The sequence below is a fragment of the Lithobates pipiens genome, unplaced genomic scaffold (genome assembly GCF_037356315.1).
Source record: "Lithobates pipiens isolate NorthernLeopardFrog02 unplaced genomic scaffold, aLitPip1_a1.2 Scaffold_17, whole genome shotgun sequence".
Classification (NCBI taxonomy): Eukaryota; Metazoa; Chordata; class Amphibia; order Anura; family Ranidae; genus Lithobates; species Lithobates pipiens.
In genome coordinates, this window is record NW_027507755.1 from 8,372,020 (window position 1) to 8,516,198 (window position 144,179).

The 144,179-nt window shown below is 43.8% G+C and overlaps 1 protein-coding gene and 1 pseudogene across 3 annotated transcripts; both read right to left on the reverse strand.

Annotated features, from left to right (window-relative positions):
• Positions 1–23,143: 23,143 nt before the first annotated feature.
• On the reverse strand, positions 23,144–83,119 carry LOC143986574 (high affinity choline transporter 1-like). Of its 3 annotated transcripts, none has more exons than XM_077484974.1 (8): positions 82,362–83,119; positions 66,810–66,923; positions 51,614–51,769; positions 50,443–50,591; positions 44,336–44,479; positions 34,625–34,778; positions 31,472–31,689; positions 23,144–23,936 (listed from the first exon to the last, which is right to left on the reverse strand). In XM_077484974.1, the coding sequence occupies exons 1-8, from the start codon at positions 82,537–82,539 to the stop codon at positions 23,436–23,438; spliced, it is 1,614 nt and encodes a 537-aa protein (XP_077341100.1). In that variant the 5' UTR covers positions 82,540–83,119; the 3' UTR covers positions 23,144–23,435. The 3 variants fall into 3 exon arrangements, with proteins under 3 accessions (XP_077341100.1, XP_077341102.1, XP_077341103.1); XM_077484976.1 differs by having other exon boundaries at positions 66,800–66,923; positions 82,362–82,501; XM_077484977.1 differs by lacking the exon at positions 82,362–83,119 and adding an exon at positions 78,845–79,001 and having other exon boundaries at positions 66,800–66,923.
• On the reverse strand, positions 28,073–28,193 carry LOC143986628 (5S ribosomal RNA; annotated as a pseudogene).
• Positions 83,120–144,179: the final 61,060 nt, after the last annotated feature.

Genomic DNA, 144,179 nt, shown 5'->3' on the forward strand with positions numbered 1-144,179 from the left:
TCAGCACACTGGATTAACAAGAGAAAACTGTCTATGGTCAGCTTAACAAAGTCCTGCACTGTATATACATTATATTGTACACTACACATTCCTCACAAAAGTGTTCCTTGTCTTAGGGCCGATTCACACAGCGATGCGCGGCGAGGCGTCTCCGACTTGCCTCACCGTGACCTGCACGGACCTCAGCGGCGACTTGCAGAGGACTTCTGTATAGAAGTCAATGCAAGTCGCCCCCGAAGTCGCCCCAAAGTAGTACAGGAACCTTTTTTCTGAGTCGGAGCGACTCGAGTCGCTCCTCTCAGAACGGTTCCATTGTACAGAATGGGGGCGACTTGCGGGAGCGAGGCGAGGCGAGCCGTGTCGCCTCGCCTCGCGTCGCAGTGTGAACCGGCCCTTAGGGTCCGTTCACACAGGGGCAACACGAATTTGAGCGAGACTTTGGGAGGCAACTTGGACACGACTTGAGTATGAATCACAGCACGACTTGAGGCAACTTACAAGGCAACTTGAAGTTGCTTCCAGGAGAGGAGACTTTACCAGTGGCCAATCACATAATAATCAGCTCTGTGGGAGGGAGGGGTTTGCCTATAAAACTATTTTTACTTCCTGGAAAGTTGCTTCAGTTAAGACAGGGGATCAGACTTGGAGGCAACTTCCATTGAAATCAATGGGTGCAAGTTGCCTAGAAGTCGGATTGAAGTAGTACAGGAACCTTTTCTGAAGTCGGAGCGACTTCAGTAGTGTACATTAAGGGCCGGTTCACACTGCAGGCGAGGCGAGGCGAGGCGACTCCGACTTGCCTCGCCGCGACCTGCCGCGACCTCAGCGGCAACTTGCAGATGACTTCTGTATAGAAGTCAATGCAAGTCGCCCCGAGGTCGCCCAAAAGTAGTACAGATACCTTTTTTCTGAGTCGGAGCGACTCGAGTCGCTCCTCTCAGAACGGTTCCATTGTACAGAACGGGGGCGACTTGCGAGAGCGAGGCGAGTCGTGTCGCCTCGCATCGCCCACTGTGTGAACCGGCTCTAAGATGGCTCTCATTCACTTACATTGATTTTATCATGTTGCGCGACTTGAGGCAACTTGGAACGACTTCAAGTCGGATCCAAAGTTGCTCCTGTGTGAATGGACTCTTAGCAGTTGCTGGTTACTAATCCGTCCATGACTATTCTAGTGAAGGTATTCTTGGCTAGGGTACCCCAGATATATAACCATCCCCATACCAGTCCTAAACATTCCCAAACCTTGTATATATAAATGATACCTGACACTGAACTGGAGAAAAGTGGCTGTTTTGCCATTTTATTAACAAATAAATATTAAAATCTTTTTAACCTCAATAATCAAAAAACAGTAACTGTAATGTATCAATAGAACTAGGTTGCAGGTCTTAGCCCTTGTACACACGGTCGGACATTCCGATGGAAAATGTCCGATCAGACCATGTTGTCGGATAATCCGACCACGTGTGGGCTCCATCGGACAAAGTTTTAGAGCTGGGCTATAAAACTTTCCGACACCATGATCCGATCGGACTTTGTCCGATTGTGTGTAGAGAATTCCGATCGGACAAAATGGCACGCATGCTCAGATCAAATTCCTAGACCAAAGCTATTGGCTACTAGCCTGAACGTAGTCCCGTCCTAACGAAATAACGTCATCATGTTACGTACGATCGGATTTTCCGACAACTTTGTCTGACCGTGTGTATGCAACACAAATTTTGGACAAAATCCGCAGGACGAAATCCGACGGATTTTGTTGTAGGAATGTCGGACCGTGTGTACAAGCGCTTAAGGGGCATCCTATAACCCCATTCAGCTTGGGTACACTGTTATACCTAATTATCCCCAGCTGCGCAACACCGGCTCGAAGACAAACCCATTTCACTTCACTATCCCCAGCCGTGCAAAACCGGCTCAGGGAAAAACATTACCACTCCAAATTGTTAATGCCTCCACAGACCCCAACCGTAACACGTATAGGCTAATAAAATGAAAACAATCCACAATTGAAGGGTGGGAGGGCCAGGACTTCCTTCTTCTTCTGATCCACCACTAGTCTGGTGTTGTGTGCCAAGCCCCCCACCTTCCTGAAAAACAACCAGCCCATTCTGATAACCTTCCCCTCCGCACGCCCTGTAATTAACCCTTTCTTGTCACTTTTCACTGTCTTCCATATCATGAAGCCCTTTGCCTATTTTTATTTTTTTTGCTACGGGCTTGTCTTTAAGGTCAGATCAGACAAAGTGTTAGCTCTCAGTGTACACAAAATCATATGTAATGGAAGAGGTTTTTTTTTTTTTAATTATTGTGCTTGTGCTATGCGTGCCACATTACTACTCTCCACAAAGCACCCAAAGCTGTCCTAGGTCTTTTACAATCCTATAGTGGATATTATAAAAAAAAGTGTACCATGCACTGCTAAAGTGTTTGGGTTTGGCTTGCAGAAAAAAGTGGCGACCGTAGCTTTAAACTTTTCCACAACTTTATCCCTGACCTGAAAAATTATGAGAACTGTGCTAACCCGTGATATTAGTATAAGTAATATTAGGTTGAGGAATAACCTCACTAATTGGGGCCACACTCCCCCCCACCAACTATACTTGCTTTGAACAAACTACAGTGGTAATTAATGAAAAGCATTAATATCCTAAAGTGAAAAATAAACACTTATCAAATATCTCAAAAATATAAGATGAATTCGTGACCAAAACTATAGTGCAAGAAATGATAATATATGTGTATAAATTCCTCCGAACCTGCACATAAAAAACATGACTAGCAACACATACTAAAGTCCTCTAAAATGAGAGTCCAACAAAAGATATGTGCACCACTTGTGACCATAAGTGTGACAAATTCAAATAAATAAAAGAATAAACGTCCATCCACAAAAATATGCTAATGTTGTGAGCCATGTAGAATCCACCACCACCTATGTGAGAATTGGCTTCTTACCGGAACATTCAGACCCCAAAGGGTCAGAATTGGCTTATGAAAGTTATGGCAGCTTCTCCAACCATCACCATCTCCAACCATCTCCATCGTTATAAATGGTCTCCAATGTATACATCAACTGTAACTGGCTTCCAAATGGCTCTCCCATTAACAGTGACTCATAGGTGGGCATCCATGCATAAAAAACAGAATGGCTCCAAATAGTGTAAAATCCCAATTTATTATGATGAAAAAAGTAAAAATTTGCACTTACAAACTTGAAGAAAACAGCAGGCCTTAAGTGGGTTGCGCCAGCCGGAACACACACCATCACAAACCCGTCCTCCCCAGATCGTAAACACAAACCATGAGGTGACATCATCGTGTCGCTCCGATCCCTGACCTGCCTGGTGTGTTCCTTGGCCTTCATGATTCTGTTTCTTCACTAAGGTTCTCTAACAAACCTCAGAGGGCTTCACAGAACAGCTGCATTTATACTGAGATTAAATCACACACAGGTGGACACTTTTTACTAATTAGGTGACTTGTGAAGGCAATTGGTTCCAGTAGATTTTAGTTAGAGGTATCAGAGTAAAAGGGGGGCTGAATACAAATGCACGCCACACTTTTCAGATATTTAAAAAAAAAATGAAAAACATTTATAATTTTCCTTCCACTTCACAAATAAGTACCACTTTGTTTTGGTCTATCATATAAAATCCCAATAAAATACATTTACGTTTTTGGTTGTAACATGACAAAATGTGGAAATGAATACTTTTTCAAGGCAAATTAGAGATTGACATGATGCTTAAGGCAACATTCAATTGTCTGGTAATCCCAATAAACACAATTATTAGTCTGAAAAATTCATTTTGTTTTCCAGATTTTAACCACTTCCCACCCGGCCAATGCATATATACGGCCGGGTGGGAGCCGTCTACTCCTGATAGGACGATCAGGAACGTCCTTCAGGAGTAGCGGGATCGCGCGTGCGCGCGCCCGCGCAGCGGCGCGATCCCGATGTGCTCGTGTCACCCGGACACGGCACATCTCAGATCGGCAGGAGGGCTCTGTGATTGGCCCTCCTGATCACATGACGGCCGTGTCCAATCACGGCCGTCATGTGATGTAAACAAACAGCCGGTTGCTAGGCAATCGGCTCTCCTCTCCTCACACGGAAGTCACCGCTGAGGAGAGGAGAGCAGAACGCTGCAGCCGGCTGATGATCAGTGAGTATGGGCTGCTTTTTACAGCTTTTTACTCACTGATCATCAGTGTAGTGTAAACACACAACACACCACACAGTACAAACACAGTCCCCACATATGTCCCCAAAACACACATGTCCCCAAAACATACATGTCCCCAAATAATAAAAACACATGTCCCTAATAATAAAAACATGTCCCCCACATATGTCCCACTAAAATCACATGTCCCAATGATTATCTGCACACATATGTACGTGATCACCTGCACACATATGTACATGATCATTTGCGTACATATGTCCGTGATCACACAAACCAATTATTATACACTTAACGGAATTTTTTTTACCAAAAACATGTAGCAGAATACACTTTGGCTTAAATTTATGACAAAATTTGATTTTATTGGATTTCTTTTCAAATAGAAAAAAGAAAATATTGTTTTTTTCCCAAATTTCCGCTTTTTTTGCGCTTATATCGCAAAAAAAAAAAACGGAGTCGTGAATAAATAACACCAAAATAAAGCTCTATTTGTGCGAACAAAATGATAACAATTTCATTTGGGTACAGTGTAGCATGACCGCGCAATTGTCACTGAAAGCGCTAGAGCGCTGAAAGCTGAAAATTGGGCTGGGAAGGAAGGGGGTGAAAGTGCCCTGTATTGTAGTGGTTAAAACATTTTCTCGAAGACAATTACCATTGTGGAAAGAGCAAGTTGTATGAGTGTCTTTGAGCCATCATTGACTAAACACTGCCATCTATTGAAACAAATGAAGAATAGTTTGAAATTAGGATGCAGCAGATTGTCATAAAATGATAGCAATGGATGTATTACATGTTTTAATCCATTGGAATTTATAGTCCACCTCAATCCAAAACAGTCATAGTGACCCCTGACTCCCTCTTATTCCACCATTCTGGTATTCCGGGGATAGAAAGGCAGAGGACATTTCACCACTGGTGTCCAAGACAGCCAGAAAAGAAGCAAGAGTGCTTTTAAAGGATAAGTTCAGCTTCAAGGACATGTTACATGTTCCACCGGTTGTTAGTGTAAAACGTGTAACATGTTTCTGCTCCCGTTCCTGCTCGCCAATCCCCGTACCAGCTGTCACTTTTTGAGAAGGGCTCCGCCCCCTCCCAGCCACGCCTTTCATTTACAGAGTTATGTGAATGAATAGACTACATTACATCCTTTGCGGCTGTCGGCTTGTAGTTCTCAATTGTAGTTCATTGATTCTTCCTGTCAGTGTCAAATCGCCTGCATGTATGATGTACAATGTATGATGTACAATGTATGATGTATGATGTACAATGTATGAAGTACAATGTATGATGTACGATGTATGATGTACAATGTATGATGTACAATGTATGAAGTACAATGTATGATGTACAATGTATGATGTACAATGTATGAAGTACAATGTATGATGTACAATGTATGATGTACAATGTATGAAGTACGATGTATGATGTACGATGTATGATGTACAATGTATGATGTACAATGTATGAAGTACAATGTATGATGTACAATGTATGATGTACAATGTATGAAGTACGATGTATGATGTACGATGTATGATGTACAATGTATGATGTATGATGTATGATGTACAATGTATGAAGTACAATGTATGAAGTACAATGTATGATGTACAATGTATGATGTACAATGTATGATGTACAATGTATGAAGTACAATGTATGATGTACAATGTATGATGTACAATGTATGAAGTACGATGTATGATGTACGATGTATGATGTACAATGTATGATGTATGATGTATGATGTACAATGTATGAAGTACAATGTATGAAGTACAATGTATGATGTACAATGTATGATGTACAATGTATGAAGTACAATGTATGATGTACAATGTATGATGTACAATGTATGATGTACAATGTATGAAGTACAATGTATGATGTACAATGTATGAAGTACAATGTATGATGTACGATGTATGATGTACAATGTATGATGTACAATGTATGATGTACAATGTATGATGTACAATGTATGAAGTACAATGTATGATGTACGATGTATGATGTACAATGTATGATGTATGATGTACGATGTATGAAGTACAATGTATGATGTACAATGTATGATGTACAATGTATGATGTACGATGTATGAAGTACAATGTATGATGTACAATGTATGATGTACAATGTATGATGTACAATGTATGATGTACAATGTATGATGTACAATGTATGAAGTACAATGTATGATGTACGATGTATGATGTACGATGTATGATGTACAATGTATGAAGTACAATGTATGATGTACAATGTATGATGTACAATGTATGATGTACAATGTATGAAGTACAATGTATGATGTACGATGTATGATGTACAATGTATGATGTACAATGTATGATGTACAATGTATGATGTACAATGTATGATGTACAATGTATGATGTACAATGTATGAAGTACAATGTATGATGTACAATGTATGAAGTACAATGTATGATGTACAATGTATGAAGTACAATGTATGATGTACAATGTATGATGTACAATGTATGATGTACAATGTATGAAGTACAATGTATGATGTACGATGTATGATGTACAATGTATGATGTACAATGTATGATGTACGATGTATGAAGTACAATGTATGATGTACAATGTATGATGTACAATGTATGATGTACAATGTATGATGTACAATGTATGATGTACAATGTATGAAGTACAATGTATGATGTACGATGTATGATGTACGATGTATGATGTACAATGTATGAAGTACAATGTATGATGTACAATGTATGATGTACAATGTATGATGTACAATGTATGATGTACAATGTATGATGTACAATGTATGAAGTACGATGTATGATGTACGATGTATGATGTACAATGTATGATGTACAATGTATGATGTACAATGTATGATGTACAATGTATGATGTACAATGTATGATGTACAATGTATGAAGTACAATGTATGATGTACAATGTATGAAGTACAATGTATGATGTACAATGTATGAAGTACAATGTATGATGTACAATGTATGATGTACAATGTATGATGTACAATGTATGAAGTACAATGTATGATGTACGATGTATGATGTACAATGTATGATGTACAATGTATGATGTACAATGTATGAAGTACAATGTATGATGTACAATGTATGATGTACAATGTATGAAGTACAATGTATGATGTACGATGTATGATGTACAATGTATGATGTATGATGTACAATGTACAATGTATGAAGAACAATGTATGAAGTACAATGTATGATGTACGATGTATGATGTACAATGTACGATGTATGATGTACAATGTATGATGTACAATGTATGAAGTATGATGTACGATGTACAATGTATGATGTACAATGTATGATGTACGATTTATGATGTACAATTTACAATGTATGATGTACAAAGTATGATGTACAATGTATGATGTACAATTTACAATGTATGATGTACAATGTATGATGTGCAATGTATGATGTACAATGTATGATGTACGATGTACAATGTATGATGTACAATGTATGATGTACAATTTACAATGTATGATGTACGATGTACAATGTATGATGTACAATGTATGATGTACGATGTACAATGTATGATGTACGATGTATGATGTACAATTTACAATGTATGATGTACAATGTATGATGTACGATGTACAATGTATGATGTACGATGTACAATGTATGATGTACAATGTATGAAGTACAATGTATGATGTACAATGTATGAAGTACAATGTATGATGTGCAATGTATGATGTACGATGTACAATGTATGATGTACAATGTATGATGTACGATGTATGATGTACGATGTACAATGTATGATGTACAATGTATGATGTACAATGTATGATGTACGATGTACAATGTATGATGTACGATGTATGATGTACAATTTACAATGTATGATGTACAATGTATGATGTACGAAGTACGATGTACAATGTATGATGTACAATGTATGATGTACGATGTACAATGTATGATGTACGATGCACAATATATGATGTACAATGTATGAAGTACAATGTATGATGTACAATGTATGATGTACAATGTATGATGTACAATGTACAATGTATGAAGTACAATGTATGATGTGCAATGTATGATGTACGATGTACAATGTATGATGTACGATGTATGATGTACAATTTACAATGTATGATGTACAATGTATGATGTACGAAGTACAATGTATGATGTACGATGTACAATGTATGATGTACGATGTATGATGTACAATTTACAATGTATGATGTACAATGTATGATGTACGATGTACAATGTATGATGTACAACGTACATCATACATTGTACATCATACTTTGTACATCCTACATCATACATTGTACATCGTACATCATACATTGTACATCATACATTGTACATTATACATCGTACATCATACAATGTATGATGTACGATGTACATTGTACAATGTATGATGCGTGATGTACAATGTATGATGCATGATGTATGATGTACAATGTATGATCATACATTGTACATCATACATCATCCATCGTACATCATACATTCAGAGGCGGCTCTAGGCTTTGTGAGGCCTTAGGCAAAACTTAGACATGAGGCCCCACTCACGACCATAATGGAAAAAATAATTCAATCGATAAAAAATAAAGGTGTGCCCCCACTTCCCTCCTCTGCTCTCCAGCTGACTGCTGTGGGGGGATCTTCAGGATAGAGGCCAGGAAAAGGGGGCTGGTAAACCTACCTTTTCTAAAAGAACACAGTGAGTGATTGGAACTGATCACTCACTGTGTTCATTCATAGCATACTATGCTTTAGTTTATGAATTAAAGCGGGAGTCCACCGGGACTCCGCGTTTTTTTTTTTTTTTTTAAAAAGCCAGCAGCTACAAATACTGCAGCTGCTGACTTTTAAAATAGTGACACTTACCTGTCCAGCGCGCCCGCGATGTCGGCACCCGAAGCCGATCTCTAGGTCGTCTGTCGGGTCCTGCCGCCGCCATCTTGGGTATGGGAATCAGGAAATGGAGCCTTTCGGCTTAGTTTCCCGGTTCCCTACTGCGCATGCGCGAATCGCGCTGCGCAATAAGGACGCTCCCCGCTGCCTCTGGGATCTGTGCGTTTCCCCAGCAGGCAGCGGGGCACTTGCGGAAAGGGGCGTAAGTTACGCCCCTTTCCGCAGAGAGCTATCCCGGAAGTGGGTGCAGTTACCTGGATTATCCAGGTAACTGCACCCCCCTCCCCCCTGAAAGGTGCCGATTATGGCACCGGAGGGGGGAGGGTTCCGATGAGCGGAAGGTCCACTTTAGGGTGGACCTCCGCTTTAACAGGAGCCTCTGTCTCCTGTTCATTCATCTGCAGTGCAGCTGACGCTATAGAGAAAGGAACTGGGGAACGTGTTTCCTCATTTCCTTTCTCTGTCTCAAAAGTGAGACTTCAGGGTTCTGTTTAGACCCCTGATATCTCACCAAAGAAACCAAAAACTTTCACCAAAAGACGCAAAAAAATAAATAAAAAGATTGTATAAAAAATAAAACTGTAAAGAATATAAAAAAAAAAAAAAAAACTAAAATTTCTAATCAAACTAAAAAGCCATGCCCAATAGGTAGCATCATTTATCCACACTCACTGTTTTTTCTGTATGCCACGGGTCACCATCTCCCTAGTAGGGGCCCCTACTGTACAGTGGCGGTAAATTTGAGTAGGAGAGGAAAGTGGAGGGTATGACGGTGGGTAATATGTACATGAGAGGGGTGCGGAGTCTATGGAGGCAAGTAGTATGTAGAGGAGAGGAATGTGGAGTGTATGGTGGGTAGTATGTAGAGGAGAGGAATGTGGAGTGTATGGTGGGTAGTATGTACATGAGAAGGGTGCGGAGTGTATGGGGGTGGGTAGTATGTACATGAGAGGGGTGCGGAGTGTATGGTGGGTAGTATGTATATAAGAGGGGTGCGGAGTATGTACATGAGAGGGGTGCGGAGTGCATGGTGGGTAGTATGTAGAGGAGAAGGGTGCGGAGTGTATGGGGGTGGGTAGTATGTACATGAGAGGGGTGCGGAGTGTATGGGGGTGGGTAGTATGTACATGAGAGGGGTGCGGAGTGTATGGTGGGTAGTATGTACATGAGAGGGGTGCGGAGTGTATGGTGGGTAGTATGTACATGAGAGGGGTGCGGAGTGTATGGTGGGTAGTATGTACATGAGAGGGGTGCGGAGTGTATGGTGGGTAGTATGTACATGAGAGGGGTGCGGAGTGTATGGTGGGTGGTATGTACATGAGGGGGGTGCGGAGTGTATGGTGGGTAGTATTTACATGAGAGGAATGTGGAGTGCATGGTGGGGGGTAGTATGTAGATGAGAAAGGTGCGGAGTGTATGGTGGGTAGTATGTAGATGAGAGGGGTGCGAAGTGTATGGTTGGTAGTATGTACATGAGAGGGGTGCGGAGTGTATGGTGGGGGTAGTATGTAGATGAGAGGGGTGCGGAGTGTATGGTGGAGGTAGTATGTACATGAGAGGGGTGCAGAGTGTACGGTGGAGGTAGTATGTACATGAGAGGGGTGCAGAGTGTACGGTGGAGGTAGTATGTACATGAGAGGGGTGCAGAGTGTACGGTGGGGGTAGTATGTAGATGAGAGGGGTGCGGAGTGTACGGTGGGGGTAGTATGTAGATGAGAGGGGTGCGGAGTGTATGGTGGGGGTAGTATGTAGATGAGAGGGGTGCGGAGTGTATGGTGGGGGTAGTATGTAGATGAGAGGGGTGCGGAGTGTATGGTGGGGGTAGTATGTACATGAGAGGGGTGCGGAGTGTATGGTGGGGGTAGTATGTAGATGAGAGGGGTGCGGAGTGTATGGTGGGGGTAGTATGTACATGAGAGGGGTGCGGAGTGTATGGTGGGGGTAGTATGTAGATGAGAAGGGTGCGGAGTGTATGGTGGGGGTAGTATGTAGATGAGAAGGGTGCGGAGTGTATGGTGGGGGTAGTATGTAGATGAGAGGGGTGCGGAGTGTATGGTGGGGGTATTATGTAGATGAGAGGGGTGCGGAGTGTATGGTGGGGGTATTATGTAGATGAGAGGGGTACGGAGTGTATGGTGGGGGTATTATGTAGATGAGAGGGGTGCGGAGTGTATGGTGGGGGTATTATGTAGATGAGAGGGGTGCGGAGTGTATGGTGGGGGGTAGTATCAAATACACCAATGATGCATTAGTGACCAGTGGAAGTTAATTAACCCCTTTGCACTGCATTAGTGGCAACAGTATCAGTGTTTATGAACCCTTTCATGCTGCACCATATAGGGGTTAATTAACACTGATACTGTTGCCACTAATGCAGCACAAAGGGGTTAATTAAATTTGAGTAGGAGAGGAAAGTGGAGGGTATGACGGTGGGTAATATGTACATGAGAGGGGTGCGGAGTCTATGGAGGCAAGTAGTATGTAGAGGAGAGGAATGTGGAGTGTATGGTGGGTAGTATGTAGAGGAGAGGAATGTGGAGTGTATGGTGGGTAGTATGTACATGAGAAGGGTGCGGAGTGTATGGGGGTGGGTAGTATGTACATGAGAGGGGTGCGGAGTGTATGGTGGGTAGTATGTATATAAGAGGGGTGCGGAGTATGTACATGAGAGGGGTGCGGAGTGCATGGTGGGTAGTATGTAGAGGAGAAGGGTGCAGAGTGTATGGGGGTGGGTAGTATGTACATGAGAGGGGTGCGGAGTGTATGGGGGTGGGTAGTATGTACATGAGAGGGGTGCGGAGTGTATGGTGGGTAGTATGTACATGAGAGGGGTGCGGAGTGTATGGTGGGTAGTATGTACATGAGAGGGGTGCGGAGTGTATGGTGGGTAGTATGTACATGAGAGGGGTGCGGAGTGTATGGTGGGTAGTATGTACATGAGAGGGGTGCGGAGTGTATGGTGGGTGGTATGTACATGAGGGGGGTGCGGAGTGTATGGTGGGTAGTATTTACATGAGAGGAATGTGGAGTGCATGGTGGGGGGTAGTATGTAGATGAGAAAGGTGCGGAGTGTATGGTGGGTAGTATGTAGATGAGAGGGGTGCGAAGTGTATGGTTGGTAGTATGTACATGAGAGGGGTGCGGAGTGTATGGTGGGGGTAGTATGTAGATGAGAGGGGTGCGGAGTGTATGGTGGAGGTAGTATGTACATGAGAGGGGTGCAGAGTGTACGGTGGAGGTAGTATGTACATGAGAGGGGTGCAGAGTGTACGGTGGAGGTAGTATGTACATGAGAGGGGTGCAGAGTGTACGGTGGAGGTAGTATGTACATGAGAGGGGTGCAGAGTGTACGGTGGAGGTAGTATGTACATGAGAGGGGTGCAGAGTGTACGGTGGGGGTAGTATGTAGATGAGAGGGGTGCGGAGTGTACGGTGGGGGTAGTATGTAGATAAGAGGGGTGCGGAGTGTATGGTGGGGGTAGTATGTAGATGAGAGGGGTGCGGAGTGTATGGTGGGGGTAGTATGTGGATGAGAGGGGTGCGGAGTGTATGGTGGGGGTAGTATGTACATGAGAGGGGTGCGGAGTGTATGGTGGGGGTAGTATGTAGATGAGAAGGGTGCGGAGTGTATGGTGGGGGTAGTATGTAGATGAGAAGGGTGCGGAGTGTATGGTGGGGGTAGTATGTAGATGAGAGGGGTGCGGAGTGTATGGTGGGGGTATTATGTAGATGAGAGGGGTGCGGAGTGTATGGTGGGGGTATTATGTAGATGAGAGGGGTACGGAGTGTATGGTGGGGGTATTATGTAGATGAGAGGGGTGCGGAGTGTATGGTGGGGGTATTATGTAGATGAGAGGGGTGCGGAGTGTATGGTGGGGGGTAGTATCAAATACACCAATGATGCATTAGTGACCAGTGGAAGTTAATTAACCCCTTTGCACTGCATTAGTGGCAACAGTATCAGTGTTTATGAACCCTTTCATGCTGCACCATATAGGGGTTAATTAATACTGATACTGTTGCCACTAATGCAGCACAAAGGGGTTAATTAACTAACACTGGTCGTTAATGTATAGTAATGCATTAACCCCCTCCATGCTGCATATTAGAAATACCATCTGCAAACTTACTTTCACTCTTGCATGGGGCTTTACTGGCTCCTCGCAGGTTTGTGCAGCCACAATCTCCTCTGCCTGTTCATCCCGCCTCCCAGCCTGTGAATGAAGGACATTACACCGGGCGGGACTAGGAAGCTCCTGTTGGGCGGAGATCACTCCGCCTGACAGAGCAGTAAATGCATCGGATGGACGGACCCATAGAATACTCGCACCGCTCTGCTGCAGAGTTAACACAGTGCAGCGGTGGCCGGCGGGTGTCATGGTCGTCTGCAGGCAGCGGTGCAGAGCAAGCACCATTGTTACGAGCCCCCCCCCGGCCCAGTCCGCCCCTACCTCCTGACGGTTTCAGCAGTGGCCGGCAGCTCCGCCTCCTCTACAATTCCTCTGCACTCTGCAGCAGCGCTGTATACTAAAGACGGTGAGGCTTTACCATACCGTCCCGCTCACCCTTCCGGCTTGGAGACACTGGCCGGGTCGCGGGGCCCCCGGGAGCGCGGGGCCTTAGGCAACCGCCTCTTTTGCCTAATTAGAGAGCCGCCTCTGCATACATTGTACATCATACATCATCCATTGATGTAAAATGGATGATGTACGATGTGTGATGGATGATGTACAATAGATGATGTACGATGTACAGGCAGACAGCTTACGAGACCTGCATGGCACCAGCGATCTGCTGATCATTGGTACCATGCTTTCCAGGTTCCTATAAAATAAACAGTAAATACACCATTTTTAACCTGCAAAGAAAAAATGTGCATTTCTTTATTTTTTTAAATGGTGAACTTATCCTTTAACCACTTCGGCCCTTGAAGATTTTACCCCCTTCCTGACCAGAGCACTTTTTACAATTTCGCACTGTGTCGTTTTAACTGACAATTGCATGGGCATGCCAAGCTGTACCCAAACTAAATTTGCGTCCTTTTTTTCACACAAATAGAGCTTTCTTTTGGTGGTATTTGATCACCACTGCAGTTTTTATTTTTTGTACTATAAATAAAAAAAGAGCGTCAATTTTGAAAAAAAAAAACAATATTTTTTACGTTTGATATAATAAATATCCACCCAAATTTCTTCATCAGTTTAGGCCGATATATGTATTCTTCTACATATTTTTGGTAAAAAAATCGCAATAAGCATATATTGATTGGTTTTCGCAAAAGTTATAGTGTCTACAAATAGGGGATAGATTTATAGCATTTTTATTATTATTATTTTTTTTACTAGTAATGACGGTGATCTGTGATTTTTTATCGGTACTGCGACATTGTGACAGACAGATCGGACACTTTTGACACATTTTTGGGACCATTGACTATAAATAGGCACTGATTACTGTATAAATTTCACTGGCAGGGAAGGGGTTAACACTAGGTTAAGTGTTTCCTAGGTGAGTTCTAACTGATTGGGCATAGGACTGACTAGGGGAGGAGACATATCGTTGTTCCTAATTAGTAGGAACAAACAACATGTCTCTTCTACCCCGACAGAACACACACAAATCCTTGTGCTGGCTCTCATGCACACAATTGCGTGTGTCCGGCGGTGATGGTGACCGGGTCCCCTGCCGTGCAGCACACGCATGCTTCCAGCTGTGGCACGCGTCCTTTGGTGGCTCTTGAAGGGAACCCTGTAGCCATACGGGGTTTTGTACAGCAGTGCCATTGTGCCACAGTATATGTGCGTGAGCCAGTCGGGAACCAGTTAACCTTTCCTCTCTATATGGAATAATGAAAAAAAGTTCAGAATTTGATCGAAGTAGACATATATTATGGTTTGTTCCTCGCTATTGTCTTCTGAATGTCATGGTGTGTTAAGACTAATAGGCAAAAAATATTATTTACATAAGGGTGTCCCAGATTATGGGGTCATAAAGGAATTCAGGTGACCCGCAATTTTTTTTTTTTAACACCTGCAAAGCAAAAGGCATAATGAGCTAGTATGCACCGCATACTAGCTCATTATAAAATACTTACCTTAGAACGAGGCCCCGACATCTGGCCCGATCCCGGCCGAGGGAGCTGACATGCTCCCTCGGCGTTTCTTCCGCTGTGAGTGGCCGGAGCCGCGATATCGTCACTCCCGCGCATGCGCAGGAGATTTCATTCCGGCCGGCTGGCCACTGCCGGATTTTCAGGCCGAGAATCCCCTTGTGCGCATGCGCCGCTGCAGTCAGCGGCGCATACCGAGGGGAATATCTCCTAAACCGTACAGGTTTAGGAGATATTTTTTTTACCTACAGGTAAGCCTTATTATAGGCTTTCCTGTAGGTAAAAGTTAAAAAATTGAGTATACAACCACTTTAAGTAACCAACACCTTTGTGTGTAGATTGTTTTGATAGCTACAGTTTTAGTCTTCTTTATAGATCAGTCTTTCTCAACCTTTTTTTACTGCAGAGGAACCCCTAAATACATTTCAGGTCTCGGGAAACCCTTGCTAAAACCAGTTCATCAGGGTCCTGTAGGAAAAAAATTCCCCTACATTGTGGTCAGTAGAAATAATGCAACCCTAAGCCCTTGTACACACGGTGGGAGATTCCGACAACCAAATCCGTCGGATTTTGTCCATCGGATTTTGTCCGACGGATCTTGTCCGAAACTGTTGCATACACACGGTCGGACAAAGTTGTCAGAAAATCCGATCTTTCAGAACGTGATGACGTAATTTCATTACGATGGGACTACGTTCAGGCTAGTAGCCAATAGCTTTGATGTAGGAATTTGATCTGAGCATGCGTGACACTTTGTCCGATTGGAATTCTGAAGTTTGTCGGAAAATATTTCCAGCAAGTTGGAAAATTTGGTCCGACGGAAACAGTCCGATGCATACCACACACAATCGGAATATCCGACAAACCGCTCCGATTAGACACATTCCGACGGAATCTCCGACCGTGTGTACAAGGGCTTACAGACATCTTAAAAGGTTATTGGTGTCATGCTGCTGGCTTGCAACAACGTCTGGCATCTAATCCTCAAAGCAGTCCTCAGTGTAACAAAGAAAGCCGCTCCAAGTGAGTGAGCCTCCAGGTTATCCGCACACACACTAGTCAGGTGCTATCCCAGCTCGCATGCTGTGTATCAGGAAAGATTCTGGATGGCTGCACTTCCAAAAATCCTCTAAACCACCTGTCACATGAAGCTTCAATAAAGAGGATTTTTGATTTATGATAACCCTCAAAGCACTTGCACACCTACAGCTATAGGTGTAGGTCCTACTCACAATATCCAGAGGCTAATCCCAACCAGTTCCCCTGCAACACTTTCAGTTAAAGGTTTCCACAGGTAGAGTCCCCCAGCCAGTTTCTTTAAAGCAGAGCTCCACCCAAAAGGGAAAGTTCCACTTTAAGGCGTCCTCCCCCGCTCCTGGTAAAGAAATAGTACTTTTGGGGAGCGGGTGCCTGCTCCCACTTCTGCTCCGATCACTGAAGCAAAAGTTCTCCTCCCTCCCTGCAGTCTTCTGGGACACATGACAGCTCCCAGAAGACTATTGGACCATTCACAATGTGCAGTGCAGCTCGCGCATGTGCAGTGGGCATCCGGCTGTGAAGCTGCAAGTTGTCACAGTCAGGTGCCCACTGTTAACATGGCAGCGCCGGGACAGACAACAGGAGATTAAACCGGCTAGGGTGAGCACACCGCTGGATCGTGGGACAGGTAAGTGGATGTTTATTAAAGGTCAGCAGCTACAGTTTTTGCAGCTGCTTACTTTTTAATTTTTACTCAGGAGACTGGAGCTCCTCTTTAAGTTCAGGTCCTCGGCCCTAGTGCATACTGAGGTCTAGCAGCAGTACCTTTTTATATTTCATACATATGCCCCCTTCTGTGGGGTGGGGGTGGGGGGGAGATGAGACCCCAGGGGAAGAAAGAGAATGATCAGACTCTCCCAAACATTTATCTTCTCCCCAGCCACACATTCTTGGCCAGCCTCACCAGGGATTGGCCGAGGTTAAATAAATATTCATAATCCAGTGACTGACCCTCCTACACTATTTCTGAAACATTCTTCCAGAGGCAGACAAAAGCAATCAGCCAGCAGGTTTAGGGATGAACCTGATCAGACCTAAGAAATACATTGCAGCTCAGTAGGCTAGGGAGGGGCTACTTTAGCATAGATTGACTTTTATTCCCACCTGGTGTTTTTAGCAGAATAACTTGTGAATATAAATGATGAGAAATCATTAGTTTCTTTGTCTCTCTGTTTTAGAATAATTGGCAGTGTCTGCATTGGGCACAGGAGGTGTGCAAACGCCATTATATCATGAGAAGACCATCTGTGCTACCATAAGTGTAAAGTTTTGCTCTTTTTTTAAACCAGATCTCTAATGTTCATTTATAATGGTAAGCAGTTATCACTATCTGCCCTGCACGGCACTATATAATGCAATCCACTCACCATGTTTTACAGCTCAGTCATAAAAGGCAGGCCATGATATGGAGCCCAGGGTGTGCCACAGAGCTCTCTCTGCTCAAAGCAGAAATTTGTGATTGGAGGAAAATCAGGTCACATTACTTTCCAGGGTCACTTTACAGGGCCCACCTAATGCTTTCTTTATCTATTGTGCTTTTGGTCATAAGAATAGCACTTCTGGCTTCGTTGTCCGCAGAGTCAGCAGAGGGCCAAGCACATTTGTATAGCATATTGCTGTGCTTTATAAATGTTCATTTTTGTTTAAATTAGTGATATGATCATGCTGCTGCTTCATAAATGTCCCTCTATGAGTGTATATGGAGTGTATTTATTAGTATATCATGTGTCTGATCATATCTGTGCTTATATTTTTAATTTAATGGTACCCTGGGGTGTGTTTTCATAATTGGTGGCCCCATTTATTTCACCAACATCTGTTGGTTTGAAAAATGCCTATAAGATAAATGTTTCTGATGTCCGGTAAATGAAATAAAACTGTGAATATAAGTCTTGGTGGTGTTGGAAGTTTCTTTTCTATGCTTGGGTGGCTGATCATGGGCCTCTGTTCCTCTGCTCACGTATGTGACTGAGTTAAAGAAAACCTTCCATAACAGAAATATGGTGGTTGCCATTGCTGATTTTTATATGAAATTAGATTGCTTGGCTTGCTATTTTACTGATCGTCCGCTTATAATGGTTTCCGAGTCAGCCACCCAGAACAGGATTGTACAGTAGGTCAGAAGTACTGATTTCTATACTGCATGGTCCTTATAGGCCTGTATAGTGGAGCCTAAAGCTGACCATAGATGGATATAATTTGAATATACTGCATGAAAAGTCCTTACGAAAAGTCTTAGGCCGGTCATACACAGTGCAAATTTCTTTCCTGCAACTACGGGCGGGAGAATCCGTCCTCACTGGGAGAAGACAGTGATTATTGCTTGCGGCTATAGCAGCCCCTAGCGATAATCTTAGGAGAAGGCTGGTTGTACCCAAGTTGATTGATCGATGAACTTGGTACATTCAGCCTGCCCATTAACAGTTCAAATCTTGGCCAGTTGCTGCTGAACTAGGCTAGACTCGAACAGTGTATGGCCAGCGTTAGGAAAATTTGTCTGAAAGATCTCAGAACATTAATTTGTCGTTCAAAAGATTTTGTTGGCTTTTACATTTGATATTGGAATGAATAGGGTTTACTGAATGAATACCATATACGCTGTTAGATATTTGTTTGTTTGATAACATTTTTCCATCATGCTCCTTCAAATTTTCACGTCACTGTGGTTAAGGCTCCATTCACACTTGTGCGACTTGTCAACTCTGGAGATCAAAGTCCCCATGTCTTCCAATGATAAACATTCATATATGCACGACTTAAAGTTGCAGCAACTTCAAAGTAGTTCATGTATTAATTTGGTCCAACTTTCATGCAATTTGAGGGCCATAGGCTTCAATGTTATAACCCTCAGAAGTTGCATGAAAGTCGTGTCTGAATGTTATACTATGCAACTGCAAAAGTTACCCATTATCACGAGTCAAAGCCAAAGTCGTATTCAAGTTGCACCCATCCAAAGTTGCGTCAAAGTTGCACTCCAAAATCGGCACAAATTTGGAGTCATACAAGTGTGAATGGAGGCTAGAACGAGGATCAATTTTAACCCACTAATGATTACAACTTTAGTAGTGCCTTCTTTTTCCTAAGAATTTTGGTTTGCAATTTTACCCATCTATGGCCAGCTTGAGACAGCCAGACAAACAACATTTTTAGAAGGAGATCAGCAATAGACATTTTTTTTATTTTTCTAATGACAAGTGTCCTTAACTTCTGACCTTGGGTTTAAGCTTCCCTTATTGTTGTTTCACAATCCATTCAGTAAAAGATAAGAAATCATCGTATTATCTTAGACCAGATTCTGTACAGCCAACAGTCTGACTACCTTTTGCCTATTCCGGAGACAGTCTGGTGTCAAAGACTCTTCAAAGTTCACTGCTGGACCTACTTAAGCTGCACTTTTCCATTCCATTATTCCATTAGGTAGCTCCATTGTTAAATTTACATAACTCTGCAATGGGACACAGATGGCGAAAAAGAAAAACTGACAGGGGTTATAACCAGTGGTGACCGCTCATTAGGGGAGCATGGGCACCGCCCCCCCCAAACCCCCCCCCATGCCATGCGTCCGGCCCCTAATCTGCATGTAGCACTGGACGCATGGATTTCAATGGATTTTATTTTCTTATTTTTTTACAAGCATATGATTAGCGCCTGAGGCTCTAATTGGCTTCATAAATGGTGGGCTCAGGGCGCAGTGAGCTCATTCTGTTGTGTAACATTAGCGAGTTATTATTCACTAATGTCTTCCTGTTTCTCCTCCCAGCCAATCAAAAAGCGGGTCCTGAGACCCCATTGGCCTGGGAGTCCTAAGACCCCTTTGGCCAGGAGTCCAAAAACCCGATTGGCAGGGAGAAGAAGCGACGGCTGGGACACAGAGGGGGGAAGCCACCACTGCAACCATGACTGGTATGGGGTAAGTGCACAGTTAAAGGGGGGCCTGGCAGGAGCCAGAGGGCGAGCGAGCCAGAGATGGAGGGTGGGGGGTTGTGGGTATGGTGTGCGGTGGTGGATACGAGCCCCGGGGGGAGGAGTGTTAGTGTGGGGTGGTGTGCTGGAGCGACGGTGGAGATGTCTGTGGTCAGGTCTGTCACCAGCCATCACTGGTTATAACCCTCCCTTGTTCTATCCAAAATGGAAAAAAAAAGTTTTGCCTATAGTACTACTTTAAGAAGCAGAACCTTCAACAGAGAAGCAGTTGTTTGTGCTATTTCAAAACAGCTTTCACATCTTCTCCCCTACTTGAACAATTAACATAAAATCCAGGCAAACACAAATACAATACAATGAAATAAATATAGTATATTAAAGCTGCTTACCTGGCAGAGGATTTGTGTTTCTCTCCATACACTCCTAATATTTACACAGCTCTGCTACACAGCACAGCCCTGCCTGGCATGGCATGGACTCCACTAGACCTCTGAAGAAACGCTGTGATACTTGGCACCAAGCCGTCAGTAGCAAATCACTGCCTTCACTGGCTTGCCTTCTTTCCATAGTACATCCTGGTGCCATCCCTTGCCCAGGTAAGCAACGCACACATACCCCGCCATCCATATGATGTAAAAAAAATGTGATTCATCAGACTGGGCATCCTTATTCCATTGCTCCGTGGTCCTGTTCTTATGTCTCACATGCCCATTGTAAGCTGTGGATACGGGATAGCATGGGTACCCCGACCGGTTTGCGGCTATGCGCAACCTTATACACAACAAACTGTGATGCACTGTGTGTTCTGACAACTGAAGTGATTTGTATGGCATTTATGTGTGTACTGCTAGGCTCTGAGGAGGAAGGACAAACCTTTGAAACGCGTCAGCCAGCAGGGGCCCCTATGTGGTCCTTCTAAAGGTCTGGAGACTGTATATTCCAGGACTTAGAAGCCACGGAAGATTGTCTGTTTCTAGCATATTTACATCTCATGTTTGTGAGTAGTTTTACATATATATTTTTTATCTACAATAAATTTACATGGGATTATGCACTAGGCTGGTACGCCCTTTTTCCTTACCATTTTTTAGCTCTTCCATTGGATCGGACTACACAGGCCAGCCATCGCCGCCCTTGTGCATCAGTGAGTCTTGGCCACCTATGACCCTGTTGCAGGGTTGCCAACTGTGATTTTTTTTTTACAACTGCCAGTAAATATCAGGGTTGATAATTTCATGCTGTGTTGACTTTTTATGTATAAATCAAGAAAATTATTTTGTTATAGGTATTGTCAGTGTTTCCATATTATGTTTATACTGTTCAAATATTCACTATGTTCGTTTTCAATAGGAGTTCTGTAATTTCTCAGGTTGTCAGTAAAAAATGCTTTGGGAGGTTGGCAGTTTTCCTTCCTTAGACCACTTTTGGTAGGTCCTGACTACTGCAGACCTGGAACATCCCACAAGAGCTGCAGATTTGGAGTTGTTCTGACCCAGTCATCATTACAATTTGGTCCTTATGCTTGTCCATTTTTTCTGCTTTCAACAAATCAACTTCAGGGACAACATGTTCACTTGCTTCCTAATATATTCCACCCACTTTCAAGAGCCATTATCACAAAATAGTTAATGCTATTCACTTTTGACAGTGGTCATGAAATTTATGGCTGATCAGTGTATGTGCTTATGTACATTTGGTTCTTATGTACATTTGATCTAGGATGCGTTACCCTGGATATTAACCACTTGCCGACCAGTGCACGACAATATATGTCAGCACAATGGTACGGCAGCGCAAATGGACGTTCCTGTACGTCCCCTTTAAGATTGTGGGCGCGCGCATGCTCCGCGTACTCCGTGCCCATGGGACACGATGTCCGCCGTTGCCCCGCGATCATGCCACGGAGCGGAAGAATGCGGAGATGCCTTTGCAAACAAGACATTTCCCTGTTCTGCCTAGTGGCATGACAGGGATCTACTGCTCAGTGGTAGCCCACCCCCCCAACAGTTAGAATAACTCCCTAGGACACACTTAACCCCTTCATCACCCCCTAGTGTTTAACCCCCTTCCCTGCCAGTGTAATTTATACAGTAATCAGTGCATTTTTATAGCACTAATCGTTACATGAATGACAATGGTCCTAAAATAGTGTCAAAAGTGTCCAATGTGTCCTCCATAATGTCGCAGTCACGATAAAAATTGCAGATCGCTGCCATTACTAATATCAAAACAATTAATAATAAAAATGCCATAAAACTATCCCCTATTTTGTAGACACTATAACTTTTGCGCAAACCAATCAATATAGGCTTATTGCAATTTTTTTTCAACCAAAAATATGTAGAAGAATACATATTGGCCTAAACTGAGAAATACATTTGTTATTTTATATATTTTTTGGGGATATTTATTATAGCAAAAAGTGAAAAATATTGCTTTTTTTTTTCAAAATTTACGGCTTTTTTTGTTTATAGCGCAAAAAATAAAAACTGCAGAGGTGATCAAATACCACCAAAAGAAAGCTCTATTTGTGGGAAAAAAAGCACATCAATTTTGTTTGGGTGCAACGTCGCACGACCGCGCAATTGTCAGTTAAAACGATGCAGTGCTGTATCGCAAAAAGTGCTCTGGTCGGGGGTAAATTCTTCCAAGGCTGAAGTCGTTAAAGTATCTATAATTCTATATAGAGAGCACAGCATGCTTATATAAGTAATAATAAAAATAGAAAATACAGCGCTAAGTAGCAAAAGGAAAAAAAAGGAAAAAATAGAGCAGCTGCTGAAAACGTGAGATACACATATGTACAAGTATAAAGTTCAATAAAGCAGCGCTGCTTTATTGAACTTTATGCTTATATAAGGAACAGTTAGAGAGACATAAGGTATAAAACTATTGTTTTCCATTTATGTAATACAAATAAAATAACATTATTATTTTAATGAATTAATACATTTTCTTAAAAAAAAAAACTGATATCCCTTTACATTTAGTGAACTGTAACCAGACATTGTGACAAGACATGATACATATACAGTAACTAAAACATCTTATTACATTGCAAATGACAACTGTAAATGTTTAAGGCATAGTATTGCTTAATAGAGTCAATTATCACTTTGAATGTATTTACATAGCAGTAATATTATTGCATAAAGTATTTTTTTTGGGAAAAAAAAAGACGGTAAAAGTCATTGAAAGCTTTTTGGCCCTGGCCTCAGGTGTTATGGAGAGTCTCTCGCTCTTCCAGTTCATGTGGAGATGCATGAGACAGCTTTTTGTGAAACACGTTGCATACGTCCCATCGAATTGTAAGTATTTTCTTCATAAACAAATACTGGGCCAGATAAGACGTGACGATTATGGTGATCAGGCTGACCAGCATGGTAAACGTCTTAAAGGGAAACAACTGCACGTAGACACCATCTACAAAGATGCATCCTGGGTAATTGAGCAATGGGGGAATTTTAAGGGAGTTTTCTCCTCCCAGGAGTCGGAGAACAAATCCCAAGATGAATCCAGCCGCAGACCCATACGTGTTAGTGCTGGGGAGGAAAAGGGCACAGCAAAGCTGAGGGAACAAAAGGGCGTACACCAGCTCTCCACTCAGGAACCAAAGGTCATACACGGAATTTGAGAGGAACGCCAAGGCTGTACCTGCTGAGCCCAGCAGGATCATGGAAAGACGCATGACGCACAGAACTTCTCGATCAGAGGCCTAGGAGAGTAGAGCAAAGAAAATGAGGGACATGTTCATAAATCAGTTTTTGTCCATCAAGATTCATGTTCATCCGTTAGGGTCTATTAGTGTATGTCAATCAACGTCTATCAGTCTGGGCTTGCAATCCCATTACATATTCATTAGTATCTATTTGTGGGTACTGCTTACTGCATCATATGGATAACTTGGAACAGTAGATTTGGCACTGGTATCTTCAGAAGGCTGATGATCTCAGAATAAGGGAGGTGAGTATGGAAACAAGGGGATGCTGGGGATGCTTACTATGAGGGATGGGGTTATGCCCTGTACACACGGTCGGACTTTCTGACGAAAAATGTGCAGTCAGATCGTGTTGTTGGAAAATCCGATCGTGTGTTGGCTCCATCTGACTTTTTCCGTCTGAATTTTTGATACACAAAGTTTGAGAGCTGGATCTAAAATTGTCCGACAACAAAATCCGATTGTTTAAATTCCGATCGTGTGTAGACAATTCCGACGGACAAAGTGCCACGCATGTTCAGAATAAATTATGAGACAAAAGCTATTGGCTACTGGCCCGTTTATAGTCCTGTTGTACATGTTCTACGTCACCGCGTTCAGAACGATCGGATTTGCCGACAACTTGTGCAACTGTGTGTATGCTAGACAAGTTTGGGCCAAAATCCGTTGGAAAAAATTTGACGGATTTTGTCGTTGGAAAGTCCGACCGTGTGTACAGGGCATTACAGTGTTAGTGTGGGGTTTAGAGTTCGGGTCACAGTGAGGGTTATGGTAAAGTTTGGTGTTAGAGTTGCAGTCATACTGTTTGTGTTAGATTTAAAGGAAAGATTGGTGTGAGGGTTAGGGGCACATTTGAATACAAAAAAAGAGTTATAAAAATGTATAAAAAGGACAGAAATGTGCTTTACAAATGTACACTGCACTTCACTGGCTTTGGAAATTTGAAGGTGGCACAGCCGAATAAAAATTTATAGAATGGGGTTGTATAGAAAAAAAAAAAAATCGGGAGGAAAGACCAATCATGCAATGTCACATGACTGACTCTCCTCCAATAATAGTATTTTTATAACAGCTTACCTATAAAATCATTTTCTTTGAAGTACATCATGGGACACAGAGCCATAGTAGTTACTATGTGGGTTATAGGCCACCTTCAGGTGATGGACACTGGCACTCCCTAAATTAAAAAGTGCACTCCCTATATAACCCCTCCCACTGGTGGGAGTACCTCAGTTTTGTAGCAAAGCAATACACATGTATGCCAAGAAGGGAGGGACCCCTGTGTCCCGTGATGTACTTCAAAGAAAAGGATTTTACAGGTAAGCTGTTATAAAAATCCTCATACATCACGGGACACCGAGCCATAGTAGTTGGGCTGTCCCATAGCAATGCCAACTGAAGGGAAGGAGACACAACAAAGTAAGGCACCAAGAGACTAGAGGGATAATATATCAACCTGCAGTATACTGCACCCAAAGGCGATGTCCTCATGCCTTTTACATCTACTTGATAGAATCTGGTAAATGTATGGAATGAAGACCATGCCTCCATGCAGATTTAGGCCATTAGTAGATTTCGATGCTGCCTGTCCTCTTTTAGGACCATCTGGCAACACAAACAAAAACCTTTGTTTTACGAATCTAAGCGGTCACTTTCAATAGACCCTGACCGCTCTCACCACATCAAGAAAATTTAGTGACCCTTCTTCCACAGAAACTAAGTTCTGGAAAAAAAAATGAAGGCAGAACAATATCCTGGTTTAAATGAAAACCCGATACTATCTTCGGTAAGAATTCAGGATGACGCCGCAATACAGCCTCATCCTTATGAACAACCAATACGGCTCTTTACAAGAAAGAGTTGGAGGCTGGCTTCCTTGCATTTACCAAAGTAGAACTATTGAGGCTAACCGCCCACGATCTTTCAGTATGTGGGTCTCAATAGCCAAACCGCTAAATTTAGCATTTGTAAGGTAGGATGTCAAGACCTCGCAAGAGAAGGTCTGGCCATAGTGGTAGGGTCCAAGGGTTCCCCACCGCCATGTTTACGATCTCAGCAAACCAAGATCTCTTGGGGCACACTGGGGCCACAAGAATCAGCTCCTTCCCTTCTTGCTTGATCCTGCGAAGAAAGCGCAGAAGCAGCAGAACAGGAAGGAACACATAGATCAGTAAAAAACTGATCCCACGGAAAAAATCAAGGCATCTGTTTCGTATGCCATTGGATCCCTTGTCTTTGACACAAAGATCCACATCCGGAACTCCCCATCTTCTGGTCTATCAACAGGAACATGTCAGGGTGAAAGGACCATTCTCCCAGGAACAATTGTTGGCGACTCAAGTAGTCCGCCTGTCAATTCCTATTCCTGGAATGAAAATTGTTAATAGGCAAGGAATGCTGTTTTCTGCCAAGATAGAATATGATTCACCTCTTCCTGGGCTGCACGACTTTTCCTGCCCCCTTGGTGAATGATAAAAGCCACAGCTGTGGCACTGTCGGACTGGATCCTGATAGGACAATTCTGTAGTTTGAGTGTCCAGGCCTCGAGGACCAGGCGTACTGCCCGAATCTCTAGAATATTGATGGACAAGGTCATCACTGATTTGGACCATTTCCTTAGGACAGATGCTTCTTCCAGGACTGCTCCTCAGCCCAGAAGGTGGGCGTCTGTTGTTACCACCTTCCAGGTAACTGGTAGAAAGGATTCCTCTTTTTGGAGATTCTTGGATATCAACTACCAATTGGGGCTCTGACACACATTGGGGGATAAACGCATTAGGAAGCCCAGAGCTTGAGCCTTCTTGTTCCCAGTTGACAGGATACTGTTTTGCAGCAGTCTTAAATGAAACCGCGCATAAGGAACGTTCCCAACAAATTTGTGCAAAGCCGAATAGAAGGATTCTTCTTTGACTTGAGTAACTTAATCAGTTCCCTTATGGAACTGACCCTTCCCTGGGGAAAAAAACATCCTCTTCTGAGCTGTATCAATGATCAGTCCCAAGTACTGCAATCTCCTTGATGGATTTAAGGAGGATTTCTCTAGTCTGAAAGTCCAACCTAGGTATTCAAGGTAGCTAACTGCAGTGACCAGAGTTTGGATTAAGTGGGCTACCAAATTGATTTATGAAGAGAAGATCTAAATAAGCTAGTATTGTTATACCTTGAGCCATTACCCTGGCTAAAAGGAGGAGCCAGTACCTTTGTAAACACTCAAGGTGGAGTAGCTAGACCAAAAGGCAGAGCTACAAACTGAAAATGAAGATTTTCTACCTTGAAGCGTAAATTTCCAGTGAGTGGGGAAAAAAATGGCACATGGAAAAAAGCATCCGATTGACACCAGAAGTTCTCCCCCTTGTAGGATGAAGACTACTGATCTTTAAGATCCAAAATGGGTCTGACATCCCCTTACGGTTTTGGAACCGTAAAAACCCTAATCCTTGCTCTACCAAGGGGACCACCGATATCACTCTAAGAGACGAGAGATGATCCAAAGCTAGAAAGAGAGACTTCTTTTCACTGGATCTCTGGGAACGCTTTGATCTGAGAAAACGAGGAGACGGAAACTCTGACATTGTTCCTGCTAGACCCATGAAAGCTGTAGAAGCCCCCCCCCCCCCCCCCCCACTCGAGCAAGCGCGGGCGCCCTTTCATAAGGCTTTAGTATTTTGTTTTGTGGGTTACCTCCACCACCTCCTCTTTTGACCCTGGAACTGACCCTGAGGTTTACCTCTTCAATCCTGACGGTGGAGACTGTTGTGGCTGCCTGGAGGCAGATGGCCCTAGCACTGGAGAAGAAGCACATTTAAAAGAAAAATACTTAAACTTCTTAACCGGAAAAAAGGGAACTTTTCCCATTAGAAGTTCTTTGGATATACTTATCCAGATTGACTCCAAATCACCGTTGACCATAAAAAGAGAAACTGGCCAAGAACTTTTTGTATGGTGCTTCGGGTGACCATCTTTCAACCATAGGATTCTATGCACATGTACCAGCCCTAGCATTAGCCGCGAGGCCTGGAGAATAGAATCTTTCATAGCGTCAACTGTAAAACAGAACACTTCTGATATGCCGGCCAAACCCTTGGCCCAAGGATCAGGAATAACTTTGAGTACCTCTATAAATTGGTCCTAGAAGCCTACGGCACATGGAATTCCCAGGCGGTCTCCCATGCAGGTACTAACCAGGCCTGATCCTTTCATTAGCCTCCAAGATCAGATGAGATTGGGCACTTTCAGGGTGATGTGGCCATAGGCTTCTGAACGCCAGCGTAGGTTTGAATGACTGAACCTAAGAGCAAAATATATATATATATTTTTTTAAAGAAACACCAACTTCTCTGTTGGCCCCTTTAGCAAATGAGCATTGTCTACTGGACAAGTCAGGCTTTTGTTTACAGAGGATATAGTGTTAATTGTTGGAACTCCCCATAGAACCTGTCCTCCATAGAATAAAGTATTGAGAACTTTTTCAGAGGAAAAAAACTGTTTATCTGGGAGCTCTCAATCAGAATACATAAGCTTTATTAGCCAAAGAAAGCTTTTTCCCCACGTGTGCGGTAGACTACAGGTCCTCTGGGACCTACAGGAAGAAGCAGCATGGCACGGGGCGTGCTGATCGCGCCAGTTCTCTCTTTTTTTTTTCTTCTTTTTCAAAGAAAACTTAGAGCGCTTCTTCCCCCATGAAGAGGGGGAGACTGTCATGACCACATTTTACTGATCTTAAAGGAGACATTCATAAGAAAATTCAAAAAAATTCTTAGAAAACTCCACTTACCTTTCCTGCCGCAGGGTTTTCTGTGGTAAACCAACAGACCCAATCTTCACCCTTCACAGTGGGTTCCGTTAAACCTTCAGGAGCTAGGGATCCATGAGGAAACCCACAATCCTGGACCTGCAATAGCACACCGGCAGTAAACTTTATGGCCTTAATACCAAAAAGTACTGGATTCCGGGGTCCAGCTCTTAAAAGAGAAGCATTCACAGGCAAAAACCTTGTTTCTTCAGACATTAGACCCGGGTACCATTCAGTTCGGCCAGAAAGACACCTTGAATGGATCCGTCTGCATAGCTAGCCCCAGCAAGGATTGCTCCAGAGGAGCTCAGTTCAGCACATCTTTACTCCGTGACCAACACCTAGACATTGGCGGAAAAAAACTGAGGTACTCCCACCAGTGGGAGGGGTTATATAGGGAGCGCACTGCAGGAAGAGTGGTTCTAGCAAATGCTCCCCTTCCATCTGCTGTTCTCCCCCCCCCCGTGTGTCCCTTATCACTGCAGTGCTTCCGGCTTCCCTCCTCTCCCATCGGCAGCTGCTCTGGGGACACAGGGGAATGTTTCAGGATGGAATGCAGAGGAAGGGGCAGATGAATATGTAATTTACTGGCCCCTTCCTTTTCTGAATAAACACAGTGAGCGATCGGCACCAATAACTCCTGTGTCCATTCATCACTGAAGAATATTAAACTGTGTTTACTATGTTCCAGTTTGTCACTAAGCAGGAAGTCTCAGAGTGCTTTCTATTCATTCATCTGGGGTTGCAGGTTGCAGAGAAAGTGACTGAGAAATCTATGTCCTCAGCCACTTTTGGGCAATGGGGGGGGTTTGGGGGTGGGCCCTGTCAGGTAAGCTGTATGGGGCCCGTCATTTATAACAGCAGCCCTGTACACACTACCACGATGTCTAACAGAGAGCACGTAGCAATATCCACCCCATTATAAATTATCCTCTCAGTCATGATACAAATTGCAGACCGTCGCCATTACTAGTAAAAAAAAAATTATAATAAAAATGCCATATAAATATCCCCTATTTTGTAGACGCTATAACTTTTGCGCAAACCAATCAATATACGCTTATAGTGATTTTTTTTACCAAAAATATGTAGAATACATATTGGTCTAAACTGAGGGAAAAAAAAAATTATATATATTTTTGGGGTATATTTATTGTAGCAAAAAGTAAAAAATATAATTTTTTTCAAAATTGCCGCTCTTTTTTTGTTTATAGCGCAAAAAATAAAGACCGCAGAGGTGATCAAATACCACCAAAAGAAAGCTGTCTTTGTGGGGAAAAAAGGACGTAAATTCTTTGGGTGCAGTGTTGCATAACCGCGCAATTGTCAGTTAAATCAACGCAGTCAGGAAGGGGGTAAAATCTTCCGGAGCTGAAGCGGTTAATGTTACAGAAGGCTCAGTGTGAGGGTTAGTGTTAAGATAAAGGATAGTGCAAAGGATAGTTAGGATTAATGGGAGCCTTAGGGTTGATTTACTAAAGGCAAATAGACTGTGCACTTTGCAACGTGCAGTTGCATTCTGAAAGTGCAGTTGCTCCAGAGCGTAGTAAATGAGCTAAAGCGTCACTTTGCAAAGACTACCCAATCACGTGCAAGGAAAAACAGCATTTTTGCTCGCACATGATTGGATGATGGAAGTCAGCAGAACTTCTGCTCATTTACTAAGATCTGGAGCAACTGAACTTGCAGAGGGCAACTACACTTTGCAAAGTGCACAGTCTATTAGTCTTTAGTAAATCAACCCCTAAGTGTTAGGGTTGCAGGGAGGGTTGGTTTATAGGTTGATTTGAGGGACAGTTAGTGTTAGTGTTACGGGGGTTAGTGTTGGGGTAGTTTGCAGGAGAGTTATTGTTAGGGGTTAATATGAGGAAAGGTTACTTTTAGGGTTACAGGGAGGGTTGATGTTAGGGTTAGTTTCAGCAAGCATTTTTTGTTAAGGTTATTTTGAGCAATGGTTAGGGTTAGCATAAGGAATGGTTACTATTGGGCCCCTTTCACACGACAAACCCACTCGGATCCGCCTGTCCGTTTTTTATGAATGTCTAGGCAAATGTACAAGAGACAGGCGGTGGGGGCATAGATAATGTGTGGCAGCATATGTTTAGTGAGGGTATGCCCCCTGCAATAAGGGTTCGAGCATACGAGAGTTCACTTCTGAGTAAAGTGACTTTCACACTTTGACTAGATGTGCAGTCTTCTGTATTTATATGATCATTAAACTCTTAAAGCATCAATGAGTGAGCTAAGCCTTTTCTTTTTAACCTAACTGTCCATCCAGGATTGTTGCCAGATTCAGACCAATATTGTAGAGCCATTTATTTCATAAATGCATACAGGTGTTTCAGGCTTGTTGGCCATCATCAACAGTGCATGGAAACAGTGCCTTCTATGGTGCAGGATTGGTGACAAAAGAGATAAGCATGAAAAGTAATGATTTGCATGGCTCCAACCATTGTCCTAAAAGGAGGAATAATCTTCTTGCTTTTTGGATATGTGATGGAATGAGATGAAAATACCATCTACGTACTGGTTCAGTTGAGAGCTTTTTGGCTCCTTTGGTCCCTCTTCACCATAACCTTCTGAGTTATACTTTCTTAGCAGGGAATATATAAAACCCATATACCATTTTCTATGTAAAACATAATTTCTACTGGGTCTCTTAATGTGTTCCACATTTGTAAGGCGATTGTGTTGCTAAAGAATTAAGTCATTTTTTTTAGAAACGTAGTTTTCAGCTCACCGTTTTCCTTAGCATCTTCTTGTAGATGTTGTAGGCAAACATGGAGCTGGCAGACAGGAGAGAAGAGTCTGCAGAGGACATCACAGCTGCTGCAATGGCTCCCAACCCTGCCACTGACACATACGCTGGGCAAAGGTACTGCAATACCAAAGGAAGAATCATGTTCGACTCATTCCTCTTATAGGGTGAGGGTAAGCCATAGCTAGTCTGGTTCCAGTCTAGAAAAAAAAAGTCAACCAGCGGTTAGCAAAACGTGTTATACTATTGGGGAACTGACAAATAAAGTTAGACAAATATTCACTGACATAACTCTTTTGGGCTGTCGAAAATTGAATCATAGTGAAACTACACATTTACTCAGAAAAAAATATATCCTCTCCAGGTTAACTATATATTTTAGCAGTTTTGTTCAGTCAGTTGTATGTCAATCCCTGAACTATTTTTGTGAAATATAAATTGTTGACAATATAACATGGACCACCTTTCTAAATAGATTCTATTAAAGAGTAACTGAACTCTGGGAGCTCTGCTCAATAAGTTAGGCAGAAGGCAAAGGACCAGTGGTCTCCTTGCAACTGTTTTTTGCCCATTAATGACTTATTATGACTTGTTCTGCATTGTATAGGCAGGGCTTTCCTTCCTCATGTCACAACCTCCAGCAAGGAGAGCAGTGACTTCAAATCTCTCTCCAAATCTTCTGAGACTAGCACTGCATATATAATGTATACTATATACAGTATAGCTATGAAGCTGTAGGCACAGGAGTGCCTGGGTACATTCACATGCCAGGGAATGCAATGCTATTTCTCTGGAGGAATTCAGGTCAAAGGGTATGCTTTTTAAAGTCAAAGGAGTGGAAACTGCATTTATTTTTTGACATATTCCTCTGCTACATTTATACATGTATCCCAGTGCCCAACTGGCAGTTTGTTTACATTGGTATCATGTGATCACTATGACCAAGTATAGCGATCACATGATACCCGGTATCATGATGTCTTTCTTATGACAAAATGTAAAGGTACTGCAGGCAGTCCAGAAGTGGTTAAAATTTAAGTTTATTTTATTTATCTATTTATTTCAGGTACTTATATAGCTGTCAATTTACATAGCTCTTTACATATATATTGTACATTCACATCAGTCCTTGCCCTCAAGGAGCTTACAGTCCAAGGTCCCTAGCTAACATTCATACATACACATACTAGGGCCAATTTAGACAGGAGACATTTAACCACTTGCTTACTGGGCACTTTACCCCTCTACTGCCCAGGCCAATTTTCAGCTTTCAGCACTGTCACTCTTTGAATGACAATCGTGCGGTCATGCAACACTTTACCCAAATTACATTTTTATATTTTTTTCACACAGAGATTTCTTTTGCTGGTATTTAATCACTGCTGTTTTTTTTTTATTTTTTGCTAAAAAAAAAAAACAAATTTTCATAGTTTGTTATAAAGTTTTGCAAACAGATGATTTTTCTCCTTCACTGATGTGTGCTGATGAGGCTGCACTGATGGGCACTGATAGGCTGCAGTGATAGGCACCAATAGGCTGCACTGATGGGCACTGATAGGTGGCACTGATGGGCAGTGATAGGTGGCACTGATAAGCAGCACTGATTGGCAGTACTGATAGGTGACACTGCTGGGCACTGATAGGCAGAACTTATATGCACTGGTAGGTGGCACTGGTGGGCGCTGGCAGGTGGCACTGGTGGGCACTGCTTAGCAGCAGTGGGTGTCCATGTGTGGGACCGATTTCCCTCTGAGAGAAGCTGGTAATCTGCCTTTTCTTTTCTCCTCGCGCTATCAACGCGAGGGGAGAAGAAAGCCGATTACGATCTTCTGTTTACATCACGTGATCAGCTGTCATTGGCTGACAGTTGATCACGTGGTAAGGGGACAGGATTGACCCCTTATTCCAATCTGTGATCAGCAAAGTCTTATTGGCTCGCTGATCGCAAAGCGTGCCGTGCACACCCCGCAGGGGGGGGGCAAAGCGGCACATTCTCGGGAGGACGTTCATGGACAATTTGGCAATTTAGGCCCACGCTGTAGCTGTCTTTCGGCTATATCATGGACGTGAGGAGCTTAACCTACCAGCATGTCTTCGAAGTGTGGAGGGAAACTGGAGTACCTGGAAAAAAAACACACAGGCACTGGGAGAACATGCAAACTCAATGCAGGTAGTGCCGTGGTTAAGTCCGCCTTCAGATTTTCCTAAAAAAAAAATACCCCCTATGCAATTCCATATCCGGTGAATAGTACATACCAGTGATCCTCCTGTTCTAAATGGTGCACATCCTTCTATTACAGATGCAGCTTAGGGGCCTCTCTCAAAAAAACGACTGGCACCTCATTCCCCTCTGTCCTGCGGCTTCCATAAGGCCCCTTTCACACATGCTGACATTATGTCCATATTTCATCCATCCGTTTGCGGATGAAATACGGACATACATGCATTCCTATGGGATAGTGGGTGTCTGCGGACACCCGATATCGTCCGCCTCCGCAATTGTCCGATTCTGCAGACGGATGAAAATCTTATTTTTCTATCCATCTGCAGAGCGATTCGTGTGAACATGGACAGACGGTCCGTGCTCATCCGATCCCCATAGAGGAGAGCAGAGAGCTGACAGGACTGTCCCTGCACAGTGTGCAGGGACAGCCCTTTTATCCGCCGGCTCAGCGGGGACAACGGAGCGATCCCCGCTGAGCAAGCGGATCATCACAGGGCGGATCATTACTGATCCGTCCCATGTGAAAGGGGCCTTAGTGGAATTTTGGAAAATCTTGCTGAAGGTGAACTAAGCTAAATTAAATACCAAGCTCCCTCAAGTGGTTAATGTTCAAATCTCTATGCTACTTACAATAACTAAACCGTTAACTACAAAATATTACGTTTAAACACACTGCAATATAATCACTAAATATGTGTTCACTAAAAATACACCAGTCTTTAACTTTAGACTCTTGTCTCTGAGGCATATTTGTGACCTGACGCAAAGTCTAATAGTAAAAAAGAGGTTTTGAACATGAATCTAAACAGTTATCAGCAAGGGAATGAATGAAATCTGTGCTGGAGCTGGAGATCATTCCATGATGTATTTCATTTTATGACATTATCATGGTTTGTTCTACTGGCTATTACCTGTAGAGGCTGCGACTGCACCAATGAGAATAGAAGGGACCCCTAGGACTGCAGACAGAACCCCCGATAGGTAAGACACTACCACTGCTTGCTTAGAAGACGAGGCAGCAAGAACTCTCTGAAAATAGATTTGCCATGCAATGCCACCCAGACTCTGAAATGACAAAATGTGAGGGTGAAATATCTGTTATTTCATTTTTATAGATAGTAATGTAAGATGTTTGAATGAAAGGCTAAGTGCTTCCTTTTTTATAAAAAATAACAGTATATCATTTTTTTAAATAAAATTAAAAACATTTTTTTTTTTATTTGAAGCCCACTTGTACAATCCCTTGTCCAAACCAGTGGGTTTGCAATGAGTATATACCACACCACACCACACACAAGCAACAGATCCATATGATGGATGTGTCAGTACTTACTGCCAATTCTCTCTATTCCTAAACCATCTTAGTACATGCATTGTCAGTAAATGTAATTGCTCTCACTTGGGCCCCCCCAAAGAAAAAAAAACAGGGAGCTCAATTAAAAACTAAACATTTGGAAGGATTTGGCTGGTGGGTGCCTGTATTCAGTAATGGCTTATCGGGTCAATTTATAAAAAATGAAACATGCGTATGCCTGAAAGTAAAGCCATCAAGAATAATCACCATACTCTGTCTAAAACATTTTATTACCTTTAATCGTCAGCTCCATCTTGTGGCCCAATGTGTTATTTTACTGAAATACCTCCATCTGGAAAATAATGTACCATGTCCACTAGATGGAGCTAATGATCATGTGATGGGGAATGGTTCGGGCCAAGCATCGGTTCGGCCCCTAACAGCACCCGTTCGGGTGTTCGCTGAATACCTGAATTTAGGGGACGCTCGGCGGGATGTTCTAAGCCCCAACTGGCTGAAGCAATGCAAGGCTTTGCCCAATCAGGGCACAGTGAATAGCTGGTTGTTAAGGAGCGGGCCGGAAAGCCGGCCACGGTTTCCTTAACAACGGATGAGTTATCAGCTGTCATCAAGCTTACCCGCTGACAGTTGAGTGAAAAAAAAAACCCATTGCCGACAATACAAAAATGTGAAAATAAAACAGCATGGGGTCCCACCCAAATCCATACCAGACCCTTATCTGAGCATGCAGCCTGGCAGGCCTGGAAAGTCTCCTGGACCATACCAGGCCACATGCCCTCAACATGGGGGAATGCTTTGGGGCGGTGCAGCAGACATTGTGATTGATATGATGGATCTACATCGGGGGATATTGTTTTTTTACTTTTATAAAGGAATTGTCAAAAAACTGTTTTTCTTTTTCTTTGACACTGTACCCCATACTCATTCACATAGAATGGGGGCTGGGAAATGGGGGCCCCCTTGTTAAAGGGAGTTTCCAGATTTTAATAAGCCCCCTACCAGCAGACCCCCACAACCACGGCCCATGGTTGTGGGGAAGAGGCCCTTGTCCCCTATAAACATGGGACAAGGTGCTTTGGGGTGGGAGGGGGGTTTTCCTTCGCCCGCAAAACACCCCACCATGTTGAGGGCATGTGGCATGGTATGGTTCAGGAAGGGGAGCACTCGCTCGTCCCCCCCTTTCCTGGCCTGCCAGGCTGCATGCTCAGATAAGGGTCTGCTATGGATTTTGGCTTGGGGGTTACCTTTAAAATCCATAGCAGACCAAAGAGACTAAAGGTTTTACATTTTTGTATTGCTGGAATTTTTTTTATTTTTTCAAGAAAGCTTGCAGCTGGAAAAATCTATTTAAATATCTTAGGAAGGAAGGAAGGAAGAAGAAGAAAGCGACGACAGTGACGAACAAGAAGACTGGGCCAACGCTAGTAAAAGAGCTGGAAGAAGATAGCGGAGGAGCCAGCAGAAAAACCAAAGAGCGGGAGAAGTCGGAAGAAGACCCCCGAAGTCGGAAGAAGACCCCTGGACGGCGGCGACAAAGGAGAAAGCCGGGCTCCTCCGCTAGTAAAAGAGTGGTAAAAGAGCAGAAGATAGCGGAGGAGCGTGGCGAGAAGACCCCCGAAGTCGGAAGAAGACCCCCGGAGCTGTCTAATCAATTACTTTAAAAACCGTGTTGTGTTGTTTTTTTATTGACACTTTTTCCCCCAGGTGAATGGGTAGGGGTACAATGTACACCATATTCATTCACATAGGGTGGGGGGGCCGGGATCTGGGGGCCCCCTTATTAAAGGGGGCTCCCGGATTCCGATAAGCGGCCAGGGCAGGGTTGTTGGGAAGAGACCCTTGTCCTCATCAACATGGGGACAAGGTGCTCTGGGGTGGGGGGCCCTTCCCCAAAGCCCCCACCCCCCATGTTGAGGGCACACGGCCTGGTACGGCTTGGGGGGGGGGCGCTTGCTCGTCCCCACCCCTTTTCCTGACCGGCCGGGCTGCGTGCTCTGATAAGGGTCTGGTATGGACTTTGGGGGGACCCCGTGACTTTTTTAAATCCATACCAGGCGATGGGGCTAGCAAGGTGTCAATCTCGACGATAGAGGCGGCGACATTGACTTTCTTCGCTAGTCCCATCTACCTGGAGTCACGTTCAAAATGAACGGATTTTACTCCATGTGTGGGCAAGTCCGTTCATTTGAAAAGTCCAGCGGACTAGCACACAGACGGGCGGATTGTCCAGCGGACAGCCAAGTCCGGCAGACTTAGAAAGAAGTCTTGACTCAAAATTGTCTGCTGGACTTGGCTGTCCGCCAGACAATCCGGCCGTCTGTGTTCTAGTCCACTGGACTTTTAAAATGAACGAACTTGCCCACACACGGAGTAAAGTCCGTTCATTTTGAACGTGACTCCAGGTAGAGGGGACTAGCGAAGAAAGTCAATGTCGCCACCTCCATTGGCGAGATTGACACCTTGCTAGCCCCATCGCCTGATATGGATTTAAAGGGGAAAAATGGCGTGGGGGTCCCCCCCAAAGTCCATACCAGACCCTTATCCGAGCACGCAGCCCAGCCGGTCAGGAAAGGGGGTGGGGACGAGCGAGCGCCCCCCTCCTGAGCCGTACCAGGCCGCGTGCCCTCAACTTGGGGGGTGGGTGCTTTGGGGAAGGGGGCCCCCCACCCCAAAGCACCTTGTCCCCATGTTGATGAGGACAAGGGTCTCTTCCCGACAACCCTTGCCACTTGTTGTCGGGGTCTGCGGGTGGGGGCTTATCGGAATCCGGGAGCCCCCTTTAATAAGGGGGCCCCCAGATCCCGGCCCCCCACCCTATGTGAATGAGTATGGGGTACATCATACTTTTGGGAAGAAAAAGTCCGCCGGAGCCCACACACAGTCGAATTGTCCACCGGACTCTGGTCCGCCGGATAGTCCGATCGTGTGTACGTGGCATAAGGGGACCCCCCCCCCCCCCCCCCCAAGGCACAATATTTAAAAGACTTTTAAATTTTTATTGTTTCAATTTAAGCATCATTAAAATTGCATTGATACATGTCCCCCAGGGAAATACCTGGGCCCCATACCCTTTTTATAGCCAATAACTTGAAAATATAAGCCTTCAAAATGGGGACTTTTGATTTTCCAAGTTCGGGTCCCATAGACTTTAATAGGGTTCACGTACAAACTTTTTCCATATTCAGGAATTCTGGTTCGAACCAAACGTGGGAGTGTTTGACCCATCACTAGTGAAATATACATATTAGACAGGTTACAGGAATGATTTGTGATGGCTGTTTGAATGTGCGTGCCATTTGCACAGCCAGCTTGCTATAAACAGATATAAGAGTCAACTCTGAATCCCAACTTCTGTTAGGGCGGCTGTAAAGGAGGACCTAAACTGTGCCACAAAAAGGCAAGCAGAGGGCAACAGACTAATCACCAGTATTACCTGTGTTTTCCTTGCAGCTGACCTTTTCAACAATTACTGACTTACCATGCCTTGTTCTGCACCATGTCTCTGTGTGGAAGAGGCCATCTTGAGTGAGGGTTATGTTTCCCCATGTCAGGGCTGCCCTCTGGATGACAGAGTATACACCCAAATGTCCTGTATCCTGGCAGAATCCTGACATATCATGGGTCTAGGCCATGTCCTGGAGCCAAATGATGGAAATTTTGTTTCAGCACCCAGATGCAGGTCTATGCACTCACCGTCTGGCGGAATGTTCTCCTGCCAACAGTAGATGTATAGTTTCTGCACAGAGGAAGTAGCATGGGACATAACATCAGAGTTTCCCTTGAGAATCATCCCCCAACACTGGTCGCTAATGATTAAATCCTCTATCTCATTGATACCATCACCTTTTCTTTTCACCCTTTCCCACTGTCCCCAATATTTTTTTCTTCATCCACCAAGGTTCCCCCCAACCTATTAACACCAATGCTCATTGGAAAGGCAAGGTCACAAACCTAACCATGCTGTCTGGCAGGGTTACCTGGATTAAAGGGGCGAATAAAGAGAATTTTGGCAAATAAAACAGTTCCAATGCATGTATTTCCAAACCATAGCCGTTAGCTTAACTGTGAATTCAGCTTTCAAACTGCTTCATAGCAATACTCTTTGCTGCTGATAATCTGCCAGATCAACAAACTTTACTAGCAGCGGTAGTTTCTATCTAATTTGATATACAGTATCTTATAAAAGTGAGTACACTCCTCACATTTTTATAAATATTTAATTATATTTTTTCATGTGACAACACTGAAGAAATGACACTTTGCTACAATGTAAAGTAGTGAGTGTACAGCTTTTGTGAAAATGCCCAAATTGGGCCCAAATGTCAATATTTTGTGTGGCCACCATTATTTTCCAGCACTGCCTTAAACCTCTTGGGCATGGATTTCACCAGAGCTTCACAGGTTGCCACTGGAGTCCTCTTCCACTCCTCCATGATGACATCACAGAGCTGGTGGATGTTAGAGACCTTGTGCTCCTCCACCTTCCATTTGAGGATGCCCCACAGATGCTCAATAGGGTTTAGGTCTGGAGACATGCTTGGCCAGTTCATCACCTTTACCCTCAGCTTCTTTAGCAAGGCAGTGGTCATCTTGGAGGTGTGTTTGGGGTCATTATCATGTTGGAATACTTCCCTGCGGCCCAGTCTCTGAAGGTAAAGGGTCATGCTCTGCTTCAGTATGTAACAGTACATGTTGGGATTCATGGTTTCCTCAATGAACTGTAGCTCCCCAGTGTCGGCAGCACTCATACAGCCCCAGATCATGACACTCCCACCACCATGCTTGACTGTAGGCAAGACACATTTGTCTTTGTACTCCTCACCTGGTTGCCGCCACACATGCTTGACACCATCTGAACCAAATAAGTTTATCTTGGTCTCACTAGACAGCAGGATATGATTCCAGTAATCAATATCCTTAGTCTGCTTGTCTTCAGCAAACTGTTTGCTTTCTTGTACATCATCTTTAGAAGAGGCTTCCTTCTGGGCCAACAGCAATGCAGACCAATTTGATGCAGTGTGTGGCTTATAGTCTGAACACTAACAGGCTGACCCCCCACCCTTCGACCTCTGCAGCAAAGACAATCTCTGGGTATGACGCTGAGCATGTGCACTCAACTTCTTTGGTTGACCATGGCGAGGAATGTTCTGAGTGGAACCTGCCCTGTCAAACCGTGTATGGCACCGTGCTGCAGCTCAGTTTCAGGGTCTTGGCAATTTTCTTATAGCCTAGGCCATCTTTATGTAGAGCAACATTTATTTTTCTCAGATCCTCAGAGAGTTCGTTGCCATGAGGTGCCATGTTGAACTTCCAGTGACCAGTATGAGAGAGTGAGAGTGATAACACCAAATTTAATACACCTGCTCCCCTTTCACACCTGAGACCTTGTAACACTAGCAAATCACATGACACCGGTGAGGGAAAATGGCTAATTGGGCCCAATTTGGATATTTTCACTTAGGGGTGTACTCACTTTTGTTGCCAGTGGTTTAGACATTAATGGCTGTGTGTTGAGTTATTTGGAGGGGACAGACATTTTACACTGTTATACAAGCTGTACACTCACTACTTTACATTGTAGCAGTATCAATTCTTCAGTGTTGTCCCATGAAAAGATATAATAAAATATTTACCAAAATATGAGGGGTGTATGAATATATTTTTGTGTAGTATTGCTTTATTTATGTTCATTCTGGAATATATAGAATATTTCATGTGAATAATTAGTGTTTGGCTAGTAAGCAAAACTATTTTCACATGATTACCTATCTATTCTGTTCTGTTTCTAAAAAAAAAAAACTTGTTGTTTACAGAGTTCAATAAATCAAACTACAATTTTAGAGTGACTCTTAAGCCCCATACAGACTATCAGATTATCTGCTGAGTTTTTCCTTCAGATTTACCAAAACCATGTAGTAGAAGGGCCTGCCTGATTGCATACACATTGAAACTCCTAAGGTTTGTCCTCATATTATATGGTTTTGGTAAATCTGAAGGAAAAACTCAGCAGATAATCTGATAGTGTGTATGGGGCTTAAGTAGTTTCTGGCAAATAAATATCATAGAAGTAATAGTTGATAACACATATTAGTGGTGTCTACTCTGAGGTATGACTTAAATTGGATGATGTTTAGTTTGGTAAAAGCACTGTATATACCCTGTTTCCCCGAAATAAGATCTACCCTGAAAATAAGACCTACAAGGACTTTAACTAGGGCTTATTTTGGGGGTAGGGCTTATATTGCAGCCATCATTGACAATCACACTAGGTCTTATTTTCGGGGGAAACAGGGTAATAAACAACAGCCTTTATACTGTTTTATCATTTGTTGCATCTTAGTGATGTTGATCTCCTGCAGCCAATTTATGTATACTTCCACTCCAGTACAGTTATTGTACAAGAACAGATTGTTGTCATCTGGTAGCCTTATAAAGTCCAGGCAATGTCCCACCCAGCTGCAGGTCTATGCACTCATTGTCTGGTAGAGTGATCTCCTTTACTGACAACAGTAGATACATAGTCCATCATTAGACCTCCAGGTGAGAATCATCAGGTGTTATTTTAATTAAAGCTGCAGATTTAAAAAGATTAAAAAAACTTTTGGAAGTGCATTCGATTGGAACTTCACCCAATAGTTTAAGTTACGCTCTTCCCCCCTCCCTCCTCTTTCACATTTGGCACATATTTTTTATGGGAGGGGAGCGGGTACCTGGTTTTGACAGGTGCTTGCTCTCCTACTTTTGGTCAGATTGCCATGGTGATCTGAGCAGAAGTTCGCCCCCCCCTACTTCCCACATATCTTTTTGGGACATATCACAGGTCCCAGAAAGCTGCAGGACCAATCAAATGGCATGGCTCACGCATACACAGTGAGCAGCTGGCTGTAAAAGCTGCGGGCAGTCAGAGCCGACTGCCCACACTTATGCCGCGCACACACTATCAAACAATCGGGTGGAAAAGTCCGGCAAACTCAAGTCCGCCGGACAATCCCCCCGTATGTAGCCTCCGGGGTACTTTTTTGACCCAAAAGTACGGCGGACTTAGAAAGTAGTTTTGCACTCCAATCTTCCCGCCGGACTTGCATTTCGGCGGACAATCCGGCCGTGCGTATGCCAGTCCGCCGTACTTTTGAAATGAGCGGACTTTTCCCGCCCGGAGAAAAGTCCGCTCATTTCGAGCAGGTCTTCAGGTAGGCGGGGCCCGCGAAGGAGACGTTGCTGGCCCCGCCACCTGGTATGGACTTAAAGGGGAACCCCAACGCCGAAAAAAATCAGCGTGGGGATTCCCCCAAGTCCACATCAGACCCTTGTTCGAGCGTGCTACCTGGCCGGGCAGGAAAGGGGGGGGCGAGCGAGCGCCCCCCCTCCTGAGCCGTACCAGGCCGCTTGCCCTCAACATGGGGGGTGCCTTTGGATTAGGGGGGCCCCCCCACCCCAAAGCACCTTGTCCCCATGTTGATGAGGACAAGGGCCTCTTCCCGACAACCCTGGCCATTGGTTGTTGGGGTCTGCGGGCGGGGGGCTTATCGGAATCCGGGAGCCCCCTTTAAGTCCATACCAGGTGGCGGGGCCAGCGACGTCTCCTTCGCGGGCCCCGCCTACCTGGAGATGCGCTCGAAATGAGCGGACTTTCCTCCGCGTGTGTGGGCGAGTCCGGTGAAGACACCGCTGGATCCTGGGACAGGTTAGTGTCTCTTTATTAAATGTCAGCAGCTACATTCTTTGTAGCTGCTGACTTTAAATTTTTCAAAATATGATTGAAGCACCTCTTTAAAAAGTTACACTTTTCAGATTTTTGTGACTGGTATTGAGAGGACCTTATTGACTATATTATACTGTATATAACTATCTTTAATGCCAGTTCACACATTCACATGAGCTGGTGTGGATTCACCCCCCAGTGTCTCGCACCCTACTCCATCCCCTGCCCTTCATTCCCAGTGACCCAGACTACTTGTACTATATTCCCCTCTTCTCTATCTCCTTTCCTATACCCTCTGCTAGGTTACATCTCCTTAGGTGCTGCCCACAGGTTTTTGGACCTCTCCCCTCCAGATCAACTCAAAGACCTATGATTAAGCACGCCAAAAATATAAGTAACTAACCCGCACTATGCCGTAGCGAACCCCCACTTTCTTATAGCCCACTATCTTGGCTCCAAAAAAAGAGCTACTGAAATCTACAGCAAGCATGGCCAGGCCCAAGGTATATGGACAGGGGCACATAGCTCCTATTACCTATCATCTAATGTGCTTTGGACTAATGGGAGAGCCCAGGGCCTGGTGTTCCAGTATCTTGGAGATACCACTCATCACCTTCACCCATGCACGTGTCCAGGACCTCTTCACAGCCTCCTCCATCCTCTGGAACTCATTACCACTCCTAGTCTGTCCACCTTTAGGTGACCCCTGAAAACTCATCCCTTTAGAAAGGCCTATCGCACCTCATTGCTACATAGTTACTACCGTGTGTATCACTTGTCCTTCCCTTCTAGGAATTCTAAGTTCTTATGAGCACAGCCCTTCTAAAACGTTCTCATTGCCCCTGATTGCAGTGGTGACTGACGCTCAATTTTCTTGGGGGGGCGCAGCCTCCCAGCCAGCCATCCCCCCATCCCTCGATCGATAGCCCGTCGCCTGCCAGGCCCCTGCATTTTTCTCATCCAAATGGTGGCTTCCCCCCCTGTGTCTCCTCCCGAGTACCGGCAGTCGCTTCTCCTCTCGGCCAATCAGGGATTAGGACTCACAGCCAATCTGGTATTAGGACTCCTGGCCAATCAAGACTCAGGAGAAGCTTCCTGATTGGCTGGGAGGAAAAACAGAAAGACATTAGCGAATATTAATTCGTTAATGTCAAACAACTGGATGGACCCCACCCTTTTTGAAGAAAATTAGAGCTTCTGGCTCTAATCATGTCCTTCTGAAAAAAAAAAAAAACCCCCATTGGAATCCATGCGTCCGGCGCCCTGCATGTAGATCAGGGGCCGGACACATGGATTAGGGGGCGGCTCCACTGTGCCCCTAATGGATGGGCCCCCAATGCTTGATTGTGTGTTTTTTGAACTTACAGTATGTAACTGGAGTTTGTTAGTACAATTCTGTAACTTTCAAAAATAAAAAATCACTGACATGGAGATTTTAGTGATTGGATTTACATATACTTTAACCAATCAAAATTTACTTTATTCACACGCGTGAAAGCTACATTCTGATTGGCTGCTATGGCCTACCGCCTTATACACATGACTATATATATGTTAATGACATGCTTTGCGCTACAAGAACAGACATAGAAGACATGAACTCACCAGGTAAGCCAAATCATCCAGCCATCTTGCAATGTACTGTGGCTGTATATTACCAATCCACGGTTCTTGGTACACTTTATTCACTGCTGTGTAAGCAATGTTTTCAGATGCAGAATTTAGAAGAGCAAATGGTACACAAATCCACTACGTTTAAAATAAGAATAAGATTAGTATACATTTAATATTTAATGAGCGTTACAAACATTAAGGAGATTAGCTTCTTCTGTCATTTCAATATCAGGTAATTCAGCCTCAGTGCAGATCTGTGCTCATACACACTGCTGATTAAAGCAGATATCCCTTCCGGCATACCAGGACACTGAAATCTAATGTTGGCTAGGTATTCTCCATTGTCAGATCACAGCGACAGAGCATAGACAGGTCTCAGGCACATGTATTTGCAATGGGTCATTTTTTTTTTTTTATTCTTTTTTCTGCAGGCATTTGGAGAAAATACATGCGGTTTGGTTGCTAGGTTAGTGATATTCCTTGGAATTTCTACAGGTGGGGCACTGCTAATATAGGCGCGCCATGCCAAATTAAGGGCAGAGCAAAAATGTTAGCTTTTTTTAGAGGCATAGTTTGCTAATAACAGGATGGGAGAGGGTTAAATTATAGTAATAGGTTCCCCAAACAAACAATGTAGTCCCACACTCGCACACACACATCACCATAGCGTAAAACTGTGGTAATATGAGAGTGAATATGGCAATGCACATCATCGTGGTAATTGTGACAATGTTAGGGTAACATACTGGCAACTGTGACAATACACGGGGAACAAATGTGGGAAACACACTGGTGATCATACATGGATTACAAAGGTGCAATTTTTACACTACATGGGCAACAAATGGGCATATAGTACATGAGCAACAAAAAGACAATGATGGAAGCACATGGACAACAAAAGGACAATGATAGAATTAGATGGACAACAAAACGGCAATGGTGGAAGTATATGGACTGGCTAAGGGCAATGGTAGAATTACATGGGCAACAAAAGTGCAATTGTAGCAGTACATGGACAACAAAAGGGCAATGGTAGAATTACATGAGCAACATAAGGGTAATGGTAGAATTACATGGACAACAAAAGGGCAATGGCAGAATTACATGGACAACAAAAGGGCAATGGCAGAATTACATGGACAACAAAAGGGCAATGGCAGAATTACATGGACAACAAAAGGGAAATGGTAGAATTACATGAGCAACCAAAGGGCATTGGTAGAACTATATGGGCAACAAAAGGGCAAAGGTGGCAATACATGGGTAATAAATGGGTTGTGGAAGCAATATGTGGGCAAAAAAAAGGCAATTGTGACACTACGTGGACAAAAAATGGACAGTCGTGACAATATATGAGCAACAAACAGGTAGTCATAACAAATATGTGAGTTGCAAACAGGCAGCAAAGCATGGGGAAAATGCAGAGTTATTAACAACCAATTTCCCTACCTCCTACTTACCTGCACCCCTGGCATTCCAGCTTCAGGCTCTAACTCCCCTAGCCACAAACATATTTTGAACCTGCAGGATATCTTCTTCAAGTTTTAAGGAAGTGTGTCACCGGTGAAAAAGATTTTTTTTTATATATAATACGTCACCGTATATTTAAATATCAGATCTGCTGCAGTTATAAGTCCCCCACCAATGCTGCCAGGTAGGTAGTGATGTGTAACTGCGCTGATCCTAAAAAGTGATATATACCTTACCACATGAACAATTTTATCTGTGATTCATGAAAAAAAATGCTAATAAATCCATTCATCAAAACTAAAAAAAAAAAAAAAAGAACAATTAAAATAAAAAATCATGTGTTAACAATAGTCCCAATAGTCCTCTTCACAAAATGCTTATCCGAATCCCATGTGCACAAATTCACATCCGTGACTTGAAAAACTTTTCACCAATTCGTGAAGCACCACCACCTTCCAAAATGGACACTCACCAGAACCAAGGAAAAATTGCGCCTTTGGTTTATACTGGGTTAACCACTCCACTATAATTCTCAGTATCTCATAAAAAGCAGACATTCATCATTGCGCAACATACCGTATTTAAAAAATGTATTAAATCAATAGAGTAAAAATATAGTATATACACTCACAAATCGAGTCTTTCCAGCAGTGTGTTTTTTTTTTACACCTAGATATTTTTATTCTATTGATTTAATACATTTTTAAAAAATGTTGCACAATGATGGATGTCTGCTTTTTATGAGACACTGAGACTAATGTGGAGGAGTAAAGAGTAACCAGTGGCAACCAATTTGGGGGAATCTCAGATATACCTATTAGCCCTTGTACACACGGTCGGACATTCCGACAGAAAATGTCCGATCGGACCATGTTGTCGGATAATCCGACCGTGTGTGGGCTCCATCTGACTTTTTCCGTCGGAATGTCCGACCAACAAAGTTTGAGAGCTGGATATAACATTTTCCGACAACATGATCCAATCGGACTTTGTCCGATCGTTTGTAGAGAATTCCAAATCGGACAAAGTGCCACGCATGCTCAGATCAAATTACAAGACCAAAGCTATTGGTTACTAGCCGTCACGTAGTCCCGTCGCAACGAACGAACGTCATCACATTCCAAATGATCGGATTTTACGACAACTTTGTCTGACCGTGTGTATGCAACATCAGTTTCGGACAAAATCCATCTGAAAAAATCAGATGGATTTTGTGGTCGGAATGTCCGACCGTGTGTACAAGGGCTTAGAGTGGAGTGGTTAACCCAGTATAAACCAAATGCGCAATTTTTCCTTGGCTCTGGTGAGTGTCCAATTTGGAAGGTGGTGGTGCTTCACAAATTGGTGAAAAGTTTTTCAAGTCCCGGATGTGAATTTGTGGACATGGGATTCGGATAAGCATTTTGTGAAGAGGACTATTGGGACTATTGTTAATACATGATTTTTAATCTTTAAAGTTGTTTTTTAATTTTTCATTATTTTGAGTTTTCATGAATGAATTTATTAGCAATTTTTTTCATGAATCACAGATAAAATTGTTCACGTGATAAGGTATATATCACTTTTTAGGGTCAGCGCAGTTACACTCATCACAATATCTTCTTCAAGCACTGTAATATTGAATTGCAAGGGCTTGACTCTGTGTCTGTCTGCAGTTTGTATGTTCTCCTAATGCGGCAACTCAACATATTGGATGGTCACTAGGACAGACAGAGAGGGTGAATCTCCCTAAGTGGGACAAATATGCTAATAAAAAAAAAAAACCATAACAGGTATTCCAACCCTCAAGCGTGTAAGGCATATGGGTGATTTGCCTATTTTTTCTTATAACTGTTCAGCAAGCCAAGAACCTCCTGTAATAAAGACCAGCCACTTCTGCTCTCTCTCCTTGGGCAGGGCGACTGGTCTTGTCTCCGCCCCCTCCTTTAGTTTTCTGCAGGCAGTCTGTTGTGGGTCAGGTCTGCTGCATCCCTCCCACAGCTCTGCTCTCTGCACAGGCTATGTACAATACAATGATGATGTCACTGATAGTTTTAAAGGGTACAAAACTGAGTTTGAAAAGGCTTTTGGTGCACACAAAGTACATTTACAGTGGCAAAAATAATTATTTGATCCCCTGTAAATTTTGTAAGCTTGTCCACTTACAAAAAACTGCATGGTCTATAAGGGATATTGTTATCATAGTATCTTATATTTTAAATGATAGAGACAGAATATCAACCAAAAATCCAGAAAAAACACACGATACATATGTTATAAATTGGGTTGCAGTTCAGTGAGTAAAATAAGTATTTGATCCCCTACCATCCAACCAACAACAGTTCTGGCTCCCACAGAATGGCTACAGTATGTGCTCATGTGGTACAGAGATTCGTTTTGGGGCTGTTTCTCTGCTAAAGGTACAGGCCGACTTTGACGCATTGAGGGGCCAATGGACAGGGCCATGTATTGTAAAATCTTGGATGAGAATCTTCTTCCATCAGCCAGAACACTGAAGATGGGTCATGGATGGCAACAAAGGAGTAGCTCAAGAAGAAGAACATTAAGGTCATGGAGTGGCCTAACCAGCCTCCAGACCTTAATCCTATAGAAAATGTACGGAGGGAGCTGAAACTTCGAGTTGTTAAGTGACAGCCAAGAAACCTTAAGGATTTAGAGGAGGTCTGTAAAGAAGAGTGGACCAAAATCCCTCCTGAGATGTGTGCAAACCTGGTCACCAATTACAAGAAACGTCTTACCTCTGTGCTTGCCAACAAGGTTTCTTCACCAAGTACTAAGTCATGTTTTTCTTGGGGATCAAATACTTATTTTACTCGCTGAACTGCAACTCAATTTATAACATTTGTATTATGTGTTTTTTCTGGATTTTTGGCTGATATTTTGTCTCTATCATTTAAAAAACACTTATGATAAAAATGATAGACCCTTAATTTCTTTGTTATTGGGCAAACTTACAAAATCTGCAGGGGATTAAATAGTTATTTTCACCACTGTATATACTTTGTAGCTATTGAGGAATATACTTAAAATTATTGTAAAGTTATTTTTCTTAAATAACAAACTTGTTATACTTACCTGCTCTGTGTAATAGTTTTGCACAGAGCAGCCCGGACCCTCCTATTCTCAGGTCCCCCCGTTACCGCTCCTGGCTCCTCCTCTTCTCTGTGTCACCATAGGAAGCTGCCTCCTATAGTGGTAAATGTGTGGGCTCGATCCTGAGCTGTGCTCTGTATGTCTATAGCAGGGATCTTCAAACAACAGCCCTCCAGCTGTTGCCAAACTACAAGTCCCATGAGGCATTGGAAAATTCTGACATTCACAGACATGACTATGCATGATGGGAATTGTAGTTCCTGAACAACTGGAGGGCCATAGTTTGAGGACCCCTGGTCTATAGACACACACACACACACAGTGCCGTCCAGCCCCACCCCCTGCTTCCACATCACTGGCTTTAATTCACAGCAACAGGAGCCAATGGCTTCAGCTGCTCTTCCTGAGTCCAGTGAGGAGGGAGAGAGCGAGAGAGAGGCACATCGCTGGAGTGAGATTGACTCGGGGGGGGGGGGGGAGCTGACAATAGAAGGCTTTTTGCCTTAATGCAAAGAATGCATTAAGTAAAAAAAAACCTTCAGCCTCTACAGCCACGTTAAATGAAAACTTTTGTTCCTAAAGTTCACCTTTAATTCCACCCACCTTACTTCACCTACTGATCCAGGAAATGTTAGTTTTTAAGTCACATGTTCTATTTTCTAGCTTCTCCTGGAAGATCTTTGTAGTGCATTTTCAGGTGTCTTAAAGGCATTGGGCTTTATGGGGCAATGGTCTATGAGTATACCACACACCAATTAATAGTGTCCCCACTGACCCATTTATATGTCAAACTGTAGGATACTATAGTGACTCCAGTAGACAATGCATTTCCGACCAAGAATTTTTAAGCTGTGAGATGACAATGAATTCATATGATAAGAGAATGAATCTGTATAATATATAGCCACACTGCCACATTACCTTTGACAGAACAGCTCCAGGAAAATACATTCCATTTGGTTCATCTACTCATTCATAAGTCACATCATTAGTCTTAAAGTGGAAGTAAACCCTCCTATTGTTTTCAGCCAAGGAAGCTGCCATCTTGGCCTCCCTTTAATCTTTAACTGCCATGAAGCTGCACATGTGATCATTTATGACACCAGCCATTGGATGGTTTGACACTTTGGTTGAGAGCACAACCAATGTGACAGTTAACATTTCCGGCATGCTGGGAATGTAACTGTTTTTTCAAACTGTTAGATCGATGGGTTTACTTCCACTTTAATAGTATGTAGCCACACATCAGCAGTTTAAAATCAGACTTGTTAAGGGAGTGCCTACTTTCTTGGGAGGAGGAAGTACCAAGATGGGCATAATAAAAGAAGAGAGAGTTGATGATGGGTGACACCAGTATGATGATGCTCAGTAGTCGTCCACATTGTAGGTCTCGGGGTGCAATGGCAAGCAATCTGCAGGCAACTTTTATATAATGTGTGTTTCAGTTTTAAGAGTTTAGCTGTAGCTGTCCTTGAGGCCATTTGCACACTGGACCCTATTGTAAACATTGTGGGAATTAGGACTTTACTCACCAGACTGACCATCATGAAGAGAAGCTGAATGACATCAGTATAGGCCACAGAATAGAGTCCACCAAGTAACGTGTACAAAATGACTGTACAGGCAGAGATAATGATGGATATGTAGCCGCTCACATCCAGAATGACTCTGACAGTGGCTCCTACAAAGACACATCAGAGGTCAGTCCAGCAAATGTTTCTGAGTTACGATCATTGTAAATCGAATCAGCAAGCAACAAACGTTTAGCATGTTTTCCAGTTTTTATGCATCAATTTCAGTTGTATTGGAAATGTTCCATTATTTAATGCATCTGCTACATGTGTAGATGTGATCGATGCATGACGTAATCCAGCCAATGTCAAGTCTTGTGCAAGTGCGTTAAAAGCTCCCCTAAATCCTAACAATCAACTTCTATTTGCTGCCCTTCATCTGTTCATTTACCATCAAAAACATTTTGTTATATCAGTTCAATGAGTGCAAAAAATACTCTAGTCTGAATTTAGCCCACATAGTTTGTATCTTATGGCCACAGATCAATTACCTCTGAATTTAAATAAGTCTGAATAATTTAGCAAAAGGCAGCTGAGAGGGCTGACAACACTCAGTCTACAAAAATGCTACGTGTTGTCAGCCCACAATAGAAAACTAATGCCGCGTACACACGACCGGACTTTTCGAGGGACTAGGTCCAACGGACTTTCGGCGGAGTTCTGACAGACTTTCCGAATGAACGGACTTGGCCACACACAATAACACCAAAGTCCGATGGATTCGAATGTGATGACGTACGACCGGACTAGAATAAGGAAGTTCATAGCCAGTAGCCAATAGCTGTCCTCGCGTCGGTTTTTGTCCGTCGGACTAGCATACACACGAGCGGATTTCTCGGTAGGAACTGGGTCTGGCGGAGTTCCGGCTGAAAAATTTGAAACATGTTCCATTTCTAAAGTCTGATGGATTTTTGCAAATTAAAAGTTCGCTGCAGCCCACACACGATCGAATGGTCTGCCAGAATCGTTCTGTCGGACCTTTGATGTCGAAAAGTCTGGTCGTGTGTACGCGGCTTAAGAGCTGTGTGCAATTCTTGCAGAGCAAGAGGGACTTTAATACCCACAGGGTCTTTAAAGGGATAGAAATGTGCATCTAATTTAAAACATTGCTTATGGTACAAAAAATACCTACCTAGAGAGGCCAGGATAGAAGCAAACCAGAAAATGTCGCCAAGCAATGATGGGATAAACAGGATACTCCCCATTGTGTCCCCAAATGATTCTTGGAGAGGGTCCATCATTGTCACGTAGTTTTTAGATCTCATAGGCTTTACAAAGAAGAGAGCACCTGGAAGGTAGAAACTCATTTATTATGTTAATAACTAAGTGTAACACTACTAGTATATAAATAATATATATAATAAATATATAAAGTGTGAATATGCTACGCAATACATTACAATCTACTCCAACAATCGTACATGATAAAGCTTATCAAAATGTGCAAAATTAATGTCCATTCACACAATTTACAGTCCTTCAAGAATATTTCATTTAGTGTTGCAAAGTTAGTAACCATCTGTGATTATTGTGGCCCACTCCACTGTGAATAAAATAATAATGGCCATGTGTAGGACACCATGTGTTCCCTCCAGGCTCCCAGAACTCCTCCACTCTGGAAGAATGAAGCATGTGTAACACCCTGGGGTTTGGTCAGGGAGCTCCTCACAAATTTGCTTGCCAGGAGTAGTTATCTGGGTCAATTGATAGAGATCTATTGATTTCTCCCTAAGTTTGGCCTTGTTGCACTTTTCTCTTCTACCACTAGGTGGCCGGGTACTTGGTGGTACCAGATACGAGAAGGGCAACCCAAGGTCAGGTTATGGGTATATGGGGTATCTCAGCATATGGGCAGGGGTTTTCTTGAATCCCTTGGCCTGCTGGGAGAACCTATATATTCGGGTGAGGTCAGGTGATCTCTGTTCTGTGCCACCTGGACGGCTGTCTGGGTGGACATGTGTTGTACACCCCGGTCTGCTAGGCCGGAGATTGGGCCTATCCCTGGGGCATCTGGCTGCTAGGCTGTGTGAGGGCCTATCCTGAAGTAAAAGAGAGCAGCGCAGGGTTGGGATTGCAGTTTGCAGTCCAACCAGAAGTTCTGCTGGCCAGAGAACCTGTCAGTGGTCGGAGGTAGAAGGGAAGCTGTCGCCACGAAGGGATGAACCACCTTTACCAGGGAGCACAGCGAGTAACTGAAGCAAGTACTGGAACCACATTCTCACTGAAAGGGCACGGTGGAGAATCGGGAAACTTCAGGCGGTGATCAAGTCAGGGGCCCAACCCGCATAGGAGACACTTGCAGAGCAGCCTTTTGAGTCAAGTCAGGTACCTCACCGGTTAACAAGGGTGAGAAGCATCTGGAGTGCCATGCTAGGGACCCGGCAGGGAAGCGTGGGTGGCGCTTAAGGGGATACCACTGCAAAATCTCGGAGGAGCTCAAAGAAATCAGAGTCAGTGAATCAGCAGGCCTAGTGAGAGACCGGGAGCTCAGTGTTGAAGAACTACAAGAGGCAGTTGTAGTGAAGCTGAAAGGATTGTTACGTTTTAGTTAGGAACTGTTAAAGACTGTTACCATAGGAGACAGCATTCCTGCAAGTGCAGATATGGCTTCTTGCTGGGGCCTTTCCCTGCATGACTGTTCTATTATTGAAGTCTCTGAGTCTGTCAATTGAATTTGCAACTATCTAAAGCTGTCAAGGCCCTAACCCTCTTTCCCACAAAAATACAAAAAGGACTATTAAAAGAAATAAAACTTTTTTTTTAAATCCAAGAAGTGTCTGGAGCCCAATAACTTTGTCCAACGTGCACCCACTATGCCTCACAACCCACCACATACAGAAGGATGTCAGCTATCTTCGGTTTGGAAAGTTCTGATTAGACTGCACAAGGCCAGAGACCTTGCTACACATGTATTAATCACAACCACACTCCCAGTTTATAGAACCAGAATCACTTCCACCTCCATCCACAGGGGTCTCTCTTAGATCAATGCTTCCAGGGGTTAAGGGGTGTGGTTCCTTTAAGAATTAATGCGGCCATAGTGCATAGCTCTCAATAAAGTGAACATAACGAGAGGGCTCCCATAGTATAGTAGTAATAACAAACCGCTAATTTAAAGAAACACACTCACATAATAAAAGCATTTACAACGCCATGTACAAAAACAGAATACGGTAGTCATGATCAAGGCCTGATGGCCGTAACGCATTGGATTTTTTTGATGTTGTTCACATGCAATAATTAAACAATGTTTTAGCGTACTTCCATGGCACCAGCCTTTCTCCCCTTTTTTGCATGGATTACATGGAGGTTTGCAGAGACTTCCCAGGCTGAGTGCTGTGTTCTTGAGGCTCATCAGGCATTACACAGGAGGTAGTAACTCAGATGCACATGCTCCAGAAAGCCAGACTTCCTACGTCACTTCCGGTCTGCACTGTCTCCTTTCATGCCCTACACGTTACACCACAGTCACGTGACTTCATCAGCAACCCAAGGATGGTTACTAGCATTGCAACACTGAATTAAGTATTCTTGAAGGATTGTGAATCGTGTGATGGTGATGGACATTCATGTTGCATATTTTGATAAGCTTTATCATTTATGGTTGTTGAGTAGATTGTAATGTATTGCGTAGCCTAGCCACACATTATATATATATTTCATGTATAGTATTTATATAGCAGCAGCGCTACACTTAGTTATTATTATTTTTTTCACTTGATTATTTGTGGGAACACAAATTAGTGTATTAGCAGCAGCTGCATACCCTTGTGGTTTCTTTCTTTTTTCTTATTCTCTTTGAAGTTTTTTTTGCTTTGCCTCTTTGGCCCATTTACACTTTCCGTGGTGAGCACTTGACCTGATAGGCAATTGATATATGCAGGTCCGGACTGGGAGTAAAAACCAGCCCTGGAAAAAATTTCATATGAGCCCCATAGCATTATTATACCAGCGCAACAGCAAACGTCATTATTTTCTTGTTCATAAAGAGAAAGCCATGCATTTTAAAGCACATTTGAAGAGTGTATTATATAAAAATAAGAGATATGAAAGCACATATGGCTATATATATATATACATATATATATATATATATATATATATATATATATATATATATATATATATATATATATATATATATATATCAGCAAATTCCAGTTAAAAGTGGTAAAAGTGGAGCAATCATTAAGGGGGACAGCTGGGACCCTGGCAATGTGGGGGGACTCTGATGACCAGATATGACCTTCTGCAGAAAGAATACACTACGGTAAGGGGGGGTAGGGTACTGATATAAGGCGGAAACCTTTATATCAGTGGCCCCTTACATTATTGTATTCACTCCCCCCTTACATCAATGACCCCCCCTCAGACTGGACTGGCAGCGCTGTCACTGACTACATCAATGAACCCCCCCAGACTGGACTTGCAGCGCTGTCACTGACCTCCTCTCAGGTGCACCATGCAGGACTCAGTCAGTTGGCTCCAGCTTGGTGGTTCTGGTTTTCTATAGTCTCCTCTCTGCAGTCCACACAAGTCTGATTTCTCCCATGACCCCCATCCCGGCCGTGTTCCCACTGTTGACTCCTCTCCAGACTGCAGACATGATATAAAACAGGAGTTGTCAGAGGCTGTGGGCATGGTACAGAAGATGTCAAGATGGCAGCGGCTGCAGGCATGGTACAGGAGTTGTCAGAGGCTGTGGGCATGGTACAGGAGATGTCAGAGGCTGTGGGCATGGTACAGAAGATGTCAAGATGGCAGAGGCTGCGGGCTTGGTACAGGAGATGTCACAGGGTTCGAGCATGGTACAGGAGATGGTTAGAGATTGAGGACATGATACTAAAGATGGTAAGATATGTAGACATGATACAGGAGATGGTCAGAGACTGCAGACATGGTACAAGAGATCAATGCATCCTCACCAGTGCCCATCAAATGCAACCACACTGTGCCCAACAATGCAGCCTCACTGTGCCCATCATTACAGCCTTACCGTGCCCATCATTGCAGCCTTACCATGCCCATAATCGCAGCCTTACCCTGGCCATAATCACAGCCTCACTGTGCCCATAATCTCAGCCTTACCGTACCCATAATCGCAGCCTCACTGTGCCCATAATCACAGCCTCACCGTTCCCAATATCGCAGCCTCACCGTGCCCATAATCGCAGCCTTACTGTGCCCATAATCGCAGCCTCGCTGTGCCCATAATTTCAGCCTTACCATGCCCATAATCATGGCCTCACCATGCCCATAATCGCAGTCTTACCATGCCCATAATCACAGCCTTACAGTGCCCATAATCGCAGCCTCACCGTGCTCATAATGCTGTCTCACCATGCCCATAATTGCAGCCTCACCGTGCCCATAATCACAGCCTCACCATGCCCATAATGCAGTCTCACTGTGCCCATAATCTCAGCATCACTGCAGTCAGGGCCTGTGCCTGGATTACCTTGTCTGCGGACATCTCCCGCTATGTATCTCGGAGCTGCGTGTGAAAACTTTGGCAGCGCTATGAGAAAAGTCTCACCCTCCTCGTGGATCAGCTCGTGTGATAGACAGAACAGTGCGTCTATCACACAAGCTGATCCAGGAGGAGGGCGGGACTTTTCTCACAGCGCGGCCAAAGTTTTCACACTCAGTTCCGAGACACACAGCAGGAGATCCCGCAGACTGTGTATGACATGTAGTGGAGGATGAGGGAGCGAACAGCCACAGCTTGGCCCAAAGTGGCCCCAGGGCAGGCAGCCTACCAGGAAATATCCCGGTATTCCGGTAGGCCAGTCCGGCCCTGGATACATGACTTTTGTGTGGTAGCGCAGGAGGTATACACTATACATTACATTATATTATGTTGTCTCTAGAAATAACTGTGTAAGAAATACATCTGTATTCACAGAAGGCAACTGTTTACACCATACAGTCAAAAGTATGAGACAACTCTGAAATTATCCAGTTCAGGTGTGATAACAGTTTGGGGAAGACCCTTTTTTGTTCCAGCATGACTTTATGCCCGTGTACAAAGCCAGCTCCATAAAGACTTGGCTTGGTGGGTTTGGTGTGGAGGAACTCAGAAGTCCTGACCTCAACCCTACTTAACACTTTTGGGATAACCTTGAATGCCGACGAAAATAAATTACAACTCCATATTGATGCCCATGGGAATGGGAATGGGATGTCCAAAAAGCTCATATAGGTATGACGGTCAGGTGTCCTCATTAAATCACCATGCAGATTCAAACTTTCCAGGTAGTTTAAATGTGTGGTTGCGATGAAGAAATGTATATGAATGTAGTACAAACACTTTACTAAATTAGGCTTTCTCTTTGTGTTAAACAGGAAGGCTGCAGTGGGTGTGTTCATGAATTTCTCTTCTACATGATTAAGGCACCACAGATGTCATCAACACCCATGTAATAATGGCCGCTATCCTACCCTGACCCTTTTACCCCAACTAAACTGCAATAACCAACATGACACTATTTTGGAGTAAAATTTGGTAGTGGCCATTTACTATCCACTAACCAAATATACAGTAACAAACATTCCTTAAAACAGGAACAAAATGAATGATACAATAACAATAAACATAAGGTTGCCGATCTTTGGAGGCACAAGGTATCAAGTATCCACTTTGTATCTGCATAACTACTTACACGGTCCCCAGCCGCATCATACCGGCTCGGGGACAACCTCAACTTTCTGCAGATACCTCTTATGCCGCATACACATGATCGGACTATCCGGCGGACAAACCACCGGACTTTGCAGCGGAGGTCCGCCGGACTTTGCGAATAAGCGGACCTGCCCACACACGACCAGACTTTTCCGGCGGACAATCCGCCGGACTATGGCGGGAGTCCGCCGGACTTTCGAAATGAACGGACTTGCCCAAACACGGAGAAAAGTGAGTTCATTTTGAACGCGGCTCCAGGTAGACGGGCCTACCGCAGGAAGTGAATGTCGCCGCCTCCATCGGCAAGATTGACACCTCGCTGGCCCCGTCACCTGGTATGGACTTAAAGGGGAAGTCCTACACCGAAAAAACAGCATGGGGGTCCCCCAAAAGTCCATATCAGACCCTTATCCGAGCATGCAGCCTGGCCGGTCAGGAAAGGGGGTGGGGACGAGCGAGCACCCACCCCCCCTCCTGAGCCATACCAGGCCGCGTGCCCCTAACATGGGGGGTGCTTTGGGGAAGGGGGGGCCCTGCGGCCCTCCCCCACCCCAAAGCACCTTGTCCCCATGTTGATGAGGACAAGGGCCTCTTCCCGACAACCCTGGCCGTTGGTTGTCGGGGTCTGCGGATGGGGGCTTATCGGAATCCGGGAGCCCCCTTTAATAAGGGGGCCCCAGATACCGGCCCCCCACCCTATGTGAATGAATATGGGGTACATTGTACCCCTACCCATTCACCTGGGGTAAAAAGTGTCAATAAAAAAAAACACAACACAGGTTTTTAAAGTAATTGATTAGACAGCTCCGGGGGTCTTCTTCCGACTTCGGGGGTCTTCTCGCCGGGCTCCTCTGCTATCTTCTGCTCTTTTACCACTCTTTTACTAGCAGAGGAGCCCGGCTTTCTCCTTCGTCGCTGCCATCCAGGGGTCTTCTTCCAACTTCGGGGGTCTTCTTCCGACTTTTCCCGCTCTTTGGTTTTTCTGCTGGCTCCTCCGCTATCTTCTTCGGGGTCTGTGGATGGGGGGCTTATCGGAATCCGAGAGCCCCCTTTAATAAAATAATTTATTGGACAGCTCCGGTGGTTTTCCGTCTTGGGGGGTCTTCTCGCCGGACTCCTCCGCTATCTTCTGCTCTTTTGCTAGCTCTTTTACTAGTGGAGGAGCCCGGCTTTCTTCTTCGTCATCGTCGCTACGCTTGAAAGATGAAAAAATTAATTAAAACCCCTTCTCTCTTCAGCCCTAAATCCGTTCAGCAGCTCTATTAACCAATTAATACAATAATCTAGTGTAAAACAGTAATGCCACAGCACTCCTATACTACCTAATAAATGTCATGTATAACAACATAATATAATGTAATGTAATGTAAAATGTATACCTCTTGTGCTACCACACAAATGCCATGTATCAATCACCTATCAGGTCAAGTGCTCACCACTGTAAGTGTAAATGGGCTAAAGAGGCAAAGCAAAAAAAAGTCAAAAGAAATAATAATATAAAAAAAGAAACCGAAAGGGTATGCAGGTGCTGTTAATACACCAATTTGTGTTACCACAAATAATCAAGTGAAAAAATAATAATAACTAAGTGTAGCTCCACTGGTGTTTATATATATATATATATATATATATATATATATATATATATATATATATATATATATAGTGTGACTATGCTATGCAATACATTACAATATATTCAACAATCATAAATTATAAAGCTTATCAATATGTGCAAAATGTATGTCCATCACACAATTCACAGTCCTATAATATAAAGAATATTTAATTTGTTATTGTAATGTTAGTAACCATCCGTGATTATTGTGGCCCACTCTACTGTGAATAAAATAATAATTTTCCTGTGTAGGACACCATATGCTTCCTCCAGGTTCCCAGAACTCTCCACTCTGAAAGAATGAAGCATGTATCAATTGTAAAATAATTTTATTGACTTAAAGTGGATGTAAACTTGAATTTGTTATTTTTTTTAATGAAGACTTCTACCTGGTACAGTAGAGGATGTCAAGTTATCGGTGCCCAATCTTGCCACTAAGATTTAATCCAGCTCTGAGCAATCCTTTTATCTTTTTGTCAGTAAGATAAAAAAACGACACACTGATAAATGTGTAAATTGGTTTAGGGTATCCCCGCGCTGTCGTCAAGGGCCTAAACTATTTAAAAGGATAGGTTGCAGCAAACTACCGACAGGGGTATGAACCCTAACCCCCAGATAATGAAAGTGAAAATCAAACAGATGGTGTTGCGCTACCTGAACTAGATATAAATATAAATATAAAGAGCCTAGTACTGGAAAAATTAAAATCTAACTATAAATCAACTAGCCTATCTAAAATAAAAATTAAGGTGTCTTGTGCTAGTGTATTCTAAAACTTGAATTCCAGAAATCATGTGTTTATATATCAACATAAGTAACTGAGCAAAAGGAAAAAATATTCCATAAAGTGCAAATGTTAAAACGTGCAATTCATAATGCATGAAAAAATACAGTCTATAGTGAAATTAAATAAAGTGCCAGTGATAGTTAGTTCCGTAATCTTCTTAAACATAAAAAAGTTATTAAATATATATATAAGACAGTCTATATAAAAGCTGAAATAGGTGCTCAGTGACTTGTTCAGTGCTTCTCAAAAAGAAAAACAGGTGCCAGCAATCGTGTTGTAATTTCTGTGTCTCCAGTATACACGGCACACTAGGTGAAATGGCCCCTTACCTTACTGCTGTAAGGTAAACAGCAAATCAAGCAGCAAAAACAAGGGTCCAGGGATTCTATCCCAATTCCTAGCAGGTGGATATTGGTCCCCTCAGGTAGGTATTTTTCCTCTCAGATAGTTTCCATATAGATCTTTGGCTTCAGTATAGCTCCCAGAGGTCAATTCTTAGATGTGGTGGTTGCATTAGTTTTCTTTTATTTTCACCTTGTGATCCGGCAAGCAGGGCGTTTTTCAACAGAGCAAGCTGTCCTGTAGAAGGTGAAGCAGAATTTATTGATTTCCCTGGACCAGGGAAATCAATAAATTCTGCTTCACCTTCTACAGGACAGCTTGCTCTGTTGAAAAACGCCCTGCTTGCCGGATCACAAGGTGAAAATAAAAGAAAACTAATGCAACCACCACATCTAAGAATTGACCTCTGGGAGCTATACTGAAGCCAAAGATCTATATGGAAACTATCTGAGAGGAAAAATACCTACCTGAGGGGACCAATATCCACCTGCTAGGAATTGGGATAGAATCCCTGGACCCTTGTTTTTGCTGCTTGATTTGCTGTTTACCTTACAGCAGTAAGGTAAGGGGCCATTTCACCTAGTGTGCCGTGTATACTGGAGACACAGAAATTACAACACGATTGCTGGCACCTGTTTTTCTTTTTGAGAAGCACTGAACAAGTCACTGAGCACCTATTTCAGCTTTTATATAGACTGTCTTATATATATATTTAATAACTTTTTTATGTTTAAGAAGATTACGGAACTAACTATCACTGGCACTTTATTTAATTTCACTATAGACTGTATTTTTTCATGCATTATGAATTGCACGTTTTAACATTTGCACTTTATGGAATATTTTTTCCTTTTGCTCAGTTACTTATGTTGATATATAAACACATGATTTCTGGAATTCAAGTTTTAGAATACACTAGCACAAGACACCTTAATTTTTATTTTAGATAGGCTAGTTGATTTATAGTTAGATTTTAATTTTTCCAGTACTAGGCTCTTTATATTTATATTTATATCTAGTTCAGGTAGCGCAACACCATCTGTTTGATTTTCACTGATAAATGTGTGTCGCCACTTCCCCCACATCTGATTTCTTTATCTCATGCACTAGCATGAGAGCAGAGAGAGTGTTTACAACTCCAGCTTCACATCCCTCCTCCTTTCTTCTCCAACTCTCCCAGGATTGGCTGCACCACACCTTAGCATGATTGGACATGCTGAAGTCATGTGGTGTCTTTCCTGAGTTTTGACTGGATGTTACTTATCATGGGGCATGATCCACGAGATCAGCAGAAGATCAACATGGCTGAGGAGGATTTACATGGTGTAGTCCGCTCCCAGGACACCAGCAGAAAGAGTAGGAGAGTATAGAGATGGGCAGGGAGTCTTGTGATGTCACGACTCCATCAACCAAATGTCGGCAAAGAGACCCGCCCACTGATTTCGCAGTTTTGAGGGGTTCCTACAGCTGAAGGGGGTTACAGGGCAAAGGATAAGGGAACATGCAGGAGTGTTGTATATGTGCACAAAACCTTGCTCTTCAAGCTTACTTTCTTTGACTGAAAAGTAACTGCTGCTGTGATTCTTCCCAGTTATTTGAGCAACAGCCAATGAAACAGCTGGACATATAAGGAAAATGCTGGAGCTGGATCTGATTATAGAGTAACGACTTAAATTGTCAAGATGTACTATTCTATATATAGGAAAAACCTATATAATATATATATTTACTTTTAAATTGGAACTAAATTCTTTCAATTAACATTAACTATTTTTAAGCTGCTGGCTTTAGTAAATAGCTAGGAAAGTATATCATATTTATTTTAAACATTGTTTTATACATTTCTTCAGTTGCTTATAGGTTTCTGGCCTAGCTCAACTTATTTTACGCATCCTAGGACTCATCTCAGCGGAAATTCAGCCAGCAAAAGTCCGATGGAGCATACACACAGTCACATTTTCCAACCAAAAGCTCTCATCGGTCTTCTGCTGGCTGAATTTCCAATCGTGTGTATGTGGCAGAAGACTATTCTATCTACCCTATGAAAGAAAAGGTGCTTATACCTACCTTTTAGAAGCCATCCCGGTCCAGTCACATGATCTCTCCAGTAGTGGTTTCAGTGTGGACGATAGTACGCTGACAGCGGCTGCAAATGCCAGTGCAGAGACATCACCCATAGACTTACTATGGGGCATTCATTATTGGATGCCCCTCCTCTACTCTGAAGCCGGCACTGGGACCTGATCATGTAACAGGACCAAAGTGGTTTCAGAAGCAAGGAAAGTAAAAGCATTTTTTCTTTCACAGGGTAGATTTAATAGTCAGAGAATGGGGGTGGGTGAAAGAAAGGGGGAGAGAGAGAAAGAAAGAAAGAAAGAAAGGGAGGGAGGGAGAGAAAGAGGGAGATAAAGAGAAAGAAAAAGAGAGGGGGAGAGAAAAAGGAAAAGAGAGAAAAAAAAGAGAGATGGGCGAGAAAGAAAGGAAGAAATAAAGAGAGAGAAAAAGAGAGAGGGAGAGCTAAAGAAAGAAAGACAGAGATGGAGGGAGAGAGAGAAAAAGCAAGAAAGAGATGGAGGGAGGGAGAGAAATGCCAAATGCTTTCTGCTGATCATGTAACAGGAGGTAAAAAGGGAGAGAAGAAAGAAAGAAAGAAAGAAAGAAAGAAAGAGATGAAGAGGGAAAAAAAACAGATGGAGGGAGGGAGAGAGAAAGAAAGATGAAGGGAGGGAGAAAGAAAGAAAGAAAGAAAGGAATAAATAAATAAAGAGAGAGAGAGAAAGAAAGAAAAAGACAGAGGGAACGAGAAACAAAAATAGAGAGGTAGAGATAAAGAAAGAGACAGAGGAAGAGAGAGAAAAAAAAGAAAGAGATGGAGGGAGGGAGAGAAATGCCAAATATTGGCTGCTGAAGAAAGAAAGAAAGAAAGAAAGAAAGAAAGAAAGAAAGAAAGAAAGAAAGAAAGAAAGAAAAAAAAAGAGATGGGGGAGGTCGAAAGAAAGAAAGGGATGAAGGGAGGGAGAGAGAAACAAAGGATGAGAGAGAAAGAAAAAGAGAGGCGGATAGAGAAAGAAAGAGGGATGGGTGGGAGAGAAAGGAAGAAAGAAATAAAGAGCGAGAAAGAAAAAGAGAGAGGCAACGAGAAAGGAAAAATAGAGAGGGAGAGATAAAGAAAGAAAGAAAGAAAGAAAGAAAGAGACAGAGGGAGAGAGAGAGAGAGAGAGAGAGAAAAAGAAAGAGATGGAGGGAGGGAGAGAAATGCCAAATGTTGACTGCTGATCATGTAAGGGGAGGTAAAAAGAAAGAAAGAAAGAAAGAAAGAAAGAAAGAAAAAGGAGAGATGGAGAGAGAAAAAAAGAGATGGGGGGAGGTCGAAAGAAAGAAAAAGGGATGCAAGGAGGGAGAAAGAAAGAAAAAAAAGAGGGATGCAGGGAGGGAGAAAGAAAGAAAAAAAAGAGGGATAGAGGGAGAAAGAAAGAAAGAAAGGGATGAAGGGAAGGAGATGAAAAGAAAGAAAGATGGAGAAAGAAAGAAAGAAAGATGGAAAATGAAAGAAAGAAAGAAAGAAAGAAAGAAAGGGAGACAGAGAGATAAAGAGAGAAATAAAAAGAGGCAGAGAGAGAAAGAAAGAGGGATGGGTGGGAGAGAAAGGAAGAAAGAAATAAAGAGAGAGAGAGAGAGAGAAAAAAAGAGAGAGGGAACAAGAAATAAAAATAGAGAGGGAAAGATAAAGAAAGAAAGACAGAGGGAGGGAGAGAGAGAGAAAAAGAAAGAAAGAGATGGAGAGAGGGAGAGAAATGGCAAATGTTGGCTGCTGATCATGTAACAGGAGGTAAAAAGAGAGAAAAGAAAGAAAGAAAAAGGAGAGATGGAGAGAGAAAAAAAGAGATGGGGGAGGTCGAAAGAAAGAGGGATGCAGGGAGGGAGAAAGAAAGAAAAAAAAGAGGGAGGGACGGAGAAAGAAAGAAAGGGATGAAGGGAGGGAGAGAGAAACAAAGAAAGATGGAGAAAGAAAGAAAGGGAGAGAGAGAGAAAGAAAGAGAAAAAGGGAGGCTGAGAGAGAAAGAAAGAAAGAGGGATGAGTGGGAGAGAAAGGAAGAAAGAAATAAAGAGAGAGAGAGAAAGAAAAAGAGAGGGAACGAGAAAGAAAAATAGAAAGGGAGAGATAAAGAAAGAGAGACAGAGGGGGAGAGAGAAAATGAAAGAAAGATGGAGGGAGGGAGAGAAATGCCAAATGTTGGCTGCTGATTATGTAACAGGAGGTAAAAAGAGAGAGAAGAAAGAAAGAAAGAAAGAAAGAAAGAAAGAAAGAAAGAAAGAAAGAAAGAAAGAAAGAAAGAAAGAAAAAGGAGAGCTGGAGAGAGAAAAAAAAAAGATGGGGGAGGTCCAAAGAAAGAGGGATGCAGGGAGGGAGAAAGAAAGAAAAAAAGAGGGATGGAGGGAGGAAGAAAAAGAAAGAAAGAGGGATGAACGAAAGAAAGATGGAGAAAGAAAGAAAGAGAAATAAAAAAGAGAGGCTAAAGAGAGAAAGAAAAAGAGAGAGGGAGAGATAAAGAAAGACAGAGACAGAGAAATGCCCAATGTTGGCTGCTGATAATGTAATAGGAGGTAAAAAGAGAAAGAAGAAAGAAAAAAGAGAGATGGAGAGAGAAAAAAAAGAGGTGGGGGGAGGTCGAAAGAAAGAATAGGGATGGAGGTAGGGAGAAAGAAAGAAAAAAAGAGGGATGGAGGGAGGAAGAAAAAGAAAGAAAGAGGGATGAACGGAGGGAGAGAGAAAGAAAGAAAGATGGATGCAGCGAGAAAGAAAGAAAGAGAAAACTAAAGAAAGAAAGATTTTATGAATAGAATAGAGAAGGTACATTTTTTATTGGTATCTTCCAGATTGGGGAGATCTCTGTGCATTCACAGGGATGGGAAGTGTGCACGTCTTCAACAGGGAGAGAAACTTCAATAAAGCACTTTCATTAAACCTGTTTTTTTATCTCTTTGCTGTACTGTGGAAGAAATCGTATTTCATGTCTCCCACTCTGATGTTAAAAGATTTAACGATCTGAAGAATTGAACCATTTGTACAGAAAGTAGTAGTAGTCGTCCTGCCAGGTTCTACTTTAGAGAAAAATCTATTTAGATCATGTACAGTACAAGGTAACAAAACCAATTAATTCTGCTATTGCTACATCAATGTGATAAAAGATTTTTGAATGTTAGTGGAACACAATCTAGTATCTTGACTCTGTAACCTATCACGTCTTTCTATTATCAGAGATGTTTATCGACAACCCCCTGGTGCATGTCTCTTTCTAACAAGCACTCTCTGAAACTGGATTATCGAACAGAAATATGACAATGTGCCTAATCACAAATGTAGGCAATTCAAGTTTATTTTAACCGTTAAAGAAAATAACTACATAGAGCTGTGTTAAATCCAAAACCTAAAATGTTGTTGTGTTAATGTATGGGCATCAAACAGAAAAGTATGACAATACAATATGTGGGCAACAAGCAGGCAACCATGACAAAGTGAGGGCAGCCAATGGGCGATTGTGATAAAATATAGGCCAGACAACAAATGGGTAATCATGACAATATGTGGGCAGCAGGGCTGCTGTTGGATACCAGGCCCTTCCTTCACAAAAGGAAGGGCCTGGTAAATTGCATATTTACCAAACCCTTCCCCCCCACTCACCATCCTGAAGGATACAATTGTGTACTTACAATGCCCGCAGGAAGGAGATGAGGGAAGCTGGAAGCACCGCAGAGGTGTAGGGGAGGGGGGCACACAGTGGGCCTGGACAGCAGAAGGAAATGCATGGTTCACAGGGAAGGTGATAATTGCAGGGGGGGGCAATTACTGTAACCGATCCCCTGTATGGTTCTCTCTGCAGCAACTGAAAGTTGGCATGCAGGATAGGAGAAGAAGCCAGATTTCAGCTGCTGCAGAGAGAGTCATACAGAGGATCAGTTCCAGTAATTGCCCCCATGCCAATCACCCTCCCTGCCCACATCCGATTCCCCCTGCTGCCTGCCCCCCCACTGGCCATGTGCTCCATGCTGTAAAGGCCAGTTATAGGTGAGGGCAGTGGCCATTTGTTTGTACTGTTTGAACACTGGTGAGAGGACTCACCAGACACTTTTACTGCCATTGTGCTGTGTGTTGGGTGTCCACTGTGCCCCTGTGCCTTTAAGGAGGGGTGGGCTCCTTTCAGCCTCACCTGCCCTCTGCCTATCCATTATAATGCCTGTGCTTCTACTATGGAGTCTTTCAAAAATGTACAGAGTTAGGACTGCAGATAATAATGGGGTGTCTTGTGGTAGCCTCTGCAGCTTACGCGTGTATTTGCAAATGTGTGCTGACTAAACCCCTGTTTTTAACTCAAACTGTTAGACAGGATAATTCGGTTGGTAATAGGCTGGCTATTGAGTTGAGCTGGGAATTTTCTTTGGTTTTGCTTTACATGCATTGCCCTTCCATGTGCTCCTTGCTTTGAAGGCCAGTTATAGGTGAGGGCAGTGGCCATTTGTTTGTACCCCCTTATCCACGGCCCTGGTGGGCAACAAATGTACAACAGTGACATAAATGGAGAAAAATAAAAGTGAGAATAGTTGGAGCTTATTCAGCCCCCTCTCCCAAACTACTTAGCCGGACGCTCCAAGAGAGATCCAAAGAGCCCCCAGGTATGGGTAATGTGTAGATGTGGGTGCATTGGCCATGATTTCTGCACCAAGGTTTTCCAATGCCACCATTGGAAAGAGGTTAGTAGCCACCTGGGTAGGGATTTTAGTTCAGAATAGATTAGGGAATCAAGAATGAAGCTGGGGAGATTTGATTCTAAAATTATTCTAGACCTACTGTATATCCTAACTAAGGAGAAACAAGAGAAAAATCGACAACCTTTGCTCACCAATAATAAATGTTGCTGCAAAGCCCAATGGAGCATGAACCCAGGCAAGTCCTCTTGTAGGAAGATAGACGATCTCTGCTGTTCCATTAATATAGGCACCACCAACCCATGTAGCTGTTTAATACAAAGAAAAGAAGAAATTACTGCATATATCTTGTTAGAATTACCTAATTATTTGTACCGGAATTTTCAGTGGGTCAACCAATTTTACCTTAATTATCATACTTGCTCTGTACGTGTGGTTGAGAGCAGACTGTTTCTAGTCTAGAAATATAGATAATTTCCACTTTGCTTTTTAAACTGTGCACCTTTCATTCCCTGTCCACAGATTTTAACGTTGTGATAATATTGCTCAATTTTACTGCAGACACTCAGCCATAGTTAACATTCTGTATAATAAAAATCAAATCCCTGGGAACAAATGGAGAAGTCAGTTTGTTGTGTCAGAGGTGATCTTAAAGCGGTAGTAAACCTGCACATTTTTTTTTTAAACCTGCAAAGCAAAAGGCATAATGAGCTAGTATGCACCACATACTAGCTCATTATGAAATACTTACCTTAGAATGAGGCCCCGACATCTGGCCCGATCCACGCCGAGGGAGCTGACATGCTCCCTCTGCGTTTCTTCCGGGTATCGCGGCTCCGGCGCTGTGAGTGGCCGGAGCCGCGATATCGTCACTCCCGCGCATGCGCGCGGGAGATTTCATTACGGCCGGCCGGCCACTGCCGGATTTTCAGGCCGAGAATCCCCTTGTGCGCATGCGCCGCTGCAGTCAGCGGCGCATACCGAGGGGAATATCTCCTAAACCGTACAGGTTTAAGAGCTATTTTTTTTACCTACAGGTAAGCCTTATTATAGGCTTTCCTGTAGGTAAAAGTTAAAAAATTGAGTATACAACCACTTTAACATAGAACTGTGACCAGGCTATGTGTTTGCAGGTGCAGTTACTTTGTCAGCCACTGGATGTCTTTTTTCCCCAATATAGTATGGTAGAGGGAATTATGTAATTGTGTGTTAGGCCCCTTTTAGAGAAAACCTTCCTCTTGTGATGTAATGGGTGGAGTTAGTGCCCATATACAGTATCTCACAAAAGTGAGTACACTCCTCACATTTTTGTAAATATTTTATTATATCTTTTCATGTGACAACACTGAAGAAATTAAACTTTGCTGCAATGTAAAGTAGTGAATGTACAGCTTGTATAACAGTGTAAATTTGCTGTCCCCTTAAAATAACTCAACACACAGCCATTATTGTCTAAACTGCTGGCAACAAAAGTGAGTATACCCTTAAGTAAGTATCAAGCATGGTGGTGGGGGTGTCATGATCTGGGGCTGCATGAGTGCTGCTGGCACTGGGGAGCTACAGTTCATTGAGGGAACAATGAATGCCAACATGTACTGTGACATACTGAAGCAGGGCATGATCCCCTCCCTTTGGAGACTGGGCCGCAGGGCAGTATTCCAACATGATAACGACACTAAACACACCTCCAAGATGACCACTGCCTTGCTAATGAAGCTGAGGGTAAAGGTGATGGACTGGCCAAGCATGTCTCCAGACCTAAACCCTATTGAACATCTGTGGGGCATCCTCAAATGGAAGGTGGAGGAGCGCAAGGTCTCCAACATCCACCAGCTCCGTGATGTCATCATTGAGGAGTGGAAGAGGACTCCAGGGTAGCCTGTGAAGCTCTGGTGAACTCTATGCCCAAGAGGTTTAAGGCAGTGCTGTAAAATAATGGTAGCAACACAAACTATTGACACTTTGGGCCCAATTTGGACATTTTCACTTAGGGGTGTACTCCCTTTTGTTGCCAGCGGTTTAGATATTAATGGCTGTGCGTTGAGTTATTTTGACAGGACAGCACTGTTATACAAGCTGTACACTTACTACTTTACATTGTAGCAAATGGTAATTTCTTCAGTGTTGCCACATGAAAAGATATAATAAAATATTTACAAAAATGTGAGGGGTGTACTCACTTTTGTGAGATACCGTAAGTGCCAGAATGAGAGGAGTCTAGTGAGATGGGACATGGGAGCCAAACACCTCAGAGCTAGTCGGATGTAGTCAGCTACTGCTAACGGCCCTAAATAGGGCTGCAACTCTGTTTGAGTTAGTTCAACACCCATAAGGACCAGCTGTAGTCGCCCTGACTGTTTTACAGTCTGGTGTGGGCTATGAGTGCATTCAAAAGGCCTTATAGGCCAGGCTAAGAGTCCCCTGAAGTGAGTACTAGTACACCTGGGAATGAGTGTGGGAGCATGCTCAGCTAGGCAGAACTATAGGGTGGGACAGTTGGAGAGACTGGTATACTAATGAGGGCACCTTGATTATACTTGAGGAAGCTGAATTCTGTGGATTTAGTATGCATGGGGAAGGGGTCCCAACCCATAGAATGTCTGCTTTTGTGTATAGCATTCTGCGCCAAATAGTTCTGTCAGTACGTCAATGTGATGTCACATTGTAGATGCCACAGCCATCTTTGAGAAGATACAGTAAAGTGAAAAAAATATATTGAACATTTCTTACTTCTCGCATATTAAAGCTTAGAACCAGTGATAGTGTGAGTGGGCCTACGGTGAGCAGTTTGACACAATAAGTAAAGGCCGGTGCTGCAGGGGTTAACAAAACCCTGTAGGCAGACGGCTGGCATGACTGTGTGAACAGTGCATGTCAGCCCTGCGTGATAGGGGGTGCGGGATTGGCCAGAAGTGTAGGGGGTGGGTCCTTCTATGCAGGGCACTGCCTTAAACCTCTTGGGCATAGAGTTCAATTTGAACACATGTTTGAATCTGACAGAGGAGCCTCCCACCATTTGTTATAAGAGGGAAGGTTGTTCTGCCCACAAGCCACCGATATTGGGATGGCCCACCTAGATGTGCCAGGGGGTGAGTTGGGGTCGCCCTCATCTGAATCTGTAGTGGGAAGGTTTGGCAGGCTGTGTGTTCTCTGAGATGTGAAGATCACTTCTTCAGAACTTTTGGACTAAAGTATTGTATGTCAGCCTTTTTGGTGGGGAATTGTTCGCTTTCCTTTCTGCTCTTTGGGCTCAGGCATTTCGGGTATAGTAGCCTCTTCCTCTGATGCTGCAGAAGGTTGTGGAGCTTCTATGTCCTCTACAGTTGGGGAACTCGGAAAGTCTCCTTGGCTTGCCAAGGGTTGTCTCTGTGGGAGTAACCCCAGAGCCTCAGGGTTGAGCCTAAGGGTTCCCACATCTGCTTCTCTGGGAGAAAGGGGAGTGAAAGGGAAGTGGAAGTCTCTGCCAGCATAGTCTGCCACTGCCAATCCATGACCATTTCTTTATCCTCACTGTCTTCTGCATCCATGTTTGGTTGCAAGGATTGGGACCTGCCTACTGGAGGCGATTTCTGAAAAATGGTTTGAGTAGGCTGTTGATTTGGTTGATGAGGTATATGACCTGCTTCTGATAAAGGTAGCAGATGGTTTTGGTGCCAGGTCTTTGGTGGGCCCGTGTTTCCTTCTGGGCAAATCTGGTATACTGACAGTCCTGACAACTGCTTGCAGATGATGTAGGGCTGCGACTTCCACCGATAAGCCAGTTTGTGTTTCCCAGGGAAGTTCCTCAGTAACACTCTGTCACCTTTAAGTCAAAGTTTTGCTTGTTTTGCTGGCCCTGGGTATCTGAGGCAGCCTGGGCTTTCACATATGCTGTCTTCAGACTCTTTCTCAGGCAGTCCACATATCCTCTCAGTGACACCATTGAGGTATTATCTAAAGAGGTGCCAAATGCTAAGTCCACCGGCAGTTGAGCTTCCTGAACATCAGCCTATAAGGTGAATAGCCCGTGGCATTGTTTTCAGTGCTATTATAGGCGTGCACGATAGCTGCAATGTGCTTGCTCCAATGCTGTTTCTTTAGAGCTGTAAAAGTTCCAAGCATATCCAGGAGGGTGCGATTAAAGCGTTCTGGCTGGGGATCTCCTTGAGGGTGGTAGGGGGTGGTTCTTGACTTCTGAACACCTAACAGGTCATATGCTGTGTACACACGATCTCTGAACTTTCGACCGTCAAGAACATGGTGACATACAACACTACGACGGGCCTAGAAAATGAAGTTCAATGCTTCCGAGCATGCATCAAATTGTTTACGAGCATGCATAGGAATTTTGCACGTCAGAATTCCTACATACGTTCAGAATTTCCGATCTGAATTTTTTCCAACTGAAAAAAAAGAGAACCTGCTCTCAATCATTTGCTGGCAGGAATTTGGCCAGCAAAAGTCTGATGGAGCATACACACGGTCACATTTTCTGACCAAAAGCTCTCATCGGTCTTTTGCTGGACAAATTTCCGATCGTGTGTATACGGCATAACAGTATTTTAATGAGTCTACTCTCAAAGTCTCTCCTCTGGTCAGAGTGAATATGCTGAGGTAAGCCGTAGTGGACAAAGAACTTCTCTACCAGAATTTTGGCCACCGTAGATGCTTGCTGGTCATTAGTTGGGAATGCCTGGGCATACCAGGTGAAGTGGTCGCTCACCACTAGAACATTTCCCTGTCCACTTGAGTCAGGCTACAAACACAGAAATTCAATACACACCAATTCCAGGGGTCCTTGACTTTGAAGCTGGCCCATTGAGGCAGCTCTGTGGGGTAAAGTCTTCCTTTGTATACATCTTATGTAGGTGTGGCAATATCCCTTAACTTCAGACCGCATACAGGGCCAATAGAACTGGTCTTGCAACAGTTGAACCTCCTCTCAGACCCTAAGTGGCCGTGATTGTCATGCAAGGCAGTCAGCACGGTCTCTCTATGCATTCTCGGTAAGAATAGCTGCCACTTATCTTCAGGATCATCTGAGGGGCCCCTTCGGTAGACCACCCCATTGCATAACTGCAGTCGATCCCATTTCTTGTGTACTAGTCGTGCTCCTGTTGCAGAGTCTGTTAGCAGTAGATTTGGGCGTTGGCCCTCCAGGGCCTTCAGTGTTAAACTACAGAGGGGATCTGCTATCTGATCCTTTCTTAAATCCCTATCTGAAAGTTTAGGTAGGCCAGTATCCCTGACCTGGGACAAATTACAGTAGTATTTGGGGATACCTGCCACTGAGAATCCGATGGCTTCTGCCCCAGTTATTCCTCTGGCCTGATGTTCTGCTCCCTGACACAAGGCTTGTATCCCTTCTAGAGTCAGTTGAGTCCACTCTTCAGAGGAAATCCCCAAGTCATAGGGTCTCCTCGACAGGGCATCAGCATTTCTGTTCCCAATTCCTGGGCGGTATTTTAGGCTGAAGCGGAACCCTGATAGGGTGGTCAACCACCTGTGCCAAGTGGCATCCAGTTTTGCTGTGGTATGTACGTGAGTGGGTTGTGGTCAGTTTTGACCACAAAGTATGCACCAAACAAATAGTCTTTTAACTTGTCCACCACTGCCCACTTCAGAGCCAAGAATTCCAACTTGTGAGTAGGGTAGTTTTTCTCAGCAGGTGCAAGACTTCGGCTCACATAAGCAACAGGCTGCAAGTGTCCATCATGCTCCTGATACAGTACCCCGCCCAGCCCATTTCGGCTGGCCTCAACATGCAGCTCATATGGCTTGGCTGGATTGGCATAGGCCAGAACAGGAGCAGTTGTCCCCTTCTGTCTTCTCCATCAGTCTCTGAAACATTGCTGGGGCACTGGACAGACCTTGAGGCATCATATTAAACTCGAAGAACCCTACTGGGGCGATAAAAGCATTTTTTTTCCTGTCCTCAGGGTGCATGGGGATTTAACAGTGCCCACTCTTCAGGTCCAGCATGCTGAACTACTTCCCCCCCGACAGGCTCTGTAGGACAGCTTCTATCCTTGGAGTGGTGTACTGATCAGGGATGGCCCTCCTGTTGAGCATCCAATAATCGATGCACAGCCTCAGGGACCCATTTGTAATCCGCACCACCACTATGGGGGAGGCATAAGGGCTCCTAGACTCCCTGATGATGCCTGATCTCTTCAATCCTGCCAGCTTCTCATATAAATCTTCTAGGTCCCCCAAAGGGATCCTGACTCTTTCCCTGAATGGCCTGTCTTCCTGAAATTGAATCCTGTGCTGGGCACTTTTTGCACACCCCACATCAAACTCATCTTACGAGAACATATTCTGCCATCTCAGGAGCTGGGCTTTTCTTTCCACTCAGGTGATAGTGTGGTGTTTTGTGGGTAAAACTGTTCTATGGAGATTTCTTCCTTCTCTCCCTTCCCAAAATCAGATGGTGGGACTGGGGTGGCAGGATATACTTGTCCTAACAGCATTCGGGCTCACTGTTGCAGGCTGTAACATTCCGGATGCTGACAGGGATCTTCCCGCAACTCTGTTGCACAGCCCTATTTGATATGACTTCTGGGATTACCTCCACTTCTGTGTCCTCTCCCTGGCGGTCATCTTAAAGGACAACAAAGGGTTGTTCCCAATTGAGCTTGACTGAAGCTTGTAGACACACCATCTATCCAGGTTGTATCGTCTCACTTCTGTACAATAGCCAAATCTTCCCCACTCCTTCAGCTGGGGCTCTCTGTTCTTTGACTAGCTGCTGATACACTTGTCTCAGCATAGGGTGTATGCCTTTGGTCGGGGTGTCAGACTTCAATACAAAGAGGAGTGAGCAGCCTTCTGACAAGGTCCATGTTCGTTTCTATTATCAGAGAACTCTTCTTGTTGGCTCCTGATGGACGAGGGCATACAACCACCAAGGTATCAAACGTTTCTGTTTGTTCAGTCACAGAGGGGTCAAAAATCAACTTGACCTGTAAGTATCCATCATATGGGAAATTTTGGGTTCCAATACCCCATATCTTCAGTTCCTCAAATTTCTGCAGGTGTAAGTGTTTGAGGTGATGATCGTAAAAGTATCTATATAGCAGGGTAACTTGCACCCCCATGTCCAGAAGGACCTTTGTATAGATGCCTTCTACTTGAATTGACACGATGGTAGAAGGTCCCACAAGTTTGTCAGGGAATCTACAAGGAGTAGGGTAGTTATTTTGACATGTTGTCTGTATTTGTGCCAAATTCTTGATGGGCTTCTGGTTTTGCTTGCACCTCTGTTGGGCCCCAGAGGGGTGATGTGCATCTACTTTCGGTGACCGGACACCTGAGGTAGAAGAGAGGGGGTTGTATGGTGGCTCAGAAACAGAACCAGAGGGCCCTTTGTAAAGATTTTGGCTCTACTGTGGTTTCTTTGCGTCTTTGAATATGGCGCTAACGGTTGTAGGGGAGCACCTGGTTGGCTCCATCATGGGCCCTCTGAAGTTTCCCGCTGGCTTTGGATGCTGGGTCTCAGACTCGGTGGGCCTGGACAAAAACGTCGGTAGTACCCCACTCCTCCACAGTTGAAGCAAACCCCTCAATTCATTGGCTTCTCGACCTGGACAGCCATAGGTTTTGAAAACTGCTTGGACTCCGAGACTTCACCAATAGACGAGACAGTGGTTCCGGCTGTCAGTCAGTCATCATCTCCATCAATTGTTACACCTGGGTTTTCAAAAGCTCTATCTCTGTGTTGCCATCAGTCACACTAGTTACTCTAATCCCAGCAACAGGCTCTAATTTCTGGGTCCTCTTTTTGTTTTCTAGCATGGCCTCCTCTTCATACAATCCAGATTAGGTCAGGATACTTTAGTATTCCTCCATCTCCTCGAGTTTTCAGCTGGATTGTGATAGGGACTAGGGGTTGAGCTCCTGTCAAAATCTTTTGTTCCCGAACCTCATCCTAGGACCTAGGATCCAAGCCCTTTTTTAGTAATACCCAGTGCATTATCTTGTCCAGACGCCTCATATAGTCAGATAGCTTTTCCCCTTCATTCTGATAGGTATGTTCGAACTGATACTTAGGTCAGATGCCTGTTCTGTTCGCCCAAACACGTCTTGCAGGACACTCAAGTAGTCCTGACCAGTACAATCCCGTTTGCTGAGTTTTAAATTGTGAATGGCTTCTGAGGCAGGCCCCCTTAAGCTCTCATTAACTCTCAGTTTTTTTCTGGGCCTCGGGAAATGTCCCATTCATCTAAAGCTTGAGTGGCTTGCTAAAGCCACTCCTCAACGCCGTTCTCTCTGGCTGGCACTGGTTGCTTTCCTGAAAAAGCCCTTAGTTTTCTATATCCAGACCCAGTGTATGTAGGGTTATTCTTTTGGCACTTTTCCATGAAGGCTCCCAAGGTAGCAATAAACTCTGGTCCTATCATTGCTACAGGTGCCGGTGGGGTAGCGTCTCCCACAATGCTGATTAGCCCAAACATTCTGGGCTCACATCCAATTCATTCAGCTGGATCAGACAAGCTTTAACATCATCAGTCAACCATACTCTGGCCCTCTGGAAACAAGTAGGGATCTCTTTCCTCCACTCTATCAGGGCATACATGCGGGAGTTCTCTTGATCTGGCTTGATATCTATCACCCACGCCTTCTGATCTGGGACTAGTGTCTTCACAGCTTGACTGATCCATTTCTCAGTCCAGGCCATCCCAGGGATGTCGATTACAGCACTTGACTCCCGCTCACCATTTTCCTCCTCACCCCACTGGGTTGCAGCGGCAGGGTCTATCTTGACACTCTCTGGGGTGTTTTCTTGAAGATTTTCTAGTAGAAAATAGGATCATGGATGAGCCCCCACGTGTAGCGCCATTTGGTGAAGTCGCTTGGTGAATTTGGTTTCTCTGATCTCAGCCTCAACTCCAAGAATGACCTCAGCCCATCTGACACACCTGGTTAAATAAAATTACTGCAAACACATTTAAAGCGGGACTCCGCGTTTTTTTTTTTTTAAAAGCCAGCAGCTACAAATACTGCAGCTGCTGACTTTTAAAATAGTGACACTTACCTGTCCAGCGCGCCCGCGATGTCGGCACCCGAAGCCGATCTCTAGGTCGCCTGTCGGGTCCTGCCGCCGCCATCTTGGGTATGGGAATCAGGAAATGGAGCCTTTCGGCTTAATTTCCCGGTTCCCTACTGCGCATGCGCGAATCGCGCTGCGCAATAAGGATGCTCCCCGCTGCCTCTGGGATCTGTGTGTTTCCCAGCAGGCAGCGGGGGAATTTCGGGAAGGGGCGGGCACTTGCGGAAAGGGGCGTAACTTACGCCCCTTTCCGCAGAGAGCTATCCCGGAAGTGGGTGCAGTTACCTGGATTATCCAGGTAACTGCACCCCCCTGAAAGGTGCCGATTGTGGCACCGGAGGGGGGGAGGGTTCCGATGAGCGGAAGGTCCACTTTAGGGTGGACCTCCGCTTTAAGAACACGTGGTAAATACAGTTATCCTGGCTGTGGATTATCACCAAAAATAGACACATTCCCGGTAGTGATAAACAAGTTGAATATTTTAGCACAGTTTAAAGCATATGGAAACTTACAACACTGTTAAACCTTGCTACAAATAACTAATACATTAGAAAAGACAACCTTCAATATTTAGCAACTGCAGGTACAGAAAGGGCAGTAATCTATATGCCCTTAACACAGGCACTGAGAGAAGACTTGTCAACTTCTCAGCTCCTTCTGGGCCGCAAACACCTTTGAGAGGCAAACACACAACGAAAAGAAAAGGGTTACACTTGTACAGTAAGCACAATTCTGTAATGTTGCAGGTCCTGAGGTAAAAATACTAGTGTCTTCTGCTAGCAAACGGTGGGGCCCTTGTTTTAAGAGAAGGTTTAAACAAGCTTGCATGGAGCAGTAATCCTCTACAATGTTCCGTTAGGTAGAGATTTAAAAGGGCAAACTACTAAATATGGCAGCTCCAAACAAGCATCCCGTGACACTAAAAAGGGAAATTGGTGTATGCATGCAGTGTCAGCATGGTGTCAAGAAGGATGTTGGGTTTACACCCGCTCACCAGTCCTCTGCGTGATGACACAACAATAGTTCCAGGTGCAGGTTCAGGCTCCTGATGCTCCTAGAAATGTTTTAAGGTACTGGATCTCTTGCTGATGGCCGATCGACATGATTGGTAGCGAAACTCGCAAGGTGAACAGGCAGTGGCCGACCCGATGGGTATCTCGATCCCTGAAAGGCGTGGGTCATCTCTGCTGAGCTGAGTGGTGCTGGGCTACTGAGTAGGGTCCCTGGACTAAATAGTAGTGGACCACGTAGCTGTCTCTGCTCCTGGCTCCCCTCAGGTGTCCTCACTCCTCCATCTCCAAGCAACACTCTCCTGGCAGTCTCTGGAAAAGCTTGGCTTTCTCTCCCTCTGATGTTGCCAGAGTCTCTCTCTTTCAGTCACCTCAGTTTTCCTCAAATCTCTCTCTCTCGTCTTTTTTTCTGGGCTTCAGGATATTCCTCCTCCTCTGTTGGGGCATACAGTCCCTGGTGTCAGCGTGTGTCTCTCTCCTCACTCTGGCACCTCAGATGCTTCCCCTGACACACTCCTCCTCTCCTCACTGCTAAGTGGCACTGTGTCCCAGCAAAGGACGTTCTGAGCATTGGTATCTCCCTCTCTTTTAAGCAATCTCCTCTCCTCTGTTTCCTGTCAGCAATCTCTCTTTTACCTCTGTACTTCCCTCTCTGCTGTCCCCTCAGCACTTCCTGAAACTCCCCTTTTTCCCAGTGTTCTCTTTCTGAGAAATTGCATTACAACATGCCTGCTACATACAAAATCTAAAGTGTAGTACTTTTTGCACACTCACTGCCCATATACGTACCTGTGTACAGTCATGCACAGTCAGTCATGTCTATGGGCAGCTGTACACAGCACCCAAGCTTTCCAGGCAGAGGAAATACATTAGAATACATCTGGGAAATACATCAGAATTTACATTGCATGGGCTCAAATGCTTGCATGCAAGAGGCCTTAAAGTTTATTTACTCTTAACAAGCCAATATTTAAATGGTTATAGCCAGGACCCAGTTCTACTTGAAGAGAAATAGATACAAAATAAATGTGCTGTGCCCAATTGATAAACATAAACAAGTAACAAAAACAAAATATTAAAGATAAATCGGCATCTACCTCATGAATAGAATGCATGCAATGTCAAATAAGAAGCAAAGGAGCTCCAAATATATACATTTAAATAAAGCCCATAAGACAAGATTCAGTGATTAAGCATCCAAGATGCAAATTCAAATCTTCCTGCCACCATTGTGCTGATAATGTAGACATCAAAAACACCATGGGACTATCCCATAGGAGAGTAGCTCACCAGCACATATGTCCCTCAAGATTACAGGAAGGTCTGAAAGCATTTTTGTATAATCTACTCCAGACTGTCATCCTCATATATGAATCCAGATCACAGACGGATGCATCAAGATGGAAATCCCATATGCATGGAAAAAGTCTAACACTCCTGAAGCTCAAAAGCTTCCAAGCATCATGACATCTGTAGCACTACCCTCATCAGGGCTGCTTAAAAGATCTATACCCCAATGGTTGCCCTGACCTTGCAAATCCTCCGACACCTCTGACACTCTTTGGTTTCCGACATCTTTTTTATAACAAAAAACACTTAGATACACACTTAGGCAAGTAAGGCAGGTGAATCTTATTTTACTAAAAGATTTTGTTGTAGCAATAAAAACTCAGTAACTTACACTTGACAGCTGCTGAGGATTTGCTGAGGGGTCCCTCTGTGCACATAGCATGGACTCCATGCCTGCATTTCACTTCACTTAACTCTTCTGTACCTGGGCACCAGCTGAGGACCTCTGCAGTGCAAGTCTTCTCCTATTGCTATGGGACACAGACTGCTCACGGAGAGGATACAGACAACTCTTCCTGTAGAAGGCTATCCCACCTATCTCAGACACACCTTTCAACGACAGGCTGCTTGTAAATTCTGTTACCATAGGTAACCCTCAAATCTTCACACTATATTTCTCTTGTACTGATGTCTTCATGCCCCAAAAGTACCTCAGTGACCTGACCTATGAGATGGTGATGGTTGCCTGCATTAAACCCCTTTAGTAACTTCAGACCAGAATAAGGTTCCAAAACTTTCTTAAAAAAGAGCAAAAGGCATTACAAAGTCCAACATGCTGAAACATTATTTCTTCCTACATCCCTAACCCTAACCCAGGCTGTGTGCTGCTCTGGCATACCTGCAAAGGTAGAGTCCATGTATAATACAGAGTCCATCTGTGACATTTTCAAGCAGATGGTGTCTTTGGGGTGAACCCCAAGTTCTGATGACTTTTACATCTTGGCAGTAGTAAGAGACATTCTTCTGCTTCTCACTGGTTCTGTTCTCTAACTCTTTCCCTTACAGGTTCTGGCCCCTAGTCTTTCTGCTCAAGGGCTCTCTCCTCTACCCAAGGGGGCCCTGCCCCTCCCGATCTCTCATCTTCTCTCCTCTCTGAGCCACTGTCCCACACAAGATAACACATGATCAGTGGGTCAGACTCAGAGAAACCCACCAAAAAAACAAAGAACCGGGAAAGTACTAACTCCCGTTCAGGACAGCCCCTAACTGGCTATTTTCAACCTGTTTTAATATGATAATTGTTTTGTTTTATGTTTTTAATACTGTTTGTGACAATAACTAGTAGGTATTCCTATGGACCCTTGTGCACTGGCTTGATTCCTTTTTTTATCATTTTAGACACAGATGTGGCTTAGCTACTCCTGATGGATTGCATGGGAGCCATTTTAGGATCACAATTTACTCTCTACATCATTGCTTGCCACTTAGTTTGTTGCCAGTGAGTCAGGTAGTGGATATAGATTTCAATTTTTAATGTTAACCACTTGCTGCCCGCCCACCGTCAAATGACGGTGGAGGGGTGTGGCTCTAGTTCTGGGAGGATGTCTAATGATGGCACCCCAGAATGACCGCACTTGCGGGGGGTGTGCAGCGAGGCCGTGCCACTTTCTTAGGACACGATATGACCCCAGATCTCTGTAAAGAGCAGATGATGCGGCTCTTTAACCATGTAATTGGCTATGTCCAATCACAGCCGTCACATGTAAATGCGGACGTGCCAGTAATGGGCTCTCCTTACCTCACACTGACAGAGTGTGTGGCGAGGGGTGCCGATCGGGTGCATCTCCTCGCAGGGGAGACCGGGGAATTTAATCAGAGCACTGATCATCAGTGACCTGAATACAGTAAAGCCCCAGCAGTGCCCTTAAGTGCTACAAATCAGTGCCAATTTGTGACACCAATCAGTGCCCATCAGTAACACCAATCAGTGCCCATTAGTGATGCCAGTTAGTGCTGCCTTTCAGTGCCCATCAGTGCCTACTCATCAGTGCTGCCCGTCAATACCCATCAGTGCCTCCCATCAGTGCCGCCCCTCAGTGACACCCATCAATGTCCATCAGTGCTGCCTATCCATGCCACCTATCAATGCCTCCTATCAGTGCCCACCAGCAGGGCCGTCTTCAAGGCAGGGCAAAATGGGCAGCTGCCCTGGGTCCTGTCATTGTTGTGGGGCCCAAAGCAGCTGCCTCATACTTGCCAACTATCCCAGTTTAAATTCCCTTGTCCTTTGAAGTTTTAGCCCTGTGCTGTGTCCCAATATCTCAGCGTGAAGTGATGGTACTAATGCTGCCCAGCTCTGCCCAGCTCTATTGTGTACAGATGACTCACCTGCAGACCATGTGTTTACATGTAAATAACCGTCATTCATATGTATTTAGAGGCGGCATTACTAATTAAATAGCTGCGGCTATTGTGTATCATGGTCCCCTGCAGTGAAGAGATGGTGTGCTGTAACCTCTAGCAACCAGTGAGAATGATTACTGTACAGTAATCTCCAGCAACCAATTAACAAGCAGAAATTATTTGTTGTAACCTCTAGCAACTAATCAGTGAGCTGTAATATGGCTGTAACCTCTAGCAACCAGTCAGTAAGCAGTATGATATGCTGTAACCGCTGACAACCAATCACAATTGCTGCCTGATCTGATACAGTAAACTGATTTTAAGTCTAGCTGCTATTTATTGTATGTCTCAGAGCAGGTGGAGAGTGATATTGCATTGGGGGAGGGGGCCCAAAACATTTTTTGCCCAGGGTCCAATCAGTATTAAAAACGGCCCTGCCCACCAGTACCACCTATCAGTGCCCACCCGTGCCCATCAGTGCTGGGTGAAAGTGCCCTGTATTGAAGTGGTTAAGATGCAAATTTTAGGGTGCCCATTATTTAATGTGCTGAACAAATCTCTAAGCAGAAATTACCTTCTCTGAAATGCACATGACCACATAATCAATAGATCCAGAATTACAAGCAGCTGAAATTGCATGTAAAGTTCTAAATTTTCCATCCCTCAAGCCTGCCATTGATAAATGAGTAAGGATAACAATTAAAATGATGGTGAGAAGGGACAACAGGAATCAAAAGCCCTCCAATCAAATCAGTGCTTAGCATTATATTAGGCTATACTTGCACTATACACCAGCAGTTCCCGGCTTTGCCTTATAATGAGTAATAATACACTTATTTTCGGATATGTAATAAAATGAGAGTTTTGACTACATTTGTTTTAAAAAGGCTCTATTGTACTATTGATCAGTGAAGAAAAGCTATCACATTAAGCAGCCTTTCTCAACCGGGTTCAGTGGAATCCTACGGTTATTGCAGAGGTTGCTTGTGGTTCCTTGAGCTTGTCAGCAATGATCAGCTCAGCAAGAAGAGCACTTCTAAAAGGACCATCAATAAAAGCTTGTACTTTTCCACTTATCTTAATGTAAGGGTGGCGCTTTTGAGCTGACCAACAAATAACATGTAAAATGCCACCTTTCTATTGTCCACCAATGTAAGGGCATACTACAGGATTTACTGTCTGTGTTTAATTTACTGAACATTAATAATATTCTTTCATGTCAAGATAATTACTGAAAACAGTTTATTTGTCTTATGAAGTGGAGAGTTGTTAAAAATATTCCGTCTCAAATACAAATAAGTAACGCTACATGTTTAATTTAATATCTACAAATGACTTATCATTGTAATGTACCCTAGCTGTAGAGGAGTTCCATAAAAACGTAACAGTTATTTCAAGGGTTCTTCAATAATAATATTGCCCCATTGTAAGAAAAGAGATCTGCATATAATTGCAGCTGCCCTTATCTCTGCATGTACTGATCACTATGACATACAGTTCTCACTAAATTACTTCCACTTTTTTTTATTGAAGGTTTATTTGGAATTACCATGGAGACATGTTTAATTTAAATTTGACAGTATTAAGAAATATCAAACATCTATTCAATTTTTTGTGGTCTAAAATTCATTTGGATTTTTATGTGATCACTAATGTCACTAGAAATAAACATTTTAAAATTGAAAATTTAACTTTATAGGTTTACTTTTACTCAACTATTAATTAGTGACAACCATTGCTTAGTTTATATTATATATACTATATATATTATATAATAACTATATTACATATTAAATAATACTATATAATACTATATTTAATAGTATATATAATATTAGATATTGGGTATTATTTAATATAATAATTTCCATAGTAAACAGTTATAATTTGTCCCAACCCCTGACATTTTTCAAAATTGTGTTCCTAAACTTTTCACATTTTTCTTAAAACATTTTTTCTGATAAATATTTTTGTTACAATTACTTTATCTATAAATCAAGTGATGATCTTACCAGTAGTTGTGAAGAGTCCCACAAGCATATTCAGGTTTCTTCCTCCGACAATAGCTACCTCCGTCCCCTTTTTGTTCTTCTCGCTCTTTTTGGCTCTCCAGGCTGCCCAAAGACCAGTGGCCAAAGTCATTGCATAGAAAACGATGATGGCTATCAGCCCAGGAACATTGAGTGCCATTATTACCCACCAGAATTTGTTCAATAATTCTTTGCAGTCGTTTAAGGTTTAGGGGAGCAAATCTCATTTACTGACAAGTCTAACAGCAAGAAATTCTTTGCATTTCCAAATACACCCAGCTGATCTATATATTGGCTCACCATATGCTACAATAATGCTGGGTCAGCTTCAAGGATGGACCTCCTGTACTCTTGTAGAGAGAAAAAAAAGCAAACTTTTCTCTTGTCCCTCCAACAACAACTTGCCAGAGAGGAGGTGTTTGGCTTCTTTCCAGAGGCTTCATTCACATGTCAGAGAAGAGAAAAGCTTGTATGTTCAATGGATGTTTATCCTTTTTCTTCTCACTTCCATTCAACTTTCTGGAGTTTGAGCAGTACGGGCTAAACAATTTTAACTTACTCAAGTGCAAAAAATGGTAATTTAGTTATGGATCCACAATGCTTATAAGCAGTCTGTTAGCTTCTCCTCTACTACTTAGCAAAAAGATACTGTCATCTTGCTCATACATGTCACTGATACTGACAAATGCTCCCCCAAGGTGTAGAGTCTAAAGCAGCCCCTAGATTATGTAATTTTCTTTCCTTCGATCTCTGGAAGGAAAGATTTCTAGATTCCCATTGTGTTCAGCCAGCAGTGAAAGTTTCCCCGTTCTGCCCGACGGCTGAACATAATAGCACTGCGGGGGGGGGGGGGGTTTCCCCATCAATACTGACTGTGTTGATGGGGAAAACCCCTCCGCAGCGCTATTATGTTCTGCCGGTGGGGAGAACGGGGAACCTTTCACTGATGGCTGAACACAATGGTCAATGCTGTTGGCTATAACCACTGGCAGTGAACACATGCAGTAAATCTGAGAGGCTGTTTGTACTGAAGTCAATAGATGGATCAACTTCAGTACAACCAGCCTGCCCATAGATGGATTGAATCTTGGCCAGGCTCTGCTGAACCAGCTGATATTCGATCCATTTATAGCCAGCTTAAGTGACAATTTAGTTTTAGTCAAAGCACCCAACAAGGAGTGATGAGCTGGTGACCTTAGTGGCCCCAAGTCTATGCCCACGTACACACGGTCGGAGATTTTGCCAACCAAATCTGTCGGATTTTGCCCGTCGGATTTAGTCCGACAGATTGTGTCCGAAACTGTTGCATACACACGGTCGGGCCAAGTTGGCGAAAAATCCGATCTTTCAGAACGTGATGACATAATTTCGTTACGATGGGACTACATTCAGGCTAGTAGCCAATAGCTTTGATGTAGGAATTTGATCTGAGCATGCGTGGCACTTGGTCCGATGAAAATGCTCTACACATGATCGGATTAGGTCCGTCCGGCCCAGTTGGTCGGGAAATATTTCCAACATGTTGGAAAATTGGGTCAGACGGAGATTCGGACGGAATCAGTCCGATGCATACCACACACAGTCAGATTATCTGACGACACGGTCCGATAAGACTCATTCCGACAGATTCTCCGACCGTGTGTACAAGGGCTATTTGGTTGCTGCTAACTGTCAGCATGTCATGGTCCTCTGACTTCTCCCACCAAGGAATTACAGAAGTTAGATGGCTACATTGAGGAGACAGAATAGAATAAGGGCAGCAGTTGGGTATCTGGGTAGAGGTCAGATCAGACAGTAAGCAAAATAGTAGTTAGGGTCCAAGCTGAGGCAGGCAACAAGCATAGAAGTAGTCAGGTCCAGGCGAGGGTTTTGGCAGGCAGCAAATAAGAGAGTAGTCAGGACAGTTGGACTTGCAACAAACAGGCAACTGGCAGGCAAGTATTATAGCTTTCAGCTGTAACTCTCCAGTACCTATTGATAAGACACTAGCTACTTCAAAGGCTAAATACTTTTTTGGTCAGGGGACATGCCTAGTGTCGATTCAGGGAATTTTGGAAGTTGATTATCTGCTAAAGTTGGAACACTGCTATGTGTTTCCAAATACCTGAAAGCACCATGTATTTGTGCCAGCTGACTCAGCGGAATGATGAGCACGGGGCTGGGGGGGGGGGGGGGGGGATTCTGGCATGATAAATATTAGTAGGTCAGGAGGTTCCAGTCACACAAACGCTGTCTCTGAATGGCACAGTGTCTCCTTAGGCAGATGGAATACCATATTTTAACCAATAAATGTAAGCTCATTATTTGCTCCAACCAATGGTACTTATGTCTGTTGAGCCCTACACAAACTTTTACAAAGTCCAAAAAACTAGCACTTTTATGAGTTACCTGAGCATGGTCCCACACCACACCTAGCTAACCCTTGGGTGTGATTTGGGACCGTGTTTAGGTAACCCATAAAACGCATCAACTTTTTTTGGGTACTCTGCAAAGTGTTCTTATAGGACATAAGAGACCTGAAGACCCTTTCTGCAGGTGGTAAGCTTACATATTTTATCCAAACATATTTTGACAGCTTGCCTAGATGAAGGGACTGATTTACAAAAGCTTATGTGCCTATCCTGATGCATTCATCAGGAGTGGACAACCAGATTGTATTTTTATTGTATAAAATATGCACCCATGATGCATGCAAACATGTACAGACTGCGTGTATATGCTGCAGTTAGCAATGGAGTGTATCAGAATCCAAACACTCATCTCCCAAAAGGGATGTAGGGATCTGTGGAGGACTTATTGAAATAAGGATGACTTTTTGAATAGGGGAGCCCCAAATTTCCACACTCCCCAGGTGATTGAGTAAGGGTACTCATTTTACTCATACACAAAATAAATACAAAAATAGTAAATAACACACTCACATCGTGAAAAAATCCTTCATTAGAAAAATGAAAAAAATAATCACTCTCCCCTGGTGTAAATCCAATGTCAATCACATTTTGGGATATGTTGGTGTGCTGTTATTCATTTTTTCTTTAACAATGGTCATGACATATTTGGTTAATGACACCAGTCAAGATACCTGCCAGCTTGTTTGCAAACAAAAGCTGATGGTAATTTGTCATTTTATTTAGTTCTTCGAAGAAGGAGTGAACCAGACAAGCACTACCACAACTAATTTAGTTGTGGTAGTGGTAGTTTGTTCACCCCTTCTTCGAACAGCAGGCAATCCGGGTTTGGGTCTAACTTATGTATTCATACCCCTTGAAATCACACCAAAGTCCGATCATTTAGCATGCAATGACGTAGGACGGGACTAGAAAAAGGAAGTTCAATAGCCAGTAGCCAATAGCTGCCCTTGCATCGTTTTTGGTCTGTTGGAACAGCATACGGACGAGCGGATTTCTCGAAAGGAAATGGTTCCGGCGGAAAGATTTGAAACATGTTCTATTTCTAGGTCCATCAGAATTTTAGAAAGAAAAAATCCAATGAAGCCCACACACGATCGGAATGTCTGACAGAATGATTCCATCTGAACTTTTCTGCCAGAAAGTCCAGTTATGTGTACAGGGCATTAGACTGCCCTGTATTTGGCTTCATCCATCTTCCCATCAACTCTGACCAGCTTCCCTGTCCCTGCTGAAGAAAAGAATCCCCACAACATGATGCTGCCACCACCATGTTTCACGGTGGGGATGGGGTGGGCAGGGTGATGTGTTAGTTTTCTGCCATACGTAGCGTTTTGCTTTTAGGGCAAAAATGTAAATGTTGGTATCATCTGACCAGAGCACCTTCTTCCACGTTTGCTGTGTCCCCCACATGGCTTCTCGCAAACTTTTTTTTTTAACCTAGTAACTCTGCAAGTAACACAATTTCTGCAATAAGTCCTAATGGCACAGCAGTGTTCTAAAACCTGAGAGTACCCGACCACTCATCGACCAATGGAAAGTTAGCAAAGTGGTGACTTAGACACCTGATGAAAGACCCCTTAAGCTGGCCAAAGACAGATCAAAAATTTACTACTGACCTATAAACTCAGCTGCTTTACACACTCCTGATCCTTGGACTCTGTATTTTACATACCTGACCCTTGCATTTTATGTGTTACATACTGCTGACTCCTGCACTCTGTGTGTTATGCAGTATAGTCTTCTGCACTCTCTGCAAATACTTACTCTTGACCCCTGCACTCTGTGCAGCAATACAAAATCCTGACCCCTGTACTCTGTGTATTACACAGTCATGATCCTTGCTCTACCCCAATCTGTTTGGCTATCCCCTACTCTGTCCACTTTTAGCTGATCCCTGAAAACTCATCTCTTCAGGGAGGCCTATCCTGCGTTCAACTAGCAACCATATCTACTACTTCCCTTATCAGTTCATCACTCACAGTTACTACCTTTTGTTTCACCATCCCCACCCTATTAGACTGTAAGCTTGCAAGAGCAAAGCCCTCCTAACCCTCTTATATTACATTGTATTGTTGCTGTATTGTCTCTGTTTATATTGTAAAGCACTGTGCAAACTGTTGGTGCTATAAAAACCCTGTCAAATTTTTATAATAATGTGCATTGCTTACTCCTGATCCCTGCACCCTGTATGTACTTGCTCCTGATTCATGCAATATGTATGTTACACACCCCTTACTCTTGCACTTTGTACATCACACACTACTAACCCCAGAACTCTGTTCATTTCATATTCCTGACCCATTTCTGAACTCTGTGCAATCCACACTCCTGAATCCTGCATTCTGTGAATTACTTACTCTTGACCTCCACACCTCTGTGCATTACACACTACTGACCCCTGCACTCCGTGTGCTATGCTCACCTGACTCCTGAACTCTGTGCACTTCTCACCCAGAGAAGAGTAGGCTCAGGCTTAAATTAACCAATCCTCACATCTCCCACTGCACAATTTGGCCACAACCACCAATCATCATGGCGTGCTAAGCATTCTTCATCATTCCTTTTCTACACCAGTGGGGTATAGTTTTGTAGGCATTGTTAAAAGTGGTTCAGCAGTGATTACTGCCGGTGAGTTTTCATTACAGTGAACAGGGTTGGTGGCCATAGCTAGATGGTCAGGGCCACAGCAGGAAACTCTGATTCCTGACACAATTTGCATCTGCCTAAATCGCCAATGTAAATGTAGCCTAAGGTGTTCTTAAATTTGAAAATGTGAAAATCTGGTAAACTCACTTAAGAGTGAACCTGTGGCTAGATCAGGCAAACTAAAATATTAGCATTTTCTGAAAAGCAATAAAAGTACTATAAAACAAACCCACACTCATCTCTGTGTCTATATATATTGTGAAGAAATTAATCTTCAAAGTTCACAATAAAGGTATTGTGTTTTTCTATGAGAGCAGAATCTTGCCAACCTGCCAAACCTCTAATGTACACACAGCAGGTGTTTCTAAGCCAGGGGTGCCCAGCTGCTGGCCCACAGCCACCCTCTGATGTGGCCTGCCACCTCCTGCTCTGAAATGGTCGGTCAGCAAGCCCAGATCACGGGTTCCCAACACACCATCCCCAAGCATTAGCGTGAAGAATGGAGCCGGCTGTAGAGGAAGCATGCAGCTGCAGTAGAGAGCAGAGCCGATGCTTCCAATAAAGTGAGTGAGTGATACCAAATGCACTCCTCATCTTGAAACAATAGCCGCCAGCCAAACCCACCCTGGGGGACTGCCAACAGCAGCACCCAGCCATACCCCTCGGGGGACAGCCAGCAGCAGCCTCCAGCCATACCCACCCTGGGGGACAGCCAGCAGCAGCCTCCAGCCATACCTGCCCTGGGGGACAGCCAGCAGCACCTGCCAGCTATACCCGACCTGGGGGACAGCAGCAGCTGCCAACCATACCCACCCTGGGGGACAGGAGAAACCGCCAGCCATACTCGCCTAGGTGACAGCAGCAGTCAGCCATACCCACCTGGGGGGGGGGGGGCAGCAGCAGCCAGCCATACCTGCAGGAATCCTGAGGAAGAAGTGAAGATTGAGGTCAGTTTTCAATTAAAATCAAACAGCAATGGGCATACAGTATCTCTTCTCTACACTGGTACACTAGCTACACTTGGCTGCTTTCAAACTGATCCACAGGATCCTACATTGAGACATAGACTTCTGATATTACCTGCGGGTTTGGTGCACTTTCAGAAAGTGCACCACACCTGCAAGATATTATAGAATTGTCGCACTGGAATTTTTGCCATGTAAAGTAATGTTAAATAATGGACAATGTTATTGAAATGGTATTTGGCTCCCTCTGGTGGTATGTAGTGTGAATGAGACTGGTCTAATCTTCAAATAACAGCCAAACAGGAAATTACTTAATTATTTACTTTGTGAAAAGGACTCGCCTACCCACAATGCCCACTCACCTACCCATGAACACCGGTGGCTGAACTGCATGCTGGGTAGGTAATAAAAGGAAGAAGGATCCACCGCTCCAGGCTGATCCACCAAGAAACTGGCCACTCCAAATGGATAGGGGTCCCAGGTGCAGGCTAATTGCACTAGCCAAATGAAAAAACCAAAGGAACTCTAGACAGCCGCACTTCGGATCAGGTAAAATAGATTGTGGCTTTATTGATTCCACTAAAAAGTCTTCACATCATACGAATCACAACAGCAAAGGGAATGTAGAACAAGGAATGCTGACGCGTTTCACGCTGAATTTAGCGCTTACTCATAGCATGCTATGAGTAAGCGCTAAATTCAGCGTGAAACTCGTCAGAATTCCTTTTTCTACATTCCCTTTGGTGTTGTGATTCGTTTTGATGTGAAGACTTTTTAGTGGAATCAATAAAGGCACAATCTATTTTACCTGATCCAAAGTGCGGCTGTCCAGAGTTCCTTTGGTTTTTTCATTAGGTAATAAAAGGGCCGGCAAGGCCATTTTCAGTCTCTTCTGGACACATGGCCTTTCCGCAAAGATCTGTGAACGAGTGTTTCAGAGGGCGACCTACATTGTGCGACGCGGAACAGCAACCATTGACTGTGCCTTACTGCAGTGTGCTGGAGAGGGCTGATACCCAGAAGTTATTTAACACACTTAACACACCTAGACTCATTCTACAGAGATGCTGAGACCTGCAGTTCCATAGGGAGGTCTCATCCACATAGGCTGAGCTCAATCAGGCCTCAAAACCTGAGTTGATTGACAGTTGAGGGATACCTACACTGGAGACATTTACAAGTGTGTTGCAGAGCAGGAATTGTTACCACTCTCCATTTTATACCACTTCAGTACTTGTTAAACCCTTGGATTACAAACACTGCAAGATAATAGCTATCAGAAGAAAGAAGAACAGAGACTACACTTCTCATTTGGAGGCTTTGTGTTTCAGTTTTAGTACCAAAGGACTGCATCATACCTAAAGGGGAAGCCTTTGAGTAATTGTACCATGCTGTGTTTGATGTCCTTATATTAGTGTGCTCCGTGCAGCCGTAAAGGAGGTCGGAAGGTGCCCAGAGTCAAGGCATTGTCACTCTGGGCATTAGTCCCACTTGGATACGTGTTTGTAGGGGGTCATTAAAAAAAATCCTTACGGGTTAATAATTAGTAAAAAGCTTGGATGTTTATAAAGGTATTGTAACCATTGTTTTATACCCATTTCAGTAAAATGTCATTCTGGCGAATCACAATTGGTGGGAGGCTTGTTCATTCTCCTAACATGTGGCACAACGGATGCCCACATAACAGTTAAGGTACACTATATGCACGTTGTTATTGTGGGATTGTTCCCTGTAGTTAAGCTTCACACCAACACTGTTATACAGCTGTGTCAAGCGGATTGAGCCTAATCATTGGGGGTGAAAAAGAGTACAGGCCCATTCAATTACCAGCAGCTCCTTCGGGGGAAAGTGCTACAGAATCATATGGCAAAGTGCAGCAAAGTCACAGGTGTACTGGGTTGCACCCATGGTGCGGGTAAAGCCCCTTTCACACAGGACGGATCAGTAATGGGGATCGGATGAACACGGACCGTCTGTCCGTGTTCATCCGATCCGCTCTGCAGACGGATAGAAAAATAGGATTTTCCTCCGTCTGCAGAATCGGACAGTAGCGGAGGCGGACAATAGCGGGTGTCTGTGGATGTTCATCCGCAGACACCCGCTATCCCATAGGGATGCATGTATGTCCGTATTTCATCCGCAAATGGATGGATGAAATACGGACATACTGTCCGCATGTGTGAAAGGGGCCTAAACTGCAGCAAATCAGTATGAAAGCAGCTTTAGTCTCCTTTCACACAATCAGTCCGATCGGGTCCATCTGTCTGCTTTTCAGGCGGACCCAATTAAACCCTCCATTCACCTCTATGGAGCTGCAGATGTAAATGGATTTGTGTCCATTTACACCCACCTACCTCCAATCCGATCCACTAAAAACTGAGGAGCTGTCCCCTTACACCTGGGCGGATAGGATTGGAGGGCTCATAGAGTAGAGTGGGCTGTGTTCTTGTCCGCTCTGCGGATGCGGAGTGGACACAGACCTGTTATCCGTTCGCTCCACTCATTGTCCCCCGAAACCGGTTACCAAGTCACTTAAGTGGCTTTCACTCTTCAAGGGTTTGAGCACCCCTGTGCTAAACTGTTACAAACTGTCTGAAACTAATTATCTAGAATCTTTGTTGTGATCTTCAGCCCTGGTTCACACTGAACTGTGGGAATAAAGCCGTGAGAGTTCGACTTCACTCCCGCATGTCAGTCTCAATTTCGGCCGCGATTTCAGAGACATCTGTGCAGGTGCATGTAAATTGCAGCCCAAAATCGCAAAAAGTAGCACAGAAACGACTTTTTGAATTCGGCCCGGCACCACAGATGCCGGCAATTGCCACCAATTTGACATGTCAAATTGCACCAATATGAACCAGGGCTTAAGGAACTTTGGGAAGGAATAACTTCACCTTTAATTCAGCTACATAAGTCAATGATGTCTTGTTTTAAAGCTCTTGTACTGCTTGATAAGAATAAATAAAATATCCATGGTCGGGGCACAGGTGCACTTTAAGCTTGTATCACCATACAAGTAAAGAAAACTCAAGTGATACATGTACAGAATAACAACTAAGTGCAACCTTCTAATGAATCACAGCTTCTAAAGAATGAAAAAGTAAGACCGAATTTTTGGCCTGGTACACTGCTGCTGGGGTGAATGGCAGGGGGTAAAAGGATTATCTCTTTTAGGAGAGCACTAATTGCAGTATTTGGGAGCCTAATCTTCACCCATTAATTAAGGTTTACTTGTCTTTTTTCCATGTGGGAACTAAGCCAGGCAGAAGAGGAGCTCCGAGCTCAGGAATTCTTTGCGAGAGGTTATTGTACAATAACAGATCCACAAGGCAACCAGCACATTGTTAAACAGTCCCTGCACTGTTCTCTTGATCTACTGCCAGCTTGAACACAAAATGTTGTTACACAAGTGTCCTTTGAAGAAAGAGACCTAATAATTGCTGTTGGTAAGAAGGAAATGTTTATAGTCATGCTTGTTACACATCAAGTCAGCATTGTGTGATCGAAAAGGAATGATTTAAAGGGTCAGTCCACGCAGAACTGATATTTAAGTCTTTGGTAGTTGCTAAAGAGTTACACCATCATGAGTTTTCGGTTTCTCCCAGGTGCATTTGGTGAGATCCCCGGACTTCTGTTCCTGGGGCTGTACACTAGCTGTGGACATGGCGAGCAACTCCCATTCTTTCCATTGGATATTTAAAGGGCATACACAGTGCATTGAAAAAGGTATTCATACCCACTTTAAATGTTCCACATTTTGTCATGTTACAACCAAAAACTTAAATGTATTTTATTGGGATTTTATGTGACAGACCAACACAAAGTGGCACTTAATTGTGAAGTGGAAGGAAAAAAATTGTTTTTCATCTTTAAAAAAAAAAATATCTTGGGAGCGTGTCCGGCAGCCGACCTGGAAGGACGCACGGAGTGAGTGCTCTCCTTCAGCCCGCCGCTACAGAGGCCTTAATCGGGGGCCCAACCTGCAAATAATGGGGAGATCACGGGCCACACGTTCCTCCTCACTCTGGGGCACACCTCAGCCCCCGCCGGGAACCGCTGCGGCCTTTAAAACCTACTTCCAGCTGCCCGAGGCCTTGCCGGGCGGCGGAAGCAAGATGGCGCCGGACGGCGTGGAGCCTCACCGCTGGATCCCCTCGGCACCTTGCTCCACGCTTCCTGACCTCCGGACGGATCCCACGCATCAGCCCCCGCACCCCCCGGAGACCGTGGGGGAGCGGGATGCCTCCTACCACCCCCCGGACCATGCTCTGGACTGCCGGGAGGCCCCGGACGGGCCGGCCAGGGACCTTCACCTTGGACTAGGCCGCAGCGGCAAGATGGCGCCGATCGGGCGCACAGCATCTCCTCAGGTACGCCAGCCCTCCCCTCTGCCTGCAGCCACACAGCCCCTGCCCCTGTCAGCCTTCCCCCGGGACCTCTCGCAGGGCAGGCAACCTACTGGAGTGGTCACCCAGGGCTGCCCATCTCCCACCCCCCCCTCTGTGCTCTGGGGGGAGCAGGCCATGGATCCACCACCTTTCCTGCCGCACACCCAATGCTCAGAGGCCTTTCCCCGCCTCCTCCGCACAGCTCCTCTCCCAAGCACGGCCCCCATCTCCTGTCTATCCCCCACGTCCTTGGGCTTTATGGAGGACTCTCAGGCACGTTCGGACTATCTCCATGGTGGGGATGCTGGGACGCCCCCTGCGGTTGTGGGGGGGGATCGGGTAGCATGGCCGCAGCCTGCCTCCCCTAAGGCGCAGAGGCCCCCCCGTTCTCGGGACTCCAGTGAGGTCAGGGACCGCTTAGTCACCATCCCCTCCTATGCTCAGGTGGCCCGGGCCTGGTCACCCTCGAGGAACAGCCCAACTGGACCCCTCACCCTGTCCCCCTCATGCTACCTCCTGGGCTGACCCCAGGGGACCTCAGCCATCGTGGCCCCCCTCTCCTACCCGGGGACTGCAGCGGGGTGAGCCGCCCCTCCACTCTCCACCTTCCTCGCCTTCTTCCCAACACCATGAGGCCGTCCGCCCCGACTGGCAGATATACCTGCAATCTATGCTGACGAAAGAGGACTTTAAACAGCTCATAGCGGAGGTGCAAGCCACTTGCCGCGCTGAGATCCAGTCCCTGCACACTGGCCTCAAACATCTATCTGACCGTGTGGAGATGGTGGAGGAGGAGGTTCAGGAGACCAAGCTGGCGGTCCATCGTGCTCAGGTGGAGACCTCTGACCACCGCCTCTTGCTACGGGATATGCAACGCCACGTGGAAGACCTCGATAATAGAGGTCGCAGAAACAACATCTGCATTCGCGGCTTGCCTGAGTCGGAGGGCGCTGAGGACCTTCAGACTCCGCTGCAAACGCTATTCAACGAGATGTTGGGGGAAGATCCAGACAAGCACATAGAAATGGACAGAGCCCATCGGGCCCTGAGACCCACGGGCCCGGCCTCCAAACCCAGGGACGTTATTTGCAGAATCCACTCCTTCCCACTTAAGGAAGACATTATGCGCAAGTCCCGCGCCATCCGTAATTTGGCCTTCGATAACTCACCGATTCAGCTTTACCCGGACCTATCCTGGATTACGCTTCAAAAACGTAGGCTGTTGCAGCCTCTTCTTCGGGCCCTGCAAGAAAAGAATGTACTCTACAGATGGGGCTTCCCCTTTAGCCTGACCGCGAGACATCAAGGAAAGTCGGCGACTCTACGATACCCGGAAGATCTTGTCCCCTTTTGTGACACTCTGGACATTCCTGTCCCTCACCTGCCTGATTGGGATCTAGTCGCCTCTCCCCCCCCCCGATGCCGGTAATCTGGCAGAAGGTCCCTTCAGCCAAACGGCGCAGAGGCCCGGATCCCCACCGCGGGTCACCCAAGCGTGACTGAAGCACAGGCCCTGTCCAATGGACCTCTCCCCTCTACAGTTTTTTCTTTTCCCCTATTTTTGGGGTTTTGTTATTACTTCCCCCCCGATTGCCGGAGCTACACATTTTACTTGTTTTTCTTCCTCAGGCTGGCCTAGGTTGAGTCCCGAGACGGATCGACTCCCGGGTTACTGCCCCCCCTGTGGTTTTGCACTTGTTGGTTCCTTTGGTGGAGTGGACTATTGGTGCCTCCCTAACCCGATTTTTTTATTTTTTTCTGTTTTTGGGTTGGGGAGTCGATAAGGAACCGTACAGATCCGGTGTCCCTATAGGACCTCTGGACCTGTTACTTGATAATGTTTTCTTTTATCTTGTACTGTGTTTTTGTTTCTCTTCTTTCCTCTCTCTCTAGGCTTTCTCCTCTTCTTGCCTCCTCAGTGGCGCCATGCCAGTGGTTCTTCCGGTCGCCGTCTCTCCTCCAGTGGTCGCTGCTCCTCCCGAGGCGCCTAGGCCTCCAGCAAACCAAGCTAAGTATGCCCTATACACCACCCCTACTTGACCATGGCTAGGATCCTGTCCCTTAATGTCCATGGCCTGAACTCCAACAAAAAGCGGCACCTAGCGCTTAGGGAGTTCCGACAGGCGGGGGCAGATATAGTGATGGTCCAGGAGACACACTTTAACCAGGGAGACCCCTTTACGTGCGCCTCCAGACATTTCCCTCAGGTCTATCAGGCCTTCAACCCATGGAAAAGAGCTGGAGTGGCCATTCTTTTCCAGCAGGGAGTCCCTTTTACTTGTACCTCCGTGCACCTAGACCCACGGGGCCACTACATTATACTCCATGGTCTGTGGCGTACGCAGGCACTGACCCTATGTGTTCTCTACGCCCCCAATGTCCATCAACATAAATTCTTGTCTAGGGTGTTTTCCCGTTTGTTTAGGACGCCCCCCGGGCTTCTGGTGATAGGGGGGGATTTTAACCTTACTCAGTCCGCACTCCATGATCGCCTAGCAGTGGGCCCCCGGGCACCTCAGGCTAGGACCCTAAGAGACTCCAGGCTCTTCCGCCAAATTACCAGAAGGTGGGGTCTTTTTGACGCCTGGCGAGCTCTGCACCCACAAGACCGCCAGTACACCTTTTTCTCCGCTCCCCACAGCACACACTCGCGTATTGATCATTTTTTTGTCAACAACGCGACACTGCGGACGGTCCAATCTGCACATATACTCCCCATCTCCTGGTCAGATCACGCCCCCATAACTCTAACCCTAGCACTAGACTTCCCCCTTCATAAGCCCTGCACCTGGAGGCTAAATAACTATCTCCTGCAGCATGCTCCGGCAAAGGCAGAGCTGGAGTCTTCGCTCCGGCACTATTTTGTTGAGAACGACACTCCAGACGTCTCCCTCGCTACCCTCTGGGCAAGGCTGTCATCCGGGGGTGCTGTATAGCCCTATCCTCAGCCTTGAAGCGGGACGCACGGACCGCCAGGCTACTGGCTGAGAAACGGCTTAAGACCCTTGAGGCCCGTCTTTTGGTCTCCCCCTCCGTCTCCACCCTTAAGCAAATCGTCCAGACTAGGCTGACACTTCGGGACCTGGCGTTGGGATCGGTTGAGAAAGCTCTAGTCCGCCTGCGACAACTCTATTATGACAAGGGGAACAAAGCACAGTCACTATTTGCCCGGAAACTGGCGGAACGTACGGTGACCTCTGCTCCGGCCCAAATTAAAAATAGGGGGGGGACCTTCTGACCCACGCCCAAGCGATAGTGGATGCGTTTGCAGACTTTTATACTGACCTGTAGAACAGACCGGACATCCCCCACAACCCCCCAACCTCGGGACAGTCTAACCGTATTACCCAGTACTTGGACAATATAGTACTACCCCGACTGCAAGACGCGGACCTCCGAGAACTGAACGCCTCTATCACTGAAGAGGAGCTCCTGGAGACTGTGAGGGCTCTCCCTGCCCACAAGTCTTCGGGACCAGACGGGCTCCCCTACGAATATTACAAGGCGTTTATACCTCTCTTGAGCCCACATATGACCAAGCTTTTTAACTCCTTTCTCCAACAGACCCTGGTCCCGACCGAAATGCTAGGCTCGTTCATTTCCCTCATTCCCAAGCCAGACAAAGACCCGACTGCTTGCGCTAGTTACCGGACTATAGCCTTGCTGAACGCTGACCTAAAATTTTTTACGAAGCTCTTAGCGAATCGCCTAAATACGATCCTCCCTTCCCTAATACACAAGGATCAAATGGGATTTGTACCCTTGAGACAAGCAGGGGACAACACTAGAAAGATCATTGATCTTATTGATGTGGCGAATAGGGACAACCTAGCATCTCTGGTTCTCAGTTTAGACGCCGAGAAGGCGTTTGACCGCCTCAGCTGGCCTATCATGGAGGCCACGTTACACCGCATGGGCTTTCGGGGCCCATATCTGTGAGCGGTGCAGCACCTCTACACCACCCCCTCCTCGCATGTTAAAACCCCCTTCGCCACATCCTCAACTCTCTCTACTAGTAATGGCACCCGCCAGGGCTGTCTGCTTTCTCCTCTCCTTTTTGCTCTGTGCGTGGAGCCTCTGGCGGCTGCCGTTAGAAGCAACCCCGACATTCGAGGGATTCTGGTCAGGGGCAAGGAATTTAAGATTTCGCTCTTCGCAGATGACGTTATCCTTACCTTGACTCAGCCCGGGATCTCACTCCCCAACCTCCACTCCGAGCTAGACCGATACGGGTAACTTTCGGGCTATAAAATTAACCCATCCAAATCGGTAGCCCTCCCACTAAACATGGGGGCGGCTGAGACGACCCACTTACGCTCCGCTTTCCCATACAAATGGGAAAGCTCTTCCCTTAAATATTTGGGGGTCCTCCTCACGCCATCATTCCATTCCTTATACCAGGCTAATTTCCCCCCCCCCTCTATCGGGCGATTAGGGAATTACTACGTAAATGGAAGGCCCACCACATATCGCTCATGGGACGGATCACATCTATTAAAATGGTGATCCTTCCCAAGCTCCTGTATTTGTTCCAGGCACTGCCGATCCCGGTCCCGTATGCACAGTTAAGCGCGCTCCAGAAGGACCTGTTGAAATTTGTATGGAACTACAAAAAACACCGGGTCCCGAGCTCTGTCCTGACGGCCTTACGCTCTGACGGCGGATTGGCGTTCCCCGATTTAGTCCGCTACTACCAGGCCACTCAGCTACGGGCCATAGCCTCCTGGTTTCCGCAGAGGTCTTATAATAGATGGTCGGAGATTGAAAAGATCTGGCTGGCTCCAGTTTACCCGAACAGTTTCTTATGGGGCGCGAGGGTCGATATAGATTCGGGTCGGCTACTAGGGCCGATGGCCCAGCTCCATCTGCTCTGGCGGAAGCTCTCCCGCGAACACAGTCTCCACTCGGAGTTCTCCCTACTGACCTCCTTCCTCTGCAACCCGACATTACCGGCTAGCCTGACCCACCAGATGTCCTGGCCTTGGGCTTCGCGTGACCTGTTTCACTTGGGGCACCTGGTGGACCCTAGAGCACGAAAGCTGTTGTCCTTCTCGGAGCTCCAGGCTAAACATGACCTCCCCCATCAGACGTTCTACAGCTACTTACAAATTAGACACTTTGCACAATCTAGGGCCCCTCACCTACGGTTCTCCCCGCCCTCTCCCTTCGAGCAGATAATTCTGGAAGGACGGAATCGCAGAGGGTTGATTTCAGACATTTATCGCATCCTCAACACATACCACTTTCAAACGAGGGGGAAGCACTCCTACATGAGACGCTGGGAGGGGGAATTGGGTGAGGAGCTCCCCCTTGAGACCTGGCAGGGGGTGTGGCGCCAGGCGGCCAAATCCTCTCTGTGTACACTGTACAAAGAGAATTCCTACAAAATCCTCTTCTTCTGGTATCAGACCCTGGATATTCTCCACAGGATATACTCCTCCACCTCAGATCGCTGCTGGCGATGTCTGAAGGAGCGGGGCTCCTTGTTCCACATCTACTGGGCCTGTCCCCTGATTGCCCCATACTGGCTCATGACTCGTAGGCTGCTCCAGCGTTTATTCGACGTTCCTGTACCCCACTCCCCTAAATTCTTCTTACTGGGCCTGTCCCAACCCGCACTGGCTAGGCCGGGCCGGAAGCTCCTTAGGCATATCCTGACAGCGGCCCGCTGCCTGATAGCCCTAAACTGGAAAAATCCGTTGCCCCCGTCTAGGGAGGCCCTTTACTCCAGGATCAAGGATGTTGAGCTCATGGAGAAAATGACTGCCAGGGTGAGGGATAGGCTTGAGGAGCATGACCTGATCTGGGGGAGATGGCGGCTGCTGGAGGACTGATGGTGAACCGGTGTGGACATGGTGATGTGGACCGTTGGCATTCTATTCCCTTTTCTATGTCTCTTCCTCTTTCTTTCCTTCTCTCTCTTCTTCTCTCTTCCACTCTTTTTGTTAATACTACTGATGGTCCTTGTTCTGTTTTAAGTCTGGCATATAAGCTAGGCAGCAGACCCTGGGTGGCCTTTTGGTTCCCAGCACGGATAACTGACTTTTGGTGTCTTCCGTCCTGCTGTGCACCCTGGGTCGGATTGCCTGATCTCGCTGCATCTCCCAATACTGTGTTCTCCTGCACTGTCTATCTACAATGGGCCCCCTGTATTTTGGGAGCCATACTACTATTGCTGTATGCCTGTACTATTACTTTTGTTATACGACCACGAAAAATAAATAAATTGTTATTTGCAAAAAAAAAAAAATATCTGGAAAGTGTGGCGTTCATTTGTATTCAGCTCCCTTTACTCTGATACCCCTAACTAAAATCTAATGGAACCAACGGCCTTCAGAAGTCACCAAATCAGTAAATAGAATCCACCTTTGTGTAATTTAATCTCAGTATAAATACAACTGTTCCGTGAAGCCCTCAGAGGTTTGTTAGAGAACCTTTGTGAACAAACAGCACCATGAAGGCCAAGGAACACAGCAGACAGGTCAGGGATAAAGTTGTGGAGAAGTTTAAAGCAGGGTTAGGTTATAAAATAATATCTCAAGCTTTGAACATCTCACGGAGCACTGTTCAATCCATCATCTGAAAATGGAAAGCATATGGCGCAACCCTACCAAGACATTACCGTTCACCTAAATTGACAAGATGGGCAAGTAGAGCATTAATCAGAGAATCAGCCAAGAGGCCCATGGTAACTCTGGAGGAGCTGCAAAGATCTACAGCTTAGGTGGGAGAATCTGTCCACAGGCCAACTATTATTATTCATGCACTCCACAAATCTGGGCTTTTTGGAAGAGTGGAAAGAAGAAAGCCATTGTTGAAAGAAAGCCATAAGAAGTCCCATTTGCAGTTTGAGAAAAGCTATGTGGGGGGGGGGGGTCCAGCTAACTTGTGGAACAAGGTGCTTTGGTCAGATAAGACCAAAACCAAAATTAAACTTTTTGGTCTAAAATCAAACTGCTATATGTGGCAGAAAACTAACACTGCACATCACCCTGAACACACCATCCCCAACTGTGAAATGATGCCTGCAGGTTTAGGTATCATCTTGGTATAGTTGTTTTTCAGACGGCGGTCGGCTTTTATGTAAAAGCAATCCTAGCGGCTAATTAGCCGCTAGACTGCTTTTACAAACAGTGGGAGGAGCCCCCCCCCCCCAGCATCTTCAATGGTTTTTTCGGGGTCTCCTCTCCCCCCAGGTACCTGTGAATGCAGCCGGTGGTTCCGCAAGCTGATTATAGAGCTGATCGGAAACCAGAACGGCTCCAATCATCTCTATGGCCTAAGAAACCGGAAGCTATGAGCATTTCATTAATTCAGTTTTGCAAATATAAACAGCACCCTTGGGAAATTGGGAAAGCATCTTATCACACCGATCTTGGCGTGGTCAGATGCTTTGAGGGCAGAGGAGGGATCCAGAGTTTAATAGACCCCACATTTTTCAAAAAGAGTACCTGTCACTTGCTATCATAGGGGATATTTACATTCCATGTGATAAAAAAAAAATACGAAAGGAACATTGTAAAAATAAAATAAAAAAGCAAAATAAATAATAAAAAAAAAAAATTAAAGCACCCCTGTTCCACCATGCTTGCATGCAAAGGCGAATGCAAGCATTGGTCTTGTGTTGTATGTAAACAGAAATTGTACCATGCATGTCATGTTTGGTATCTATATACTCAACATAAGATCATCTTTTATATTTTACCAAACATTTGGGCAATATAGTGTGATTTGTGCATTAAAATTCAAAAAAAGTAATTTTTTTCCCCAAAAAATTATTTTTGAAAAATCGCTGTACAAACAATGTGTGAAAAAAACATTACAACACCCACGATTTTAATCTGTAGGGCTTTTGCTTTAAAAAAATATATATAATGTTTGGGGGTTCAAAGTAATTTTCAAGCAAAAAAAAATATTTTTTCATGTAAACAAAAAGTGTCAGAAAGGGCTTTGTCTTCAAGTGGATAGAAGAGTGGGTGATGTGTGGCATAAGCTTCTAATGTTGGGCATAAAATGCCAGGACAGTTCAAACCCCCCCCCCCCCAATGACCCCTTTCTGGAAAGTACACACCCCAAGCTACTTGCTGATATTCATGTTGAGTCCATTAAATATTTGATATTTTATATTTTGTCACAACTTTCGAGAAAATGACGCAAAGTTGTCACTAAATGTTATATTGCTCACACGTGGCATGGGTATATGTGAAATTACACCCCAAAACACATTCTGCTGCTTCTCCTGAGTACGGGGATACCACATGTGTGGGACTTTTTGGGAGCCTAGCCCCATACAGGGCCCCGAAAATCAATCACCGCCTTCAGGATTTCTAAGGGCGTAAAATGGTGATTCTACTCCTCACTACCTATCACAGTTAGCACAAGCCCCCCCCCCCCCCAAATGACCCCATTTGAATAGTAGACACCCCAAGGTATTTGCTTAGAGGCATGGTGAATATTTTGCAGATCTTGTTTGTTTTGGAAAATGAAGAAAGAAAAGGAAAGTTGTTATTTTTTTTCAAATTTCAAAACTTTGTGACAAAAAGCGAGATTTGCAAAATACTCAACATGCCTCTCAGTTTATATAATTTCACTGACAACTTGGGGCAAAATATAAAAGATTCCATGGACTCAAAATACCTCTCAGAAAATAGCTTGGGGTGCCTACTTTCCAAAACGGGGTAATTTGGGGGGGGGGGGGTTTGTGCTATCTTGGCATTTTATGGCCTCCGAAAATGTGATAGGTAGTGAGGAGTGAAATTTACGCCCTTAGAAATCCTGAAGGCGGTGATTGGTTTTTCAGGGTCCTGTGCGCAGCTAGTCTCCCAAAAAGTCTCACAGGTGGTATCCCCGTACTCAGGAGAAGCAGAAGAATGTATTTTGGGGTGTAATTCCACATATACCCATGGCATGTGTGAGCAATATATAGTTTCAATGACAATTTTTGCGTAAAAAAAAAAATTATTTTTCCCCATTTTTTAATCACTTGTGAAAAAAAAAAATTCAATGGGCTCAACATGCCTCTTATCAAATACCTTGGGGTGTCTACTTTCCAAAAAGGGGTAATTTGGAGGGGTTTTGTACTGCCCTGCAATTTTAGTACCTCAAGAAATTAGATAGGTAGTCAGAAACGAAAAGCTGCCTAAATTCCAGAAATTGTACCCTAGTTTGTAGATGTTATATCTTTTGCGTAAACCAATAAATATACACCTATTGAATTTTTTTTTACCCAAGACATGTGGCTGAATATATCTTGGCCTAAATGTATCACTAAAATAGAGTTTATTGGATTTTTTTTTTAATAACAAAAATATAAAATATTTATTTTCCAAAATATGCGTTTTATTTGTTTATATCACAAAAAATTAAAATCCCAGAGGTGATCAAATACCACCGAAAGAAAGCTCTATTTGTGGGAAAGAAAGGATGCAAATTTAATTTGTGTACAGTATTGCATGACCGCGCAATTACCAGTTAAATCAGTGCAGTGTCAAATTGTAAAAGTGCTCTGGTCATTAAGGTGGTAAAACCTTCCTGGGCTAAAGTGGTTAAGGAGATCTCTTCTATGGAGTGCCTCCTGTGCAGGGGGCAGCCATCTTGGCTCGGTTTTCATCAAGTCCCATCAAGCCTGGAGGATGATGATTGGTTGATCCAACATAGCAAGGAGACTGGGCTGCAGGCTACTGAGGGGAGAATAGAGGACAATCTTGAATCTAAAGAGGGGTGGAAAAAACTGGGCTGCTGGGTGAACAGAATTCTGCCATAACTGGCCACAATTGGGAGAGACTGCTCATTGCGTAGTGTGAGGTGTGATTTAGATGCCTGGTGTGAGCAGACTGTACTAGAGAGCACTCCCAGACGGGGCGTGACCGGATGTGCAAGATGGAGTGAGTGAGAGATGTGAGACGCCGTGTGTGACTCTCTCCCAGACCCCCTTGATGAGAGCGTGGAGCGCTTAGTGCCACAGTCGGACGTAGCGTGCGGTGGGCTGGAGCTGTACATTGAAGCTGGACGGGAGGAGGAGTGACAGCGCATTACTGTACGATCGTGCCGAGCCCTCGGAGATCCACGCTTACTTCCGGGTCTTGAACCCCAGCGAGCACGGCCAAAGAAGCACGAGTACCCCCGACCAAGCCGAACGCTTTTGAACCCTGCCGAAGAGACGCCGCACACTGTGGACACCAAGAGGCCCTCCCGCTCTCCAGTAAGCCGCGATAGGAGGAAGGAGGTAAGCGGCAGGATTGCGGGGGGGGGGAAGAAGTCGGAGGTGTGAGGGGCATAGCAGGTGGAGGTCTGGCAGAGCAAGTTGTGGACATAGCGATGCCTGAGAACTGGTAACAAGTAAACAAGAGGGCGCCGGCCGGGGGTGAGAAGGACCTATAGCTCTTGTTCCCTGGAACTCATTGCTTCGTTTTGTGCTCTAAGACGAACGAATGATAACCCAGGCAGTATAAGCAAAGAAGTACCTGCTGTAAAAACGAACGTCTGTAAGCAGCGAACCAGGAAGTCTGTGATATGTGAATGGAGTGCTTGTGGACTGACTGACTATAAGATAAGATCAGTATCGCATTAACTGATTAACTGAGGGATGGTGGCTGCTCTAAAAATCAATTGGTTGAACGGTATCTGAACTAAGTGCGTGCAAATAAATGTCTGCTGTGAAGCATTAAAACAGGAAGTTTTGGTGATACATGAAGTGAATACTGGAGAACTGGTTATAAGATACGGCTAATATTGCACTAAGCGATCAACTGAGCGAGGGGCGGCTGGGTTAAAAAGTTAAAAATATATTAAAATACGATATATCCAGGACTGTTCTGTGGAAGGGGGCGAGAAAAGGAAATTAAGATGCAGCACTTGCGCTCTGCAAAGGAAAGAGGGGAAAAAAGCTTGCAACAGTCTACCACAGCAGCTAAATTAGAACAATATGCTCATAACCCTGCACAGTCATCACAGACCCCTCCAAAAAAAGGGCAGACAAAGGGGCAGCATGGAGAAATATCTGAAAGGAAAAGCATGGGTCAATCGAACATTAACATTAATACGCAGGCCGGAGCAGTGGCCAAATGCTCAGTTAATAAAAAAGCGGGTGCAGGAGAACAGAATATGGAGATCACAACGGGTGACTCTCCTCCGTTAGAAAAAGAGCCAACAATTAAGGACGTGTTATTGGCCGTAAACGCATGTAACATCTCACTGAAAGAACTCTGTAATCAAATGAAGGGAGTGAAGGAAGATCTAATGCTGGTAAGGCAAGACCTACAGAAAGTGGTGGAAAGGACGACAGAACTTGAGTTAAGGACTAGCAGATTGGAAGACGATACAACATTCCTAATTAAAGAAATAGAAAGCCTGAAGGAGCAGTTCGGCGGATATAGAACAAGAATGGATGAAATGGAAAATAGGCTCAGGAGGGACAATGTGCGAGTAGTGGGGCTTCCGGAAAAAAGTGAGGGTGTAAACCCTGCTGAATTTATGGAGCATCTTCTGGTTGAACTGTTTGGGAGGGATGTTTTTTCAACAGCGTTCTCAATAGAGAGGGCGCATAGGGTACCCTTTAGAGCACCATTGGAGGGGGGCCGTCCTAGGCCATTATTAATGAAGTTATTGAACTATAAAGATAAAGTGGTATTATTACGGAAGGCAAGGGAAATGGGGAATGTATTGTATAAGGGTGTTAGAATTTCATTATATTCTGATTTTTCCCCAGAACTTCAGAGAAAAAGGGTAGAGTTCCTCCAGGTGAAACGCAGGTTACAGAAGCTCAGGGTGCCGTATGCTCTGCTTTATCCTGCAAAGTTACGGATTAATGCACTAGGTTTTTAGTTCCCCGATAGAAGTGGAAAAATGGATAGAAGAAAATAAAGAAAAGTTGTAGTTGCTGGGGTTTCTAGTACTGAGTGGGATGGGAAGATAGAAGGAGAGGGGGGGATGAAGTATGTGTGTTTTTGGGTTTTTTGTTTTTTTTTTTTTTTTTTTTCTGGGTGTGTGTTGTCTGTGTCTGTATGGGAGGGGGGTGGGAGGGAGGTAATACACGGCGAGCGCACTAGGTGAGGGTGGCAAATAGGTTGTGAAGAGAGTGGTATAAGGTCACTAATAGCCCCTAGGGTAACACCTAGGAAGGTGGGGGAGGGGCGGGAGGGAGGTAGAAAGGGGGGGGAGGGGGTGGGTGTAGTAGGGAAAATAGGGGGGAGGTCGAAGGGGGAAAAAAAATATAAGTATGCACTAATAAATGGAGTACAGGAAATAATTCAAAGCAAAAAAGGACACAAACTGTGGGGTGGTAAAACTTGGGGTGGTAAAAAACAAGGAAAATTTATTGGTCACAAGGGGGAAAATGGTAATAAACAATTATATAGTATAATGTATATTCAAAGACACATAACATACGAGTTAATGGTGACGCCTAATAAATTTGTTATCATACAAGGGAGTAATATATGGGGAGTGTGGTATAAGGTAATAAAAGAAGTTAGAGGGGAGTTGGTGGGTACTGGGAGACAAATGGTTCTCAATAGTGTCATCAGTAGACTGGTTATTTCGCTCTCTTTCTTTACTACCTTAGGTTTTTCTTTTTTTTTCTTTTTCTCCTCTTTATTTGTTTATGGCTATGCAGGATGGTAAAATTAAGATAGGCTCCTGGAATGTGAGGGGTCTGGGGACGCGGCTGAAACAAAAAGCTGTGCTATCCTTGTTGGAGGGATGTGGAGTAGAGTTGCTCTGCATACAGGAGACCCATTTAAATAGAGATACAATATACCGGCTGCAGAGCAGAAAATATCAATTTCAATATCACTCTGTTTATTCGACATATAGCAGAGGGGTGAGTGTCTTGGTAAAAACGGGGGTGAATTTTGTATGCAAACGGGTTAGCCTGGATGAAAAAGGCAGATACATTTTCTTACAGTGCCTAATTGAAAATAGAGAATGTATGCTGGCAAACATCTACATCCCTCCACCATTTAAAATGGAAGTGCTTTTTAAATTACAGGAATTTTTAGTGGGGATAGATGGTGTCCCTATAATAATAGTAGGGGATTTCAACACGGTATTGGATATTAAAATTGATAGATTCCCAGAAAAAACACTGGCGGAACCAGCTTGGCAGGGGAGGTTGGGACAGTACCTGGAAGAAGTAGGATTACGGGATTTATGGAGAACTGGGAACCCGGGAGTTCGGCAGTATAGTTGCTACTCGTCCACACATACTACGTTATCCAGGATTGATATGATACTGGGGAATGACCTGGCCTTACAAATGGTGGAAAAGGTTGAATATCAGCCCAGGGGGATTTCAGATCATTCCCCAGTGACAGCAGTATTAAAAATGAGAGAACGTAAGGTACAGAGGTTGTGGAAAGTGAACCCGCTCTGGTTAGAACTGATAAAAAAAGAGACAGAAGAACGCCCTGAGAGAATTCAGTGGGAATTAAAAGAATTTCTAAAAAATAACCGGGGTACAGTAACATCGGGGATCCTGTGGGATACTCTGAAAGCTTTCTTAAGGGGCCTTATGATCCAATCAATAGCAAAAATAAACAGAAAATCTAGGGAACAGGAGGTACAAATAGGGAGAGAAGTGTTAGAGGCTGAAAGAGATTTTATTAGTGACCCCACGCAGGGCAAAGAAAAAATCTGGTTAGATAAACAAGAAGAACTTAGGTTATTAACCCTAAAGAAAGCAGAGATTCAGCATATGTTCCAACGCCAAGCCTCCTTCGCGGAAGGGGAAAGCGTGGGAAAGATGTTGGCACAACTGGTGAAGAATAACTCGGGTCCTTCCTCAATCTCGGCGATTAGGATATCTGAGGGAAAGGTTATAACAGAAACTGGGAGTATTTGCCAAGCATTTGAAGGATATTATAAAAACCTATATACTGCACAAAAAGTGGGGATGGATGAGCAAATGGAAGCATTTTAGGTCAATTGAAAGAACTTCAGGAAGCAGTTGCGAGTATGCCAAATCAGAAATCGCCTGGGCCGGATGGACAACCGATTGAAGTCTATAAAAACTTTGGCGAGATACTGATTCCTGAACTCCTGGAGATGTTAAGAGGAGCATATGGGGAGGGTAAATTGCCTCCATCAATGATGGAGGCGGTTATAACCCTGTTGTACAAAGAAGGGAAGGACGCCTTAGATGTTGCAGCGTATAGGCCAATCTCTCTCCTGTGTACCGATACAAAGATACTGGCCAAGGTATTAGCGACTAGGCTTAATCGAGTCATAGCAAGATTGGTCCATATGGACCAAACAGGGTTTATAGCCAACAGGTCAACGAGTATAAATATTAGAAGAGCCTTTTTGAATTTGCAGGTCCCAATGGATAACGATACTCCGGGTGCAGTGGTGGCATTGGATGTAAGGAAAGCATTTGATAGCGTTGAATGGGGATATATATGGAAAGTTTTGGAGAAATTTGGCCTGGGTCCTTCCTTTATAGGATGGATTAGGATGCTATATGACAAACCTAGTGCGAGACTAAAAATTAATAATGAGTTATCCGGGAAAATAGAGTTGGGGAGAGGGACGAGGCAGGGGTGCCCATTATCACCCCTGCTCTTTGCATTGGCCATAGAGCCCCTGGCATGTGCAATTAGAGCAAACCGGGATATTGTCGGTTTTGTAAGAAAAACTGGAGAGGAAAAAATCTCACTTTATGCAGACGATATCCTATTGTTCTTAGGGGATATGAGATACTCACTACCAAGGGCAATGGGACTGGTGCAAGGGTTTGGAGGCTTCACTGGGCTGGAGATAAATTGGGAAAAATCGGAATGTCTCCCTTTGGACCCAATTGGTCAGCAAACGGCCCTGGGAACCCCCCAAATGCCAATAGTGGATAAGTTGAAATATCTGGGAGTAACCTTGTCAAGGGATCCTAAGCAATATATAAGCCATAACTTAGTCCCATTATTGGCTAAGTTTAAACAAAAAATTGCTATATGGAAACGAATGCCTCTCTCGGTCGCTGGCAGATGCAATCTGATAAAAATGATATGGATGCCCCAACTTTTATACATATTACACAATGCCCCAATATGGATTAACAAAAGCTGGTTTGATAAAATCGAGATGCTGTTTAGGGAGCTAATATGGAGGGGAGGACAGGCTAGATTGAGATTGCGGATGCTTCAGCTACCGGGAGAGGAAGGAGGATTCGCGGTCCCTTATCCGGAGTGCTATTTTTGGGCGTCCCAATTACAACAGCTAGGGGGGATCGATGAGAAGAACGGAGGAACCCCAAATGGGAGATTAGTATTAACAGGCTCCCCACATAGTACCCTGATTGAGACCCTGGAAGCGGACTCATTCCAGTGTAGATGCCCTACAGTAAAAATGATGTTAAAGCTATGGGGTACAGTTAAAAAAAAATGGGATATAGTGAAATAACAAAGTATACGCCTCTATGGAACAATAAGAAGCTACAGGAAATATGGCGGGTTGGAAAAATTGCAGATTGGGAAAAATGTGGCATTGTAAGGCTAAGCCATCTATATGGCGGCAGGGGTATTAAATCCTTCGACCAGCTGCAAAGAGAATTTAAGATATCACAAAATTCATTCTATGCCTATATACAAGTGAGGCATGCTTTAAGGACCCAGTTTGGAAACCTGTTATTAACATGGGAGGAAATGCCCTTGCTATACCCAGTAGCACAAGCAGGACCCACTAAAGGATTAATATCTAAATTCTATGCCCAGCTGAGTGAACAGATTAATAGTGAGAGGAAAGGGAGGGTTGAGAAAGGGAAATGGGAGCAAGACCTAGGTAATATAACACGAGTACAGTGGAAAAATATCCTAGCGGCATGCCCAAAGGTCTCGGTCTCTCCTCCTCAGAGGATTTCCCATTTAATGGTAATTAATAGAGCATACTATACTCCCCAGAAATTATTTAAATTTGGTAAGAGAACAGATGACTGTTGCCCCAGGTGTGGGGGGTCAGGGAATTTAATGCACATGCTTTGGAAATGTCCCAAATTATTTAGATACTGGGAAGGAGTGGTAAAGATAATAAGTAGGGTTTTTGGGACGGTAATAGAGTTAAATCCCATAGTGTGCATTTTAGGCTACAGAGAGGAGGAAGTAGAAAGGAAGGGAATAACAACGGCAATCCTAAGATGTTTATTTCAAGCTAGAAGGATGATAGCTAGGAGATGGCAATCAAAGCTACCCCCTACAGTAGAGGATTGGACAAGGGCGGTAAATGACTATCTATGTAAGGAGAGGGCAGTATATGCAAAACGAAATAACCTAAAGGAGTTTAATAGGAACTGGCGAGAGTGGATAGAAGTGATGCATACCCCAGTTTAAACCATGATAGGAAAGGGAAGAGGGGAGGGGGAGGGGGGATGGGTAATGGGAAGGAGTAGGGTAGGGTACATTAAAGGTACGGGAATCATTATAACACAATTATGCTATACTGTAGGATAAAAGCACCAATATATATATAAGAGGGGAGGGGAGGGGGGGCGGGGTTGATAGAAAGGATGGGAGGGAGGGGTGGGGTTATAACAGTAGGAAAAACGTAGGAATTGCAAAAATAGTGATGGTAGGAGAAGGGGGGATATGGTACTGTTTAGATAATGTGCTTTTTTTTTTTTGCTAATTATATGTGATGTATGGATGTATCTTCATGTCCCCCTTCCCTTCCTAGAACTCTAAAACTCAGATCTCGGAAGGGAAGAAAGATGTATTTGAACCCTGGTAATGTTATTTTAAAATGTGGTCTGTATAAATGTGAAAATTTAATAAAGATTAATAATTAAAAAAAAAAAAGAGAGCACTCCCACCACTTATAAACAAGAAAAAGAGGGACTGTCTGAGCAGAACTTAAAAATAGACATCGCAGCAACTTTTATCTCTGTTGCGGCAGACAGACACTTTTGACACTTTTTTGGGACCAGTAACATTTATACAACAATCAGAGCTAAAAATAGCTACTGATTACTGTATAAATGTCACTGGTAGGGAAGAAGTTAACACTAGGCAGCGATCAAGGTGTTAAGTGTTCCCTAGGTAGGTGTTTCTAACTGTGGGGGGATAGGACTGACTGGGAGTAGAGAGAGATCGCTGTTCCTGATCACTAGGAACAGCAGATCTCTATACTTTCTATACTTTCCTGACAGAATAGGGATCTGTCTGTTTACATTGACAGATCCCCGTTCTGGCTCTCTGTGGATTGAGCGCGGGTCGCCGGCGGACTTTGCGGCCGCCGGATATGTGCATCGGCTCAGGCGTCACGCAGGCCCCCTATAGCCCTTAAAGCAGCCGCTGTACGGCTATTGGGATTCCCACAGGGGAGCCATCCTGCCGCCGTATAATGATGGCGGATGGTTGGCAAGCAGTTAAGGTAAACCAAGATTTGTTTTAAAAAATATTGCTTTTTTGACAGAAGTGTAACATTAAAATAAAGAAAAATAAAAACTCTTTGCGTGATGATGCCACCATGTGCACATTTACATGAACTTGTTTGCTTTTAGAAAATATATAATGTTTTTGGGGGGGGGGGGTACCTAAATTGTGCTTGGGTGGATCCTGCACAGATCAGACAGTGTGCTGCTCTCCTGTAGTGGACAAGCTTTGAAGCTTATTGACAAGGAGGCCTCCTTCAGCGGGGAATAGGGTACAAACAGAGCCTTGGGGAATTGCCCAGCTCAGAATACAATAACCCATAACAACAAAAAACAATAGCTCAGTCATACCTCACGTGAAAGCTAATAAATCATAAGAGCGCCAGCATGTGCTCGAGATTACCAGGAGCAATAGAGCATGGCAGGAAAATGCACAAGCAAAAGATGGACTCGAAGGGTGATGTAAGAATAATAAATGATAACAGGTCATTTTCAATGACAAATCCAACAGAGTAATATGAGTGGTCCAACAGGGAAAGTCCCTGGGTGAGTATAATAATCAGGGAACTCTGTCAAGGACCAAAGGCAATGAGCAACCATCAGGGTGCTCCACTAGCAGCAGAGTCAGACCTGGCCTCTGTCATGGATGGGGAGACAAGCCAAATATTCCAAACCTTATGAAACTTTTTCGGGCATTCACGAGAGGAATATATCATTTTATAGAGCGGGACTACAGAATTTATTAAAGTCTTCTAACACTCAGGAGAGTGTTCCAATTAAATACTATAGCTTTTCTGGCAAGAGTGGGGATTATGGATTTTGGTAGAATGTGGTGGATAAGGTACCATTTTGTGTCTTTTAGCCAAAAGTGGGCCTGGTTGATTGGCTCTAGTGAAAAACGATTATTTGTTCCACCGAAGCTCTTTCTGACTTTTATTAGTAAATTCAGGTATATTTTAATGAGTTTCAATTGTTTTTTAAGAGATGGGTGTATGTGTTTTTTTTCCCCTTTATGTTGTTCAAGGCTTTGGGAAAGATCAGTGATTTTGGAGTTTTTTGCTTTGCTTGGCCACTGCTATACTAATTATGGTACCCCATGTGGATTTCCTATATGGGGGGGGTCAGCAACCTGTAAATCATTATCTACCACTAGATCGTGGCCAGGTGACTGGCAGATCGCGGTCTGGGATTGCTGATCTGCCATCCCAGACCATCAAACGGAGTGCAATGCAGAAGGACTATTGTAAAGTTGGAGCTGTAGTATGAAACAAGAGCCACATAAGCCGATGCCTTCTCTTTCTCCGGTCCTATGTGAAGTGATACCAACATACTGCCAAACATGACCTATTCAAGTGAATGAGGCCACTCTGCAAGTGCAGTACAGGAAAACAAGGGGTTTATTCATGCAGTATGTTGCATTCTCAACAATTACTTTAACACATTGGACCCCTCAAAAGCATGCAGTTGTGGGGCACTTGCAGAGTGGCCCCATTTAATTGAATAGGTCATGATTGGCAGGCGGTAGCACCCACCAAAAGCAACAGGGGATGTAATTCCTGCTGCGACATGTGTACACCTTTGGCTGCTGCCTCAACAGCTAAAGGGGGTAGGGACTGGGGGCGGTAAACTTAACCGCAGGGTTTGACCACCCCCCAACATTATGTGTTAAAAAGCCCTAAGGGTGCCGGTATGGAATGCAACTAAGGGCTCATTCACAAGTGTGAAATGCTCTGAAAAGTGATCTGAGTGTGTTTGACAGGTGGTAAGGAGGTGATATGTTGCCCCCTCACCACCTGATTTAAACCCATGATTGTTGTGAAATGCACTCAATTGCGACACGGTAGTATGGCAATTAGAGTTTTAAATCAGGTGTGAGGAGGCGGCACTGTCTGGTGATCTATAACTTCTCCCATGTTGTTCAAGTAGATCTCCACCTCTTTAAGGTTGCCTTCCCCTGTATAAGATAATAGGGGAGTTGGTGGATGTAACACTGTCCTGAAAAAAGGATTTGATTCCATGTTGTATTTCTAGAAAAGGTTTGATGGGATGATAGTAGATAATCATTAAGACTTCAGTTATAATGGGGAGAGAAGGGTGCCATGGTGGAGCTTTCTAGCATGACAGGAGAGTGGTCAGACCAGGGAAAAGTGATAATGTTGATTAGAAGGGGACAAATTTCTGCTCGTTTGAGGATTTAATACATATTAGAGGTGCTCTGGTGGAAGGGTTGCATATAAGTATGCTGTGTGATTATTAGTGAGGAAAAGATGGGGAAAGTACTTTTTTTTTTTCCAAGAATTGAAACGTTTTTTTTAGCAAACAATTACCATCATGTAAAATTTGTGTGATTTTTTTTTCTGCAGCAAACCACAGAAATCATTAGCATTCACTTGGAGTCTTTAATCCCTGAAACACAAACTGTGCAGGCTCCCCAGGGAACCTGTAATACCAAGGTCTAATTGACATCTTGGCTGCCAATTGCAAGAGCCTGGGTTTGAGAACCTGGCCCTACCAACCATTAGGCTATCGCTGTTTTTTTTTTTTTTTTTTGGATTTACAGCCAAGAATAAATGCAATGGGGGCAATCTGAATTTCTATGAGTTATTATTTTCAAACCGTAGGGAACATTCACAGCAATCATGGCTTTTATTTGAAGATATTCTACAAGCCGCTCAGGTGGGCTGCATGGTGCCAATAGAGAATGCATCTACCGCCAACGCTTTATGACAAAAAATAGCTGCAATCCTAAGGATCAAACATAAATCATGATGAAAAATAAGAAGCAGTCACACAGTGCAATAGAAATGGTTAAAGGGACACTCCATCCAAAAGTGCAGAACCTTCAGCTGTACCAGGGACATATACTGATCTGTATCTGGTCACTGCTGCATTTCTCTGCTCACTCTCTGATAATATTAATATAGTCTAGTGGCAGGACCTCCCTCCCTGTGCTTCAATATAAACTTCATCTCTTCCACTTCTCAGTGAGGTGTACTCGGGTCCTCCCAGGACATCACCCCTTGGAGTTGCCCCCACCATGGTGAACCCTGTATGAAAATTCTGTAGCACCCTCCTAGTTAGTCCGTAGGGTTCAATATTGAGTTGGCTCACCCTTTGCAGCTATAACATCTTCAATTCTTCTGGGAAGGCTGTCCACAAGGTTTACGAGTGTGTTTATGGAAATGTGTGACCATTCTTCTAGAAGCACATTTGTGAGGTCAGGCACTGATGTGGATGACAAGGCCTGGCTCGCAGTCTCGACTCTAATTCATCCCAAACGTCTTCTATCAGGTTGAGGTCAGGACTCTGTACAGGCCAGTCAATTTCCTCCACCTCAAATGCGCTCATCCGTGTCTTTATGGACCTTGCTTTGTGCACTGGTTTGCAGTCATGCTGCAAAGGATGGGCCAACCCAATATTGAACCCTATGGACTAAGACTGGGATGCCATTAAAGTTCGTGTGCGTGTAAAGGCAGGCATCCCAATACTTTTGGTAATATAGTATATGCATACCTCCCAACAATTTGAGATGGGAATGAGGTACACCTACTAGCAAATGCATGTAGCATAGGACACACCCCCTGCCACACCTCCTTAAAGGAGAATTAACCCAAAAAAGTTTAATTAAATCCACAAGTCCTTTTTTTACCACTACTATTCCTTTATATTGGCTTTTAACATGTATAAATGCAGCAATTTAGAAATTGGATGAAAAGTTTAGCGCTAGGAAACACTTTTTTGAAAGATGAAAAGTATATTTTATATACAACAATAGAGAGACCAAAATGAGGGACAAATGAGGAGGAAAGAGGGACAGAGGGACATAGTTCCAAATCAGGGACAGTCCCTCAAAATCAGGGAGAGTTGGGAGCTAGGTATTAGGCAGTCCTAAAAGGGGTTAAAGTGGTTGTATACTCTTTTTTGTAACTTTTACCTACAGGAAAGCCTATAATAAGGCTTACCTGTAGGTAAAAAAAATATCTCCTAAACCTGTACGGTTTAGGAGATATTCCCCTCGGTATGCGCCGCTGACTGCAGCGACGCATGCGCACGAGGGGATTCTCGGCCTGAAAATCCGGTAGTGGCCGGCGGCCGGAAAGAAATCTCCCGCGCGCATGCGCGGGAGTGACAATATTTGTCGAGCGCTGTGAGTGGCCGGAGCCGCGATACCCGGAAGAAACGACGAGGGAGCATGTCAGCTCCCTCGGCGTGGATCGTGCCAGATGTCGGGGCCTCGTTCTAAGGTAAGTATTTCATAATGAGCTAGTATGCGGTGCATACTAGCTCATTATACCTTTTGCTTTGCAGGTGTTAAAAAAAAAAAAATAGCGGGTTTACTACCGCTTTAACCTTACTAAAGAAGTAAAATTGTTGAAATAGAAAATATTGTTATGAAGATAATAATGGCATCTATATAAAACAAAGTTGATAGGAGAGTGATAATTAGAATTTTAAATCTAAATGGCTGTTTTGAAAAGAATATGATTGGCCTGTTATATTTAATATTTCCAGATCAATGAGAATACTAGATAGACATTGCAGAACCTGTTATACTGCCTTGCTATGGAACAGTTAATAGAATAACAAATGCTACAGTAATATATTTTGTAACCCGTAGCTAATCCTACTTATCACCCACTCTTACCTTTCCTGCATTGCCTTGGTTACCAGCTAAGGTTTAAATGACTGAATACAAAAGGTCAGTCTAACCAAAGCTGACATTTCTGCTGTTGGATTGATTTAATTACTGGCCGTAAGGGTTACAGCACATATACAGAAATCCAAAAACAAAAAATAGGATTTTTGTACTCACCGTAAAATCCTTTTCTCTGTAATTCACCAACCGACACAGCTCCTCTCTGTAACTAAATGGGTTGTATAGCCTGCCATTAGGAAAACTAGGCAAAATTGTTACACAATACACAGAACTTTAATCCCGGGGGGCGGCAGGTCCTGTGCTATCAACCCTCCTCCTGCTGCTAGCAGCTTCAGTACAACACCAAGCAGTATAACGTAGAGAAAAGGAGGGGCGGGTGCTGTGTCAGTCAGTGAATTACAGAGAAAAGGATTTTACGGTGAGTACAAAAATCCTATTTGCTCTTATATTCACCGACCGACACAGCTCCTCTCTGTAACTAAATGGGACGTCCCCAAGCAGTGCCAAACGAGGGGTGGGGAAAACAGCATTAAAAACTTCATCTACCATGGCAAGTGGGAACTAGTGAAACTAAACCCACAAAAAAAAAAAACAGCAGTGTGTGGAAAAACACCACTATATAACCGGGTATCCTCAACAGGAGTGATCCCCCAAACCACAACCTTGAGGAAGTAATGCAACAGTGCAATACGAAACAGTACTGTGTTTTTATAAAAAAAACAGGGAAAAAAAACTCAATAGGAACTACATGCCCGCCTGCAAAACTTTGCGGCCAAAACCAGCATAAGCCAATGCACTGATGCACTTGTAAAACTTGGTAAACGTATGGACAGATGACCAGGTCGCCGCCTTACACACCTGAGCGACAGACGCTTGGTGTCGAAAGGCCCAAGACATTCCGATTGCTCTTGTAGAGTGGGCCGTGACCGGAAAGGGAGGCACCTGCCCCTTGAAGGCGTAGGCTTGGACTACAATCTGTCTGATCCACCTGGAAATGGTGGCCGACGAGACCGCCAAACCCTTCTTTGCCCAGGGTCCTATCAATATTAAAGATGGCCCTGGGAGAGGGTTAGGGCCAGGACACCCTTTAGTGACTGCAATGTCAATTAACAGACTCCTAGACTTCTATAAGTAGACAGCCATGCAGGGTGAGGCACCCAGCCGGACACCACATCTGCATGTGTAGACATGCTGTCTCCTATGGCAGCAATCTTGAACGGTTTCACTTCCTCCACAATCTCCTTTTTAGATTTTCACTCAACTGAGCTCCTAGTCTATCACCTAGACCCGCTCATCCTCTGCCACTGGATCTCCTGAGCTCTTCCAATCTTCTCACTGAGTAACTTCCTCAAGCGTTACCCCAGCATTCCTGATGGGTCCCTATCTTAGCACTCACAGATACTCCTCAAGTGTCACACCACTGGCCTGCTCGTCCCTGGCTTGGCACACAAGACTGCTCTGCAAGTGTCACCTCCGCTGGCTGGGTCCTTGGCTTGATATCTGCTGAAGTTTCACAATTCTTCACTGTCCCCGGTTGGTGAGAATACTGCCCTGGTACTTGCTTCAGCTACTCAAGGTGGTCCCTGGTGATAAGGTGGATGGACCCTTAGTGGCAACAGCTTCCCCTCTACCTCCGACCACAAAAGGTTCTCCAGCCGGCAGAACCGTTAATTCTGGTTGGACTGCAAGCCGCAGTTCCAACCCTGCGCTGCTTTCTTGCTTCTGGATAGGCCCTCAGACAGCCTAGCAGCCAGATGTCCCCGGGATAGGCCTCAGGTTCTGGCCTAGCAGCCCGAGGCAGTACAACACACGGCCACCCAGACAGCCATCTGGGTGGCACAGAACCCCGATCACCTGACATCACTCAAATAAATAGGCTCTCCCAGCAGGCCAAGGGACCCAAGAAAATCCCTGCCCATTGGCTGAGACACCCATATCTATTCCTATTCTGTCCTTGTAATGCCCTTGTCCTATCTAATGTGACCACATACCCGGCCATCTAGTGACAAAAGAGAGAGAAGTGCAGCAATTCCAGAATTAGGGTGGAATCAATTGGCCAAGGCAACTATGCTTGGCAGGTAAATTTACTCCAAACCCGGCCTAAACATCAGGGTTCTACATAAAGTTTAAGACCGCAGTGGAGCATAAAAAGACACATCTCAAAGATCAAACTCACATCACTTCCGGTCATCCGTCAGCTCTGGCCACGTCCTACGAGTTACGTCACTTGACTTCCTCAGTGGACCAGATGGGTTGTTAACTCACTGTATTTATTTGCTGGGGACAGGAAGTTTTATAGATGATTTGATTATCACTTGTATTTAAACAGAGATACACTCCTGGCCCATCAGGGATGTCAGTCTTCTGGTACAAGACTCTACTAGCTGTACGAGGTACACGGGTACAGCCGCTGGCCACCTCCTCCTATACCACCGGCAAAGGAGACTGAAAAAAACGAAGACTGCTGTATCAATGCTATGACAGGCTGCATCATACTGTATATGATACAGATTTTTTATTTTGCCCATAGTTACACCTTAATTTGGGGTTCCATTTACAGTACAACTACATACAGCCATGATACTAGGATCTCTTTGTTCATGGAAATATCTCTGCTTTTGGACTGGGCGAATTATGGTGTTGTAGAGTATTAAAGTGGTTGTAAACCTAGTTACACCACTTGTACCTACAGCTAAGCCTATAATAAGGCTTAGCTGTAGGTACTGAAACTATCTCCTAAACTTGCATGGTTTAGGAGATATTTACCATATACACTTGTGCATTGAAGAAACGGCTGGCTCCTGCCGTTTCTTCAGCAGCCGTGCCATGATCGGCGGCTCCTAAGTGCATGCGTGGGAGTGACATCATTGCGGCTCTGGCCAATCACAGCACCGTAACACGCAACCCGGAAAAAACTTCTGAGCGACATGACGCCAGTAACAGCTGTGTACAGGGACCGCTGTAACAGCGTCAATCTAAGTGTCGATGCATACTAGCTCATTATGCCTTTGTCTTACAGTTTGTTTGTTTTTCTTTGGGTTTACAACTACTTTAAGACCAGCCAAATGGAAGCAGAACGTTCGTATTGAGGAGTGTGTGTGTAAATGGAGCTTTGAGAAGATCCCCCTCCAAGGTGCACTGTCAATGCAGATGACTCTACAAGTTGTCTAGTGGCAGTGCATCATGAAACTAAGAAACCTGATTGCTCTGAGTGTTGCCAAACTTTCCCCCACACAATAGACTGTCATCCATGATATATAGTGTAAGTGTACTAAGCAGCTCACCAGAAGGTTTACCAGTAGCAATGTGCTGAACAGCTGTAGGACTGTGGGCTGCTATAGATTTGTGCCAAGCAGTGATTAGGTCTAAGAATTAAATCAACCAACATTCCATGCATTTAGGTGGTGTTGTTCTTCCTGTTTTTTTACAGTTTATATAAAATCTATATTTTTCAAATAAACATTTAATACAAGCTGCATCCTGGACACTGAGATTCACAGAGGTTATGGGTTTTCTAAAAAGAGAGAGCAACACAATCTGTTTGCCTTCCAACTATCTCTCTCTCAACTCAATTACCTATGGCTTCTGTGAACAGAGCAGTCAGGAAGGAAGAAGTCACTGATTTGACCCATTCATTTGTCATTATGAAAAAAATTATATTTTTGCCTTTTAGAATCATTTTAAATCTATGAGTATCCACTAAAGAAGCATAATCCCCATGGAAAAGCATTACAATTAGGAATGAAATAAACCTTTTTTTATTCTTTTTCAAGGCACTGTATATACAGTACTGTAAATAAAATTAATAAACATATATCAATCAAGGGTCATCTCCAACTATTCCATTTATATTATATCGGTACTAGCAAATATGTGCCTATTCCAGAATGGTAAAGGCTGGGGATATGACAAAAAGAAATGTCTTAGCGGGCACATACAGAGTGGCAAGGGTATGACAGCGGACATTTTATCTAAAACAGGAGGGTGGAGGGTATGCCAGGGGGCAATATATGCAGATGGAGAGTACGGAGTGTATAAGAGCAGGTAGTATCTGCAGGAGAGGAGTGTAGAGGGTATGACAGTGGGCAGTATGTGCAGGAGAGGGATGCAGAGGGTATGACAGTGGGCAGTATGTGCAGGCGAGGCAAATAAAGGGTGTGGCAGTGGGAAGTATGTGTAGGAGAGGAGTGCAAAACGCATGACAGTGGGCAGTGTGTGCAGGCGAGGAGTGTAGGGGGTATGACACTGGGCAATATGTACAGGCAAGGATTATAGAGGGTATGATCCTGGTCAGTATGTGCAGTCAAGGAGAGTAGAGGGTATAACAATGGGCAGTATGTGCAGGAGTGGAGTACAGAAGGTATGACATGGGCAATATGTGGCGGGAAGGAGTGCAGAGGGTATGACAACACGCAGTATGTCTAAGTCTAAAAATGTGGAGGGTATGCCAGGGGCAATATGTGGGAGGAGTGTGGAAGATAGTACAGAGTATATGAGAGCAGGATGTACTTGCAGGAGATTGCAGGTGAGGATTGTGAAGGTTATGACAATGGGTGGTATTACGAATGTGGGAATGTGGTGACTTACAAGACGTACGACGAGCCGATAAAAAGGAAGTTCAATAGTCATGTGATCTCCATTACAAACGCTAGTTTTACAAGACCGAGCACTTCTGGCTTGTACTTGATTCCGAGCATGCGTGAACTTTTGTGCGCGGACTTGTGTACACATGATCGGATTTTCGACAACAAAGTTTCGTTGGCATAAAATTTGAGAACCTGCTAGCCAACATTTGTTGGTGGAAAGTCCGACAGCAAATGTTCGATGGAGCATACACACAGTCGGACTTTCAGCCAACAAGCTCACATCCAACATTTCCCGTCGGAAAATCCGACCGTGTGTACGCGGCATAAGAGTGTGGAAGGTATGCCAGGGGGCAATATGTGCAGGAGAGGAATGTGGAAGAGAGTAAGGAGTATATGAGAGGAGGAAGTAGGTACAGGAGAGGAGTGTGAAGGGTAGGACAGTGGACAGTATGTGTAGGAGAGGAGTGCAGAGTGTATGACAGCGGACATTACTTGTGGAAGAGGAGTGCACAGCATGTATAGGGGACAACATGTGCAGGAGATGAATGTAGGGGTATGACAGTAGGCATGACAGTAAATATTTTGACTCACAAATGATGGCTACGGACCTTTCCAAAATCACTACAAAAAAATGGGCATATCAATACAGGTGACTGTGTCACTAAAATCAGTGTTCCCATTGGAAGATTTATCCTCATCACTGTTCCTGTGACAAAATTTTAGACTTCCCATCACTTTCTTACTGGCAAAATTGGTCACCAGGACAAATAGAGAGGGTCAATCTACTGGTGGGGGGAAGGGGGATAGCACAGAAAGCAATAAAAACTTGCCCAGGGTTATAACCCTTACCTACTCCAAAATTAAAGGAAGGGATCGCAAAAAATGTTTGCATACATTTAGTCTCCATGTATCTGCAACTATTACATACATAGTTACATAGTAGGTGAGGTTGAAAAAAGACACAAGTCCATCAAGTCAGACCTCTGATCCCCTGATGAAGTCACGTGATGTCACGCGTAGGGACGGAAAGGAAGCTGACTGTGGATGCACTTGCTGCTGATTACTAGAAAAAGGCTTTTTTTCTATCTATTAATGTGTGAGTACCCTGTGTATGAAATTTTTTAATAAATGCTATTTGTGAAATACTACACTATGGTATTCCCTCTCTATTAATCTATTGGGTCTTATGGAGCAATAAGAATAAAATTCAAAGGAGAAGGTGACCGAATTTACCAGGAGAGAAGACATATAAAGAAATCTATATACCTCTATGCGAATCCCTCCTTGCTATAGGTAAGGGGCCACTGCCCACTAAAGTGTGATCACAGCGGGATTAAGCACTGGGAGATCCACACCTCAGTTGAATTTGCACAAGTTTGCACAAAGCACTTGCACTTAAAGGAGACAGTTGTTTATTTATGGACTTGAATATTTATATCTTTTTATTTTTGATGGATTTCAATATGTATATTTAATCTATAGAGGCCGGATTCATTCTGATATAACGTATGTTACAGTCGGCTCTGTAGTGCGTTTACTACTATATATATTTTTTGTTTATTCTAAAGTTTATTCCTATGTGATCAGGAGAGGGTACCCTCTTTTTGGTCTAGGTATACTCTTTCTTATTTTCTTGTATATCATTTGTTTATTATTAGGGTGTTTCACTTATATCACCTCTGGAGAGTGTTTACTTATTTGCACATTTATAAGACGCACTTGGCACTTTATGATCAATTCACTGTTTTTTTGGCTTTGCACTCAATTGAAGCAGTTGTGTTTCCGTGGAGGTTTTCAATTGACTCTGTAGTGCGTTGACTTTTATTTTATTTTTTGCATTTTTTTTTTTGCATTTTTTCTGCACTTTATCAAAATAGTAATTTTTTAAGAGACTGTTTTTAGTTACTTACCTTTGTTCACTTGATTTTCATTTATTTGGATTCTATCACCTTTGTGGTGTGTTTATTTTATTTAATGTAGCACTTTGCACTTTTTGATACTATTCAGTAGACATTTATAGATATATATTTTTATATTACACTATTGATTTATGTAACTAGGCATTATACTTATCACCCTCGGAGGGTTATTTAATATAGGGACAGCGCAATACCAACATATCTTTAGTTTTATATGTCAGTATTACATTATATATACCTGTATGTTGCGGTCGTTCAGGTGTTTATCTAATAGTTACTTGAAACCATTGATGCTCCTTGCTGAGACCACCGCCTGTGGAAGGGAATTCCACATCCTTGCCATTCTTACAGTAAAGAACCCTCTACGTACTCTACTTACTAATAAAGTTGTAAATATTTCCCAACTGTCATGAAAAGTGAAACAAAAGCAGTCAATGATTCATAAAAGTTGATGATTTTACTGTATTTTCTATGGTATATCATATGTACTAGAAAGGTGAAGATTTATCTTAACATAATCAATGCTGAAAAACATGCAGAGTTAATGGTTCCCTTTTATTGATTTCACGAGACATGATATTGAAATGTGTACAGGAACAGTGTTTTATATGTAACCTTTTAGGTTTCTAAAAGCTGTTAAAGCAATAACCTTTGTCTATTGCCATAATAACAGAAGAGATCAAAGTATCTCCGACATTATACGAGGATGTCATTAAACAATCCAATTTTTGGAAATTGCAAATAATACATTAAAAACATACTTATTAAAAGGTACGATGGAATCAGAACTAAGCCTTAGAGTAAACATGACCTGACCAGGCCTAGATCATTTCTAAAATAACAGTGCTGAAGTGCAACACTGTGGTTTCTGCAAGTAATTGCATTACTATTCAGTTCCTGTGAGGCCCTACTTAGATTTTAGGCCCTGGCTGTAAATAGGGCATCAACCTGTGCCTGGAGAGAAATATAAAATATACAAATGTCAGAATCGGCATTGCCTCCTAAAATATAAACATTTAACAGTTTAAGGACAGGAGATTGGACTTAAAAGTTTAAGGCAGCATTTAAAATAAAAAAGCAGCTCAGACTGCAGTACTCACCTCCTATCTGGCTCTTTTGCCCTGCAGCATTTTTTTCCCACCACAAGATGTCCTCAGTCTTCAGTATTAAATGATGCCTGGAAGACTGAGGACATATTATGAGTTTGGGGTCTCATGGAGGTGCCCCCAATGAGGGGATGGCAGCACAGAGCCTTGCCCTTACAATGTATTGATGCAGAGAATGCCATTTATGTCATCACGCTAGTGCATCACTGAGGATTGCCCTAGGAAACCCGAGGAGGATCACTTGGTCATCCTGAAGAAATCTGTAAAAGGTAAATATAAAAATCCTAAACTACTGCTAGAGGGCACCTGCTGGGGGGTGGGGGGGATCCAAGTGGCAGGTATAAACTGGTAAGCACATACAGTATTTGCCAGTGGTGGCCAAATTGAAAATAATTGTGGTTGATTTAGCGCATCATCCAACATCTTAAGAGGACCAGACAATAGTAGTGTGTTGAGGTGCGTTGCATTGTGTTAAACAGCCCATATTCGTTTAATAGTCTGTAATGCACCCCAATACCCAAACATTTCGAGCCTGCTGCATTTCTGACACTGATGCAACGTGGAGCAACATACTAACGCCCAATACCTGCATTCGTGTGCCATTTAGTTTGATCTGTTGTCGTTCAGCCGATTTTTTTAAAAAGTTGCAAATCCCCAAAATCTCATTTTTTAAATGGTAAGTCCTACGGAAAAGAAATGAAAGAAAATGTGATTTTTAGGGTGCAAAATTAAACACAATAAGTATATCAAAAATATTTATTTAGGAATAAAAACATGATATCATAAAAGTCCATCAAACATATAGAACAGTTACAGAATGTGCAACTCTCAACATGTTTCACCACAAATAGTAGCTTCCTCAGGAGAATTATTTTTGTCGGGCACTATCTACTGAAAAAGTAGAACAACAAAACACAAAATTACAATAAATCAAAAAATATCAGACAAAAAAGCAAAAAAGATTACAAAAATCAATTTTTTATTACAATTTTAACCCCATGTCCCAACTAAAGCCAAATTGACAAGCCAGCCTAAAGCAGAATTACCTGTATATAGATGGGCTAGTCAAAGTTATATGGAGGCTAGCATAGAGGCAAAAATGGTCAAAAAGGAACCCCACAAATGGATCATCTGGTGTAACCATAGAGAGAGGTATGCGAGGTAAAAACCTAGTAGTTGTTTATAGGATAGGTAGGTGAGACGCTTAGTGCGAGGAGGTCAAAAGAGGAAAAACTTAATTAACAAGGTAAGTTTCAAAACAGTCCACAAAGGAACAATTCTGCCTCTCAATCAACTTGAATGAACATCCACAATAACAGTGGGTCATACATTCAAAGAACCCCCAAACAAAAACCTGCAGATCCAGAAAGAGAATTCAATCTGTAAATTGAATCCAAACATGTATGGCAAAAATGCCCCAAGGGCTCTGCAATTTACCTGAATAAGACAATAAAACAATGTGGTTCCTTCCTCCTTTCATGGTAGCCTTTCTCTAATTCTTCTAACTAATCCTTTTATACCTCCCCCCCACCTCCCGATTGGGTGCCTAGAAATTGGTGGCAAATCCAAGGGAGGAGCGGACGCTTCAGTGGCATCTACTTTGTGGATAGTCGCTCCGGAAGTGACAACACCGTCATACACGAAAAACCGGAAATGATGCAAACGCATCATGTGGCGCACCGGAAATGACACCAAGACGCTAGACACAGTGAGTCACATATGCTGTCAGCAAGAAAATGCGGCGTTGGAAAAAGGTGTAATTATACATTTAACCAAATTTAGAATACAAATGTTGAAAGAGGTCACAGTAAGGTAACCGGGATAGATGAAAATCAATTGCAGTCAAAATACAATAAAGCACGTGATTACACTAGCTTTTACCTATAAGTAGAATGCAAAGACACAAATAAGATGCAATGGCGCCACCCAATGATATTAAAAGACAACATTGAAAATGATGCCCTGGGCATCCATATGGTCACCTGAACCCGTTGAAATGTACCTAAAAATGTGAATGGGGATTTAAAAGCAACCCCCACCAAACTATATTAGACCAAAAGCCTCAATAGGTGCACAAAAATTATAATTACAATGACCTGCAAGTTGGGACGTCAAAGGCATAACAGTCAGGGCATGGGTTTACATCATAAATAGACACAGGCCAAAAGACAAAATAAATTGACCTCCAAATTAAAGAAAGTCCATTAAGGTAACATTTGCAGATTTAGCCAATATAGCCTCTAAAGGAACAGCTTGTAACTAATAGACTCATTGAATCCTGGATACGGTGTAGCTGCCAGGGAATAGATCCATCTAGTTTATTTTTGTAAAAGAATTTTAGCCACATCACCTCCTTTATCACCTGTGGGCAGAAACTCTAATGCCGGACTATGACGGACTAGGTCCGACGGAATGAATCCGTTGGATATTGCGATTGTGTATGGGCTCCAGCGGACTTTTTTTCCCCAAAAGTCAGACGGACCTAGAAATAAAACATGTTTCAAATCTTTCCGACGGACTCGAGTCCGGTCGAAAAATCAGTTTGTCTGTATGCTAGTCCGACGGACGAAAAAAAACAACGCTAGGGCAGCTATTGGTTACGGGCTATGAATTTCCTTATTCTAGTCCGGTCGTACGTCGTTATGTTCGGACTTTGGTGTGCTTGTGTGTGGCCAAGTCCGTTAGTTCGGAAAGTCTGTTGGGAAGACCGTCGGACCTAGTCCGTCAAAGTTCGGTCGTGTGTGCGCGGCATAATGCAAAAAAAAATATTTTAGTCAAATCAAAAGAATGGTATAAGCCCATATGACAACTTATAGGAGTTTCCATTTTTTTCTTTTGAACCAGGAAAACATGGTCCCTGGTTCTGTGAAAAAATGGTCTCTTGGTTTTCCCAACGTAGAAAGCATTACAATGTAATTTCATGTAATATACAACCCCAATGGATTGACAGTTGGCAAAGAAATGCTACTTGTAAAAATCCCATTGGGAAGAGTCAATGTGTCCTAAAAGGTCAATGTGACTCCAAAAAAGTGTATTTTGGAGCAGCAAATAATGCACAGTTGAGCAAAATGGTTTGGGAAGCTCCTGGCAGCAAAAAAAAGATGATGGGGCTTAACACAGTAAGAGCCACTTGCAAAAGCAGAAGTCCCCACTGCCGTTCCTGAACTGCTAGAACACTATCCTGCTTGCTGAGGCCAAGCCCTCCGCCATCGTGTTCTCCACTCTATGCCAGAGGCCCCCACTTAACATTTCCGGTCATTGACCTTTACATCCCCAAAAGAGGAAATATCCACACATAAATGTAGTTTTATTGCACTTTACTGGTGGCATTCAGTAAATGGCATCACAGTCATATCACTAGAACATACTTTCTGGAGTCACTTAACATTACACAGTCAATCACATTTAGTGGACAGTCCACAGTAGTTACAAATGAAAGCATATGCAGTACCTCAACAGCCATCTCTCGTACAGTCTCTCCTATACCCAGGGCTGTTAGTACTCACAGGACTATGCTCTCTGTATTCACCTTCTCACTAAGTACACCTCTCCTGTAGCAGCCTCACATAGGGCTGCCACGTCCGGGCCTAAAAGGCCTTTTGCAATCCGCCCCAGCCCCCACTTCTATAAGGGACAGAAAGACCACAGCTGGCTCCTCCTGAGTTCAGGCCCACTCCTGCCCTCCTGTCCCATCCAGAGCCAACACAAGCTGTTTAAATCCTCATAGCTGGGGAGTATTTAGCTTCCACGCCCCAAGTGCAGTTAGCGCTCCATCTAACCTGGCTTATAACAAGGCACTGACTCACCCATGACATCACTGCAGGGGAATTCTACCTAAAAGGGGCCTAGCACCTGATGACCTTACTTACTGTAATCAGACACTATTCTGGTACAGAGCCGCCTAGTGGCAAAGTAGCTAACTGCACCTGCCTAAACCCTTCCTTTAAAAGTTCTAAAAGGGAGTTTAAAAAGGCTGAAAGGTGGCACACGGAGGCACTGACAGTCGAGCTACGTGTGCCTAGGCATTAGCAGAAGCAGATAAAAGGTATAAGCCACTTTTGGAGCAGCATTTGGTTCCTTTCCCACACAAGCCTTTAAGAATGTGAAATGCCAAACATAACACCTTAATTCAGATTCAACTCTGACATTTATTAAATTTGATTCGAATTGAAAGTTATCCAATTTTTAGAATCAACTCTGCTCCAATGCCTTCACCATAAAGTATAACAATCCAATGAATAACTGTGGAATCCAGCTGTACATGAGTGACACCTTCAAGTAGTGGTATCATTAAAATTTCACGTCAATCAGCAAGGTACATATCAGCCTAGGCAGCCTAGATCACATGGTCTCTGGTTGCCAATCATTGCTGCAGAGTCTAGTGTTTCCAATCGGCAGTGAGATTGACGAAGAGGATGAAAGTGGCTACCTCCATGTACTGTACAGGTGCATCTCCAAAAAATTAGAATATCATCAAAAAATGTATTTATTTCAGTAATTCAATTCAAAAAGCGAAACACATATATTATATATACTCATTACACACAGCGTGATATATTTCAAGCATTTCTTTCTTTTAATTTTAATGATTATGGCTTACAGCTAGTGAAAACCCAAAATTCAGTATCTCAGAAAATTTGAATATTACATAAGACCAATAAAAAAAGATATAGTTAAAGTATGCACTCCATAGTTGATCGGGGCTCCTTTTGCATGAATTATTGCATCAATACGGCGTGGCATGGAGGGGATCAGCCTGTGGCACTGCTGAGGCGTTATGGAAGTGGCTACCTCCATGTACAGGTGCATCTTCAATCATCATTCTATGCATTAAGGTGAAAAAACATCTGACAGTGCCTGCGCCCCCAGCCCCCCCCCCCCCTTTACTTACCTCGCCCCTCGAAAATCCCGCGCTCGCCCCGTCGTCCTTTCCACTGTTCAGCCTGGCCGCTGATTGGCTGGAGGGGATGGATGGAAAGCAGCGCAGCCATTGGCTCACTGTAGCTATAGCCGCCGGCTGTATCACGGGAGCGTGCCCGCAGGTGCTTCTCACCATGCAAGGGAGCTCGCATGAACGTGAGAAGTACCTGCGGGAGGAAGCCGAGACAGCCGCCGAGGGACCCCAGAAGAGCAGGTTCGGGGCCACTATGTGCAAAATGAGCTGCACAGTGGAGGTAAGTATAACATGTTTGTTATTTAAAAAAAAAAAAAAAAAATTCACTTTACAATGCCTTTAAAGTTGAACTTCAGTCTTCTTTTCAACTTTCCATCTATTAAATCTTCTGCCCTTGTTGTTTTAACTTTGGATAGTAAATATTATTTTTCTGCCAGTAAATACCTTATACAGCCCACTTCCTGTTTCTTGTCTGGTCATTAGCCTAGGCTTGTGACATCATGCACAGATCTCTGTCTCTCACTCTCATGAGAGTTTGCCAGGAAGGGAGGGGGGGAGTCATAAGAGGGCCAATGAGAGCTGCAGAGCTGGAGGTGTGTGTGTAAATCCAGGAAGTGAGCAGGCATCAGCTTCAGTTGCTCACAGTTAAAATGGATGCAGCCAGACTCAGTGGAGGGAGATTTCTGCAGCAAATTTGACAAGTACAGAATCACAGTATATATAAAATAATATGCAAAGTGGTTGGATGGAAGCTTCAGAATGGCAAGGATGTTTTTATTACACATTATGTGAGCCGACTGCAGTTCCTCTTGTATTTATTTCAGTAATTCAATTCAAAAAGTGAAACTCAACTTTTTGATGATATTCTAATTTTTTGAAGATGCACCTGTACATGGAGGCAGCCACTTTCATCCTCTTCATCCATCTCACTGCTGATTGGAAACATTAGACTCTGTGGCAATGATTGGCAACCAGAGACCATGTGATCTAGGCTGCCTAGGCTGATATGTACCTTCTGATTCACGTATTTTACTTTTTGAACTGAATTACTAAAATAAATTAACTTTTTGATGATATTCAAATTTTTTTAGATGCACCTGTACATAGTTTACAGTAATTTCTTTACATGACTATTAGGTCTTTAATAGATCAACACACAATTGCTAGAATACAGTAAAACTCTTCATTTTACAGCTCAGTGTTGTCTGGAATATCTATCTAAATTGTATGCGTGTGACAAACTTTATGCCTTTATTCCCCTATAGAGATATGACATCTGATAATGATGATCTGATACAGCCAGTTCACAAATAGTGTGTCATTGACCAAGTGTACTGCTGTGACCTACAATGTGATACAAGTAGGACTTCAAGGAAGGACCTATTCAGACCTTGGCATACCTTGCTGTATATCCCACCATATGTATGGTTTCATGTATACGCAGGGCCTTTTTTCTCAGAGAATAGGTGCAGGAACTCAACCATGCCCACCATACACACATACCTGCCAAATGGCATCAAATACAACCCCCTACCTGCACTGCCCTCATCTTCTCCCCCCTCCTTAAAAGCTCCACCATCTGTCACATGTCTTACCTTTAAGACATTAAGCTGAAACACCTATCCGGCTGTAGTACCTCCCAGCATACTATACTATAGTATACTACAGTCACTTGTAAGGGAAGTCATGCAGTAGGACCATCAACAACTGGCCACCAGGGAAAAAATGCAGACCACAGAGGGTGCAGCCTTGTAAACGCAGAAGTTGGACTTCAGTGTTACCAAGTGATAGTGGTGAGCAGGGAGCAGAAGACCTGAGCCAGAGGTGGTGGAACTGAGTTCCCCCTAGTTCCTGCTGAAAAAAAGCCCTGTGTATGCAATATATTTCTCTAGAGTGGATATATAGCTTGCCTGCCTCTCATATTATTTTAAATAGAAAACGTTTTATGTGTCTAAAAAGTCCATTATTCTCCTAATCTTTTATCAATATACTGCAATAGGACGTGGCACAGTGAATATTTAGGGTACCCATGGGCCCCCAAATGGGTACCAGGTTTAATTATTCCTACCCAAAGGTGACACTTTATCTATGAAGGAGTGATGCTGTCACCCTTGGACAGAACAACTCCCACTCTCCTCATATTTATAACATAGGGGAATGTGTTCTGAAGCAGAGTACAGGAAGTTAGGAGCTCAATGGATTTCTGGCTGGATGCACAGTATTGTTTTGTAGTTACAGTGTTTTTAAAGAGATAAATATGAGAAATGTGCATTAAATGGAAAGATGTACTTTTTTGGGGGCCATTGGGGAGTACTTTTTCTTACTATGAAGTAGAGCTGCACTACTAATCATTAAAGAATCGAGATTGTGATTCTACCACCCTTCCAATCTTAAAAAAGCATTTCCTCGATTCAGCAAAGAGAGTTCTCTGATCAAGCCGACAGCTGTCAAAAACCCCCCGAAAAACAGGCAGCCTTTTCTTCAAGCCAAACATCAATGCAGCAACAACATTTTAGCGGCATTCAGAATGCGGGGTTCAGGCGTTCAGGAGTGCGTTATGTACAGAGTGCGTTGCGTTCAGGAGTACGTTATGTACAGAGTGCAGGGTTTGGGAGTGCGTTATGTACAAAGTGCGGGGGTTCAGGCGTGCATTATGTACAGAGTACGGGGTTCAGGAGTACGTTACGTTCAGAGTGCGGGGTTCAGGAGTGCATTACGTTCAGGAGTGCGTTATGTACAAAGTGTGCTATGTACAGAGTGCGTTACGTACAGAGTGCAGGGTTTGGGAGTGCGTTATGTACAGGGGGCAGGGTTTGGGAGTGTGTTATGTACAAAGTGCAGGGTTCAGGCGTGCGCTATGTACAGAGTACGGGGTTCAGGAGTACGTTACGTTCAGAGTGCGGGGTTCAGGAGTGCATTACGTTCAGGAGTGCGTTATGTCCAAAGTGTGCTATGTACAAAGTGCGTTACATTCAGGAGTGCGTTATGTACAGAGTGTGGGGTTTGGGAGTGCGTTATGTACAGAGTGCGGGGTTCAGGGGTGCGTTATGTACAGAGTACGGGGTTCAGGAGTATGTTACGTTCAGTGTGTGGGGTTCAGGAGTGCGTTACGTTTAGGAGTGCGTTATGCACAGAGTACGGGGTTCAGGAGTATTGCATAGCGGTCTTTCAAACTCAATTTTTTGGGGGAAATACACTTTAATGAATTTAAAAAACTAAAGAGTAAAGTTAGTCTAATTTTTTTTTGTATAATGAGAAAGATGATGTTACGCCACGAGAATCGTGAGAGAATCATGATTTTTATTCTAAGCAAAAAAGATTGTGATTCTCATTTTAGCCAGAATCATGCAGCTCTACTATGAAGTGAATAAACACTGCTCCTAAGCTAACCTTGTATTACCTAAAAGCTAGGCAAAGGTCACATGGCCCTGGCTAGCAGATACATTGTGCATAGTTAAAGTAATTAGAGACTGCAGTTATGGCTGCAAAGACAATCTACTGTATATATCAACTTTAAAATATTGACACGCATTATTAATCTTATGTAGCCCAGTCTGCTGCACTTGCAAGAAAAAGGTTCTGTGTCTGAGCAGCAGAGAAGGCTTTTCCACAGGCACAGCTGTGGGAAGAGACTTCTATTGTGGATCTGAGCAAAGTGGCGTAGCATGTGTGTGTGTGTGGGGGAGCAGTTTTCCCTGGGTGCAGCATTTAGTGGGGCACTGAAAATCAGTCACACGTTATCCAGGACTGGCCATAGGGCACACTGGGCACCACAGATTGCTCACTGATCGAGGGAAAGGATGCTGCAGACACTGTTTAGAGGGAGGTCATCTGCTAATACAGGAGATGAATGGGGCCAGAACCCCACTACATGACAGTGTTTCCTTTAGATATCACAGAGCCAGTGTCTTTATCAGTGCTTAAAGGGACATTATCCTGAGCGCACTGATATTAGGTCCCAATGAGCTGGCCAGCAGAGCAAAGGTGTGGGGGGGGGGTTATATTACAGACTGCTGAACTGTCATGGTGGTGTATTTCTCCTTAGTTAGGACTGTCCCAGTATGGGGATTAGGAGGAGTTGCTCTGTACACACATTGGTTGTTTTTACAGCACATTTCTTTCAAATGTTCACCTATTTGCAATATATTCCTTGCTTTAGTTTAACGTGATACTAAAGCTTCAATGTATTTCTTATTAAAATAATATACATGCCATACCTACCTGCTGTGTTCAATGATGTTGCACAGAGCAGCCCTTGATCCTCCTCTTCTCAGGTCCCCTGCTGGCGCTCCAGGCTCTTCCTCTTCAGCGAGTGCCCCCATAGAAAGTGGATTTCACATGATTCTACATACCAGGAGGTACCGGGTATCCTGTTCTTTGCTGGAGGCTGAGCAGAGCAGTAGGTGAGCAATGGAATGGTTTGTGCTAGTGAAGGTGGGTTGTATTCAAAGAGAATCTGTTGCTTTGTCCTGCATGCAGGGCCGTCTTTATTATTGACCAGACCCTGTGCAAACATTTTCTTGGGCCCCCTCTTCCATGCAATTTCACACTCCACATGCTTTGAGACATACAATAAATAGCAGCTAGACTCAAAATCAGTTTGCTGAATCAGATCAGGCAGCGATTGCGATTGGTTGCCAGTTTACAGTGTATCATTACGGCTCACTGACTGGCTGATAGAGGTTACAGCACATGACTTCTGCTTGTTGATTGCTTGCTAGAGATTACTGTACATCAATACTGCTCACTTATTGGTTGTTAGAGGTTACTGGATATCTATACCACTCACTAATTGGTTGAGAGAGGTTACTGCACATTATTACTGCTCATTAATTGGTTCCTAGAGGTTATTGCATATTCTTGCCACGCAATGACTGTTTACGTGCACCAAAATTCAGGGTGCTGTGGCACCATGTTATTTTTGAAGACGGGTTCCACCGCCAATTTGCTTACCTTTGCAGAACAGGCTGATATTCGGCTTAATGACTATAGTTGTGGGCAGGACTTTCAAGCATGCCCCTTTACCTCCCCAGTGGTCAGCATTCAGCAGAAGTGATGGTAGATATGACCTCAGAGGGGACATGATATACATATGAATGCTGTGGTCTACGACTATTTACATATTAATGCAGGTTATTTACATATAAACACAGGGTCTGCAGGGGAGTCATCTGTACATGGCAAAAGGGCAGAGCTGGGCAGCAGCAACAGAACTTTACACTGAGATATTGGGACACAGCACGGGACTAAAACTTCAAGGGACAAGGGAATTTAAACTGGTATAGTTGGTAAGTATGAGGCAGCTGCTTTGGGCCCCACAAAAATGCCTTTTGCCCTGCCTTAAAAATGGTCCTGCCTGCATGTATAGCTAGAGAAATTGTTTTTAAAAAATACTGACGTAACATACAATAATATCAAGTGGCAAGCTGTATCCATACCTCACAACTTTTTGATATGGGAATGAGGGACACCTATCAGCAAAAGTGTGCGGAAATATGTCACACCCCTTGCCAAGCCCCCTTAACGGAGAATTGTACAAAAAAAACAAGATTGGTTAAACCCATAGGTGCTTTTTTTTTTACCAATACTATTCCTTTATATTGGCTCTTGGAAATTACAAATGCAGCAATTTAGAAATCAGATGAAAGGTTTAGCGCTGGAAACCACTTTTTGAGAGATAAAAAGTGCATTTTATATACAACTATATAGATCAGACCAAAATGAGGGACAAATCAACAGAAATGAGGGACAGAGGGACATTGCTCCAAATCAGGGACAGTCCCTCCAAATCAGGGACAGTTGGGAGCTATGCTGTATGTCTGTTGAGTTGATTCCCTCAAGCTTTCAAAAAAGGTGACAAATGTCTCTAATATTCACAAAACAAATCCTTGGTCACGACTCCTAATGTGATAAATAACACACAGATAATCTAATTAAAAGGGAACAGCAAGTGGAAGAAATGCAGCATCTGTTTCTCCAGCTGACAAGACACCCACTACTCCATTGGCAGGATTTAGTCAAAGTTTCTGTGCAAAATTTTAAAAAAATGCCACTGCAATACTTTCAATTATGTTTAAACTTACGATGTGCCTCTGTCGCAGCGTATTGTTGAAGTATTTGCTGATTGTGAGAGGAATCGCAGGGCAGTTCATCTTCACTTCTCTGGGCAACGTTGGAATTCTGCCTCTAATTATGCTGGAAGGTATATCCCACCCACCCGAAGTCCTGGATGCCCTGTTAGAAAACCGCATTGCCCGCATTGCCCCTGTTCAAATCATTAGTAAGACCTCATCTGGAATATGCAGTTCAGTTTTGGGCACCAGTTCTCAAAAAGGATATCGGGGAACTGGAGAAAGTGCAGAGAAGGGCAACCAAACTGATAAGAGGCATGGAGGAGGAGTTCAGCTATGAGGAAAGATTAGAGGAACTGAATGTATTCACTCTTGATAAGAGGAGATTAAGGGGGGATATGATCCACATGTATAAATATATAAGGGGTCCATATAGTGACCTTGGTGTTGAGTTATTCACTTTAAAGTCAACACTGAGGACAAGGGGGCACTCTTTATGTCTAGAGGAAAAGAGATTTCATCTCCAAATATGGAAAGGTTTCTTCACAGTAAGAGCTGTGAGAATGTGGAATAGACTCCCTGCAGAGGTGGTTCTGGCCTGCTCAGTAGATTGCTTTAAGAAAGGCCTGTAGTAACAGAAAGCATAAATTGGTCATTGGGAAGGGTAAAAACGTAGTTCTACGTTGTTTGCTCTCTCACTTTCTGAGACACAGCCTTACCTTGCCTCTTGATACGTACACTATTGCCAATGTTATTACCATCCCGTCTTTGTGTACGGGTATGGCACAGAGCCAAGGACAGGCTTTTTCTTAGAACAGTAGAGAGACTGTATGCATTAATTGGGCTACATAACCAAAAGAGAGGGATGTAGAGTTAGCTTAAAGTGTCACTAAACCCACATCATAACAAAACTATCAATAAATGGTGTATTACATGCTGCTCGTACTCACTCAGTCACTATTAGATTCATTTTTGGTATTCTGCAAAAAACCTGGTTAATCCTGCTGCTCTCTATATCCCCCTTCTGTTCATGTCCCCAATTCAACTGGGGATTTTGCAGCTGTGGTGGCAGCTCTGCACATGCTCAGTTTTCATTGAGTTTCTATGCTAAGCATTTCCTCCCTATCACATCTGAGCAGCCCATGTGACTACGCAATGGTAAATGACAGCCCATTCCCTTGCTTCTCCTCCATGCCCACTAACCAGCTAAACACAATGGGGATGGGATATTACATGTAGATTATTACATGTAGATTATTAGAGGCTACACCTCCCTCTTAATCCAGACACAGGCTGGATGGCTGTGACACAACCTGTGACTGGTAGAAATCCACCCATACCATGTTATTGCCAAAAATAACAAAGATTTGATTTCAAATATACAGTATATTTGTATGACAATTTAAAACTGTGTATATATTTTATTTATGTATTTTTACTCTGTATTCCAAAGGCTGTTTTTTTTTTTGAACATGTGACCAGCAGCAGAGGACTAAAAGCTCCTCCTGCTTGTGTTTCCCTGCAGACAGGCTGGGAAAGAGCTGGGTCATGTGACAGCTGTATATCAATTAGAAAAAAAGGTACTTAGATGTTTTTTTTTTTTAAATTAAAATAATTACAGTGCCATCATCCACATACAGAAATAGAAGGGATAATGTAAATGAAACAGTGTGTGTTTAGTATCACTTTAAGATCGCCGCTGAAGACGTCAATGACGAAACGCGTTCGACGGAGTTACGCTTACTACGTCATTTCCGGGTCGCCTACGGTGGTTGGAACGCAGTTGGAGCGCACGCTGCGGATCCACCGAACGGTACCCGTGGTTAACTTGGAATTCGCGCTATAAGGGCTCTATCCCTAGGGGACTTACAAATATTAGTTTTTTTACTAAACAGGATCAATCCCGGGACATCGCCCTGGAGCGAGTGTGATATTTGTTTCACCTGGGACAGAGAGTCACTAACGTGTTTTCCAGAGTCTGATTTTATGTCATTTTTTTATCTTGTTTTTTCTGGACTGCTACTGGAGAATTGGATCAATATTCTATGTAGTAGATCTTGTGGTGGACTGTGTTTCCACACTTTTTATTATATTTTTTATTATTGTTTTTTTTTTTTGTATTTTTGTGGAAATAAATTGTTTTGATACGGATTACACTATGGAGACTATAATTTCTTTCCTATGAGGATATAATTGGAATTTCCTTCTGGATAAGGATGATCACAAAATACACGGTCTAAGGAGCTGGATACCGTCAGATTTGTTTAAAGGCGAATTACCCCTGCAGGGGTGTATTCTTCTGGTGAGTGGGGTACCTTGTGGGGGAGCACAGAAGTCACTTTGGAGATTGCACAAGAAGCACTAAAGTCACTTTATGAACATTTTATATTGGATGTGCACCACTGAAGATTGTTTGCAGAATTGGACACTATACTTTCACTTTTATTATTATTTTTATTTTTGTATTTTTTATTAATTCCTTTTTTTAGGGTCTATATTATATATTATATATTTCTATTTTTATTTATATATACATGTACATGGTTTTTTTCACAGGTGATTTTTTAGTACATATACAGTGTTTAGGCCTTATGATTTTGGGCACGAGCTGTGTTATTAATTTTTTGTTTTCTCATTTGCCCTTTTTTGATGCACTTCTATATATATAGATTCCTTTAATAGAATTTGTATTTTCAGATTCATTTTCACATATATTAATTGAGTTGTATTTTCACAAATATTATCCTATAGCATGTTGGTATAATTACACGGTTAGCACTGATGCGACTTTAAGGTATAGTCGCACTAAGCAATACTTTTTTATTTCGTTTTTATTCTACAGGATATATGTAAGGTTTCGTTGGGATTATATTGAGCTTTCAAATTAAGGTCATTAATAATTACACTTACCATGGCTATGTCTGAGTCGCATTAGGTAATCTGTGCGACTGCATATGATTTTGGCAGAAGCTGTTTCTGTGTTCTTTCCTTTTTTTTGGTTTGGACTGAAATGAGTGGGTTCTAAAGGATGTGTTGCCTTCCGAAAGGAGTAATTATCTCTATTTATTTGGTTGTAATTGAAAACCATTAGGTGTGAAATAGGCTAGTTTTACTGGATCTGCTGGCTTTTTTCTGATTGTTTCTTTTAAACATACATCTTTTCCAGTATTGAGGACTAACTTCTGTTCGTGCCAAAGAGGTAGCGCCAATTACCCCGGTTGTTAAATAGTATCACTTTAAGGCAGACTGAGGCCAGTGTGTGCTGGGTGAGCAAAACACTGCAAGAACTAGGTGGCAAATGGACCAGAAGGATTCTAATAAGATGAATCAGCAGATTCCAGTTTGGTATTTCCAGCACAGTACGGGTTCAGCCTTGGCCCAGAGGAAAGTATGAAAACAAGGTATTAAATCAGTAATAAACCCAAAACCAAAATGTTATTGTATTACAGCTTACCTATACTTAGAAAAGGGGCTGCAGAACTTCTTCCGTTATTGCTGCTGTATTATCCTTCTGCATTGTGGACAGGGTTAAACTGAATTTTCATTAATGCAGAAGTGCAGAAGCCGCCTTTAAAGCCATATTAAACCCAAAACCAAAAAATTTATATTTTGCAACTTACTAATCATTAGATGCGGTGGCTGCATTCAATTTATTTTTTAGGCTTTTCTCCTTCTGTTTTCACCTGGTAATCTGGCCAGAAGCACATCTCCTGTATTAGAATGCCCCCACTCTGCATGAATGAGCACATGGGACACCTTTGAACCACCACAATGCCAGTCTGGGGGGAGGGGAGGGCAATGATAGATGTACTAGCAGATAAAGATACATTAACAAATCAAAGCTAAATTGCAGCTAATGCTTTGTAAGCAATTACAGCAGTTTTTTTTTCTTTCGGAATAAAGCATTTGCATAAATGAATAAAGGATGATCATTGTAAGCACCCATCGTGTAAAATGCTTTGTCTTAACACTCTAACTGCTACATCTGCAGGACAGCCTGTTCTGTTGAGAAAACAACAAACTTACTGGCCAGATTACCGGGTGAAAATAGAATAGAAGAAAAGCCTAAAAAATAAAACCAATGCAGCAATAACATCTAAGAATTGGTAAGCTGCTATACAATATAAGTTTGTTTTTGGGCAGGTTAGTGTGAAGATTATTTGTGAACATTGCTGGAGAGAGAAGGAGCACCAGTAGGTAATTGGGGAGTGCTGGCGTGGCTGCTACACACGGAAGGTTTTTTATCTTAATGCATAGAATGCATTAAGATAAAAAAAAACTTCTGTCTTTACAATACAGGAAGGGTTACTGGGAAATGTAGTGTTGGGAATTACAGGTAGTGTTTAGTGTGAGGATTAGTGTTAAGGTTACAGGGAAGTTTAGTGTATGAACTAGTGATAACGTTACAGTTAAAATGGTTCTAAACCCTCACATATACCCAGTGAAGCGATTAGCTTCAGGTGATACCCATGATCAAAAGAACAAATAATTTTACATAAGATGTATCTGATTATCTGCGGTCTTCTCTTTGCTACATCCATTCAAAGTGCTGCATTTATAAAGCTTCTCTGAGAGTTCAGAAAAAAAGGGGGCAGAGGGCTTAAAATTACACTCTACAGAGCTCAGAGAAGAGAGCTGTTTGGAGGGAAGAGACACCCCCAACCCCACTCCACCCCACTCACAGGAATAGAGGCTGTCAATCAGCTGAAGCTCCCTCCTCTGTCACCTTTTATCTCTTGGTGTCAGGAAAACTTACATAGTTACATTGTTGGATTCATAGTTGGTAAGGTTGGAAAAAGACACAAGTCCATCCAGTCCAACCTGTGTGTGTGCATTTATGTTAATATTACATTGTATATCCCTGTATATTGTGGTCGTTTAGGTGCTTATTTAATATTTTTTTTTCATTATCGATGCTCCCCAATGAAACCACTGCTTGTGGATGAGAATTCCACATCCTAACCGCTTTTACAGTAAAGAACCCTCTACTCAGTTTAAAGGGTTACTAAACCCTCTTTTTTTTCTTTTTTTTAAAATAACAAACATATCATACTTACCTCAGTTGCAGTTGGTTTTGCACAGAGTGGCTCGGTTCTCCTGGCTCCTCCTCCTCTTGCGTGCCCTGTCAGAAAAATGCTCTCCTTCGGGACACCTGTGCAGGTGTGCTCTCGTGTCTTGGTGCTGTGTCTATTGACACAGACAGCAGGACTTGGCCCCCGCCCCCCCCGCTCCCCACGTCATTGGATCTGATTGACAGCAGCGGGAGCCAATGGCTGTGCTGCTATCAATCTATCCAATCAGGACACGAGACACCGACTGGAGCTCGTGTGCTCGTCCCTGTGGCGCAAAATAATGGGTTCAGGTAAGTAAAATGGGGGGTCTGGGGGGCTACTGCACGACAGGAGGTTTTTCACCTTAATGCATAGGATGCTTTAAGGTGAAAAAACACGAGGGTTTACAACCCCTTTAAGGTTAAACCTCTTCTCTTATCATTTTAGTGAACGGCCTTGTGTGTTTTTAAATACCCTTGTACGGAAAAGTTTTATCCCTATTGTGGGGTCACCAGTACGGTATTTGTATATTGAAATCATATTCAAGTGTCTCTTCTCCAGAGAGAATAAGTTCAGTGCTCGCAACCTTTCCTCACAATTAATATCCCCCAGACCCTTTATTAGCTTTGTTGCCCTTCTCTGGACTCTCTCCAGTTCCAGCACATCCTTCCTGAGGACCAGTGCCCAGAACTGGACAGCATACTCCAGGTGAGGCCGGACCAGAGTCTTGCAGAGCGGGAGAATTATCGTTTTATCTCTGGAGTTGATCCCCTTTTTAATGCCAATATTCTGTTGGCTTTGCTTGCAGCAGCTTGCCATTGCATGCCATTACTGAGCCTATCATCTACTAGGACCCCCAGGGCCTTTTCCATCCTTGATTCCCTTGTCAGAAGGGACTCATGCAGATAGCAGAGAAATGAGGCAGCAGACAGAATTTACACTTAGCCCTTGTACACACGGTTGGAGATTCCGTCGGAATGTGTCCGATCGGAGCGTTTTGTCGGATATTCCAACTGTGTGTGGTATGCATAGGACTGTTTCCGTCGGAATATCCGTCTGACCCAATTTCCAACTTGCTGGAAATATTTTCCGACAAAATGCTCCGATCGGACGTACTCCGATCATGTGTAGAGAATTCTGATCGGACAAAGTGCCACGCATGCTCAGATCAAATTCCTACATCAAAGCTATTGGCTACTAGCGTGAACGTAGTCCCATCGTAATGAAATTACGTCATCACGTTCTGAAAGATCGGATTTTCCGACAACTTTGTCCGACCGTGTGTATGCAACAGTTTCGGACAAGATCCGACGGATTTGGTTGTCGGAATCTCCGACCGTGTGTACAAGGGCTAAGTGCTCTGGATTGAGACAAGTACACACTATAGAAGGATACGCTTTGTTCATATGTCATGTCTGAGGCTTACACTGATATGTATTGCTGAAAGGTTAGTTCACCTCTTCGGATAAAAAGGAAAAGGTGAACTAACAATGTACACCCTCCCCATCCCCGCAGACCGCACTGTACTTACCTCAATGGGTGATGAGCTGTCAGTGCCCATGCAGCCAATGCAGCGCTTCAGGGATTGGAAATCCCTGCTCTACTTCCTATTTTTTCTTCAGTGTTTCTGGGACAGATCAGAACGATGCTCTGTGTCGGCACTGACCAACCAGAATAGCTCTGATCTGATGTGGAAGCTCTGCAGAGAGAAGGGGGCTAGGTGTTCCTTCAGCTATAACTGATTGACCTCCCGGAGGTAAGTAGGGTGAATACCAGGAAGCAGTGGTGGCTGGTGGGTTCTTCTTCTGGAGGGGGGCAGCAAACAAACGAAACCCGCGGCACTGAGACACCCCCCCCCCCCCGCATGAGTGGCCGACACTTACCTGCTTATGTGGCGGGGCTGTGGTGTCCTCTCCTCCTCTCCTGGAGTGCGGGCAGTGGCGGCTCCGTTGTCCGCTCCTCAAGCTTCCTCCGCCCTGTGTCTCCTCTTCCACCAAAGCGCATGGCATCCAATAGGATCACCTGACGCTTTAGCCAATCAGGAAACAGGTTTCACAAGCTGCTTCCTGATTGGCGTGGAGAAACTTTAGTGTGAAAATAGCGAAATTTAATTTGCTATCGTCACACAACTGGGTGGGCTTGGAGCGCAATGCTCTACTCTTCAAGGCCGCCTTATTTTGAAGCCTATTAGAGTCTCTGGCTCTAATCAGGTGCTTCAAAAAAACACCCCGTATTGGAATCCATAGTATGGCACTCTGGTATGTAGATCAGGGGGCCAGACGCATGGATAGGGAAGGCGGTGCCCGTGTGCCCTCTATGGACGGGCTGCCACTGCCAGGAAGTAGGTGGTGGAATGGGGAGGTTGTAAGGTTTTAGTTCACCTTTTCATTTCTTCTGAAAAGGTGAGTTTACACTTTAAGTTTACAGGAAGGGTTAGTGTGAGGATCAGTGTGAAGATTAGTGTTAGGATTAGGGGGGGTTAGTGTGAAGATTGGTGTTAGGATTACAGGGGGGGTTAGTGTGAAGATTAGTGTTAGGATTACAGGGAGGGTTAGTGTGAAGATTAGTGATAGGATTAGAGGGGGTGGTTAGTGTGAAGATTAGTGTTAGGATTAGGGGGGGTTAGTGTCAAGATTAGTGTTAAGATTACAGGGGGGTTAGTGTGAAGATTAGTGTTAGGATTAGGGGGGGTTCGTGTGAAGATTAGTGTTAGGATTACAGGGGGGTTAGTGTGAAGATTAGTGTTAGGATTACAGGGAGGGTTAGTGTGAAGATTAGTGTTAGGATTACAGGGGGGGTTAGTGTGAAGATTAGTGTTAGGATTACAGGGGGGGTTAGTGTGAAGATTAGTGTTAAGATTACAGGGGGGTTAGTGTGAAGATTAGTGTTAGGATTACAGGGGGGGTTAGTGTGAAGATTAGTGTTAAGATTACAGGGGGGTTAGTGTGAAGATTAGTGTTAGGATTAGGGGGGGTTAGTGTGAAGATTAGTGACAGGATTACAGGGGGGTTAGTGTGAAGATTAGTGTTAGGATTAGGGGGGGTTAGTGTGAAGATTAGTGATAGGATTGCAGGGGGGTTAGTGTGAAGATTAGTGTTAGGATTAGGGGGGGTTAGTGTGAAGATTAGTGATAGGATTGCAGGGGGGTTAGTGTGAAGATTAGTGTTAGGATTAGGGGGGGTTAGTGTGAAGATTAGTGATAGGATTACAGGGGGGTTAGTGTGAAGATTAGTGTTAGGATTACAGGGAGGGTACGTGTGAAGATTAGTGTTAGGATTAGAGGGGGTGGTTAGTGTGAAGATTAGTGATAGGATTAGAGGGGGTGGTTAGTGCGAAGATTAGTGTTAGGATTACAGGGGGGTTAGTGTGAAGATTAGTGTTAAGATTACAGGGGGGTTAGTGTGAAGATTAGTGTTAGGATTACAGGGAGGTTTAGTGTGAAGATTAGTGATAGGATTAGAGGGGGTGGTTAGTGTGAAGATTAGTGTTAGGATTACAGGGGGGTTAGTGTGAAGATTAGTGTTAAGATTACAGGGGGGTTAGTGTGAAGATTAGTGTTAGGATTAGGGGGGGTTAGTGTGAAGATTAGTGATAGGATTGCAGGGGGGTTAGTGTGAAGATTAGTGATAGGATTAGAGGGGGTGGTTAGTGTGAAGATTAGTGTTAGGATTACAGGGGGGTTAGTGTGAAGATTAGTGTTAAGATTACAGGGGGGTTAGTGTGAAGATTAGTGTTAGGATTACAGGGGGGTTAGTGTGAAGATTAGTGTTAGGATTACAGGGAGGGTACGTGTGAAGATTAGTGTTAGGATTACAGGGGGTGGTTAGTGTGAAGATTAGTGTTAGGATTAGAGGAAAGGTTAGTGTGAGAATCAGTGGTAGGATTACAGGAAAGTTTAGTGTGTGAGCACAAGTTTTAGTGTTGTAGGGAAGTTTAGCATGGGGGTTAAGTTTAGGGTTACACACAGGTTACGTGGAATAGGGACCTTTTGGTAGGACATTGCTCTCTGCATCAAGAGCTCTGCACCAAAAACAGCCATAGTCAATGTTCCAACACTAAAGCTAATGCATTGGCATTTAAGGTAGACTGCAGAAGCAGGAATGATGCTGCCAAGCTGCAGTGTGCCAGATCCGTCAGCCTGCGGACATCTGGTTTCCTTCTGATTATGCCAGACCTCCCTCCACACTAGAGCAGAGGACCCGTCATCTATTAGCCTGTCAGCAGATTATTTATCAGTCACTTATAGAAAGGGGCTCTAATAGTTCAATTGGGTTGGCAGGGGTTGAATCCATGCCACCTGCCCTGGCATAACGATACTCCATCAGTGATTACAGAACAGTCTTTCTCATTAATGTGTGGGTGCTGAAAATGTCAGCGCCCTGCCAATGCTACACGACACTCATTGCAGCTTTTACTGTATAGATGCCATTACTTTCATCAAAAACTGACGTAATAGAAAATATTACATTTCTCCAGATTCTCTTCTGACTTGGATGGGATTCAGGATCGTCTGCACACACAGCTTCTGAGGCAGCTGTGAGCTGCACTGTGCAGTGATTTCAGGAGTCAACCTGTTCTGTACCATGAATTTCTCAACATATACATCATTAACCACTTCAACCATGGAAGATTTTACCCCTGACCAGAGCACTTTTTGCGATTGGGCACAGCGGAGCTTTAACTGACAATTGCGTGGTCGTGCGACGTTGCAACAAAATTGACGCCTTTTTTCCCCACAAATACAGCTTTCCTTTGGTGGTATTTGATCATCTCTGCGGTTTTTATTTTTTGCGCTATAAACAAAAAAAAGCGACAATTTTGAAAAAAAACCACAATATTTTGTGCTTTTTGCTAGAATAAATATCCCCATTTTTTTTTTAGGCCGACATGTATTCTTCTACATATTTTTGGTTAAAAAAAAATCTCAATAAGCATATATTGATTGGTTTGCGCAAAAGTTATAGCATCTACAAAATAGGGGATAGATTTATAGCATTTTTATTTATTTTTTACTAGTAATGGCGGTGATCTGCGATTTTTATCATGATTCTGACATTATGGCGGACACATCGCACAATTTTGACACATTTTTGAGACCATTGGCATTAATACAGCGATCAGTGCTATAAAAATGCACTGATTACTGTAAAAATGTCACTGTCAGTGAAGGGGTTAACACTAGGGGGCGATCAAGGGGTTAATTGTGTTCCCCGTTTGTGCTTCTAACCAAAGGGGGGAGGGGACTGTGTAGGGGAAGAGATCGATCGGTGTTCATACTCTGTATGAACAGACGAAATTACACTTCTCCCCACACACAGAGATCCCGGTTTTTGCCATGTTATGAGCGATCATTGAGACCGTCGGACACTCGCAACAGCTCCTGGGGCGAGCAGCAGGTGAACGTGCGTCCCTAGTGGCCGCTTAAGGAACCGACGTAACATGACGGCGATTCACGCAGCCGAGCCAGGTTGCCGCAGTACAACTGCAGCGGCTGGTCGGCAAGCAGTTAATGATAAAATCTGGAGAAGTTAGAAGTGATCTGAAGGAGGCAACAAATGGAAGGACAATAAGGAGACTTTGGCAAAGAAAAGACAATTAATGCAGAACCTGTCTGCAGGAATATATGTTTTATATATTTATATTATTTTAACATTTATCTAAAGCAAGGGGTGTCAAAATCAATTTCATCAGTATTATGTTTTCCCTCAAAGAGCCAGTTGTATGTGTACAACTAGATGTCCAGAGCACCCCAC

Excerpts from the sequence above, each read along its gene's own strand:
- LOC143986574 (XM_077484974.1), bottom strand. The coding sequence starts at position 82,539 with ATGGCACTCAATGTTCCTGGGCTGATAGCCATCATCGTTTTCTATGCA. Across the intron at positions 50,592-51,613 it reads TTCTATCCTGGCCTCTCTAG|GAGCCACTGTCAGAGTCATT; the intron begins GTAGGTATTTTT and ends GTGTCTTTGTAG. Across the intron at positions 44,480-50,442 it reads TCTTCATGATGGTCAGTCTG|TGGATTTGTGTACCATTTGC; the intron begins GTGAGTAAAGTC and ends TTTTAAACGTAG.